This window comes from Lampetra planeri, chromosome 41 (genome assembly GCF_965212315.1).
Source record: "Lampetra planeri chromosome 41, kcLamPlan1.2.h2, whole genome shotgun sequence".
NCBI lineage: Eukaryota > Metazoa > Chordata > Hyperoartia > Petromyzontiformes > Petromyzontidae > Lampetra > Lampetra planeri.
The window spans coordinates 2,904,704-3,046,586 of record NC_136147.1 but is presented as its reverse complement, the minus strand read 5'-3'; the positions used below and the strand labels follow the sequence as shown (position 1 = coordinate 3,046,586).

The following is a 141,883-nucleotide window of genomic DNA, read 5'->3' as shown; positions in this document are numbered from 1 at the left end:
ACTCCCCCCTTCCACCCCCCCCCCCGTCTCCCCCCATCCCCCCCGTCTCCCCCCATCACCTCCCCGTCTCTCCCCATCTCCCCCCCCCCGTCTCTCCCCATCCACTCCCCCCTTCCACCCCCCCCCCCGTCTCCCCCCATCCCCCCCCCCCCCCCCCCCGTCTCTCCCCCCCCCCCCGTCTCTCCCCATCCACTCCCCCCTTCCACCCCCCCCCCGTCTCCCCCCATCCCCCCCCCCCGTCTCTCCCCATCCGTCTCCCCATCCGTCTCCCCCCCAACCCCATCTCCCCCCCCCCCTCACCGGGCTGGTGCTCCCCGGGCCGGTCCGTGAGCTCGATGGCGAGCAGCTCGCGGCCCTCGAAGCTCCTCCCCGCGCTGTAGACGCGGCTCACGTCGGGGCACTGCAGCCACACGGCGAGCAGCGCGCGCCGCAGCTCCGGGTAGCGGTGGTACACGAACGTCAGGCCCTGCTCGTCCTCGGCCGCTGGCTCAGCCGGCTCGTCCCTTGGCTCCGCGTCCACCCCTCGCTTGCCCGGCTCCGTCGTCTTCACCCCCTTCACCTCCTCCTCCTGCCCCCCCGCAGCGATCTCCTCCTTCGCATCCTCGGCAGAGGCGCCACCATTGTTCCCGTTGTCTGTCGGCCAGCACAGCACGACCGGGCAGAGAGACAGCAGCAGCAGCAGCGACAGCCTCATGGTGCCGATGGTGATGGAGATTCACTTGCTGCTGACGATGATGATGACGGTGGCTGCCGTTGGGAGCAATGCGGTGATGGATCTTGTACCAACAGCCTCTGCGCTCCACACAGCTGACGCCTGTCCGTGTCGTCTGGAGCTGCTGCTGTTGCTGCTGGCTGTTCGTGTCGCTGCTGCTGCTGCGCCCGTACGCTCCTCGTGACCGCTACGTGCAGCTGTGTCAATATCCGTGGCGCGTCTTTTGCTGCTTTACGTGCAGCCGTGGCTTTGCCTGCGATGTCCCCCGGCTGTGCCTAATAGCCGTGGCGTGTCTGCTGCTGTTGTTGTTGTTGTTGTCGCGGGCTCAATAGCTGTTGCGCGTGGCTGTCTGCCGAACGCACAGCAGCGGTGCTGTAGTCGGCTGTGCTGAGCCCTGTGGTGGCGGAGCCGCGTGTGGAGCGGGGTTTTAAACCACAGCCCCCTCCCCTCACCCCCCCCCCCAGTGACGTCACCGCGTAGCCTCTGCGTCCTGACGTCACCGCGTCGCCTCGGCGTCATGACGTCACCGTTGGCGTATTTTATTTGATTTTACTTTTATTAATTTTATTTTTTTACCTACGTGACTTTACCGAAAAAACCTAAGAATGTGAATCCTTGCAGTCACGAAAGCTTCAAATCTAGAATGGCGTAGGGACGTTGCTCGGAACGTCGGCCAACCCCCCACCACCAGCCCCCCCCCCCCGCACACATTCTAAATCCGATCTTCTCGCTCGCGGTCGATCAATTCGGCGTTCTTTGAGCTCCCATCGAGGGTTGCAGGCAGTGTGCTTCTTAACCTCGAGTCCAACGTTGTGCCCCCCTTGGTTCTCAATTGTTTTAAACATGTACAATGTTAATACAATCTAGATTTGAAGCTTTCGTGACTGCAAGGATTCATATTCTTAGGTTTTTTCGGTCAAGTCACGTAGGTAAAACATTAAAATTAATAAAAGTAAAATAAAAATAAAATAAAAATCACGACGTTTCGGAGGCAACACAAGCTTCCGTCTTCAGGTGGAACCGTCACAGCACGATTGCTGTATCAAGTAAAGAGTTTAAAGAGAGATCCTTTACTTGATACAGCAATTGTGCTGTGACTGTTCCACCTGAAGACGGAGGCTTGTGTTGCCTCCGAAACGTCGTGATTTTTATTTTATTTTTTATTTTACTTTTATTAATTTGAATTTTTTACCTACGTGACTTTACCGAGAATATGAAAATGTTAAGACATACAGAGGTTTGATAACGTAGGTAGAAAATAATAATAGATAACGACGTTTTGATCGCAACACAAGCGACGATTGCTTGTGTTGCGATCGAAACGTCGGGATCTATTATACATTTTTCTACCCACGTGACTTTACCGATAGAAGCAAAGAGTATGGATTCCTGCAGTCACGAAAGCCTCAGATCGAGATTGACATCCACAGGGGTTTGATGAAACAAAGTAGTTGTAACTTTTTACAGCGTCTCATTCAGACGCTGTCTTTCCGACACACCTGTTCTTCACCTGATGATGGCGGCTTGCGTTGTGGCCGAAACGTCGTGAGAATTGTATTTTATTATGTTTCATTTTTATTATTTTATTATTTCCTTTCTACGTGACTGTACCGAAAGAACCAAGAAGATAGTTGTAACTTACTTACCTTCCAATAAAATCTGGCCATATCTCGCACCCCAGGTTAAGAGCCCTTGGTGTCGTGTATAGTAGTGTATAGTGTAGTAGTGTATAGTAGTGTAGTGTATAGTGTAGTAGTGTATAGTAGTGTAGTGTGTAGTAGTGTATAGTAGTGTAGTGTATAGTGTAGTAGTGTATAGTAGTGTAGTGTGGAGTGTATAGTGTAATGTGTAGTAGTGTATCGTCAGCAAAAACACGCTTTCACCATTCGTTTCAAACCGACGGGGAAAAGGTCACCGGCATCGAAACGTCCGATGGCTTCGGCAATGCGCTGTGCCATCGAATCGGCGCATTCGTTAAACTACCAACACAAATTGTATATCGTACAAAACAATAGTGCCCGCTAGGAAACAATTTATACCGGGTAAGCTGACTTCCCGAACCGGTAACCGATTCTGATAACGGTTATCGTTTGCCGACGATAACGGGCAACGTCGTAAACCAGGCCGCTCTCTCAGTGTGTCGCTACGGCATCGATTAAATATTAATTTACGTTCCTGAGCATTAATTATTAACAATATCCGAGTAGAGATACAAGCCGCGCTCCATCAATATTAATACAGCCACAACCAACAACCGCGTGTGGCCTTGAACAGGGTGACAAGTAAAATAACATATGCGACGTTTCGGGCAAGAGCACTTCTTCATGGCGGCACCTTTCATTCGTGTGATATGAAGGAGAGGCCGTCAACCGAAACGTCGGCCAAGCCGATTGTTGTAAAAACAGTTTCGCTTCGCAATAGATCAGCTTCGCCGCTGTCAAAGCTTCCAGCGAGGGATTTGAGATTAGGGGCAAGCACTGAATAACGGTTTTAGGATTGTGTAAACAATAAAATAAACAGCTTACCGCTTTGACTCGCACGCAAGAGAATGTCCCAGCGACAAACAAGGCTGGTTCAGGGGCCCTTCTACAATTAGCTGTACCCCGGGCTGTTCGTGGGTAGCGTGGGGCTCTGGGAAACTCACACGACACCGAAAGACATTTGACACCGTGACGCCGGAACTCCCCCCCACCCCCCCCCCCAGTGTCGGATTAAATCCTCGTAGCAAAAGTCGCTACAAATCTTACGGACTCCGCACTTTCAAGGGCCCCGCGCTAAATGGATTCAAGCTATCAATTCCGGTTTAGTGATTCTGCACTTGCTCTATTATTATAGTACTATACTGCCTTCAACTTTTATGTTTAAGGTGACCGATTTGTCGTATTATCTGGCTGTGTAGCAAATGAAAAAATACAATTACTTTACTCTGCAAGTAAAACATTTGTGTTTTAATATTTGGGTGTGTTTTTTTTTATTTAGGGCCCCTTTATAACATATGCTACAGGCCCCGCACTAGCTTAATCCGGCACTGACCCCCCAAAGCGCGGGGCCCGGGGCGATGTCGCCCCGATTCGCCTACCCTCGGGAGGACGCCTCTGGCTGCGGCCCTTCTGCGTGTGCTCTTGCGAAGGGGGCCCGTTGTCGGGAACGTCACCTTCGACATGTGCGTGTCCTTGTAAATGCCGCGCAGGCTTGTTGACGAACGTGCTGAGTGTGTCTATGCTTGCACTGCCAACGCAGCAGCAGCATCGCCACTTAGCGTACATTAATATTAATGAGGCATTGCTCGGCGATTGATTCACTCCATCGCTCCCATCCCCCCGCCTCCCAACATCCCAAATCTTTAATCTTTTATGTCTTCAGCACCACCCCTTCCCCCCCCATGTAGAACTCCACTCCCTACGCCGCTCGGCTCTCCGCCAACTCACCCTCGTATAACAGAGACAACGATTCCCCGTACAGCCTTCACAGACTGTTGGGGCAAGTGCTGTTCGCGAGTCGCACCTATAATGGCCTGCACGGCAAACGAGGTGGTGGGTGACCAGCACCGCGCCCGGCCGCCTTTGTCTCCCTAATGGCAATGTTTTTTTTCCACATCGCACGAGGTACTCAATTGAGGTTGAGTCGACCTAGGGCAGGAGGCCCAGGACCGGTTCAGATAATTGTCACCGGTGTTGGCCGTGAGCGGGAATTGAACTCGGGTTACCGGGTTCGTAGTGCAGTGTAGCGCTAACCGACCCACGACCGCTCTTCACGTAGTGGTACAAACTCCCCCTACGCATACAAACTGCAATACAGCACACGGGCTAGTGTGTGCATGGTCTAGTGTGCGTGCTACTCAAACGGAGTAATGTACGTGAGCTCGTGTATATGGGTAGGATACATCGGCTATGGCATATGGGCTAGGGTACACGGGATAAAGTACGTGAGCTAGTGTACGTGGGCTGGGGTACATGGGATAGTGTACACGCGGGCTAGTGAACACGGGCTAGGGTACACGGGCTAGTCAACATGTTACGTGGCAGAGTAAGTTGCAGGGAGATGCGAGCCGGAGTGAGAGTTTTTAAATCCTTTATATTAAGTTCACTTGCTTGCTTGCGCGCTTACGACCGTGCAAATCTTTCGGTCGTTTTTTAACCCACTTCCCGTGATCCAATCGAGCTGACATTTTGCACACAGACTCGTTGTGCGTGACAATTTATTTTCGTGAAATTTTTTTTCCAAGATTTTCCACTTTTTAGGGGAAAAAAAATTTCATATTTAATTTAAAATACCAATGTGATAAAAATGAAACTCTTACTCAAGAAAAACAGAAATGAATAATACAATAAAACCGATGCCACGCATATAAAGGATTTAAAGTGAAAAACTTTGTTTTTATGGGTTAATTTTCTATTCCCGCAGTGCGGTTTCCAGCATCTGTTGGGAACAAAACATTCTTCCAAACAAGACGCTCAACACTGTTCCGAACAAACACTCTTGTCAATAACACGACGATGATAATGACCAATACTGTTCCGAACAGAACAACACTCAATAATATCGTTTTTTGTGGGTGAGATCGCGTAAATATGTGCGTCGTTAAACCCGTGACCATCCGACACAGACAATTAGTAACAAGGTTTGTCATGTAAACAGAACGTGGCCAATTCGTTACTTGTACAGCACACCGGTGCGTTGGAGAGCAAACCCACAACATTTACAATTGGAGTACGACGTTTCGCCAGTAATTACAGCCAGCATCATCAGGCGACAACACTTCCCATCAACTCTCTTCCAGAAACTACGAGTGATCATTACCCCTCTGAACCAGGGCATTGACATTGCTCCAAACTAGGTGAGCAATACTGTTCTGAACTCGGCGATTGATCCTGTTCCAAACAACACAATTAATTCTTGCCCACAACACGATGATTCCCACACTGTTGTCATCAACGCTTCTTTTTTTTCACAAGGCAACGTTGTTCGAGAACAAGACAACGGTGTTCAAATGTGGAGGGAAAAAACCGAAAGACCCGGAGAAAAATCCACGCGAAACACGGGGCGAGAGAGACGCCGCTGTGGCAGTCAGAGCGATGGTTTTTGGGGGCAGGGTTGTCTCTCGATTGAGGAGGAGCGAGGGAAAGCGCTGGGGTGGCTTTGTGCGAAAGTGGTTGCAGGTGTGTGTGGGATTATATCAGCTCGGGGGCACGAGGGATTGGACTCATGAGTACGCCGTGCTATAATTAATTTGGGGGAAAAACCCAAGGGTGTGACTCAAAATAAAGGGCCCCGCTGCGGAAAACCACGAAATAAAGGGCTACTCTGAGCTTGGCTTCGCGCCTCTGAGTTGCGGCGGTTACGTCCGCAAATTTGCGCGCGTTATAAATTGCATTCTTTTTTTTCGATTTAAAGCTTTCGTGACTGCAGGGATTCATCTTCTTGGTTCTTTCGGTAAAGTCACGTAGAAGGGAAATAATAAAATAATAAAAATAAAACATCATTAAATAATTCTCACGACGTTTCGGCCACAACGCAAGCAGCCGTCCTCAGGTGGAGAACAGGTCCGTCGAGAAGACCTGTTCTCCACCTGAGGACTGTCGAGAAGACCTGTTCTCCACCTGAGGACGACTGCTTGCGTTGTGGCCGAAACGTCGTGAGAATTATTTTATAATGTTTTATTTTTATTATTTTATTATTTCCCTTCTACGTGACTTTACCGAAAGAACCAAGAAGAATTGCATCATTATTATTATTACCATGCTCGATGCGGCTGCCGTGCTGGAGACGTGAGACTGCCAACCACGGGGAAACTCCTCCTCGTCCACCGCCCGGGAGCCAGCCGTGTTGGTGGGTCAGCACCGCAACCACCGCCTTGCTGGACTCCAGCCTGGGGCTGATAGACACTTGCTGGCCAGTGGGCGCGATCGACTGGGGTTCTGCAGTGGACAGGCTCGTCCATTCACCAGTGGGTCGTCTCCGCAACCATCGTTTTTGGAGCCAGGGGTAGGGCATCACGTGGGACCACCCCCGCTGTTGCCGTGAAGGGAACGCTTCGTGAGGACTGCGGGGAGCGTTGACAGCTGGGGACATGTGCGGGGAGGAAGGGAGGGAGGTGATCCTCCCCCGAGGGTGATCCTCCCCCGAGGGTCATCCTCCCCCGAGGGTCATCCTCCCCCGAGGGTCATCCTCCCCCGAGGGTCATCCTCCCCCGAGGGTCATCCTCCCCCGAGGGTCATCCTCCCCCGAGGGTGACCCTCTGCAGCTTTCTCCCACCAGCGTTCGTGGTGGAGGAGATCTGTGAAGCCGTGGGTCGTCGGGTTGTTGTGTGATTGTTGTGCGGTTGCGAGGGCCAATAGGGTTGGTATAATTTCTCGTGAAGTAGCAGGCCTGTTACCATTTGACAATTTCAAACTTCTATAGAATTAAAATTCTAAGCAAACACGATACACCTGGAGTATACCGGCGGTGGTATTTGTTATATTCCGCACACGGTCATTTGGGGCACCGCGTGAAACAGGGAGCCGCACCATAATCTAAACCACAGCGATGCTAGCAAGGGTTTCGGGTATGGACCGAAACCCTCGCAAACTTGTCCCAGAAGGATGCACCGTTGCAACTGCAAACTTCAAATATACAGCAGGGGTCTGGATCGGACCCACGACCTCCTGCGTACCAGGCGAGGTGGTTAACATCTCGCCACGGAGTCGAAAACTGAGAAACAGCTGCTGTCATGTTCACGCCGTTCTCACAATCTTCCCGGACTCGGAGCACTAAAAGTAAATCTGGTATTTTATGTAATAATAATGAAATGCCAAGATAACACTGATGGTTTATTTTTTAAATATTATCTTGGATTTTAAGAATATTTTGGCGAAAGAATGTCATTTAATAATAGGAGCTCAAATTTAACCTTTGGAGTAATTTCAAATGAACCGTGTTCAGTCTTCCTCTATTCGTTACTGCCACCGTTTCGGTGTATCTATCCATTGTTGTTATCATTATTAAATATTTCAAAATGCCTTCTGCCGCCGATTCAATAAAACTCGATGTGCATTATTTCGTACGCGGGAAAATCGCGTGTAGCCAGTTACCCAGCTACTTTCTTCGGTGGCAACGGCCAGCAGCCACTAACAACAGATCTATTGTTGGTGGTGTCGGAGAGGAACCCAGCCAGCAGCCAGCCAGGGACACATTCCTGCGGAGGGAGCTGGTAGAAACGTTGGGTTGCTCGGTCAATGGCCAGGGTCAACGGCGGCGTGGTGTGTTACGCAAATATGGCCGACTGTGAGGGCGGGCACAAGCCGGCGTGGGTAGGTTAAACGTTGAGTTTTATAAGGGCACCACGGGGTGACCAGCCCTCCCATTGTTGGATGCACGACGGACGGACGGACACAATAATCCCCTGTGGGCTGGTGGAACCAGGTGGTTCCTACCAGTATTAAATGTTTCACTGTCTTCTACCGCCGATTCAACGTAACTCGATGTGTATTTCGTACGCGAGAAAATCGCGTGCAGCCAGTTACCCAGCTAGTTTCTTCGGTGGCAGCAGCCACGAACAACAGACCTATTGTTGGTGGTGTCGGAGAGAAATCCGGCCAGCAGCCAGCCAGGAACACATTCCTGCGGAGGGAGCTGGTAGGAACGTTGGGTTGCTCGGTCAATGGCCAGGGTCAACAGCGGCGTGGTGTATTCCGCAAATGTGCCCGACTGTGAGGGCGGGCACAAGCCGGCGTGAGTAGGTTAAACGTTGAGTTTTATAAGGGCACCACGGGGTGATCAGCCCCACCCCTCCCACGCCCCACCCTCTCCATCCAGCCCCTCCCCACCCTCCCCTATCCACCCTCCCCTCTCCACCCAGCCCCACCCCTCCCATTTTTTGATTCACGACGGACGGACACAATAATCCCCTGTGGGCTGGTGTAACCAGGAGGTTCCTACCAGTAAAACTGGAGGTCATAGGTCACCTTTAATAGCCGTGTGGTTTCAGCATTAACACCGGACACTGGTTCAGTAAGCTTTTGCTTTATTTATCAACAGACTGAGGGGGACTCCACAAAAGTCATCAGCTGGACCAAGACTACACCGCCGACAAAATTAAATTAAAAACGCGGGTTTAATAAAACACCAAGCGCTATGATTTATTTGTGATGTCCCCCCCCCTTATATATGTATGTGTCTATACTGTATATATATATTTCTAAGCGTGCGTGTGTGTGTGTGAATATAACACAGGTCAACACACTTTTTCTGGCATAAGGTATTCCAACGGTTTTAAGGTAAATTTGGGGTGCTGATTCCAAATCTGGCATCAGTTTTTGTCTATCACATCAGGTTTTTGAGATATCAAATATTGCATTTTCAATAAAAACTGCAGAAGATAAATATAAAATAAATGTGGATATCTACATAAAATGATATTATAAACACACTATCCTAAAAATACAGCACCATATTTTAACACTAAAGCAGTCACTGACTCGCAACAACATGCAATCATAAGTGACAGAGTTAATTCCGGGTAAAATCAATGAAAATTGGGTATGCCGATAGCATAAAATTAGATGTGATAGAGCAAATCTGAGATCAGATTTGGAATCAGCACCCTGAAATTAGTCTAAAACAGCTGCAAAAGTCCAGGCCAGAAAAAAAAAAATTGTTGACCAGTGTAATGCGTGTTATTGCTGTGTAGGTGTGCGGCGTGTGTGTGTGTGAATGTAATGTGTGTTATTGCTGTGTAGGTGTGCGGCGTGCGTTTGTGTGTAAATGTAATGTGTGTTATTGCTGTGTAGGTGTGCGGCGTGTGTGTGTGTGAATGTAATGTGTGTTATTGCTGTGTAGGTGTGCGGCGTGTGTGTGTGTGTGTGAATGTAATGTGTGTTATTGCTGTGTAGGTGTGCGGCGTGTGTGTTTGTGTGTGAATGTAATGCGTGTTATTGCTGTGTAGGTGTGCGGCGTGTGTGTGTGTGTGTGAATGTAATGTGTGTTATTGCTGTGTAGGTGTGCGGCGTGCGTTTGTGTGTAAATGTAATGTGTGTTATTGCTGTGTAGGTGTGCGGCGTGTGTGTGTGTGAATGTAATGTGTGTTATTGCTGTGTAGGTGTGCGGCGTGTGTGTGTGTGAATGTAATGTGTGTTATTGCTGTGTAGGTGTGCGGCGTGCGTTTGTGTGTGAATGTAATGTGTGTTATTGCTGTGTAGGTGTGCGGCGTGTGTGTGTGTGAATGTAATGTGTGTTATTGCTGTGTAGGTGTGCGGCGTGCGTTTGTGTGTGTGTGTGAATGTAATGTGTGTTATTGCTGTGTAGGTGTGCGGCGTGTGTGTGTGTGAATGTAATGTGTGTTATTGCTGTGTAGGTGTGCGGCGTGTGTGTGTGTGTGTGAATGTAATGTGTGTTATTGCTGTGTAGGTGTGCGGCGTGCGTTTGTGTGTGAATGTAATGTGTGTTATTGCTGTGTAGGTGTGCGGCGTGTGTGTGTGTGTGTGTGTGAATGTAATGCGTGTTATTGCTGTGTAGGTGTGCGGCGTGTGTGTGTGTGAATGTAATGTGTGTTATTGCTGTGTAGGTGTGCGGCGTGCGTTTGTGTGTGAATGTAATGTGTGTTATTGCTGTGTAGGTGTGCGGCGTGTGTGTGTGTGTGTGTGTGAATGTAATGTGTGTTATTGCTGTGTAGGTGTGCGGCGTGTGTGTGTGTGAATGTAATGTGTGTTATTGCTGTGTAGGTGTGCGGCGTGTGTGTGTGTGTGTGAATGTAATGTGTGTTATTGCTGTGTAGGTGTGCGGCGTGCGTTTGTGTGTGAATGTAATGTGTGTTATTGCTGTGTAGGTGTGCGGCGTGTGTGTGTGTGTGTGTGTGAATGTAATGCGTGTTATTGCTGTGTAGGTGTGCGGCGTGTGTGTGTGTGAATGTAATGTGTGTTATTGCTGTGTAGGTGTGCGGCGTGTGTGTGTGTGAATGTAATGTGTGTTATTGCTGTGTAGGTGTGCGGCGTGTGTGTGTGTGTGTGAATGTAATGCGTGTTATTGCTGTGTAGGTGTGCGGCGTGTGTGTGTGTGTGTGAATGTAATGTGTGTTATTGCTGTGTAGGTGTGCGGCGTGTGTGTGTGTAAATGTAATGTGTGTTATTGCTGTGTAGGTGTGCGGTGTGTGTGTGAATGTAATGTGTGTTATTGCTGTGTAGGTGTGCGGTGTGTGTGTGTGAATGTAATGTGTGTTATTGCTGTGTAGGTGTGCGGTGTGTGTGTGTGAATGTAATGCGTGTTATTGCTGTGTAGGTGTGCGGCGTGTGTGTGTGAATGTAATGCGTGTTATTGCTGTGTAGGTGTGCGGTGTGTGTGTGTGAATGTAATGTGTGTTATTGCTGTGTAGGTGTGCGGCGTGCGTTTGTGTGTAAATGTAATGTGTGTTATTGCTGTGTAGGTGTGCGGCGTGTGTGTGTGTGAATGTAATGTGTGTTATTGCTGTGTAGGTGTGCGGCGTGTGTGTGTGTAAATGTAATGTGTGTTATTGCTGTGTAGGTGTGCGGCGTGTGTGTGTGTGAATGTAATGTGTGTTATTGCTGTGTAGGTGTGCGGTGTGTGTGTGTGAATGTAATGTGTGTTATTGCTGTGTAGGTGTGCGGTGTGTGTTTGTGTGTGAATGTAATGTGTGTTATTGCTGTGTAGGTGTGCGGTGTGTGTGTGTGTGTGAATGTAATGTGTGTTATTGCTGTGTAGGTGTGCGGCGTGTGTGTGTGTGTGTGAATGTAATGCGTGTTATTGCTGTGTAGGTGTGCGGCGTGTGTGTGTGTGAATGTAATGTGTGTTATTGCTGTGTAGGTGTGCGGTGTGTGTGTGTGTGAATGTAATGTGTGTTATTGCTGTGTAGGTGTGCGGTGTGTGTGTGTGTGAATGTAATGTGTGTTATTGCTGTGTAGGTGTGCGGCGTGTGTGTGTGTGAATGTAATGTGTGTTATTGCTGTGTAGGTGTGCGGTGTGTGTGTGTGAATGTAATGTGTGTTATTGCTGTGTAGGTGTGCGGCGTGTGTGTGTGAATGTAATGTGTGTTATTGCTGTGTAGGTGTGCGGTGTGTGTGTGTGAATGTAATGTGTGTTATTGCTGTGTAGGTGTGCGGCGTGCGTTTGTGTGTGAATGTAATGCGTGTTATTGCTGTGTAGGTGTGCGGCGTGCGTTTGTGTGTGAATGTAATGTGTGTTATTGCTGTGTAGGTGTGCGGCGTGCGTGTGTGTGTGTGAATGTAATGCGTGTTATTGCTGTGTAGGTGTGCGGCGTGTGTGTGTGTGTGTGTGAATGTAATGTGTGTTATTGCTGTGTAGGTGTGCGGCGTGCGTGTGTGTGTGTGAATGTAATGTGTGTTATTGCTGTGTAGGTGTGCGGCGTGTGTGCTAGAACGTGCTGGCAACGTGCATCGCCTGCCTGCAACTGCTTTGTCCAGCATCTGAGCGAGCAGTGGCGCAACACGGACATGAAATGGCGCGTTACTCAGAACACCAATAACCAATCGTAGGTGGCAAATAGCCTCTACTAGATAACTCGCTGTTCATATGCCAATTTTAAAACACAATATCATTGCAATATAATTATCCTCTGGCCCTATGCGGTGTTAACAAGCGCGGCTTCCAACTCTCATCGTCCACTTCCGCTTAAGTGCGGTGAAGAAGGGGCATCGGCCGAAACGTCACCTGGCCACCGTGTAATTGACAAATGTGTGAGTCTGTTGTTGTTGTTGTTGTTGAAAGAAATGCAGCACGCGTGGTGGTGATGAAACACGTGGCTGCAATCGCTGGGAAGCTCGATCCTTGAGAGCTTAGTTTGCCTCTATTGCAAACAACCGGTTGCGCAACTGCTGGCAACCGGTTGCGCAGCTGATCGCAACCGGTTGCGCAGCTGATCGCAACCGGTTGCGCAGCTGATCGCAACCGGTTGCGCAGCTGATCGCAACCGGTAGCGCAGCTGATCGCAACCGGTTGCGCAGCTGATCGCAACCGGTTTCAAAGACGTCCCGAATTAAGTGATGCTGCTGCGCAGTTGTTGCTGGTGCACAAGCGCAAACAAACGACAAACTCAACACTTCCATCAATGACACCGATGCCTTAAAGAGGAACAAAATAATACAAATACAACGAATAGGCCACGTTTCGGGAAATGACTTTTTTAGAACACATCTTAAGCATCGTCGGTTGCATGCAACCAAGTTGGGAAACTGATCGCCCAGGTTGTGGACTCGGCTTGAGAGTGTGTAGGCAACTCTCACCACTCACGTAGACACACACACGTGTTGGTGTGTGTGTGTGTGTTGCTACGCGCGTGTGTGTGTGTGTACGTGAGCAGTGAGCGTGTCTAATCTGTACACGGGATTTTACGGCACACGATACAGTTTATACTGCAGCACGATGCCACTCGCGACTTCCAAGTGACCGCGACACCTCGTCCACCGTCATCGCATCGTCCCCAAGTATCGATCCCCGCCACTCTGTCCAGGGTTAGGGGCTGTTAGGAGTATAGGGGTAGGGATACCGGGGGTAGGGATCGGGATATAGGTTTAAGGGCTCTAAGGGTAGGGTTAGAGATATAGGGGTAGGGATAGAGATGTTGGAGTAGAGTTGGGTCGATAGGGATAGAGTTGTGGATATTGGGTAGGGTAAGGTTAGGTATAGTTCAGGGCTGGTCTCGAGTTCAGGATAGTTCTGCGCTAATCTAGAGTTCAGGACTGGGTCAAGAGTTCAGGCTGGTTCAGGTCTAGCGATAGTTGAACCCTGGCTAGCACCTACTGATGCAACTACCATCATCATCATCATCGTCGTCGTCAGGCCGAATCGGGACCGAGGGCTGACTTTCACATCATCGGAGCGGCCGTCGCAACAATCTGGAAGGAGCGAAGAGGCGTTCTGGCGTAAACCTGACGGTGTGGAGTTCATTCGTGGGGGGGGGGGCTCTTTGGAACATTTACCAAACCCACTTTCCCATCGCTGTGATTGTATCCACTGACCACAGATGGTCACGCCATGAAACTTAAACAGCCACTCCTTCATCCACGACCATCCAACCACTTCTCGCTATGAGCAATGACGAGGCCGAGTTGGGTTACCACGTGTTTTTGTGCCCCCCCCCCAACCCTCATAGCCACCCTTTTGGTGAAGATCAAACGTGGAACGAGTTTGATGTCATCCTCCGACTGGGCCCGATCAAGTCGGGGGAGGTGGGGCAGGGCTGTGCAGGGGGTTGGGTTGGAGCAGCGAAGAACTCGCGACCAGAACGGATTTCCCCGTGGTCGAGACTGAGAACGGAGTGGCGGCCAAGGTGTGGAACGCGCACGAGAGGACGACCAAACTCACCGCCGAGAGAGATGTGCCGCTGAAGCGAGGATCGCGCGCAATCGCGCCGTTCGCGGATCGTTCCTTAATCCAGCAGTGGATTAACTGTGGCTGACAACGACGATGATGATGATGATCGAATCGTTTTTCGGGTCACCTCCAACCGGCGCTGGCGATAGGCAGGCGGACACTGAACGGGGTTGGACTGGCAAAGTTGTGACTACTCTGCTGTCGATGAGACGGCAAACGTTGAAACCGCTCCTCCAGAGTCCCTAGCTCGTGATGACTTGCATCCCACTGGGATTGTTGCACACAGCGTTGGTGTACGGTGTTTTGTCTGCAATATTTTGCTGTCTTTTCTTGGATTTTCTGTTTGCACTCAGTCACATATTCACTTTAAGATGTTTTTTATTCATGTTTTTGTTTTGTTGTTTGTTGTGGTTGCACCCGATTCAATAGCCGAATGGCTCACAGGGCTCTACCTAATAAATGAACTTGAACTTGAATGAACCAATGCTGCCGAATTCACGCACTGACAGAAGGCCGCGTGGCTGATGGAACGTGTAAACGTCTAAGAATGTATTTATTTATTTTAAGTGGAAGTGGGGGGCAAACACGTGAAAGGAGTCGAGTTGTCTGCTAATCTATTTAGTTCATCGTAAACGTTTTTTTTGTGGGGTTAGAGCGCGTAAATATATAAATGTGTCGTTCTCCCACCACCACCCGACACAGCCAATTCGTAAGGTTTGTCACGTAAACAAAACCCGCCAGTGAGTTACGAATTCAGCACACGGGTTGTGCGTCGGAGAGCAAACCCACAGCATTTACAATTGGAGCACAGTGACCTTCCGCTGGTGATCACAGCAACAAGCAGCCTCCGTCAGGCGATTTGGCAGCACTGTGAAGAAATCTTCCCGTTTCGGTCTTAAACGGAGGAGTGACGGTGATGCCATCACCGTGAGCCCATCAGGCGCGAAGACCGTGGGGTACACGTGGTTGTTCTTCATTCACAAAGGGGCTCGTGACCAGAGGTCGCAAACGGGTTTTGATTCCTTACCCGTACCCGTACCCGGCCGCACCAGGGTCGCAAATGGGTACCCGTTCCCTACCCGTACCCGTACCCTACCCGAAATGAGTGACAAACAGTTACTCACCAGTGACTCACGGCCTACCCGTACCCGGCCGCACCAGGGTAGCCGGGTATCGGGTAGGGTACGGGTATCGGGTACCCGGTTGCGACCTCTGCTCGTGACTCTGCACGGCCATGGGGGTGGGTGGGGTGGGGGCGTTCGGGAGTGCGCGAGACCAGCGTGATAGCGGCCTCTAGTGGCGGCAGTGGTACATTGCCACAAGAGCGCTGGGGGGGGGGGGCAATGGGGGGGGGGGGCAATGGGGGGGGGGGCAATGGGGGGAGGGCAATGGGGGGGCAATGGGGGGGGGGGGCAATGAAGAGTTGAGATCATCTTGGTTCTTTCGGTAAAGTCACGTAGAAGTAAAATAATAAAAATAAAACATAATAAAATAATTATTTTATTGTTTTATTTTTATTATTTTATTAGGAGACAGAGTCTGACTCTGTCTCCTTGACCGACCTGTTCTCCACCTGAAGACGGCTGCTTGCGTTGTGGCCGAAACGTCGTGAGAATTATTTTGTTATGTTTTATTTTTATTATTTTATTATTTCTCTTCTACGTGACTTTCCCGAAAGAACCAAGAAGATGAATCCCTGCAGTCACGAAAGCCTTAAATCGAAGAGTTGAGAGTTCGAGAGATAGGTGAACGGGACGAATCTCCTGCTTAAATGTCTCTTTGTATTCTTCCCCAACGACTCCGGTGACTTTTCTGTGTCATCTTTTACAGAGTTTCGCGTTCAACTGGGACCCAAAGCTCACGGGGGGTGGAGGGGGGGGGGCTCAAATAGAAACCTTTTGCGAGGAATCTGCATTAACACACGTACTTGTGGTGAACATGCAAACAAAACATGCTCTGATAATATTTGATGCATTGTCTTTGAAACTGATTGGTCCCCACCAGAGGCAGCAGCCTTCTTTAGGGCCTAGTCTCACCAGTGAGACACGTACTTCTTAGTTTTTTTTTTCAACGGTACGGAAGTTCACCAGCATTGACTCAAGCACGCCGACTGGCTGGGGTGAATATAGCGCATCTAGCGGCTGCGGTGGGTGCACGTGCTTCGAAACGCAACAACCGGCGAGAATCGATTCTCACGCGCGCGGTTCAACGTAGCGAGCGTCGTGACGGCCGCGTCCGGCACCTGAGCCGTCAAACATCGCCTCGCCTTGACCTCGTGCGGCTTAATCTACTTGCAACTGCTTTGTCCACATCTGAGCGAGTAGTTGTGCACGTGTCTGGGCGTGGCTTAAGTGTTTGGGCCCGCCCCTTTCTGGTTAGCTCCACCCCCCTCCCCCCCACGTCAAGATCTTAAAGACCAATCAGGGCAGCGCGTGACAACGAATCGCGTGACTTCGGATCGACGCCTGAGAGTGGAGTATCGACCGCAGTTTTCAGTTAAATCATCGAAACGCAAATTAAACATGGGCACGTCAATACAACTACTTGGTTTTCACGAAACCTACGTGTTTATTAACATTATAAATGTTTTGACGGTTGAGAGCCAAAAGGGTGCAAGGCTGCAGGAAAGGTGAAGAGAACCACTGCTCGACCGAGATTAGCAACCAGGGTTGCACAATTGCTCGCAACCGGTTGCAGAGACGTCCACGTACAAACGAGTCGGTTGCATGCAACCAAGTTGGTGTGGTTAGAGCTACCACCCTGTCGGATACTGACTCGGTGGGACGGTCTGGGAATCAGCATCTGCGTTCGGGTGGCAGGAATTGGCTTGTATAGGAACGCCTCTACTTACGAACATTCGACTTACGAACTTGAGAGACACAACCAAACCTGGTCCGTATGTCCAAGTTGCCTGTTCGGACCAAGAGTCGTAAGTTCAACCATCGCGCAATAGATGGCGGTGGTGGCATCTACATCTGCAGAACGTGAAGAACCAGTGGCATCTACATCTGCAGAACGTGAAGAACCAGTGGCAGCTACATCTGCAGAATGTGAAGAACCAGTGGCATCTACATCTGCAGAATGTGAAGAGCCAGTGGCATCTACATCTGTAGAACCTGAAGAACCAGTGGCATCTACATCTGCAGAACGTGAAGAACCAGTGGCATCTACATCTGCAGAATGTGAATAACCAATGGCATCTACTTTTGTAGAACGTGAAGAACCAGTGGCATCTACATCTGCAGAATGTGAAGAACCAGTGGCATCTACATCTGCAGAATGTGAAGAACCAGTGGCATCTACATCTGCAGAACGTGAAGAACCAGTGGCATCTACATCTGTAGAACCTGAAGAACCAGTGGCATCTACATCTGCAGAACGTGAAGAACCAGTGGCATCTACATCTGCAGAATGTGAAGAACCAATGGCATCTACTTTTGTAGAACGTGAAGAACCAGTGGCATCTACATCTGCAGAATGTGAAGAACCAGTGGCATCGACATCTGCAGAATGTGAAGAACCAGTGGCATCTACATCTGCAGAACGTGAAGAACCAGTGGCATCTACATCTGCAGAATGTGAAGAACCAGTGGCATCTACATCTGCAGAACATGAAGAACCAGTGGCATCTACATCTGCAGAACGTGAAGAACCAGTGGCATCTACATCTGCAGAACATGAAGAACCAGTGGCATCTACATCTGCAGAACGTGAAGAACCAGTGGCATCGACATCTGCAGAACGTGAAGAACCAGTGGCATCTACATCTACAGGAGATTATACAACTTTTATAACCATTCCCCGTGTGTGGTATACACTCCATGCAACGTGTTTGGAATCGACAGGAGTAAAGTTGGACTTACGAACAAATCTACTTTCGAACAGACCTCTGAAATCTAACTCGTTCGTAAGTACCGACGTTGAGTTGAACCTCGATCTTCGGCTACCGCACGGTTTGGATGATAGACCTCGGTGCTTTGGTGTACGGGGGTGGCGGTGGTGGTGGGGGGGGGGTATCATATGACATCTCTAAGTGTGGAATAAATTCTCATCGGGGTTTTATAATCGACGGTTCGTTTTTCCCCCGAACTCTGGAGCTCTGCCGGGATGGGTGACATCGGGAGCTGCGTGCCAGGGCCACCTGCATGGAGGAGGCCGTCGACTCCACGACCCTACCAGATGTACCCCCCCTCGTCGCCCGCCTCCAGGTCCTCCTCCTCCTCGTCCTCGTCATCCCCGTGCTCCTCGTCCCCCCTCTTCGTAGCGCCCGCCGCCGCATCGTCGTCCACCTCGTCCTCCTCCTGGTCATCGTCGTCCCCGCCTCCCGTGGGCCAGATCTGGGTGCCGGCGCTGCCCCAGTCTCCGGACGCATCGCCGTCTGAGCGGGGTCACGGGGTCACGGGGTCACGGGTTTGTGTGTGCGTGTTGGACTTCTTTCGCACCGTACGGAGCCAACTGTGCTAATCGGAGGTGCGGGGGAAGGACGACAAACTCGACACAGAAATTAAACTGAGCAGGGTCGTGGGGTCGCAGGATAACGGAGATCACTGGGGTCACGGTGAACCTGGCGCCGCGACTCCAAGTGGGGGGGAGGGTGTGGGGGTAAGTGGGGGGTGTTGGGGTGGGGGTAGGGGAGGGGGTGGCGTGGGGGTGGGGGTGGGGGGGTGAGTGGGGGGGGGGGTGTGGGGGTGAGTGTGGGGGGTGTGGGGGTGAGTGGGGGGGGGGTGTGGGGGTGAGTGGGGGGGGGGGGGGTGAGTGGGGGGGGGGTGCTCACCGCAGTCTGGGGTTCCGTGTGTGCGTGACCCCACCACCTCCTGGCCGAAGCGGTCCACGCACCAGCAGAGGCGCGCCGTGGCGCCAGCGCACTGCGCCGGGCGGTAGTAGCCATCCTCGTCGCAGCTCGGGGTGTGCAGCACTGCACGCGCACAACGCACGTGCAAAGCAAAGACAAAGGTCCCCCGGCCAGCCTTAACAGACTGTTGGAGCAAGTGCTGCTAGTGAGTGGCAACCGGTGAAGGCCGACACGGCACGCGAGGGGGGTGGGTTTTGCACCACCACCACCACTCACCGCCGCACTCACCGTCGCACTCACCACCACCACTCACCGCCGCACTCACCACCACACTCACCACCACACTCACCACCACCACTCACCGCCACTACTCACCACCACACTCACCACTACACTTACCACCACTACTCACCACCACACTCACCACTACACTCACCACCACACTCATCACCACACTCACCACCACACTCACCACCACACTCACCACCACACTCACCACCACACTCACCACCACACTTACTCACCACCACACTCACCACCACACTCACCACCACACACAGTCGCACGCCACCACGAGTGCCACCACCATCACCACCACCTTTACCACCGCCGCCACCACTATCACCACCATCACCACCACCATCACTACCACCTTTACCACCACCACCGCCGCCACCATTATCACCACCATCACCACCACCACCTTTACCACCACCTTTACCACCATCACTACCACCATCACTACCACCATCACCACCATCACTACCACCATCACCACCACCACCATCACCACCACCACCAGCAGCTGCCGCGTGGAGCACTCCCCTTACCCAGCAGCGTCTGTCCAGGCTGCTCCTGCTGGAGGCGCTCCACTTCGGCCAGACACGGGGGCTCTGCAGAGAGACGATGGCGAAGGTCGTGATGGTGATGATGGTAATGATGATGGTGGTGGTGGTGTCGGTGATTACAATGACGGTGGTGGTGACAACGATTGTGGTGATGACAGTGCTGGTGATGAAGATGACGATCTATGAGACTTCCTGTTCAACTCCAGCTGCCCTCATATCCGTGTGTCTCCATATCTGTATGTGTCCGCGTGTCCGCGTGTCCCCGTGTTTTCATGTCCACGTGTCCACGTGTCCCCGTGGGAACCCCGACACGGGCGGCACGTGGACACCACCCACAGGGCTACACAGACGGGTTCGTGATCCCCGTCATGGTCACACCGCCAATGTGCGAGCTCCTCAACACGGACCCCCCCCCCCCCTGCCTCCAAGTCCCTCTGTCCAGGCCAGAACGTTACTCGACATCATCATCATCATCACCACCATCACCATCGTCATCGTCGTCAGCCACGATCAATCCACTGCCAAACAAAGGACTCCCTCCCAAAGCCGCCGCAAAACCTCTCAGGATCTCGCCCCGGTACGATCTGCACAGTTCAGGAGACGATGAGACGAGTGATGAGACGAGTGATGAGGTGAGGCTTGACGAGGTTGACCGACACCAACCCCCCAGCCCTCCCCTCTCCCCCCACCCCAGGTCCCCACCTCCTTCCTCCCGCACCTCCAATTAGCACGGTTGGCTACACACGGCGCGAAAGAAGTTCAACAACAACCGCCGTTCGCCACGAAGTGGTGGTGACGTCACCACAACGCTTGTGCCAGGCTATGTGCACCTCGAGGCCACGACCGAAGTTCAACAAAGATCCAAAGATCCCCCGTATAGCCTTAACAGACTGTAGGGGCAAGTGCTGTTAGCGAGCACCTATGAAGGCCGGAACGGTACACAAGGGGATGGATGGCCAGCACCACGCCCGACCGCCTTTGTCTCCCTAGTGGCAATGTTTACACATCTCACCAGGTACTCATTTGAGGCTGAGTCGACCTAGGGGAGGCCCGGGACCGGTTCAGATAATCGTCACTGGGTGTTGGCCGTGAGCGGGAATCGAACTCGTGTTCATAGCGCAGCGTAGCGCTAACCGCTGCACCACCGCTCCCCCCCACCCCCCTACCCCCCCGCCCCCCCCCCTGCACTCACTGGGCCGCTGGTAGCAGGAGCACCACTGCGCCGCCTGCAGCTCTGCGCGCTCTCCGGGCGAGGCGCAGGAGCGCAGGAAGGGCCGGATGCAGTGCTCGTACTTGTCCTGGTAGATGCCGCTCAGCTCGGCCGCGTCCAGGCGCCGGTCCGCGTTGCCGTCCAGCCGCTCGAACATCCAACCCACGGGGCCCGCGCAGGGCGGAGGGGCGGCGGTGGCGGCACCCCCGGCACCCCCGGGACCCCCGGGACCCCCGGGGTCCGCGGCGGGCACGGCCCCGCGCGCCGCGCGCCCGTCCCCGTAGAGAACTCCGAACCAGTCCTTGAGACGGCCCGAGACGTCCAGGAGGTCCTCCTGCGTACACACCTCTGTGGGGGGAGGGGGGGGGGCACAAGGAGGGAAGGGGGATGTGGGGGGGGGCACGAGGGGCAGTGGTGGATGTTAAACGTTCCCAAAGAGGGGGTCGGGGTAGCAGTCCTGAAATAAATATAAACTCTTTAAACGGGGCCACAACACGAACAACATTTAGAAACGTTCAATGTATCGTCTCTGGTACATCATAAAATATCAATGTTGGGGGTCTCAAACAGGGGGCAAGATTGCATCCATGGCCCACCTACCCCGAATCCGCGTGAGTCTATGTGTCTCTGTGTGATTAGTCTATGTGTCTCTGTGTGATGAGTCTATGGGTCCCTGTGTGATGAGTCTATGTGTCTCTGTGTGGTGAGTCTATGGGTCTCTGTGTGATGAGTCTATGGGTCTCCGTGTGATGAGTCTACGGGTCTCTGTGTGATGAGTCTGGGTCTCTGCGTGATGAGTCTATGTGTCTCTGTGTAATGACTCTATGTGTCTCTGTGTGATGAGTCTATGGGTTTCTATGTGATGAGTCTATGTGTCTCTGTGTGATGAGTCTATGTGTCTCTGTGTGATGAGTCTATGTGTCTCTGTGTGATGAGTCTATGGGTCTCCGTGTGATGAGTCTATGGGTCTCTGTGTGATGAGTCTGGGTCTCTGCGTGATGAGTCTATGTGTCTCTGTGTAATGACTCTATGTGTCTCTGTGTGATGAGTCTATGGGTCTCTGTGTGATGTGTCTATGGGTCTCTGTGTGATGAGTCTATGGGTCTCTGTGTGATGTGTCTATGGGTCTCTGTGTCATGGGTCTCTGTGTGATGAGTCTATGGGTCTCTGTGTGATGGGTCTCTGTGTGATGAGTTTATGGGTCTCTGTGTGATGAGTCTATGGGTCTCTACGTGATGAGTCTATGGGTCTCTATGTCATGGGTCTCTGTGTGATGAGTCTATGGGTCTCTGTGTGATGAGTCTATGGGTCTCTGTGTGGCGAGTCTATGGGTCTCTGTGTGTCAAATCTGTGTGGTGAGTCTGTGGGTCTCTGTGTAAGGAGGTGAGGTGTGCTGAGGCGTGGGGTAACGAGGTGAGGAAGGCGAGAGGGTGTGAGGGCTGCATGGGTAAGGCGGTGAGGGATGAGGGACGAGGTGTGTAACGGTGAGGAGGTGAGGAATGAAGATGTGAGCGGCGGTGAGGAGGTGCCCCCTCACCATCGTGTGTGATGTCCTTGGTGCTGTCGGACGCGGGGACACACGGACACCGTCCGGGGCAGCGCATCGCGAGACGCTTCCCCGCCAGGCACGCCTGGTGCTGCATCTTGCACTGCGCGGACACGGGGTCACGGGGTCACGCGGTCACGGGGACACACGGGATATGGGGTCACGTGGACACACGGGGATATGGGGTCACGGGGATGCGGGGATATGGGGTCACGGGTCACACGGGATATGGGGTCACGTGGACACACGGGGATATGGGGTCACGGGTCACACGGGATATGGGGTCACGGGTCACACGGGGATATGGGGTCACGTGGACACACGGGATACGGGGTCACGTGGACACACGGGGATACGGGGTCACGGGTCACACGGGGATATATGGGTCACGTGGACACACGGGATATGGGGTCACGTGGACACACGGGATATGGGGTCACGTGGACACACGGGGATATGGGGTCACGGGGATGCGGGGATATGGGGTCACGGGTCACACGGGATATGGGGTCACGTGGACACATGGGATATGGGGTCACGGGTCACACGGGGATACGGGGTCACGTGGACACACGGGGATATGGGGTCACGGGGATGCGGGGATATGGGGTCACGGGTCACACGGGATATGGGGTCACGTGGACACACGGGATATGGGGTCACGGGTCACACGGGGATACGGGGTCACGGGGACACACGGGGATATGGGGTCACGGGGATGCGGGGATATGGGGTCACGGGTCACACGGGATATGGGGTCACGTGGACACACGGGGATATGGGGTCACGGGTCACACGGGATATGGGGTCACGGGTCACACGGGGATATGGGGTCACGTGGACACACGGGATACGGGGTCACGTGGACACACGGGGATACGGGGTCACGGGTCACACGGGGATATGGGGTCACGTGGACACACGGGGATATGGGGTCACGTGGACACACGGGATATGGGGTCACGTGGACACACGGGGATATGGGGTCACGTGGACACACGGGATATGGGGTCACGTGGACACACGGGGATATGGGGTCACGTGGACACACAGGGATATGGGGTCACGTGGACACACGGGATATGGGGTCACGTGGACACACGGGGATATGGGGTCACGGGGATGCGGGGATATGGGGTCACGGGTCACACGGGATATGGGGTCACGTGGACACACGGGATATGGGGTCACGGGTCACACGGGGATACGGGGTCACGGGGACACACGGTGGGGGGCGTGGGGGGGGGGGGTGACACGGGGACATAGCAAATGACCCCCCCGCCCCCCCCCCGTGCAAACCGTGCCCTGGGGAGGAGAGCACCTTGGAGGAGTAGGAGTGCCCGTCGGAGGCACAGACGGGGTCTCGGGGTCCGTGGGGGCATGGGGGGCACTGCTTGCGCCCAGGGGCCCCCCCTCCCTGCCCCACTCCCTCGGCCGGTCTCTTAGTGGCACCGTGCTTGCCGCTGAGGGCACACAGACCGCAATCGTCGTCATCGTCATCATCAGCAATATCATCTGAAGTGTCACTGTGTTCTCACTGCGAGGGTGGTGTCAGTGTGTGGTGTCTGTGTGTGGTGTCTGTGTGTGTGTGTGTGGTGTGTGTGTGTGTGGTGTCTGTGGTGTCTGTGTGTGGTGTCAGTGTGTGTGTCAGTGTGCAGTGTCAGCGTGTGGTGTCAGTGTGTGTGTGGTGTCTGTGTGTGTGTGGTATCTGTGTGTGTGTGGTGTGTGTGGTGTGTGTGTGTCAGTGTGTGTGGTGTCAGTGTGCGGTGTCTGTGTGTGTGTGTGTCAGTGTGTGTGTGGTATCTGTGTGTGTGTGGTGTGTGTGGTATCTGTGTTTGTGTGGTGTCTGTGTGTGTGTCAGTGTGCAGTGTCAGTGTGTGGTGTGCGGTGTCAGTGTGCAGTGTCAGTGTGTGGTGTGTGTGGTGTCTGTGTGTGTGTGGTGTCAGTGTGTGGTGTCAGTGTGTGTGGTGTCAGTGTGTGTGGTGTCTGTGTGTGTGTGGTGTCAGTGTGCAGTGTCAGTGTGTGGTGTGTGTGGTGTCTGTGTGTGTGTGGTGTCAGTGTGTGTGGTGTCTGTGTGTGTGTGGTGTCAGTGTGTGTGGTGTCAGTGTGTGTGGTGTCAGTGTGTGTGGTGTCTGTGTGTGGTGTCAGTGTGTGGTTTCTGTGTGTGTGTCAGAGTGTGTGTGTGTGTGTGGTGTGTGGTGTCTCTGTGTGTGTGTGTCAGTGTGTGTGTCAGCGTGCAGTGTCAGTGTGCAGTGTCAGTGTGTGTGTGGTGTCAGTGTGTGTGTGTCAGTGTGTGGTGTGTGTGGTGTCAGTGTGTGTGTGTCAGTGTGTGGTGTGCGGTGTCAGTGTGTGTGTGTCAGTGTGTGGTGTGTGTGGTGTCAGTGTGTGTGTGTCAGTGTGTGGTGTGCGGTGTCAGCGTGCGGTGTCCGTGTGCGGTGCCCCTACCCGCCGCCACCGCCACGCCGTGGCTCCGGGGCCGCGACGCACGTGGCCGCGTCGCGGCCCCGTCGCACGCAGCGCCGGTGCGGCCCGCAGCGCACGTCACGACACGGGTCCCAGCCGCCTGCAGTCACACACAGTCACACACAGTCACAGTCACACACAGTCACACACAGTCACACACAGCCACACACAGTCACACACAGTAACACACAGTCACAGTCACACACAGTCACAGTCACACACAGTCACACAGTCAGTCACACACAATCACACACAGTCACACACAGTCACACACAGCCACAGCCACACACAGTCACACACAGTCACACACAGCCACACACAGTCATAGTCACACACAGCCATAGTGACAGACAAGACAGAGACCCCCCATATAGCCCGCAGCGCATGTCCCGACACGGGTCCCAGCCGGCTGTACTCACGGGCACAGTCACGGGCACAGTCACAAAGACAAAGATAAAGATCACCCATACAGCCTTCACAGACTGTAGGGGCAAGCGCTGTGAGCGAGCACCTATGAAGGGCGGGACAGCACACGAGGGGGGGGGGGGTGGCCAGCGCCACGCCCGGCCGCCTTTGTCTCCCCAGTGGCGATGTTTACACATCGCACCCAGGTAGTAATGTTGAGGCTGAGTCGACCTAGGCGAGGCCTAGGACAAGTTCAGATACTGGTGTTGGTTGTGAGCGGGAATCGAACCCGGGTCGCCATGGTTCGTAGCGCAGCGCGCTAACCGTCGCACCACCGCTCCCCACAACAGGCACACACACTCACACACACAGTCACACTATGGTCACAGTCACACAGGCGTGGTCACACACAGTCACACTACAGTCGGAAGGCATCGTTACGCACAAAGCCGTTGCTCTACAATCACCACGTGCCATACATTCACAAACAGTCACAGCCACGGATTGTTTCCGCATCGTTGACGTTTGCGCATTGCACGTTGCAATGCACGTTGCAATGCACGTTGCAATGCACGTTGCAATGCACGTTACAATGCACGTTACAATGCACGTTACAATGCACGTTACAATGCACGTTGCAATGCACGTTACGAACTATGGCAGGAAGAGCGGAGAAGCCGGAGGAAACTCGTTCAGAAGAGGGGGTATAAGGTGGTGCAAACTGCGCACAGAGAGGCACCCGCAAAGGGAATCGACCCCGCGTCTCACCGGAGGCCCCTTGAGCCTTCGTCTGGTCCCAAGACTTGAAGGAATCGTCCTTCGCACGCACGCACGCAGAGACACAAAGATAAAGATCCCACCTTCTCCTCCCCGTATAGCCTCAACAGACTGTTGGGGCAAGTGCTGGTAGCGAGCACCTATGAAGGCCGGCACGGCACACAAGGGGGCCGCCTTTGTCTCGCCAGTGCTAATGTTTGCACATTGCGCCAGATACTCATTTGAGGCTGAGTCGACCTAGGGGCGGCTCAGGACCCGTTCAGGTAAACAGGTCACCAGTATTGACCGTGAGCGCGAATCGGATTCGAGTCGAACCACTACGCACACACACACGCAGCCACAGTTACACACACACGCAACCACAGTTACACACACACACACACGCAGCCACAGTTACACACACACACACACGCAGCCACAGTTACACACACACACACACGCAACCACAGTTACACACACACACGCAGCTACAGTTACACACACACACACACAGGACGCGTGTGACTTGGTAATCCGTGTGACGAATCTTAATTGGGTATCTGATTACGTGTCTAATTGGATGCCTAATTAATCGGTTGTCTATTTTGATGCCTACTCATGTACGTATCGTCAACTTCTTCCGCACCGCACGTAGCAAACCGTGCTCAACGGAGGCGCGGCATGTTGCGTCTCATTGAGTGTATAATTGGATGTCTTAATTGTAAGACATGTGCAGTAAAAGCAAGGAATAAATTATACACCAACCTCAACCTCCTGGGTAGCGTACAGCGTGGGGGGGGAGGGGTGGGGGGTTGGGTTAGAGGAATCACACAAAATCACTGTCCAATTACCATTGCAATCAAAATCACACATTTTCAAGGCCCATACTGGATGAAGATCTCCCGAAGACGTCGCCATCAGTCACTACAATCCACGCCGCTCCTGATATCACGGCTCCATCTCCAGCGGCGGTCGTCCCCTCTTGAGCGCGTCGCCCTCCTCACTCGAGGTTTTTGACGGTTCGAATACAGCGGCCGCCCTGATGAATACTGCGGCGTGTATTAACCATACGAATCCTACGACTACCACCACCAGGCACCCGTCTCCTTCACAGTCAAAGATCCAGTGACGCCATTCGCAAGAGCAGGCCATTGTGTGCCGGAGTCATGGTCCACGTTTGCCAAATTTCCCTCAACTACGCGCGAATCGCTCAAGTGGAATCTACATCGCAATCGAGACACCTCGCTTAAAAAAAACTCGGCAGCGTCCTCCTGGAAACGAGTCACGAGACTCGTTTCACTCCGTGACTCGACTCCGCTTGCCCTGGTGCGTCACGGGTAAAGCAGTCGCTGGTCGCTTGCAACGTCACCGCCCAATGCTCATCGGAGTCTCAAGGCTCGTTTTCAAGAGGCGCCTACTACTTTGGGATGTGTGTCCAATTCCTATCGGGGGTTTATTTTTTACGTAACGCGAGTTTCCTGCTCGCCGGACCAATTAAAAAAAATCACCACGCAGACGAGGAGGTAATGATAATGATAATTAAAACGGATAATTGCGCATTCCGTCCTCGGATTCCCGTGCGCAACGCATGAAAAGCAGAAAACCAAAACAGAACCCAGGGGCAGAGGTCGCAAACGGGTTTTGATTCCTTACCCGTACCCGTACCCGGCCGCACCAGGGTCGCAAACAGGTACTCGTACCCGTACCCTACCCGATACCCGGCTACCCGTTCCCGGCCGGGTATCGGATAGGGTACGGGTACCCGATTGCGACCTCTGGGATGAAGCCATGTTGCAGGCGCGGGTGGGTTGATTCTAGGAACTTGAATTGTGAGAAGAGACACGACGTTGGGAAATGAGTGACAAACGGTTACTCACCAGTGACTCACGGCCTACCCGTACCCGTACCCGGCCGCACCAGGGTCGCAAACGGGTACCCGTACCTGTACCCGGCCGGGTACGGGTAGCCGGGTATCGGGTACCCGGTTGCGACCTCTACCCAGGGGTAACCGACCGAACTCAAGAGGCAAGGCCACTTTAAAGAAGTGGGGTTTTTCAAAGCAGACTTTAAAAATATATCCTGACTCCGGTTGCCTGTTTTCACGTGGCAAGGCGTTCCATAGTTTGGGTGCCACGCTGAGAAAAGCCCGGTCACCAAAAACAGCACCTCCTCGACCTGGCAGTGCTAAGCAGTTGGAGATCAGTAAAAACCTTAAGGGCCTTGATGGAATACGTAGACGGATTAGTTCCTGTAAGTCACGTGGGCTGAGCCCTTTTAAAGCCGTATCGGTTAATAACAAGGGTGGCACAGTCGGGTTTTTTACAATCGGGTTTAATTGTTTTTTTATATTAAACCCGATCATCTGAGATTGGGAAAAATCCGGTTTAATTGGTTCTAATTTCGGCATCCGAGCGGAACTTCTCAACGATGGGCTTCATCCATTCCAAGCGAAGGAACTCACTGGCGCCCACAATTGTGGAGGAGAAGCTCCTCGTGTTCATCAAGACCAACCTGCCCGCCGCATTCTACGACTACCCCGTGCCCGACGGCCCCCCCGAGTACGATAGCAGCACCGACGAGGAAGCAGCCTAAGCCTTGGATCAGAGTTTCGTATTCAATAAACCAGGTTTTAATTCCCCGAAATCGGGTTTAATTGTATTAAATAAAAAAACCCGATGCCTGCCGCTGGAAAAATCAGGTTTTTTCCACCCATGGTTAATAAACGCTTTCAAGGTCCGCTGCACACAACGCATCAGCGTACTGCTCGCTGTTACTGCGCCCTCGGTGGCCACGAGGCGAGCAGTACAGCAAGTAGCGTCCACGGCTGGCGAGGCGCCGCGGGGAAGAACACGGCTGCTGTCCGTGGTGCTGAGCCGAAGCTGCGGCCGAACGAACAGAAGCAGCGAGGCAAGCAGACGGAAGCTGCGGGGATGGTGGTGGTGGTTGTTGTTAGGATGTTGGCTATGGCACTTGTGGTACTGGTGGACTACCTGAGTTTAATTTATACTGTAAAGTATTGCGATGCCTCTTCTTTAGTGGGGGCGAGGTCTTACTCAAGACATACATTTGCTAATGGTAGTGGCGGTGGTGGTGGCGGCGATGGTTGTAGTTGTAGTGGTGGCTGGTTACGGTGGTGGTGTTGTCGATTTTGTTGGTGCATCTGATAGTGGTGGCGGTTGTGGTTACTGATGGCGGTGGTAGCGGCGATGGTGGCAGTTGTGGCAGAATTCAAATGAGGCATGAGAGCGCGACAGGCGAGAGATGAATCGACGATACGGACGAGAGGAAATAGCGATGTAGCCAGGAAGAGACGGATGGCAGAGATGCATTCAGACAAGGTCAGAGGAAGAGAATTCTTATCTCAGAAGGGAGATAACAGGAGAGCAAAGGGAGTGATGTGGGGAGGGCGGATGCACGTGGGTGGATTACCTCGCCCAATGGACGCACTCTCACCCCGCGTTAAGCCACTTACGTACAATCGCTATTTTCGGCATACGTGTGGGTTAGTTAACTCAACAGACTTAATTACAGTAAACATGATTACAATGTCAAAGTTCGCAATCATGATTTGGTCTGATGGAAAGTTACATATACCCCCCCACCACCCCCCTCCCTCCCTCCCACATATACATCAGCCGGATCCGAATTAAAATCGGATGTTTGGGTTCAACCCCTACATACTTCCCCTGAATATTGTACCCCTTGAGCTTTCTGGGGCCCGAGGTAACCGCGTATCTGTTCATGCCCAGCACCAGCACTGTCAATGTCACTCCGTAACTGCGCACACGCAAGCTGAGTGTGTGTACATGGAGATGTGTGTCTGTATACTTGTGAGAGTGTGAGTGTGTTCACGTGCGTGAGATGTGTGTGAGTCTGTGCACCTGTGAGTGTGGGAGTGTGGCATGGTGCTGGTCACCCACCCACCCACCCCCTCGTGTACCGTTCAGACCGTCACGTGTGCTCGTCGCCTCGTGTGTACACGATGCGTGTGCGCGGTGCGTGCGCGGTGCGTGTGCGCGCACAAAGCCGGGTGATGTAGACAAGGCCGTGCAATCGTATTCTTTCCCGGCATGCGCCAGGAAAGAACAGCGAGGGAGATGCGGGGCAGACGAGGAGACGCCGGGGGGGGAGGGTGGGGGGCGAGGAAAGAGGGAGACGTCAGGGAACAGACAGAGAAGAGACGCGGCAGGGTGGGGGAGGGAGGAGTAGTAGTAGAAGCTGAGATCAAGCAGCGTGGAGAGCAGGACGCGTGGCGAGGAGCAGAGAGCAGGGGGAGGGGAGGGGGGGCAGAGAGAGAGAGAGAAGATCGAGTAGAGGACCTTGGGAGAGTGGGGAGCGAGAGGGAGGCTGATCAGGGAGAGCAACGATAGTGGAGAGGGGAGTAAGGGAGATTTGAGAGCGAGGGTCATGGGCTCGGGTGGGCACGGAGAGCGGAGATAATAGGGGGAGTAAGGAGAGCGTGGAGAATGGGGCGAGCTGGGAGAGCGTGAAGTGGGAGGGGGGGTAGGGGCAAGAATAGTGTGGTGGTGCAGGCACGAGGGGGGGGGGCAGGGAGGGTGCGGAGTATGGGGGAGGGTGTGCTGCAACGAGGGGGGGGGGGCAGGGACGAGGGAATGCAGGAACGAGGGGGTGAAGGAACCAGGGGGTGCACAGACGAGATGGGGGGGGGAGCAAGGACGAAGGGGGGGGGGAAAGCAGGGACGAGGGGGGGGGCAGGGAGGTTGGGGCGCCGCACGTCGTGGAATTTCCCGGGGTAGGCGAGGTCGGGGTGGGGGAGCGGCCCCCCCCGCGCCCCCCCGCAGCTTCAGCGCGCGGGACTCGAGAGGAAGTCGCGATGCGACCAGCAGCAGCAGCAGGGGGAGCCCGGCACACAGCGTCTAGAGAAGGGGGGGGGGGGGGCACAAAGACAAAGGTCCCCCGTATAGCCTTCAACAGACTGTTGTGGCAAGTGCTGTTAGCGAGCACCTATGAAGGCCGGCACGGCGCACGAGGTGTGGGTGGCCAGCGCCGCCTTTGTCTCCCCGGTGGCGATGTTCACTCCACACCGCACCTCTGGTTCGACCTGCGGGGAGGCCCAGGATCGGTTCAGGCGATCGTCGCCGGGTGTTTGACCGTGGGCGGAAATCGAACTCGGGTCGCCGGGTTCGTAGCGCAGCGCGCTAACCGCTACGCCACCGCTCCCCCCCACACACAGCCACGCACACGGCAGCGCCGAGATGCGTGCAGACTGCATAGAGGGGAGACACTGAGAAGGGGTGGGGGGGGGGAGATGTCGGGAAAGGGAGGACCGGGAGACGCGGGGAGAGATCGGGGAGAGCAAGACAGCTCCTTACCAACACCACTCACCACCACCACTCACCACCACCACCACTCACCACCACCACTCACCACCACCACTCACCTTTTCATGCATCGCTCCTGCAGAGCGCTCCTCTCGCTCTTAGCGCAGCTCCCTCCTCCTCCTCCCGTCTCTCTCCCTCCTCCTCCCGTCTCCTCTCTCCTCTCTCTCTCCCTTTTACTCCTTATCCCCCCGTCTCCGATCTCTTCCAGTGTCTCGTTATTTTCTCCCTCCTCCCCCGTCTCTCTCCCTCTCCTCTATCTCCCCCGTTCCTCTGCCTCTCCCGTCTCTCTCACTGTCTCTCCCGTCTCTCTCACTGTCTCTCCCGCTCCTGTGTCTCTCCCGTGTCTATCTCTCTCCTGCTCCTCCTCTGTCTCTCCCGTCTCTCTCTCTCTCGCGCTCTCTCCGTCTCAGCGCAGAGCCCACCGTGTGTGTGTCAACGATGCCTGGGCGCTGTCTCTCGCAGCGGAGTCGAATGTCGGAGTCGACGGATTCGATCCGGAAAAACGAACGCACGCTGCCTCTGCGGCGTGAACACACAACCAGTGTCATCATCATCCTCATCAGAACGATCATCATCAGCAGCAGCACTGCCATACACGTAATCATGACACAGATCATCAGCATCATCATCAGCATCATTATCACCATCATCAGCACCATCAGCACTGCCATACACGTAATCATTTCACAGATCATCAGCATCATCATCACCATCAGCATTGCCATACACGTAATCATTACACAGATCATCATCAGCATCATCATCAGCACCATAATTATCATCAGCAGCAGCACTGCCATACACGTAATCATTACACAGATCATCAGCATCATCATCAGCATCATCATCAGCACCATTAGCAATGCCATACACGTAATCATTACACAGATCATCAGCATCATCATCAGCATCATCATCAGCACCATCAGCACTACCATACACGTAGTCATTACACGGATCAGCATCATCATCAGCAGCAGCAGCAGCGTCATATACATCATCGTCCACCTAACACACATTATCATCACGACACATCATAACGATAGTAGACTGGTACAACATTATCATCATCATCACGCCGCACATAAATAACATCGTCATATGCATAATCATCATCATTACACGTGTAATCACACTCAACATCATCATCATCACGCACATTATCAAACATATCATCCCACACATCCGCATCATCAAAACAATTACACCACCATCAGCCTCATCATTAGTATTGTTATACACATCATAATCACACATCATTATCACACATCATTACACACACATCGTCATCACACACGTCGTCATCAACACACATCGTCATCATACATCGTCATCATAATTACACACACATTGTCATCATCACACGTCGTCATCATCACACGTCATCATCACACGTCGTCATCATCACACTCATCATTGTCAGTATCATCAGCCCTGTCATACACATCATCAATGCACACGTCATTAGCATCAACATGTTTATCACCATCACACAGATAATTATCATCATTATCCACATCTTCAACATCATCACAAACTCAACATCATCACACACATCGCCATCTGCAGTGGTGCTGGTGGTGGCCGAGCACAGTGTGGTGATGGTGGTGGTGCTGGTGGTGCTGGTAGTGGTGGTGATGGTGGCGATAGTGGTAGTGCTGGTGATAGTGATGGTGGTGATGGTGGTGGTGGTGGTGATGGTGGTGGTGGTGATGGTGGTGGTGGCTGAGCACAGTGTGGTGATGGTGGTGGTGTTGGTGGTAGTGCTGGTAATGGTGGTGGTGGTGGCTGAGCACAGTGTGGTGGTGGTGGTGGTGTTGGTGCTGGTGGTGGTGGCTGAGCACAGTGTGGTGGTGGTGGTGGTGTTGGTGCTGGTGGTGGTGGCTGAGCACAGTGTGGTGGTGGTGGTGGTGTTGGTGCTGGTGGTGGTGGTGGCTGAGCACAGTGTGGTGCTGGTGGTGGTGCTGGTGGTGATGGTGGTGGTGGTGATGGTGGTGGTGCTGGTGATGGTGGTGCTGGTGGTAGTTCTAAGCAGTGCGGTGGCTGAGACCGCTCGAGCCCGAGTGCTCATCGCGGAGGCGAGGCTGTGAGCCTCACGAGCCATGCCCGGCAGACGGGGGGGGGGCTAAGGGAATAGCGAGGGGGGGGGGCTGCGGAATGTCCACGTAATCGCAGCACCGCAGTGGATTCTTGAACCAACGTGTGCGGAGCTGTGAGCGTCAAGGACCCCCCCTCTCGCCTCCCCACTGCCCCCCCCCCACCCAGCTGGGGGCCTTAGAGTCGCGGGCGGTCTTCCCCGCAGGCCCCGCTAGGCGGCGACCCCGGGCCGCAGGGGGAGCCTCCCACAGCCTCACCACGAGACCCCCTCCCCACCCCTGCTCCTCCCTCCCCTCACCCCCTTGCTCCCTCCCCTCACCCCCTGCTCCCTCCCCTCACCCCCTGCTCCCTCCTGCCTCCCCCACTGTTTGCTATTCTGAGCGCTGCTCGGCATCGTCCTGGACTCTTGACTCGGCACCTCCTCCTCATCCTCCTCCTCCTCTTCCCCATTTCTCCTCTTCCACCTCCTCCTCATCCCTCCGCCTCTCTTCTCCGCTCCTCCGTCTTTCTCTCCCCTCCCCCCACGACCTCCACTCCTGTCGCTCCCGTACGCGAGGCAGTTACCTCGAGCTGACCTCGAGCTGACCTCGACCTGACCTCGAGGTTAGCTCGAGGTAACTGCGAGCGGCCGGCGATGGCGAGCCTGTGATTGGTGGGTGACTCGCTGTGACGTCAGAGCTCTGCTGCTCTCGCCTTCGAGCTCGAGGCGACGGTTGAGAGGTTGGGGGGAGGGAGGGGAGAGTGGGGGAGGGAGGGGGGGAGGGGAGAGTGGGGGGGAGGGAAGGGAGAGTGGAGGGGAGGGGGGAGGGGGGAGGGAGGGGAGAGTGGGGGGAGAGAGGGAAGAGTGGGGGGAGAGAGGGAAGAGTGGGGGGGAGGGGAGAGTGGGGGGGGAGGGGAGAGTGGGGGGGGAGGGAGGAGAGTGGGGAGGGAGGGCAGAGTGGGGGGGAGGAGGGCAGAGTGGGGGGAGAGAGGGGGGAGGGGAGAGTGGGTGGGAGGGAGGGGAGAGTGGGTGGGAGGGAGGGGAGAGTGGGGGGGAGGGGAGAGTGGGGGGAGGGAGGGGAGAGTGGGGGGAGAGGAGGGGAGAGTGGGGGGGAGGGAAGGGAGAGTGGGGGAGGGAGGGGGGAGGGGAGAGTGGGGTGGGAGGGAGGGAGGGAGAGTGGGGGGAGGGGGGAGGGGAGAGTGGGGGGAGGGAGGGCAGAGTGGGGGGAGAGAGGGGGGAGGGGAGAGTGGGTGGGAGGGAGGGGAGAGTGGGTGGGGAGGGTGGGGAGAGTGGGGGGAGGGAGGGGGGAGGGGAGAGTGGGGGGAGGGAGGGGAGAGTGGGGGGAGAGAGGGGAGAGTGGGGGGAGGGAAGGGAGAGTGGGGGAGGGAGGGGGGAGGGAGGGGGGAGGGGAGAGTGGGTGGGAGGGAGGGGAGAGTGGGGGGAGGGGAGAGTGGGGGGAGGGGAGGGAGAGTGGGGGGGAGAGAGGGGAGAGTGGGGGGGGAGGGAGGGGGAGAGTGGGGGAGGGAGGGGGGAGGGGAGAGTGGGTGGGAGGGAGGGAGGGGAGAGTGGGGGGGAGGGAAGGGAGAGTGGAGGGGAGGGGGAGGGGGGGAGGGAGGGGGAGAGTGGGGGGAGAGAGGGAAGAGTGGGGGGGAGGGAGAGTGGAGGGAGGGGGGAGGGAGGGGAGAGTGGGGGGGGGGAGAGTGGGGAGGGAGGGCAGAGTGGGGGCGAGGGAGGGCAGAGTGGGGGGGAGAGAGGGGGGAGGGGAGAGGTGGGTGGGAGGGAGGGAGGGGAGAGTGGGTGGGAGGGAGGGGGTGTGGGTGGAGGGGAGAGTGGGTGAGGGGGGAGGGGAGGAGTGGGGGGAGGGAGGGGAGAGTGGGGGAAGAGGGGAGGTGGGGGGGGAGGAGGGAGAGTGGGGGGGGAGGGGGGAGGGAGGGGAGAGTGGGGGAAGAGAGGGGTGAGGTGGGGTGGAGGGAAGGGAGAGTGGAGGGGAGGGGGGAGGGAGGGGGAGTGGGGGGGGGAGGGGGGAGAGTGGGGAGGGAGGGCAGAGTGGGGGGGTGGGAGGGAGTGTGGGGGGGAGTGGGGGGAGAGAGGGGAGAGTGGGTGGTAGGGAGGGGGGTGGGTGGGGGGATGGGGATGTGTGGGTGGAGGGAGGGAGAGGGAGAGGGGGGGGGAGGGAGGGGAGAATGGGGTGGGTTGGCGGGGAGGGGGGGAGGAGGGGGGCAGCGATCCAAGAGGTGGAGGAGCGACGGAGGAGGAGCGTGAGAGTGGGTTGAAAAAAAAGTAAAAACCAAAAAAATAGAGGAAAAGAATATAAGAAGAAGAAAAAGAAAAGAGAAAAAAGAGAAATAAATTTAAAAAGGAACGATTAATAAAAGACAAAAAATTAATAACAAAAAAAGAGAGAGGGTGGGAGTGAGAGGAGGGTGATCGGGAGGTGGGAGTGTGAGTGAGAGGGTGGGAGGGGGTGAGAGAGAGAGAGGGGAGTGGGACTGAGTGAGAGAGTGGGAGGGTGGGATGAGGGTGAGGGAGTGAGGGGGTGGGACGAGTGAGGGAGAGAGAGGGGAGAGATTCAAGTCAGCGGCTTAAACCGAGATCCGTCGATCTGGCGCGTGAGTGGAAGCCTTCAGCTGCGTCACTCTCAGGGCTCACAAACTCTCTCTCTCAGGTGAGTGAGCATCAGGTAACAGCGGGACTCACCAGCTCTCTCTCACTACAGCAGGGTTGTTCACGTACATCTTTTATATTTTTTGTGTAAACCGGTAACCGCGTGAAGATACCGGTTTTCAACAATACAAAACCTGCCGTACATATGCAACGGTGCGTCCTTTTTTTACGATCAGTGGAAACAAGAAGATGCTCGGTGTAGTCGGCACTTTGCTTCGTTCATCATTTCGTAATTTTTTTTTTAAACTTTGCTTTATGTAAACCCCCACCTCTCGCTCACTCTCTCGCTCACTCTCTCGTTCTGCAACGCAGCCCTTCTCGCAGTCCGACGGCCTCCGACGGGTAACTCATAACTGCACGCGTCCTTTCGCGACGCGAACTTTGGAGGTCTGTGTCTCGAAGCGGCACCCTCGGCTCTCAGTGGTTTCGCTTTACGGCGCGACCCCCGAATCTCGCGTGACGCCCTGCCACGGTTACCATCAGGGCGAGGCGTGCGCAGTGATCATCATCGCCGCGGTGATTTATTGACGCCCTCCTCGTGTTGAGCTGTTGACACTGAGAATGCAGCAACGGCCGCTGGACTCGAAATCCAGTGGGCGATTCGATCTCCGGGCGCGGCAGTTGCGTTCAGTAGCGGGGGGGGTAAAGTTTGTCAAATCAGCCCCCCCCCGGCTGTCTCTGTTTACGCAGCGGTGACGGCGAGTTCGGTTCCGGCTGGCGTCCCCTAGGTGGACTCCGCCTCGAATGAGTAACCCTGGCGCGGTGTGTAAACGTCGCTACTGGGGGAGACAAGGGCGGTCGGGCGTGGGTTGCTGGCTGGTCACTCACATCCCCCTCCTCACTCCCCGTGGTGTGCCGTGCCGGCCTTCATTTGGTGCTCGCGAACTGCACTTGCCCCAACAGTCCGTTAAGGCTACGCCGGGGGGGGGGGGTGATCTGCGTCTTTGTAAGCGGGGATTGGCCACGGTCGATCGGCACGTGGCTGTGTAGGGGTATTGTAGGGGTACATGGAGGGGTACATGGAGGGGCACGTGGAGGGGTACGTGGAGGGGCACGTGGAGGGGCACGTGTGTTGGTACTACCACCTCTTGCGATAATTCTACTCGGCGTGGGAGAGTCGAGCAGATACCCCCCCCCCCCCAAGCTCCCTCTTCTCCAGCAGTGGCCTGAGCGAGCAATTGCGTGTCTGCGCCTTGACCCCTTTCAACAGTCTCTTCCTGTCCGTATCTCATTCACCACCGCTCTCTCTCTCTCCCTGTCTCTCCCGTGTGTGTATCTCCGCTATTATCTCACAAGGGGGGTGTGGGGGGTTTGAAGGTTTGAAAGGAGGCAGACAACTTTTGTCCAAGGCCCCCAATTGGTCAGCACACCCACACATGTGCTGTGTGTATACAGTATATTTATATAGACGGTACTATATATACTGTCGACTAATTATAGACTGCCGCTCTCGACTGCGCGCGTGGATAAGGAGTGGTGCTGAGTGCGGGCTGCAGAGATATTTCAGGAACCGGTCACAGTTCTCGACTGGACAGCCACTATCACCGTCACTAACATCACCACCGTCACTAACATCACCAAGACCCATTACCATCACCAACTCTAACACCACCACCACAATCACTGAACACCACTATCGCCATAACAACCACCACCCTCACTAACTCCATCGCCTCTATCACCAACATAACTCACATCATAACTGACACCCCCACAATTAACATCATTATCATCACTAATATCATCACTAATATCACCAACATTACCAATAACATCACTAACATTACGGACACTATCACCATCACTAACATCATGAATATCACAATGACTCACAACATAACTCACATCATAACTGACACCATTCCCCCCACTATTAACACCATCAAAGACAAAGATCCCCCGTATAGCCTGAACAGACTGTGGGAGCAAGTGCTGTTAGCGAGCACCTATGACAGCCGGCACGGCACGCGAGCGGGTGCCTTTGTCTCTCTAGTGGCGATGTTTACACACCGCACCAGCTACTCAATTTGAGACTGAGTCGACCTAGGGGAGGCCCGTAGTGCAGCGCGCTCACCGCAACACTACCCAACAACAACAACCACCACCAGCACAACAACCACCACCAGCACAACAACCACCACCAGCACAACAACCACCACCAGCACAACAGGGGCTCCATGTACCCTCCACACGGTACTAGTGGGCGCCCCTAAACAGCGCCCCTAAACAGCGCCCCCAACTCCCCCCGGAATCCCACCGGGCCGGCCCATCCACCTGCCCACGACTCCCCCCGCCTGGGGCTGCAACGCATTCCTCCTCCACCGCGCGCGCGCCTCGCCTTCCTGACCAGCGGCACATTCTCAGAGATGGGATCAGCCACCACAGGCATGCAACCGTCTCCCATGCGGCGTTACCACGACCACCTTGCGAGCACGCCTGGGCCCGGCCTGGCCTCTGAGCTGGGCAGGTGTGGGGCCCCGGTCCGGATTACCACGGAAAGAACATCTCGCCGCGGTGGCTATGAGATGTTAACTACCTCGCCTGGTATGCAGGAGGTTGTTGGGTTCGATCCCGATCCTGACGCCTGCTGTTTATTTGGAGTTTTCGTGTGTCTCTCTCTCTCTCTCATCATCATCATCACGGTGGCTATGAGATGTTAACTACCTCGCCTGGTATACAGGAGGTTGTGGGTTCGATCCCGACCCTGACGCCTGCTGCTGTATATTTGGAGTTTGCGTGTCTCTCATCATCATCACTGTGGCTAGGAGATGTTAACTACCTCGCCTGGTATGCAGGAGGTTGTTGGGTTCGATCCCGACCCTGACGCCTGCTGCTGTATATTTGGAGTTTGCGTCTCTCTCATCATCATCACTGTGGCTAGGAGATGTTAACTACCTCGCCTGGTATGCAGGAGGTTGTTGGGTTCGATCCCGACCCTGACATCTGTCGTGTGATTGGGGTTCGCGTGTCTCTCTCTCTCTCCCCGTGGACGCGTGGATGCCTCTCCGTGTCCTCCGGTTTTCCCCTCCACATTTAGAATCGACATCACGCGCTCCCCAATATTTAGCTGCTGCTATAAATGTCCACGCGAAAAGCCACTTCGCTGAACCATCATTTGTGATAGCCAGGTCGCTACTGAGAAAGAGCTCACAGCTCAGTGGGGGCCTTTACCTGATAAAATACAAAAACATTCGTTTATAGTTTCGATTTAAAGCTTTCGTGACTGCAGGGATTCATATTCTTGGTTCTTTCGGTAAAGTCACGTAGAATGGAAATAATAAAATAATAAAAATAAAACATAATAAAATAGTAATATAATAATATATTTTATTTTATTATGTTTTATGTTTAATAAAATAAAATAATAATATAGTAATATATTGTTTTTTATTACGTTTTATTTTTATTATTTTATTATTTCCATTCTACGTGACTTTACCGAAAGAACCAAGAAGATTCGTTTATAGCTTTTTGTTTAGTTCAGATGCCAGGATGGCACCGAGGCCACCAGGGACGCACAGCTCGCTGGCGATGGGTTCGCGAGTGGCTCGTGTTGCCCACAGAGCTACCACCAATTCAGTACTATCGCGACCATCTCTACGACAGCGATCGCCATCAGCTCCAACCGCAGTGGCATTGATGGGCTTCATCGCGGCGCTTGTGCTGGGCTATAGGTGCACCTTGAGGCGATCACGCGAGACGTTTGGAAGGCTCGCTGCTGACAGGAGGAGGTCACGGGAGAGACCCATGTGCCACGCGTTGACTGAGATGACTGGCAGATGCACCACCTGTGCTCCCCCCACTGCCGTTTTATACGCCCGGCTCTTCGCTCGTTGTTGTGAGCGTCTCTCCTCTCTGTTACGTGGTTGGTGGAGGGCGACTGCCTCCAGCTGCCCAGTAGCGTCCTCCACAGAGGCCGATCTTGACACCACTGTGACCAGTCATCGGCGAGTCCACACAGCTTCACATCCTCCTGCACCGCATCTCTTCTCTCGAGCCTTTGCTGTGCCCGTCTAGATACCTTTATCCAGAAGCTGGATCTAGGTGGCTGGGTATGAGGGCGACATGACCCAGCCAACGCAGCCTCGCCTTCTGGAGGAATTCACTGATGGGATTGTGTCCAGATCATTCGAGGATATCTGGCGTGCTCCCGCAATAATCTCATATTCAACAGTCACCATCGCCACCAACCGTGAAAACCATTACCACCATCACTATCACCAACACTAACACCATCTCCAACATAACTAACACAACCACACCGACCATTTTTCATTACCAACCATCAACAAAGCCTTCTTTGGCACCATCACCCCCCTCCATCACAAACACGATCAACGCCACCACATCACCCCAATAACCCCAATCACCACCATGATCAGCACCACCATCACACTCTTCTTGTCTCTCGCATTCCCCTTGGCGGCATTGCCTCTTTGAGGCCCCTTCTCACGAACATCAGGAGGGGGTTCTGGGCCAGCCCGGCTACAACCCATCGCGAGGTTGGCCAGAGTACTCTTGGTGAAACGGCAGTGAGATGTTAACTACCTCGCCTGGTATACAGGAGGTCGTGGGTTCGATCCCGACCCTGACGCCTGCTGCTGTATATTTGGAGTTTGCGTCTCTCTCTGCCCGTGGTCGCGTGGATTTTTCTCCGGGTCCTCCGATTTCCCACCTCCACATTTAAAAACATGCGTTTAGAGTATTTGGCTGCTTTAAATGTCCACACGAAGAGCCACACTTTGTCGGGATATCATTTGCGATAGCCAGGTCGCTTATGAATAAGAGCTATATAGCTCAGCGGGCTTCACCTGGTAAAATACAAACGTTTGTTTAACTTTTAACTGCTTGTGGCGGCGTTCCAAACGTCAACGGTTAAGCCCGGCGCATTGTTGGCGGAATGTCCCCTCGTCTGGAGAGGCGTTTTGACGAAACGAAACCCTTATCTCCGTCGCTTACAATGGGGACAGCTCCCCGTGCAGTGAGATCCGTTTTGGGCCGATTCGGCAAAACAATTCGAACGCGGCGCCTGGTTTCGTGTTTGTGCCAAATACCTGGGCTGATAACACCTGGAACAGGGGGATTGTAAATAAAGGTGGATTCCAGTCCAGGCGGATTGTAAATCGGTGGACTGTACACCTGGTGGAAGATAAATCAATTGGATTCTATATCAACTTAACTTATTGGATTATAATCCACCTCATTTAGAATCCACCTAAGATTACAATTAACCCGATTTAAAATCCACCTGGATTGTGAATTAGGTGGATTCTTAATCAGGAGAATTGTACAGCAGGGAATTGGTGTCAAGGTTTGGCGGACATATCTTTGCCAGATGTATTATAAATCAGTTAGGCGATTTGTTGATCAGGATTGTAGATCGCGTAGACTCAGATAGGTGGATTCAATTGCAGGTGGATATTGAGCATCGAGTTCAGAGTTTAAGTTGATGTTGACGATGTTGATCGATAATAATAATGATGTTATTATAGCTGTCGCTGCGGGACACGGTTGCCAACTCCGAGTTACAAAAAAAACCGGGAGGTCATCTTGGGGAACGGGGGAGGGGAACTTCTCACGTTAACGGAAGAGAAGAGAAAGCCAGGTGGATGCGTCGTCTCGAGTGGTGGATCACTGTTATCATCGCTACACAAACGGCAAGAACCAGGACTCGATGTTAAGGAACGCTCCCCGGGACAGCCGCTACTTCACTCACTCGGCAAGAGAACGTCCCAGGAAAAACCGGACAGGTGGCAACTCTGGCTGCTGCCGATGATCCTGACATTTTTGCTGCTACCGATGATGCCATATCTGCTGCCGATTGTGATGGCTGATACAACTGCCGATGAGAACCGCTGCTGCGTTAGCGGCTGCGTTGCGAACGCAGCCGCCGCCGCTGGTGATGTCAGGCAGAATGGAATCCACGAAGCTGCCCTCCCACTCTGCACTGTACGGTCTCCACCAGAGACTCCGCGCGCCCTGGAAACCCGAACCCAAATAAAGAGGCTTTTGTGAGCGCAGTGCGTGGGAGGGGGGGCTCCCAGGACATTTCACCCAGCAACAGCGTGAGACATTGTCCCGTCAGCTCGTGCGGGCCCACTGAGCCAGGCGCGGCAGGGCACATTCTGTGGTTATCTGGTGGTTCTGCAGTTCTGTGTGGCTTTGTGGTTCTCTGTGGTTCTGTGGTTATCTGTGGTTCTCTGGCGGTTCTGTAGTTCTGTGTGGCTCTGTGGTTCTCTGTGGTTCTGTGGTTATCTGTGGTTCTCTGGCGGTTCTGTAGTTCTGTGTGGCTCTGTGGTTCTCTGTGGTTCTGTGGTTATCTGTGGTTCTCTGGCGGTTCTGTAGTTCTGTGTGGCTCTGTGGTTCTCTGTGGTTCTGTGGTTATCTGTGGTTCTCTGGCGGTTCTGTAGTTCTGTGTGGCTCTGTGGTTCTCTGTGGTTCTGTGGTTATCTGTGGTTCTCTGGCGGTTCTGTAGTTCTGTGTGGCTCTGTGGTTCTGTGGTTATCTGTGGTTCTCTGGCGGTTCTGTAGTTCTGTGTGGCTCTGTGGTTCTCTGTGGTTCTGTGGTTATCTGTGGTTCTCTGGCGGTTCTGTAGTTCTGTGTGGCTCTGTGGTTCTCTGTGGTTCTGTGGTTATCTGTGGTTCTCTGGCGGTTCTGTAGTTCTGTGTGGCTCTGTGGTTCTCTGTGGTTCTGTGGTTATCTGTGGTTCTTTGGCGGTTCTGTAGTTCTGTGTGGCTCTGTGGTTCTCTGTGGTTATCTGTGGTTCTCTGGCGGTTCTGTAGTTCTGTGTGGCTCTGTGGTTCTCTGTGGTTCTGTGGTTATCTGTGGTTCTCTGGCGGTTCTGTAGTTCTGTGTGGCTCTGTGGTTCTCTGGTTATCTGTGGTTCTCTGTGGTTCTGTGGTTCTCTGTGTGGCTCTGTGGTTCTGTGGTTCTCTGTGGTTCTCTGGCGGTTCTGTTCTGGCCCAAGTCACGTGGCCGCCGAGCCGGGTCCCACTGCGGTCTCGATGGGCGGGGGGGAGAAGGGTCTGGTGGTGGGGGGGGGGGTCTGGTGGTGGGGGGGGTCTGGTGGGGGGGGGGGTCTGGTGGGGGGGGGGGTCTGGTGGGGGGGTCTGGTGGGGGGGGGTCTGGTGGGGGGGGGGGTCTGGTGGGGGGGTTTGGTGGGGGGGGGTCTGGTGAGGGGGGGGGGGTTGGTGGGGGGGGGGGGTCTGGTGGGGGGGGGGGGGTCTTGTACAGGGATTCTGGGACGAGGGGTCGCAGGGAATGGGGTTACAGAGTGCAGAGAGTTTTCTGGAGGGGTGTGAAGGTAGCCCTGGTGAGGTTGGTTAAGGATGGGAGGGTGGGTGAGCGTGGGTGAGTGAGGCTGGAGTTGGTAAGGGCTTGGCGAAGCAGGGTTGAAGGTGGTAGGGCAGGTGAGGGTGGGTGAGTGAGCGTGGTTGCTGGTGAGGTCTGGTGAGGGTGGGGCACGAACTAATCCGTGTGTATCTGTGTGTGCTCACACAAAAAGCACTTGCCCCAAAAGTCTGTTTACGCCTATATGGGGGATCTTTGTCTTTGTATCTATGTGTGTGGGGAGCGGTAGTGTAGTGGCTAGTGCTACTAACCCGGCGACCCGAGTTCGATTCCCACTCACGGCCAATACCAGTTGCGATTATCTGAACTGGTCATGGGCCTCCCTTGGGTCTACTCAGCCTCAAATGAGTACCTGGTGCGTTGTGTTAAAACATCGGCACTGGTGAGACAAAGGCGGCCGGGCGTGGTGCTGGCTACCCACCCCCTTGTGTACCGTGCCTGCCTTCATAGGTACTCGCTAACAGCACTTGCCCCAGTCTGTTCAGGCTATATTGGGGATCTTTGTCTTGTTTTTGTGTGTCAGTGTGTCTCCCATCAGAGCTGTCACCATGAAGCTGTGGGCGCTGCTGCTGCTGCTGCTTGGTCTGGCAGGGTCAGCCCTGGCCGTCCCCGTGAGTCCCTGCAACATCTGGGCACTCCTTTCACACATCTGGGAAATCACAGTACAAACCTGCTCGCTCTTAGTGCACACACAGGCTTGCTCTTAGTGCACACACAGGCGCACTGTCATCTCACCTGGGCCCCTGCCTCACCTGGGCCCGTGTCTCACCTGGGCCACTGTGGTCTCACCTGGGCCACTGTGGTCTCACCTGGGCCACTGTCGTCTCACCTGGGCCACTGTGGCCTCACCTGGGCCACTGTGGTCTCACCTGGGCCACTGTCATCTCACCTGGGCCACTGTCATCTCACCTGGACCACCGTCTCACCTGGGCCACCGTCTCACCTGTGCCACCGTCTCACCTGGGCCACTGTGGTCTCACCTGGGCCACTGTGGTCTCACCTGGGCCACTGTCATCTCATCTGGTCCACTGTCGTCTCACCTGGGCTGCTGTCTTGGTATTTGCAGGCGATGGAGGAGTACGAAGCAGACGTCCGGACCGGCGATGACGACGCCTGGAACCCGCCCGGAGTAAATGCCCCATCACACACGCAGACAAAGATACCCTGACCAGCCTCGGCAGACTGCTGGGGCGCCCACCAACACACACGTGCAACCACTGCCCTTCACCGCTAAAGAGCCCTGAAGTCACCACTACGCTGGTGCCAGGCTAGGCGCATGTGTGCACACAAAGACCCCCTGTAAAGCCTTTAACAGACTGTTGGGGCAAGTGCTGTTTGCGAGCACCTATGAGGGGCCGGGTGGCCATCGCCACGCCTGGCCACCTTTGTCTCCCCAAGTGGCGATGTTTACACACCGCTCCAGGGAACTCATTTGAGGCTGAGGTGAGGCCCAGGAACGGTTCAGGGTTCAGATAATCGTCACGGGTGTTTGTGGCCGTTGGTGTGAATCGAACTCGGGTCGCCAGGCTCGTGGCTACTGCGCCACCGCCCCCCACTCGACACGTACTACAAGTGGACACACGCGCACGCACGCAGCATGACCACGAGGAACCAGGACAAACTCTTTGATCACCGCGGAGACTCCCGCACAACAGTCGTCCAACGCTGGACACGCGCCGGCCTTAATAGGCGCTCACCGATCGGGGCTGGAATTTTGTGGGGGGGGGAGGGAGGAGGGCTGTTGTGGGGGGTTCGAACAGGAAGTGACAGTAGGGGTCACCACGTGCTCTCCCATCAGGTGCAGGAGTACGACGGAGACGTGGAGATCCAGGAGGAGACCGCGGGAGAGGAGACTGTGGGGGAGGAGGAGCCGCAGGAGGAGGTCCAGGAAGAGGCCGGAGAGGAGGAGATGCAGGAAGAGACTCAGGGTGTGAGTAACTCTGTGGGGGTCATGAGATGTGGGTTGGGGCAGGGCTCGGTGAACCTGCGGCTCCGGAGCCGAATGCGGCTCTTTAAGGGCTGCATTGCAGCTCTTGAAATATTGAGGGGTTTTTTTTCTTTTCTCCGAATTAAAATAAAATAAAAATCTGTTTTTGTTATTTTTGGTTGATGACCCCTGACCATGGGAGTCAAGTTTACCATGGGAGTCCATATTACAGCAGAAGTACAGTTTACCATAGAAGTGCAGTTTACCATATAAGTCCAGTTTAACATGGGAGTCTATTTTAATAATAGGAGTTCAGTTTACCATGTAAGTCCAATTTACAATGGAGGTTCAGTTTACCATGGGAGTCCAGTTTACCAATGGCAGGGATCAGCACTGCTTCGTGACGTTATCTATGACGGACCCACCGTCTCGTATACACCACAGTGCATTTCGGCTCTCGACCTATTGAACTTTTACGAAATGTAGTTGCCAACCCCTCAGTTAGGGTGAGGCTTATAGGCTCCATTTAAGGATGCGTTAAAGTTATAGTTAGGGTAAGGGGTTACGAGTAAGGGATTAGAATTAGGGTTTAAGTTGGGGTTATGGGTTAGTGCTAGTCAACACATAGGGTTTAGGTTAGGGTTATGATTAGAGTTTAGGTCATGGCTATGGGTTAGGGTTGAGGTTATGGGTTCGAATGAGGGTTATGGGTTCTGGTTAGGGCTGCACATGAAGAGTGTCTCTCTGTGCCCATAGGACGCGGTGGTGGTGGAGGAAACTCCAGTGGTGGAGGAGGAGGTGGTGATTGAGGTATGACCTGAATTCACACAGGCCTCAGTCCTGCTCTAGAATATCAGAGCCTAACATAGGTCTCAGTCCTGCTCTAGCATAATGGAGACTCACACAGGACTCAGTACTGCTCTAGAGTAACAGACCCTGACACTGGCCTCACTCCTTCTCTAGAGTCGTATCTAACGCGTGTCCCCTCCTCTTCCAACAGGAGTCGGAAGAGGAGGAGGAAGAGACCCCCCTCATCAGTAAGTCCTCACGTCCCCTTGTCTCCCTGTCCCTTCGTCTCCGCATCCCTGTGTCTCCATGTCCCCATGTATCCGTGATCCCATGTGTATATGCATCTACCTCCTCACGTCCCCTTGTCTCCGTGTCTCAATGTCCCCGTGTCCCAATGACCCCGTGTCCCAATGACCCCGTGTCTCTGTGTAGACCCTTGCCTGGGGTTCAATTGTAAGTCGGGCCGGCCGGCATGTCCCCGTTTCTGAATGTCCCCGTGTCCCCGTAACTGCACATCTCCATGTCTTAATGTCTCCATGACCCTGCGTCCCTGTGGTGTCTCATTGTCCCGGTCTTTGTGTCTCCATACCTCGATGTCCCCGTGTCTCAATGACCCCATGACCTCATGTCCCCGTGTCTCAATGACCCCATGACCCCATGTCCTCGTGTCTCAATTACCCTGTGTCCTCGTCACCCCGTGTCTCCACGTCCCCGGTGTCTCCACGTCCCCATGACCCCATGTCCCCCGTGACCCCACGTCTCCGCGTCTCCGTGTAGACCCGTGCCTGGGGTTCGCCTGCAAGCCGGGCCGTGTGTGCGAGGTGGACGTGGAGTCGCGTCCCGTCTGCATCTGCCAGAGTGCCGACACCTGCGAGTCGAGCAGCAGCGTTGACACCATGGTGGGTGATGTCTTCATAGTCAACGCCATCATCGTCATCAACATTGTCAACATTAACGGCAACATCAACATAGTCAACATCAACATCGTCATCGCCGCCAACAATAACATTTATCCGTAATTAGTTTCTGTTGGGTTAAATCCTGTCGTAGGTATCATGAATTACGTTTAACAGTTTCCCTCCACCACCCAGCGACAGAGCCAACCAAATCAAGTTGCCACGTCAGTGCGCTCACACCAGAGGACGGGGATGGGGGGATCGGGGGAGCGAGGGGGGAGGAGGAAGGGTGTTGAGAAGCGAACAGAATGTTGACGATTGTCTATCCGAGGTTCCGCTGGCTTATGACATCCAGCATCATCGCCTGTTCACAAGAGCTCAGCTCCATGCTCGTGAAAGGCATTTTTATGAAACTAACAACAACCTTACCACCATCGGCGGCAACATCGTGCTGTTGATGTCGATGGGTGGTGTTGGTTGTGGTGCGTTTGTTGATGCGGATGTTGTTGATGGTGGTGATGATAGGGGTGGGTGCTGTTCTTGTTGATGTCTATGGTCGTCTAGATTGTGGTGCAGCTGTGCGGTACTTATAACCACATCCACTCAATGATGCTGATGATGTTGCTGATGTTGATTGTGGTCGTGCAGTTCTGCAGCACACATGCTCAATGATGGTGATGTTGATGGTGTTGTTGGTGATATTCATGACAATGATGATGGTAGTGTTGATGATAGCTATGTATGTTGAACTTTTTCTGCAACGTACGTAGCCAACCGTGCAAATCGGAGGTACAATGATGATGGCGTTGGTGGTTAATGATGTTGATGGTTAATGATGATGATGGTTAATGATGATGATGATGGTGTTGATGGTGGTGGTGCAGCTGTGTGGCACGGACAACCACACGTATCCGTCGCGCTGCCATCTGGATGCCCACCGCTGCGCCCTCGATGGCACCAAGAAGGGGCGGCACCTGCACCTCGACTACATCGGGCCCTGCAAGGGTACGCAAAGACAAAGATCCCCCGCATAGCCTCAACAGGTTGTTGGGGCAAGTGCGGTTAGGGTGCGTAGCACCTATGAAGGCCGGCACGGTACACGAGAGGGTGGGTGGCCAGCATCACGCCCTGCCGCCTTTGTCTCCCGAGTGGCGATGTTTGCACACCGCATCAGATACACACTTGAGGCCGAGTCGACCTAGTGGAGGCCCAGGACCGATTCAGATAATCGTCACTGGTGTTGGCTGTGAGCAGGAATCGAACTCAGGTCACCGGCTTTGTAGCGCAGTGCGCTACAACCGCGACGACGACGAGGCGCAAAAAACACGGATGCACACGGATGCATTCAGGTGGGATGGCGCGTGCGTTACATGGGTGTGTGTCCCGTGACGTCCGGTGACGTCCTAAATCGTGCTCGCTGTGATGCTGCTCTGATGTCACTGCCCTGCCTCCCTCGCTCCCCCACCCCGCCTCCTTACTCCCCCCCCCCCACGCCCTCCCCCCGGGGCACAGAGATCACGCCGTGCCTGGACGTGGAGCTGACCGAGTTTCCCCTGCGGATGCGCGACTGGCTCAAGAACGTCGTCGTGCAGATGTACGAGAGGGACGAGGAGCGCGGAGAGCTACTCACCGACAAGCAGAGGCGCAAGGCACGGCACGGGGGGGGGGGGGGGTGCACGGGGGCAGGAGGGTACAGGAGACACGGGGGTGGGGGGGGGGCAAGAGTGGTAAGTAGGGGGGTATATGGGGGGTGCTGTGGAAGCACGGGGAGAACGAGGGGGTACGAGCGGGTGGGGCATTATACGTAGGGTACGGGGTGAGTGGGGTGGGCAAGGGGCGGTACGATTGTGTTTCTGCTGATCACGCGCTTGTGACAAACCTCACGTACAGACGGAGAGACAGGGCCGGGGATCATTGGCTGACTGACCGACTGCCTGCCTGACTCGTTAAGTATCGGGGAGTCTGACTGACTAGCGGACCGACTCGCAGGCTGGCTGGGCGGTCACACGGCTGGGCGGTGGCGCGCTCGGCGCTTGGGTTCGACGTTCGTGCTTTCAGTCGCAAAGCTCGTCCTGGTTAATACTGCCAGTGCGTTGTCAACCGTGAAAATACCATGTGCCCGTCCGTTTCACGGTGAACGATAAAGAATAGCCCCTCCCCCTACCCCCCACCGTGAAGTCATTTGAACAAAAATATGCGGCCGTCAAAAGCACGTGGGAACATCGCCCCGCACCGCGAAAACTGCCGCGGGCTGTGCCCGCATCGTCAAACACAGCGGCGTGGGTTGTTGTGCAAGTACGGTATACGTGTGTGTGTGTGTACGATAAATAAAGACAAAGAGCCGTAGCGTAGCGGTGAGCACGCTGCGCTCCGAACCCTGAGGACGGCTGCTTGCTTTGTGGCCGAAACGTCGTGAGAATAATTTTATGTTTTATTTTTATTATTTTATTACTTCCCTTCTACGTGACTTTACCGAGAGAACCAAGAATACGGCGTTGTTACTCGACGACCGATCGGCCGGTTGCCGTGTTGCCCGTACGTGTGAATTGCTCGCTGTGCTAACCACGTCGGGGGGGGGGGCGGGGGCGGCGTTTGGCTTCTGCAGTTGCGGAAGATCGTGAGCGACGAGCGGCGCCTGCGGCAGGGCGACCACACGCGCGAGCTGCTGCAGCGCGACTTCGTCAAGAACTACCGCATGTACATCTACCCGGTGCACTGGCAGTTCGCCCAGCTCGACTCCCGCCCGGCAGACAGGCAAGACGACGGCGCGCGGCACCGGCGCGTAGCAACCAGCGCGAAGCAACCACGCGTAGCAACCATTGCGTAGCAACCACGCATAGCAACCACACGTAGCAACCACCGCGTAGCAACCACCGCGTAGCAACCACACGTAGCAACCACCGCTTGGCACCAGCGCGCGGCGCCAGCACATGGGCATACAACACGCACCCCCCACAGGATACCAGCACCCCGTACGATGAACATCTCTGCACCTTGTAGATGCCTGTCCCACTCACCTGGTGTGCTGGGCACGCTGTAGGTACCTGTGTAGATGCCTGTCCCACTCACCCGGTGTGCTGGGCACGCTGTAGGTACCTGTCCCACTCGGAGCTGTCCCCGCTGCGGGCCCCGCTGGTGCCCATGGAGCACTGCACCACGCGCTTCTTCCTGCGCTGCGACGCCGACGGAGACCGCCTCATCTCCCTGCCCGAGTGGGGCGCCTGCTTCGGCCTCCTGCCCGGTACGCGGGCCCCAGTGGGGGCCTGGTGGGACCCGGGGGGGAGGGCGGGGGTCGTCTCGTAGACCCAGAGGGACCCAAAGAGATCACGGAGGACTCTCCAGGGGGATGCAGGAGACCCCGGGGGGGGGGGGGGGGGGGGGCAAGAGGGGCCCGGGGGGAACCCAGGGAGATCCAATGGGACCATGGTGGAGATGATGGCATCGATGGTGGTGATATTGATGATCGTCAGTGGTGTGATGTTAATGATGGTGATGTTGGTCGTGGTGCTGATGATCTCTTTGTTTTACAGACGACGTGGACGAGGCTCTGCTCTTCTAAGCACCTCCCCCCCCTCCCTTCCGCCCCCTGCCCCGCAACAACAACACGTGCAGCAACACCACCACACACCTTCACCTCGTCATACACAATGACAGCCCATCAGCTCTAAGGTGTCTGTCATGATGCCGATGATGAATTTGTAGCGATGGTAAACATGTCGCGGTTAATGATGACGACGACGACGACGATGAAATAATGGGTGGTGATGAATGAACGTTGCTGGTAAAGTTGCCGATGATGGTGCCTGTGATGATGCCGTCGGCGATGATGGCGGCGGTGATATTTCTATGGTGATGTCGTCCGCGTTGGTGATAGTTAAACCGCCGGTACGCTGAGCGGTAATGGTGCTGGTATATCACGAGGGTGCGTTCACGGTAGTAACACGGTGGCCAATGGCGACGATGGCATCGCGGTGGTGACGTTAATATCATCGGTGGTGACGACGGTGATATCATCGGTGGTGACGATATGAACATGATCGCAGCTCCGCCTAAAGATGCCTCCCCCCCTCCTGCCTTCAAGGTCACCGCAGTCCCAGCAACCCCTCCGTAAACATGGAACGCTGCTGGCTCAACGATGGGACCAACCACGTGCCCCAACGTTTGGAGGGGGGCAATGTCGGGGCACGTGTTTGCGCACCGGCTTATAGCACGTGGTCCCGTACCCTCGCCACGATTTAAAATCAATTAACTCCTCGCGGCCTCCGTTGGCCACACGATAGGGCGGCTCTAAGGTTTTGTTCTTTCATATATAAATCAAGATTATATACGTAGCGGTTGATGTTGGGGCGGCGGGGGGAACCGCACCAAGGGAATGTGGCGCACGGGTCAGCGCCCCCTGGGGCCACTGCGCGCCTCGCCGCGGGGGGCTGTCTCCCTCTCACGGTTGTGCTACGGCTTCTCCGATTGAATCGATAGATCGATCGGTCGGTCGCGGCCAGAGGGCCTCTCGCGTAAACAGCGAACGCGCTGGGGGCATGGGGGGGTTTGAGGGCGCCGTGTTGCGATGGAGACACGCGGGGAACCCGGCCAGCCTACCACGGAGACCACTCGCACTGATTGGTCAACACTGTAGAGGTGTGCCACTCTGATTGGTCAACACTGTAGGGGTGTGCCACTCTGATTGGTCAACACTGTAGGGGTGGGCCACTCTGGTCAACACTGTAGCGGTGTGCCACTCTGATTGGTCAACACTGTAGGGGTGTGCCACCCTGATTGGTCAACACTGTAGGGGTGTGCCACTCTGATTAGTCAACACTGTAGGGGTGTGCCACTCTGATTGGTCAACACTGTAGGGGTGTGCCACTCTGATTGGTCAACACTGTAGGGGTGTGCCACTCTGATTGGTCAACACTGTAGGGGTGGGCCACTGATTGGTCAACACTGTTGGTGTACCTTACTGATTATATAACACTGTAGCGGTGTGCCTCGCTGTGGTTATGTAACACGAGTGGTGTGCTTGCATTCCTAGCCCTACCCTCTATAACCTCGTCCAGCCTATCCCCCCTGCAGGTGCTTTTCTTGTACTAACCTGTAACACGTGTTCATGGAGATAACTGTAACCACTGCATGATGAATAAATCTTAGTAAGAATGGTTGTGTTGTTGTTGCTGCTGGTCGACTGTTCTTGTAGGGGTTGTGTTTTATGTACAAGTGTATGGCTGGAGGATGTAGTCTCTGGGTTGCGGTGTCTAAATAGTCACTCCCAAGTCTATTTTTTTTATTGTACCAGGTGAGGCCCAGAGCTATATACATCTCTTTTTTCAGAAGCTACCTGGCCACAAATGGGGCAGCTCAATGAAGCGGCTCATCACGTGGAAATGTACAGCAGCCAAATTGCTCTAAACGCGTGCTTATAAATGTGGAGGGGAAAAACCGGAGGACCCGAATAAAAATCCACGGGATGAGAGAGACACACACGCAATCGAACCCACGACCTCCTGCATACCAGGCAAGGTAATTACCATATCCTAGCTACCGTCAGAAGCATCAGCAGCAGCATCAGCAGAGGCGGGGCACCAGAATCAACAGCAGCAGAATCGTTTGTCGTAGGAACGGCTTTATGAATCACATACGAAAACAACAGCCCCACGTGGCTGAGGGAGGGAGGGAGGGGCAGCCTCCAAACCGAGTAAATCGATGAAACCTAAAATATATCTTCTTCTTGCGATCCAACACACATTCTCTATATGCATCAACGTGGACGCACGTCTTAAATACTACCACGGCACCCGCCCCAGGGCCTCTCCTCCCCACCGCGTGCCGTTGGGAGCGCTGCAGGGCAGCAGGGCGTGGAGGAGCACTGCTGCCCTGGTAGAGGCAGAGCCGCTGCCCATCACAGCCCTTGAGCCCAACTCCATCCCCCTGTCCCTCGACCGGGACCCCAACTCCAAACCCTAACGTTAACCCCACCCCTACGCATAACCCCTAACCCAAACGCTAAGCCTATACTTATCAATAATTCTATCCATAATTTCAATAATATCTAAAATGCAAGTTCCAACCCGATCCCAAATGCGAAGCCCGGGCACTGTTCCCACCTCTACATCAAAACCACAACCCTAATCCTTCATTCCTAAGCCTAACCACAACCCCTGCTAAAACAACTCTGCATAATGCTGACACTCACCAATCCCTTGTTCCCGTGCCCATGAACGCCGGGGGAGGGGAGGAGGCGGGGGGGTCCACCACAGCCGAGCGGTCAGTTGGGCCACCACACCGCCGCTCTCGACTTCCGGCTGTCACCGGCTGCCGAGAGACCTCCACCTGGACAAGCGAATTTCCCCCGTCGCTCGCAAACCAACAACGCGCACAGCTCGCGGCCTGGCTCCGGTGCGCTGGGGCAGCGCGCCCCTCTTCGTTACGCACGCGCCGTCTCTCTAGTAGAGTATACTTTGTATACATGGCAGCACATTGTCGCCGCTACCGCCCCCGCCCCCGCCGTCGTCGTCATCATCATCATCGGTCAACTCGTAAACACCGCGTGGACAATCTCGCCCCCGGAACATTCCTATTGCTCTATTGGGTTTTGCGAACGAACCGTCCTGCGGGAGGCATCTCGGCAACGGTGGCGGGGAGGGGCACGGCGATTGGAGGGATGGGTGCGGCGACTAAAGGGACAACCCTGGGGTGCCCCCCACTAGGGGGCCGGCCCCCCTCCGCACATCTCCGCCCTCCCCCCCCCTCTCCCAACCCTCACCCCTGTCCACTCCACGCCGCGGTTTCTTCACGAGGGTGGACGTTACCGGCGCCGCGCGTCGTCGCCTCTCGCTTCGAAGCGGAGCAGGGAGATTGAAGACAAAGCGGGGGTGGGGGGTGGGGGTTGGGGGAGGGTGGGAGATTCGAGTTGGAGATGAAGGCAAGGGAGCGAGCGGAAGATTAAGGCGCGGGGAGTGGGGGGACGACGAAGGCAGGGGGCTGGGAAGCGAGAGGAAGGTGGCTGGGGGATGTGCGACGTCCTTCTGGTCACGGTTGCGCCGTCGCTCCTCTCTCTCCGTGTGGGGGGGGGGGTCGTAGGCGACGCGGCGCCGTGCAGCTCGACCTCTCTACTCATCCGGGGAGTCGGCCCCCGCACCCTCGTCGTCTCCGCCCTCCGAGATGTCGTCATCTTCATCGTCGTCGTCGTCCTCATCCTCGTCGTTCTCCACCTGCCACGGCAAGCGCACGCGGTTCACGGCGACTCGGCACAACGAGCCACGGTCACCACGACAACTCGGCGTACCCAAGTGTCCCACGACACCACGCTCGGCGCGTGTCGGTGAACTCGGCCGAATGTGCCACCGTTAATTCTAGATTTGAAGCTTTCGTGACGGCAAGGATTCATATTCTTAGGTGTTTTCGGTAAAGTCACGTAGGTAAAAAATTAAAATTAATAAAATTAAAATAAAATAAAAATCACGACGTTTCGGAGGCAACACAAGCTTCCGTCTTCAGGTGGAACAGTCACAGCACGATAGCTGTATCAATACAGCTATCGTATAAATACAACTATCGTGCTGTGACTGTTCCACCTGAAGACGGAAGCTTGTGTTGCCTCCGAAACGTCGTGATTTTTATTTTTATTTTACTTTTATTAATTAAAATTTTTTACCTACGTGACTTTACCGAAAAAACCTAAGAATGTGCCACCGATAGTCACATCGGTGCGCCACAACGCACGTGCCACAGCACCGACCCGGCATCAACACAGTTTGTGCCGCAGAGCCCTTGTCGCAGCACGTGGAACCCCCACACTTCCCACAGAGCCACGTGTCACAGTTTCAAAGTTGATGTCGCGTAACCAGGTGCCGACTCAAGAGAGAGTGAGACCTGGGCCACTCAAACTACCAGAGCGAAACAAACAACATAAAGTACAAAGCAAAAATGAGGCCAGACGTGAATCGGTGCCAAAACACAGCTGCGTCACGCGCCGTTGCGTTTGTGGTATTTGCGGCGCGTGCGCCACGCGTCTCACCGCGTGTCCCAGCTCGCGCAGGCGGCCCTTGAGAGCGATGATCTTCTGGTCCTGGTCGGCGAGCAGCACCAGCAGGTCGTCCTGCTCCTTCCTCGTGTCGCCCGCCTCCTTGTTGAGGCGCACCACCTCCTGGCGCAGGAGCGCGGTATTGACCGCGCACTCCGCCAGTGCCAGCTTCTCCTCCGTGAGCAGCCGCACCGTGTCCTGGGCAGAGACGCAGCCAACGTCACCACTACCGTCACCGCCACCAGCAGCAGCAGCACGTTTTGTAGTGATCAACAACATTTTCTTGGTTCTTTCGGTAAAGTCACGTAGAAGGGAAATAATAAAATAATTAAAATTAAACATAATAAAATAATTCTCACGACGTTTCGGGCACAACGCAAGCAGCCGTCCTCAGGTGAAGTACAGGTCTGTCGGAAAGACAGCGTCTGAATGAAACACCACCAGGCTTGGAGCGTATATTTAAGCTGGGTTGGAGGGGGAAGAGCGCCTTGACAAAATAATTTGCATATCAAGAGGACTTTAGCAGACCTTTCCGACAGACCTGTTCTTCACCTGAGGACGGCTGCTTGCGTTGTGGCCGAAACGTCGTGAGCATTCTTTTATGTTTTATTTGTATTATTGTATTATTTCCCTTCTACGTGACTTTACCGAAAGAACCAAGAAGATGAATCCCTGCAGTCACGAAAGCTTTAAATCGAAATCAACATTGTCATCACCACCACCATCACCAAATCGACCGCCATGACCACCACGAACACCACGACCACCATCAACTCCATGAACACTTTCATCACCAAAGCGACGACCATCATCACAGTGGCAACCACCTCCACGCCCGTCACCACCACCATTTGTGATTAGCAATAGATAAGCGGACAATGCTCCTCTTTCACATGCATATCCCTGCACGTGAAAAATCTGAAGATCTTTTTCTTTACTCATCCCATCAGTGGCACGGCCTTCTGGGAGTGCATTCATTTTAGCAGTAATGGTTGAACACAAGCACAACCCTGGACCGTATTTGGACACACGGTCTCATGCGTCAGGGACGCTTGAGCCAACACTTGTGAACTGCCAGAAATCCATAGGATAGGGCGCCGCTCCCAACCTCTCTGCCAGATCTACTGTCCTCCCATCATCAACATGATCCCATGTGCAGACAGCCCGGAGGTGTTCACGCCACATTTCATCATTTGTTTAAACTTTCCCCTGTCTTGTGCCAATATGCTCAAGTAGTGCCACATCTCTCTGGCACCGATCTCTTTTTGTCGTCGTCAAGCCGTTCTCGGCGAGGTCTTCCCCCCCCCCCTTCTCTTTCCAGTTCCTTACATTTTTCCGGACACCACACCTCTTAATGTTCCTGTAGCTGTCCATCCGACGTCTGTGTCAAAATACCCAATGTCCGATACTCTTTTCGGTAAAGTCACGTAGGTAAAAATTTTTAATAAGTTAAATCACGACATTTCGGGCGCAGCACAAGCGTCCTTCTTCAGGTGGGGACAACCTAGCGAAAGCACATCGCTTAAGTGCGTCTCTGAAACGTCGTGATTTTATTTATTTTAATTTTTACCTACGTGACTTTACCGAAAAAACCAAAGAGTAGGAATCCTTGCAGTCACGAAAACTTCAAATCTAGACCCAATGTCCGAGTTCGAACGCAAAATACGGTCATTATCATCCTCATCATCAACCTCATCATCATCAACCTCATCATCATCCTCATCATCCTCATCATCATCATCCTCATCATCATCCTCATCATCCTCATCATCATCATCCTCATCATCATCATCCTCATCATCCTCATCATCATCAACCTCATCATCATCATCCTCATCATCATCCTCATCATCCTCATCATCATCATCCTCATCATCATCCTCATCATCATCATCATCCTCATCATCATCATCCTCATCATCATCATCCTCATCATCATCATCCTCATCATCATCATCCTCATCATCATCATCCTCATCATCATCCTCATCATCATCAACCTCATCATCATCATCATCATCCTCATCAACCTCATCATCATCATCCTCATCATCAACCTCATCATCCTCCTCATCCTCCTCATCATCCTCATCATCATCAGCCTCATCATCATCCTCATCATCATCAGCCTCATCATCATCCTTAACCTCATCATCATCGTCGTCCACGAGAAAGCTGTGCGCGACGGGCACCCTGCCGCTGCCGGCGCCGGCTGCGGCTGCGCCAGGCGGTGCCCCCCCCCCCCCCCCCCCACCTGGAGCTGCTCGTGCTCCTGCTCGAGAGCCGCGGCGCGCGACTCCAGCTCCTCCAGCTTCGCCGCGGCGCCACCACTCGCCGCGTCGTCGTCGCCAGGGGCCAGCGCCAGCCCGGGGGCGGACGCCCGTGCATCCTGCGGGGTGTGGGGGGGGGGGGGTACGGGGGGGTGGAGGGGCGGAGAACACCAGAGGCATGAGGAGTGGCGCAGGTGCTCAGTTCCGTAGCCTCTACAGGCGCCATGAAGAGCGAGGACGTGTCTCATTTATCGACACGCTCAACCATGGTCTCTAGACGGGGCTCTGGGACTCTACGTGAGTCTATGGATCTCTATGTGAGTCTGTGGGTCTCTATGTAAATCTGTGCGTCTCTGTGTGAATCTGTGGTTCTCTGTGCGAGTCTGTGGATCTCTGTGCGAGTCTGTAGGTCTCTATGTGAATCTGTGGGTCTCTGTGCGAGTCTGTGGGTCTCTATGTGCATCTGTGGTTCTCTGTGCGAGTTTGTAGGTCTCTATGTGAATCTGTGGTTCTCTATGTAAATCTGAGGGTCTCTCTATGTGAATTTGTGGGTCTCTGTGCGAGTCTGTAGGTCTCTATGTAAATCTGTGGGTCTCTGTGCGAGTCTGTGGGTCTCTCTATGTAAATCTGTGGGTCTCTCTATGTGAATCTGTGGGTGTCTGTGCGAGTCCGAGGGTCTCTCTATGTAAATCTGTGGGTCTCTCTATGTGAATCTGTGGGTGTCTGTGCGAGTCTGTGGGTCTCTATGTAAATCTGTGGGTGTCTGTGCGAGTCTGTGGGTCTCTCTATGTAAATCTGTGGGTCACTCTATGTGAATCTGTGGGTGTCTGTGCGAGTCTGTGGATCTCTGTGCGAGTCTGTAGGTCTCTATGTGAATCTGTGGGTCTCTGTGCGAGTCTGTGGGTCTCTATGTGCATCTGTGGTTCTCTGTGCGAGTTTGTAGGTCTCTATGTGAATCTGTGGTTCTCTATGTAAATCTGAGGGTCTCTCTATGTGAATTTGTGGGTCTCTGTGCGAGTCTGTAGGTCTCTATGTAAATCTGTGGGTCTCTGTGCGAGTCTGTGGGTCTCTCTATGTAAATCTGTGGGTCTCTCTATGTGAATCTGTGGGTGTCTGTGCGAGTCCGAGGGTCTCTCTATGTAAATCTGTGGGTCTCTCTATGTGAATCTGTGGGTGTCTGTGCGAGTCTGTGGGTCTCTATGTAAATCTGTGGGTGTCTGTGCGAGTCTGTGGGTCTCTCTATGTAAATCTGTGGGTCACTCTATGTGAATCTGTGGGTGTCTGTGCGAGTCTGTGGGTCTCCATGTGAACGCGTGAGGCACATCTCGAGGCTGCACAGTAACACGGAACGTGTGCATTGTACAGCGCGAGCAAGGCAGGCAGTGAGGCAGAGGACAGGAGGAAGGCCCTGAGCCTGGACTTGCACCGGGGCCAGGGACTCCACCACAGCACGGATGTCTGGGGCAAAGGGAACTTCGGACGAGCCAGCATAGGAGAATGAGCGACCTACCAATGAATAGAGTGTGTGGAGGGGAGTAGTGGGATGAGAGGTAGGAGAGTGTGTGGAGGGAAGTGGAGTAGGATGAGAGGTAGGGGAGAGAGTGGAGGGGAGTAGAGTGAGATGAGAGGTAGGGGAGTGCGTGGAGGGGAGTAGGGTGGGATGAAAGGTAGGGGAGTGCGTGGAGGGGAGTAGGATGAGAGGTAGGGGAGTGTGTGGAGGGGAGTAGAGTGAGATGAGAGGTAGGGGAGTGCGTGGAGGGGAGTAGAGTGAGATGAGAGGTAGGAGAGTGCGTGGAGGGGAGTGGAGTGAGATGAGAGGTAGGAGAGTGAGTGGAGGGGAGTAGAGTGAGATGAGAGGTAGGGGAGTGCGTGGAGGGGAGTAGAGTGAGATGAGAGGTAGGAGAGTGCGTGGAGGGGAGTAGAGTGAGATGAGAGGTAGGAGAGTGAGTGGAGGGGAGTAGAGTGAGATGAGAGGTAGGAGAGTGAGTGGAGGGGAGTAGAGTGAGATGAGAGGGGAGAGGTAGGAGAGTGCGTGGAGGGGAGTAGAGTGAGATGAGAGGTAGGAGAGTGCGTGGAGGGGGGTACGGTGGGATGAGAGGTAGGAGAGTGCGTGGAGGGGAGTAGAGTGAGATGAGAGGTAGGAGCGTGCGTGGAGGGGAGTAGAGTGGGATGAGAGGTAGGGGAGTGCGTGGAGGGGAGTAGAGTGAGATGAGAGGTAGGAGAGTGCGTGGAGGGGAGTGGAGTGGGATGAGAGGTAGGAGAGTGCGTGGAGGGGAGTGGAGTGGGATGAGAGGTAGGGGAGTGCATGGAGGGGAGTAGAGTGAGATGAGAGGTAGGGGAGTGTGTGGAGGGGGGTACGGTAGCAGATCCTGAAGATGGCAACTGCGATTTTGAAACAGTGGTCATGAAGGTGGGTGGTGAATGTGGCGAGGGTGGAGGTGGTGAGGGTGACGATGGTGGATGCGGTGGTGGAGTCGGAGGCGGTGGATACGGTGACGTTGTGGACGTACTGCGGCTTGAAGTCGCTCCTGCAGGTCACTCCGCTCACCCTTCAGCTGCTCCAGCTCCTTCTCCTGGGCCGACACCCGGCTCCTTAGGGCCTCCACCTCCTGTGGTCCCACCACGCCAAGTGACACCAAGACACAGCGGTGATACAACCACACACACCACGACACACACCACGACACAGCGGTGACACCACCACACACACCACCACACACACCACAACACAGCGGTGACACCACCACACACACCACCACACAGCGGTGATACCACCACACACACCACGACACACACCACCACACACACCACGACACAGCGGTGACACCACCACACACACCACCACACAGCGATGACACCACCACACACACCACCACACAGCGGTGATACCACCACACACACCACCACACCAAGTGATACCACCACACACACCACCACACAGTGGTGACACCACCACACACACCACCACACCAAGTGACACTACCACACACACCACTACACCAAGTGACACCACTACACACACCACCACACACACACACACACACCCCAAGTGACACCACCACACACACAAGACCTCAAAGTGGTGATACCACCACACACACCACACCAAGTGACACCACCACACAACGGTGACACCAGGGGAGTAGAGTGGGATGAGCGGTGATACAAACACACACAAGACCTCACAGCGGTGATACCACCACACCACACCACGACACATCGGTGATACCACCACACACACACACAAGACCTCACAGCGGTGATACAACCACACACACCACTACACACACCACTACACAGCAGTAACACCACCACACACACCACCACACACACACACCACCACACACACCACCACAGGGCGGTGACACCACCACAACACACCACGACACACAGCGGTGACACCACCACACACACCACAGAGCGGTGACACCACCACACACACCACCACACACACCACCACACACACACCACCACACACACACCACCACCACACACACACCACCACACACCCACCACCACACACCACCACCACACACACCACCACCACACACACCACCACGACACACACCACCACACACACACACCACCACACACACACCACCACACACTCACCACCACACACACACCACCACACACACCACCACTCCCGTGTCCGTATCAAGTCACTGTCTGTCACAGGGAAGTCGCCGGCACGTGGGACGTTGTGACGTCACCACGTCCCGCAGGCTGCAGTATCGTCACCACGACCGACTACCGCTGCTACGGATCGCTTTGCTTGGCCGCTTCCCGTTAGCGCTCGGCACGTCGCCTGGCGTCGGCCCAAGGGGGAGAGGTGGGAGAGGGGGGAGGGGGAGAGGTGGGAGAGGGGGGAGGGGGGGAGGTGGGAAAGGGGGGAGGGGGGGAGGTGGGAGAGGGGGGAGGGGGGGGGGATGACCAGCGATGGCGCCCGGCAGGCCCCGCCGTGGTACCTGGTCGCTGGGGGCGTCCGCGTGGTCGCTGGCTCCCGACACCGCGACCCCCGACTTCTGCCGAACACGACACGCGCGGTGTGTGGAGGGGGGAGGGGGTGAGGGGTCACAGGCGAAGGCGTGAGTGTCCACGTGCGGGTCGAGGTGTTGGCGTTGTGGTTTGCTCACGCGCGTGCGTGTGTGAGTTTATATGTGTGTGTGTGTGTGTGCGTGCACACAGGTGGTGCATCTGCCTGTCATCTCAGTCAGTCAACTCATGGCACCCGGGTCTGTCCCATGACCTCCTGCCAGCGGGCGTTCGACACTAACACGTGGCCTGAAAGTGCACATAGCCTGGCACAAACGCCGTGGTGACGTCACCGCCACTTAGTGGCGAATGGGGTTTGTTGTTGCTGCGAATGCGTGTGAGCGGTGGCGCAGTTGTAAGCGCACTGCGCTCCGAACCCAGCAAGTTCAACCCGCGTTCGATTCGTGCTCACATCAAAAACCAGCGACGAATATCTAAACTAGTCCTGGGGCCTCCCCCTCGATCAACAGAGCTATACATACTAACCTGGTGCTGCGTGTAAACATCAACATTGGGGAATCAATGGTGGCTGGACGTGTGGCTGGCCACCCACCCCATCGTGTGCCATGCCGGCCTTAATAGGTGCTCGCGAACAGCACTTGCTCCTACAGTCTGTTCAGGCTACAAGGGGGATCTTTGTCTTTGTGTGTGTGCGTAGGCGAGTCACCAGCGCGCTGAGCTGCGCCTCCCTCTCGGCGAGCAGGCCGAGGGCGTGAGCGGCACGCGTCCTCTGCTCCTCCAGCTCGGCACGCAGCCTCTGCAGCTGCTCGGCGGCCTCGTCCCCGTCGGCCCCGGCGGCGCCCAGCCCGTTCACCTCCACGTGAGCGGCCTGCGGCCCGTCCTTGCCTGCCCGGCGCAGCCAACGGCAACGTCAACACTCGTTGGCAGAGGCCTTGCGCGTGTGTGCCTTTGCGCGTGTGTGCCCTTGCGCGTGTGTGCCCTTGCGCGTGTGTGCCCTTGCGCGTGTGTGCCCTTGCGCGTGTGTGCCTTTGCGCGTGTGTGCCTTTGCGCGTGTGCGCCTTTGCGCGTGTGCACCTTTGCGCGTGTGCACCTTTGCGCGTGTGTGCCCTTGCGCGTGTGTGCCCTTGCGCGTGTGCACCTTTGCGCGTGTGCACCTTTGCGCGTGTGTGCCTTTGCGTGTGCGTGCCGTATACGTATGCGGTCGCGAAGCGGTCAGCGAGCCGCGCTCTGCTGACTCCAGTTCGATTCCTGCTCACGGCCACCAACGCCAGTGAACCGGTCCTGGGCCTCCCCGAGGTTGAATCAGCTTAAAATGAGTACCTGGCGGTGTGTAAACATCTCCATTCGGGAGACAAAGGCGGCCGGGCGTGGTGCTGGCCACCCACCCCCTCGTGTGCCGTGCCGGCCTTCATAGGTGCTCGCCAACACCACTTGCCCGAAAAGTCTGTTAAGACTTTAAAGGGGATCTCTGTGCTATCTTGTATGCCTATTGGCATCTGCCAGTAATTAATTATCAGTCGGTAATCTCAGTTAGCCAACCCATGGTACCTGGGTCTGTCCGGTTACCTCCTCTTGCCAGCGAGCCTTTGACATCTCATGTGGCCTCAAAGTGCACTTAGCCTGGCACAAGTGCTGTGGTGATATGCCACTACCACCACTTAGCGGCGAATGGCGACTGTCGTTGTTTGTTCTTAACCCTTTCCAACGAATGTTCAACGCGTTTATACATAAGCACCTCCGATTAGCACGGTTGGCTACATACAGTTGATAGAAGTTCAACATACATACATAGATTAGCTCCGTCTGTCCGTCCGTCTCCTTTGTCTTGGTGTGCCCTGTGCGTGCGAGTGGGCCTTACCGGCCTGAACCTTGAGCAGGTTGTACTGGTCCTTGAGCTGCTGCACGTGCGCTGCCTGCTGGCTCACGGTGGCCTGCGCCTGCTCCAGCTGCATGCCCAGCGACGCCACCTGTTTCTTCAACTCCCCGATCTGAGTGTCCTGTACCACGCGCATCATACACCATCACCAAGCGTCATACAACACCTCCACCACGTACGTCACGTAACGCCACCACGTGCGTCACGTAACGCCACCACGCGCGTCACGTAACGCCACCACGCGCGTCACGTAACGCCACCACGCGCGTCACGATGCCCCACCACCGCGCCGAACTAGGTGTCCTGTAAAACCCCACCGATACCACCGTGCGTGTCACGTTATATTATTTATCACCATGGCCCAATCAATACCGATACACGTGCAGGTCTACCATCGCCCGTTCCGAGCGTCCCGTACACTGATACCAGGACAGATCACGAGCTACCACCCCCTCCCACCCCTCCCCCAAATCTGAGTGTCCAGTACACGGGACAGCGCCACACATCGTTCTGCCACCACCGAGCCCCCTCGCGCCCCCACCCCAGTCCACACGGAGAGGTGGGCAGAGCCTCTCACCTGCTCGCGAATGAGCTCCTTGTACTGCGCCATGACGCTGTCGTGCTGCTGCATGGCCTTGTGCACCTCCTCCTCCTTGCGGTCCTCCTCCGCTGACTTCTGCACGGCCTTCACGATGGAGCCTGGGTTTGCCACGCGCGCGCCGGGAGGGAGGGGGCGGGGGCGCAGTGAAGGGCGGTCTTGTCACAACCCCGCCACCCGCCCAAACAAACCGACGGACGGAGAAAATGACAGACGGATTGGTAATCGACCTGACAGATGGACAACTGGAGAGATGGAGGAGACAATGCTGGCTTACAAGTGTGAGTATGAAGATAAGAGAGGAAGAGAGGACAGGTTGGAAGGCAGGCATACAGACAGGTAGAGAGACAGACAGTGATAGGCAGACATATTTAAGGACAGATGAATCAACGCAGAGAGCGACTGTCATCTTCTCTGTCTCTTTTCATCTGCCCGAGAGACACAGACCGACAAACACACAGACAGATGAACAACTGGAGATGTGGACATGCAGACAGGCGGACAACGCACCCTCAATCTCGCGGACCATCTGCGTGAACTCGTGGTCGAAGAACACCTGCTCGGGCCCGGGGAACGCCGGCTGGGGCTTCTGCGACGCCTTGGAGTAGAGGTCGTGCTTGGAGACGGCCGCCAGCTTCTCCAGGAAATTCTCCTTGCCGATTCTCTTCTCCACAAGCTGCTTCAGCTTCGGTCTGAGCCATCCGCAGCCAGCGGGTTAAGGGCGGGCGGGGGGGGGGGGCAAAGGAGGTCCCACGCGGAGTGAGGTCGGGATGACGCACGGGTCACAACAAAGGTGTAACACACTGATCAGGGGTGGCATGGATATCCTCCGGGTTCTCCGGTTTTCCTCCCATAGTTAGCTAAAAAATATATAGACACATGCTATGTATAGTAATAGGTTTTTACCCTTTAAACTCGTACAAAAACTTTGACACCTTTTGTACCAGTCGAAAGGGTAAAAACCTATTACTATATTTTGCCACTGGTAAAGGAGGTCTCATAGTGTACATGCTATGTAACCGGTATTTGCTAAAAACATCCCAATGCTGAAAAATTACCTGTAAAAAAATTACTCAATTGGGATTACGTGCAACAACAGCAGCAGCAGCAACGTCCCGCTCCCTACTGCGAAACACTTAATGAGTCTTGAGACTCGGTGAGGCCTTCCCGGGCAGCGGCACCTCGTGTGGCTGTCGAGCGAGTTGTCGTTGTAGAAGATGCAGATGCCAATGAGCAGCGCCGACAAGCCCTGCACCAGCTGCTCCTCCTCGCCCAGGTTCTCAGAGATCTGTCCCGTGAGCTGCGGCGAGCGCCGTCAAGGGCCAGCGCGAAGACCAGCGGCGCAACGACGGCAAAGTGTCCAACTGTCTGTCTGTCTGTCTTCATAATCAACGTTTTTGGGTTTAGATCGCGTCATTTATAAATGTGTCGTAACTCTCCACCACCCGACACGGCCAATCAGTAAAAAAGTGTCACGTTGACAAAAGACAAATAGTTCACTGCTTTAGCCCACCGGTGTGTTGAAGCGTGAAACCACAACATTTAAAAGTTTTGAGTACGACGTTTCTCTGGTAATTGCATCCAGCATCATCGGGCAATTCACCAGAATGGTGAGGCTCTGCTCTGGCGAATTGCCCGATGATGCTGGATGCAATTGTACCGGTGGGCTAAAGCAGTGAACTATTTGTCTTTTGTCAACGTGACACTTTTTTACTGATTGGCCGTGTCGGGTGGTGGAGGGTTACGACACATTTATAAATAACGCGATCTAAACCCAAAAACGTTGATTATGAATAATATTGGTCGCGAAAGCCTACGTGTTAAACTGTCTGTCTGTCTGTGTGCCCATCTGTCTGTCTGTGTACCTGTCTGTGTGTACCCGTCTGTCTGCTCGTCTGTCTGTGTGTCTGCTCGTCTGTCTGTGTGCCTGCCCATCTGTCTGTGTACCTGCTTGTCTGTCTGTCCGTTTGCCTGTGTGGAGCGGAGACGCCGGGTTGGTGTAGAATTCATTGTTATAGAATCTACATTGGTGCAATTCTATGCGGTGTCAATCTATAGAATCTATACTGGTATGAATTTCGGGAATCTAGTGATCAGAACCTATACGATGTGAACATATAAAAACTACAGTGGTGTGACTATACAGGTGTGCATATAGATAAGGCATTGTGAACGTTTAATAATCTAGCGATTTTCAATCGAGCAAGAATCGATGCATGTACCGTGACAGTAAGAGCATTCCAATGCCCAGCTGTAGTTTTTTATGTTTGACGAGAGGACCACCCCCCCTCCCTGACGGCAGGATACGAAAGGCACGTTGGCGGGGTTGTGCAGGAAGTGCGTGACTGCGATGGGGCAGTCCGTGAGCCACGTGCAGAGCAGGATGAGCAGGCCCACGCGCGTCTGCACCTTGTTGCCCTGCACGAGCGGAGCACGCACACAGGACACCGCCTCTCTGAAGTACTGCTCCCTTCACCAACGCGGGGCGCACACCATCGGCCGTCGCCACTGGAGCCAGCAAGGGCGCCAGCGTGATCCATCGAGCGTCCAACCGGGCAACCCGCCAAGCAGCCAGACGATGGATCAGGCCAAATATCCAGCCGACTATCTAGCCAATAACCGGTTGAGCATCCTGCTAAAAATGCAGACATCAATCCAGTTAAATATCTGGTCGAACGGTCGGCCATATATCTGGCCGACAATTTGGGCAATTATCCAGATGACAATACGGACAAATATCTGTGCGAATATCCGAGCTAAAACCCGGCCGAGCGTCCCACGAAAATAATCTGGCCAAAATCCGGACGAACATCCGGCAGACGGAGCATCCGGGCGAACGTCCGAAGGAGAACGCGGCCGGACATCTGCCCATGTATCCGGCCGAGCAGTCTTGTTCAAACATCCCGGCGATCATCGTGCCGAGGGCGGTGGACCCGAGCACTGCGGAGAACGGCACTCGCTCCATACACGCTGCCCCCCACCCCGCCTCCCCTACCACGCCCCCACTACCCCGCTCCCCCATTCCCACTACCACCATCCCCCGCCACCCACTCCCAAACCCGCACAGCCAACACGGGCTCTCTCGTGGCGCTTACAGGTGCACGGACCTACGTTCGCTCGCTCGCACTGGAGGGCAAGTTGTACCACTTTACGGTGGGGGTCACCCAGTCGTGCGCACTGTGAGATGTACACGAACGATGAAGGGAGTTTTCTAGACTCCAGTGCTCATGCCCCACATTTAACACTCGTCTCCATTCAACGATTAAAACACACGCTCCATGCGCCTGACGATTGGTAAACACATCCTCACTGGACGTACAGAGCGATGATTAATATTGAGAAAGAGATCTTGTGTGTGTGTGCTGTGTGCATAGGTGTGTATCCCAGAGAAATAACAATAGGTTACAAGCACCACCCTAGGTTAACTCAGCCCTAAATGCGTACCTGGGTGCAGTGTGTAAACACGACTGTGTATAGATCTGCACTTTGGAGAAAAAGGCCACCGGGAGTGGTGCTGGCCACCCACCCCCTCTCCGTGCGCCACACCGATTCTAAATAACGGCACTTGCCCCAACAGCTTGTTAGAGGCCATACAGGGGGACACCTTTGTCTGTGTCCCATTCAAATTTGCGCCGTCTCCGTCACGCGGGACAAGGTTACCAATCATCGGTCGCGTGCAGCACGTAACGGCTCGATCTGTGTTTGAACGGAGGAGACTGGGGAGCAAGTGACAGCCGCTCCAAGCCGCACCGTGGCTGCGGTGGTAATCAATCAATCAACAATCACGGCAGACTGTGCAGAGCGGGGTGCGGAGTGAGGGCAGTGGCATGAGACACGATTAGAAGAAACCGCAAACGCCAAACACAAACGCCAACACAAACTCCGACACAAACTCCGACACAAGCCCTAGGACACAGTTGTTAGGACAAAAACGTTGTTAGGCACACCCCAAACTGGTCTCCCCCCGCAGGCACCCACCACAGCCCACACGCAGACAGCAATCGGGGCCCGAAGGCGCTGGCGTTGGGACACCGCCGCCGCCTAAAGACGTTACAACTACGGCGCCCATCTCGCCAGGTGTCAAGATACTGAACGATAAAAAAGGGGCTTTGTCCTGTCCGGCGTGAACACGGATGTTAAGGTGTCCGCCATCACCAAATAGACACCAATGACATGGCACCATGTCTGCAAAACCACACACACTTGGGGTAAGGAAAAACGCAAACAAATGTGCTTTTATAGAGTATGCACCGTCCTTGAAACTGATTGGTCTGCACCAAACAGCCTCCTTTTGCGGCAATGTTTCACCAGTGCTAAAGAAAAGACCGCCAAAAGGCGAACCAGTGCAAGGACAATGCAACCACAAAAGCATTCATAGCCCCGGTTTAACGGTAATCGGACATTAAGACGTTATTGGTAAAAACCCACAGCAATGACGCAGGCTCACAGGTAAGCCACAGGTGAGCCAGAGGTGAGCCACAGGTGAGCAGACAACGTGAGTTAGACAGGAAAAGGGGGTTAGTCGAGGGGAGGGGTTAGCGAGGGGGGGGGAATTAGGTGCCTCCTGGCGCCCCCTGTGGTGAAGGTGGGGGTCGGACACGCGCCACACTTACCCGTCTCACCAGCTTGTCGCCCTGTCTCCGTAACGGGCACACGGGGAGGAAGAAGGGAGCAGAGTGGGGTGAGATACAGGTAGGAGAGCGGTGGTGAGGGGGGGCGGGAGGGGGCCTGTAAGCACTGACGTTGGGGTCGTGCAGGTCGTCTCAGATGCCCCCCCCCCCCCGACGCCGGAGCGCATCGTAGAGAGGACAAAACATGCACGCGGTTCTTTAGTCGTTCACGGGCACCGCCAGCGTCTTAGCAACACCAATCGGGTAACAGTGGGTGATATCTCCGGCATGGCGGCGGCGATGCGTTTCTAATTGCCTTGCCCGTGCCGAGTCACTTCTGTCGCCGCACGGGCGCCTTGCAGTGCCCCAAGCGACTGGGGTGTGCGCGTTGAGGGGCAGCTGCCCGCGCTGCATTGCTACCCGGCCAGGTGGTGCAACGGTGGAGCTAGCGGCTCGTAATGGGGAAGCTGTGAGTTCGAATCCTAGTTGTGAGGGTTGACTAGACCCATCATCCCGCACTCCGGGCAGGGGGGGGGGGTGATAAAATTAATACCACTTTGTATGGAAGTCAAAAGTGGTTTTGCTGTGGATAAACTCGGCAATGCCCTGGGAATGTGCAATTACCACCAATGGCTCACGGCTGCTGTAAACAGGAGATGAACGCCAATTTCTCAATGGTAATTTGCGCAGAAATTCACTCGGCAATGACATTTATCCATACCCCGAGTCAAGACAATGCTCCCCCCCAACCCCACCCCGCCTAGTGTACAGCCTCCATTGCAAAGACAGAGGTGCAGCCCTGCAATTGCTTGCTGACAAATGCTGACAAAGCTCGATGGGGGAGCCCCTCCAGAGGGTATTTGGCCTCTCATTCCACGCCGGCCAAGAGGTGGGAGTGCCCACACGCCTCGTTTACTCGTGGGCGGCGAAGTTGTGCGGCGAGCACCTGCGACAGGATGCTGGTGCACTGCTGCAGCAGCGACACGGGCGGGTTGCCCAGCGACGTGGCGAGCTGCACCCGCAGCAGCTGCTCCTTCTGGGCGGCGTTGCCGATGAGGGCGTGCGCCAGCGCCACCGCGGCGCACCAGTTGGAGAGAGCGTCGCCCGAGAACAGGCCCCCGCACAGCAGCTGTCCCGCCGAGATGGCGCTGGCTGTGCCGGCAACGCACGCACAAACACACGCGCGCGCAAGCATGCACCCACGCACCCTGGTCATCATCATCGCCTCCGCCGCCATCATCGTAAGCACCACCATCAAAACCGCTATCACACACATCATACACTACACCAACATCACTACCACCACCAAGACCACCGCTATCACACAAATACTTCCATTATCACAGAGGTGATTATAATCACTATCGCTTTAACACGTAGGCTTTCGCGACCAATATTATTCATAATATAGGTTTTTGGGTCAGATCGCGTTATTTATAAATGTGTCGTAACCCTCCACCACCCGACACGGCCAATCAGTAAAAAATGTGTCACGTCGTACTCAAATTGTTTTTACACACCACTACCAACGTGATCACTCCCACCACCACCACCACGATAATCGTTTTCATCATCATAATCTTCATCACCTCGTATCGTGTATAAAACATCAGCGCTTGTGGGACAAAGGTGGCTGGCCGTGACGCTGTCCACACCGCCCCTTAGTTGCGCAATGTCCGCCTTAACAGATGCTCGCTAACAGCGCATGCCTCAACAGCCGGTGTGGGGGCAGGGTTGGTTAGATAGGGGGCGAGGTTGGTGAGATGAGGGTGGTTTTGGTGAAACCGGCAAGGATGAGCGGTTAGGAGGATTGCGTGGGGGTTGGCATTGACTGTGCGCATCGTGTTGGGGTGGGCGTGGGGCGGCACCGTCGATGGTGGAGGGGAGCAGCGTGGCAACGATCTGGCCCTGCCCCCCCGGGTTGCGGTAGAGGAAGCTCTGGAAGCAGTAGAGCACGGCGCAGCGCAGCACAAATGGCTGACGCTCATTCACCATCGACATGAGCAGCACCACCAGCGCCGGCCTGCACGCCACCCCCACACACGCACCAGCTCGGTCAACCATGGCGCACGTCCACAACAATCACAACCACCAACCGCACGTCGCCAGAACCTACTGCGACGGTACAAAACGACAACAACCCATCACACGCACGCCACAACCACAACAACCAATCGCACGCACGCATGCACGGACCACCATGGTCAACCACGGCTCACAACAATCACAACCACCAATCGCACACCGCAAGTGTTTGTTTTGCCCCAAGTACTTTGTGTGGTTAATGCAGACTTGATTCCTCGCAAAAGGTATCTATTTGGTGTTTGAACATTTTAACACCAGAAAGGGCAAAACCTATTCTTATTTTTCATACTTTGATACTGGCAAGAAGGTCCCATAGACAGAACCTACTGCGACGGTACAAACCACAAGAACCAATCGTGCACACGCCACAATCAACCACAAATGATGCACAAGCGCAACAACAAAGCACCACCGTTAACAACCGCAGACCCCCCCCCCCCCCGAACATATAAAATACCCCACACACACACCAAGGGGGCAGGGGGGGGGGACGTAGGGTGGGGAGAGGGAACCAAGGTGGGGGTGGGCGGCACGCACCTCGGCGGCGTGGAGGGAGCGCTGACCGCCGCAAAGTACTCCTGGTTCGTCTGGCACCCTCGGATCACCTCCGACACCGTGTTGATCGTCTGAGACGACAGCGCGCAACACGGGGACACACGCGTCAGCCAGCGCACGCGTCCTCCGCAGCGGTCCGCGTGGAACGGCGGGTGACGGCACGAGACACGGGCGCCGGGGACGCGGTGCGATGGGGAGGGGAGGTTGCCACCGGGGCCCTTGCCTCGGTGAGTATGTCCGCCGGGACGCCGGTGGCCATGAGGATGGCGCACAGCTGCTGGAGGAGGCCGCACAGGAACATGGACTTCTGGCACGCCGCCACGGCGCCCGCCGGATTCGCCGGAGACACCAGCGTCCGCACAAGCTGCGGTCGTCGGGTGGGAGGGGTGCGGGGGGATGGCGGGGCGGTAGCGGCACATGGAGACACGCGCAGTGTTACCCGTGCACGCACGGTTAGACAAAGATCCCCCGAATAGTCTGAACAGACTGTTGGGGCAGGTGCTGTTAGAGGGCACCAATTTAATTAAATTTTGGATTTATAAAGCGCCTTTCACCAAGGCGCTTGACAATGCTTGCCGACTCCAGTACAAAATGGCTAGACAAGGGATGGGGATCGGGTAGTGACGAGGGTGGAGTCTGCGGCGGTGGAGGGGCGTTAGGCGGTGCTGGTAGGGGTGGTGGAAAAGGAAGGGAGAAGGCGGAGTAGAGAAAAGCGATAGGACCTGAGGGCGGTGGGGAAAGAGGAGAGCGAGGGGGAGAGTCGGATGTGGAGAGGAAGTTTGTTCCAGAGTAAAGGGGGCAAGCAGAGGTAAGGGGCGAGAGTGAGATTGGGCGCAGGGAGGAAGGACAGCCAAAAAATGAAGGCCGGCATGGTACACAAGCACACGTATAAACCCACTCACAACATTCGTCATAAAAAATGCCTTATTACCACTGTTATTATTATTATGCTCGATCACCCCGGAAAGCCTCACTAGGCGTCAAGACCCTTTTGGGAGCAGGGTGCTGCCAAGTATGTCGCAGTAGGGGGCGCTGTAATTTGATGAAAACTCACACTACAGATAAATGACTCAATTTGAAATACCTGGGGTAAAATAGCCCCCCCTCCTGGCAGCAGGCAAATGCCCACACGCAGGCCGGTGCCGAGAGATCCTTGTGCTGCACAGGGAGAGCTGCCGCTGGGGGTGCCCTTCGAACGTTTTAGACGCGATGCATTTGCCGAGGCATTCATGCAAGAGCCGTACCGGTGGCAGGCACCCTACTGGAATAGAGTTTTTGAGACGCGGGGTGAGGCTTTCCTGGGTAAAACGAGACGCAATTAATTCTAGATTTGAAGTTTTCGTGACTGCAAGGATTCATAATCTTTGGTTCATTCGTTAAAGTCACATGACTTTAACGAATGAACACTTTGTTCGCGGAGCACGCACTGTGATAACGTGGTTTCCGAACGGTTGACGACGAACTACTTTCTCTAGCCACGTGGCTGGGCAGTATGATACAGTACGCTTAACGATACAGCACGTGGAGTGATACAGTACTCGGCGAAAAACCCTCGTATCAGTTCTTTGTACCGCCGTGGGATGACCGACTTTAGGCCGATTTTAAAGCGCTAACGGGATTCAGTAACTCGGAATATCGCTCGCTTAAACGCGGTTTTGCTTTGCGCGCCAACTTTCAGGAACGCATCGAGCGTGTTAAAAACGAGGAATTCTTGTATTTGCTCCCGGCGATTCAAAACGGCCTTCCGGGCGGCCACGTGCGTGCCCACCGCTGGCGCCGACCTGCAGCATGAGGTGCAGGTTGGTGACCTTCTGCGCCGACCAGCCAGCGCTCTCCTCGGTCACCTCGAACCAGGGTTTCATGCGCTGCACGTAGGAGCCCTCCTTGAAGAAGTTCTGGTTGGAGTTGTTGTTCTTGAGTAGGTTCTGCAGGAGCAGCAGGCAGTCCTCCACCACGATCCCTGCCGATCCCGCACAAACCACGGCACTCTGACAGGCGCGAAAACGCCGGTGGAGCAAGCGACAAACCGGCACTTGTCGCAGCAGCGATGGACAAGTTTTTTTTTTGTTGGAACAAAACAAGAGCTCGGTACAGCGCGCCGCACAGTTCACTCAGCCAGGCGTCACAATTTACGGAGGAGAGTCCCAGCGCAACTGAACCATATAAAAGGGGGGGGGGGGGGGTCAAAGGTAAGACAACCCGAGCCAGCTGCTACAGCCAAGTGGGGACATGATATTGGTGGAGAGGATGACAATTTAAATGGAGGGGGGAGGGGGGGGAAAACTGGGGAAGCAGGAGTATAACCAACCTAATGAGAGAAACCTGGGGAAGGAGTGGAATAGGGGAGGGGGGAGATGGAGGCGGGGGGGGGGGAAGGGGGGAGGAAGTGGGGGACAGAGTCATTAAGTTTCTCGACGTTGAGCAAGGTCACTGCGTCGCCCGCGCCCCCCATGCGTCTCGACGTGCGAGTGTGCCCGCCGGGGAGGAGCATCATAACGGCAGTGGCGGTGACGGCGGCGGTTACCTCCGTCGCTGTGCCCCTCCTCGGAGACGATGTCGAGCAGCCTCTCGAAGGCGTTCTCGAAGGCCACGATCTTCTGGATCGCCGCGTTCCCCTTGGTCAGCTGCTGCAGCAGGAGCAGCCCCTGCGCTCCGCGGTACACGGCACACGTTCGTTCGCGTGAGCGGCGACTCGCACGGCTCCCCACGCCACCATGGCTCCCATGCACAGCAGCAGCGTGCTGTGTGTTCCCTCTGCTGCCCCCCACACAATAGCAGCAGCGTGTTGTGTGTTCCCTCTGCTGCCCCCCCCACACAATAGCAGCAGTGTGCGGCCTTCCCTCTGCCCCCCACACAATAGCAGCAGCGTGCTGTGTTCCCTCTGCTGCCCCCCACACAATAGCAGCAGCGTGTTGTGTGTTCCCTCTGCTGCCCCCCACACAATAGCAGCAGCGTGCTGTGTTCCCTCTGGCCCCCATACAATAGCAGCAGCATGCTGTTTGTTCCCTCTGCTGCCCCCCACACAACAGCAGCAGCGTGCTGTGTTCCCTCTGCTGCCCCCCACACAATAGCAGCAGCGTGTTGTGTGTTCCCTCTGCTGCCCCCCACACAATAGCAGCAGCATGCTGTGTGTTTCCTCTGCTGCCCCCCACACAATAGCAGCAGCATGCTGTGTTCCCTCTGCTGCCCCCCACACAATAGCAGCAGCGTGTTGTGTGATCCCTCTGCCCCTCACACCACACCGTGCTGTGTCAACCCGCCACGTCCCCCCGACCCCGACGCCACTCACGTCATTTCGGATCACCTCCCTGGTGTCCACCAGCAGGTCCATCATGCGCGACACTCCTGCGGGGGTGGCGGGAAGGGGACAAAGGGGCCAGTGAGGGCAGCTACGTCAACAACAGTGGGGGGGGGGGCGCCCACAAGGGACGACACGGGACACGGAAGGTCGACCGCGTCCGTCGGCAAACACCACCCCCCCCCACCGCCCCGTGTTTCCGCGCGACGGCTGGCCCATGCTGCCACACGCGCCCAGCCGGGAACGCAGAGGCAAGGATGAGTCTCATTTGCCAGAGTGGGTGGGTGATTGAAGGAGTGAGTTTAGCGAGGAAGGTGGTTGTGGGAGAGGACTGGGTGGGACTAAGAGCTCGAGTAAGGATGGGTTGGGGTCGGGGTGAGTCAGGCTAGAACAGGTCAGGGTAAAGATGGGTCAGGCTGGAACAGGGCAGGGTGGGGATGAGGATCGGTGGAGGCTGACCTGTGGGCGTGACGAGGATGATCTGGTGCACGGCCGGTCCTCGGTTCTTCAGGAGTACCGTGAGCAGCTTCACAGCCGCCCATCGCACGTGGAACTCAAACTCCTGCGGGCGGAACACACACATACATTAACACACACACTCAATAACGAAAAAATTAACCCGTAAAAACAAAGTTTTTCACTATAAATCCTTTATATGTGTGGCATTGGTTTTATTTTATTATTCATTTCTGTTTTTCTTGAGTAAAAGTTTCATTTTTATCACATTGGTATTTTAAATAAAATATTTTAAAAAATGTTTCCTAAAAAGTGGAAAATTTTAGAATTTTTTTTTCACGAAAATAAATTGTCACGCACAACGAGTCTGTGTGCAAAATGTCAGCTCGATTGGATCACGGGAAGTGGGTTAAAAAACGACCGAAATATTTGCACGGTCGTAAGCGCGCAAGCAAGCAAGCAAGTGCCCCCGTATAGCCTGAACAGACTGTAGGGGCAAGTGCTGTTAGCGAGAACCTATGAAGGCTGGAACGGTACACGAGGGAGTGGGTGGCCAGCACCACGCCCGGCCGCCTGTCTCCCCAGTGGCGATGTTTACACACCGCACCAGGTACTCATTTCAGGCTGAGTCGACCTAGGGGAGGCCCAGGACCGGTTCAGATAATCGTCACTGTTATTGGCCGTGAGCGGGAATCGAACCCGGGTCGCCGGGTTCATAGTGCAGCGCGCTAACCGCTACACTACCGCACCCCACCACACACGATCACACACACACGGCCTCCCGCCCAGTCGCCAGCTGAAAAGGGACGCGACTACGAACGTTGACCACATTCAATCGAGTGACATCGTCGTGCAGACATCACATGGAGTGAAATCACGTGCTGTGACATGGTGGTGGTGGTGCAACATCGCATCAGAGCGGTACCATGGAGTGACATCACGAGAATCCAATACATTTCGATTTAAAGCTTTCGTGACTGCAGGGATTCATCTTCTTGGTTCTTTCGGTAAAGTCACGTAGAAGGGAAATAATAAAAATAAAACATAATAAAATAATTCTCACGACGTTTCGGCCACAACGCAAGCAGCCGTCCTCAGGTGAAGAACAGGTCTGTTGCACGCTGTCTTCCCGACAGACCTGTTCTTCACCTGAGGACGGCTGCTGGCGTTGTGGCCGAAACGTCGTGAGAATTATTTTATTATGTTTTATTTTTATTATTTTATTATTTCCCTTCTACGTGACTTTACCGAAAGAACCAAGAAGAGAATCCAATAGCTGTATATTTTGTTATCCTTCCCGCGCGTCTCCGATGAGCACGGTTGGCTACTTACGGTGCAAAAGAAGTTCAACATAAACATGTACATACGGGGTGGGGGGGAGGGGGGAGTCAATGCAGTGACATCGCAGAGAGCGTGTCGCTCGTTCGTGCGCATGTACGTTCGACGGGGTCGGGACTCGGGATACCTCGAGGAAAGAGAGCAGCAGCGACACGTTCTCCTGCTTCTGGATGATGACGTCGGTGAACTGGGCGCCCAGGTCCTCCTCTGGGGCCGTCTTCTGCTGCTGCTGCTGGTGGTGCTGTTCCTCTGCGGAGGGGGAGGTCACGGTGCGTGTCGCGGTGACAACCGCATGGGACAAGCGAATGTTATGACCTCGCACCATTAAACTATTAAACTATTTTTTATCTACCACGTAAGGCCCACTGAGCTAAAGAGCTGTTTTTGAAAAGTGAACTGGCCACAAATGATAGCTCAATACTCTAAAACGCACATTGATTCTAAAGGTGGAGGGAAAACCCGGAGGAACCGGTGAAAAATCCATGTGACCACGGTGAGAGAGACATGCAAAACTCCAAATATACAGGCGGTAGGGTCGGGATCGAACCCATGACCTCCAGCATACCAGACAAGGTAGTTAACATTTCACCACCTCGGTGAGATGTTAAGCCCAGACGCGACAGACAACGCCCACACGTGCAAGGGCAGCTCTTATCTCGGAGGTGTGCACCTGGGCTCATCAGTGGTCGGAACGTGACTGTTCAACGTCCCAGTGTCAAACTTGTTCACCCTGCAAGTGGCCCACGGCAGCTGCCATTCCCCCTCTGCGGAAACGCCACAGTGCAGACTATAGTACCGTATTGTATATGCTATCACATGTAAGGCAAGCGGCCGTATTTGTTTTGTAATTTATTATTTGACCACGTGATTTTGTTATTTATTTACTGTAAAGCGGCTTGATGTACTCTGCACGAAGACTACTACATGAAAGCCAAGTGCTTTGTTTATATTGTTTATTGTATCGTTTCTATTGTTGTGTTTGTAATGTTTCAATGGTTCATGTTGTTTGTATTGTAGTTGATTGTATCGTTCGTTATTGTTCATATTGTTGTTCATTTATTGCTTCGATTGTTCGTGCTTGTTTGTTTTGTTGTTTATTGTTTAATGTTTGACGACAACCTCACGATAATAATAACGCACACCTTTTCCCCCTGTATTTTAAGATAAGATTTTGGGGGGAGGGCGAGTTTGTTTTAAAATCCAGTAGCTGCATGTGTGTCAGAGTGTGTCACTGTGTGTGTGTCACTAGGTTTGTGGGGAGCGGTGGCGTAGTGGTTAGAGCGCACACCGTGCTACGTACACGGGAACCGAGTTCGATTCCAGCTTGCGACGATTATCTGAACCTATCCTGGGCCTCCACTAGGTCAACTCAGCCTCAAATGAGTACCTGGTGGGGTGTGTGATTATCGTCACTCGGGAGACAAAGGCGATCGGGTGTGGTGCTGGTCACCAACCCCCTCGTGTGCCGTGGCGGCCTTCATAGGTGCTCGCTAACAGCACTTGATCCAACAGTCCATTAAGGCTATACAGGGGGTCTTTGTCTTCGTGACTTGGTTTGTGTAACTATATTGACACCAGGCATCAGTGTGGGGTGCGTCTCACTGTCTGGAGCATCTTATAACCCGGAGAGTGATATTTCTAACAATAATAACGTAACGTTTTATTCTTACAGAGTGCCATTCGTGCACACTGCAGGAACAAAGCACCTGACGAACAAACTCGTGACGCGCGCAGCCATCGCACGGAGGCGTGCGCGGGAAAACCGCAGCCACAACTGGCGCTGCCAAAAAAAATTCCCCAAGCTCTGTGATCCTACATCAGGACGTTTGGCCGACTCCACTTTCTAACGAGCGTCTATAACCTTCGTTGCAACTACCAGATAAGAGCCGACCTGCACGTTTGGTCGCACCACCTCTCGTACACGGCACCCTCACACCGCCCAGCGGCGACAAGCGGTGATTCGCGCACGGCATGCAGACCACCGCACCACACGCAATCCCCCGGCAGCACTCGAGTCACAACACCACCACCCAACAAAGCCCCCCACCAACCTCTTCCTCCGATGCATTACGATGACAAAATATACGTGGAATTTTAGGCAGGATTGTGACAACAATGCCCGTTACCTTTGTCAATTACGTTCAAAATGCAAGGTAAAGGTGCAGCCCTGCAATTGCTTGCTCACGCAAAAGGGGTTCTAGATAGCCCTTCCAGAAGGTACTTTGGCCTACTCTTCCACCCTGGCCAGTAACCTGCTCATTGACCTGCTGCGGTGTGCCCATGCATGCCACTGGGTGGACAGAGGCGGATACGATTTAAGAAACTTGCCCCTGTTGTTTTGACCGCCGCGCTGGTGGGAATCAAAACGGCGACCAGCGTGAAAAGCCATTACACCACAGCAGCACCATGTGTGCGGTGTTATCAACGTCGTGGGCGAAAGCGCCGTTCTGCGTGCTAAAGTGAAATTTATCCCAAAACGAAGCCATCCGAGAGGTTAAACAGAGCGGTGAATCCATCCGTTAAGGTCCCGCGTGTGCGCAGCCGATAAAGAGTTAGAGGCATTCCCAAGTATCGCGGGGGAACGCAGCAACACCACGTGTGTTAGTGCGGCATGCAGGCAAGCCTCCTCCCACAAGCGGGCGTGACGTCGCGTCGTTTACCTTCTGCGTCCTCTGACGTCCGGCGAACGCAAGGGGGGACACAGAGAAGAGAGCGTGAACGGAACACACGAGCCACCGTCAGCCGGCTTCGCACGCCGCTCCCCGCAACTCAATGACGACGGCAGCAGCGGCAGCAGTAACGGTGAAAAGGCATGGGGGACAGCGACGCTGTGAACGCGAATTACCTTCTTCCTCGCCCACGTCGTTCGAGACGATGTTGCACAGCGTGTCCAGCGCGAAGGCCGTGATCTCTGCGTCGGACCTGAGTGACGAGAGACGCGTGGTTAGTAAGAGAGACCATTGGCAGCGGCGTCTGTAAGGTCATCGTCAAAAACCAGACTTTGCAAAATGATATCCCGTTAACCATTAAGCGTATTGGGAACCAGTTCCTAAAATCAGGAACCGGCCACTGTTTAAAGTGGAATGCGAGTAACGAGAGCACTGATTGCTCGTGCGAACGTACAAACGGCACAGTGGCCCGAGACACCACGTGGTTCATTTGCCCTCGCCTCTCAGTTCGAAAGGTGAAGGTGAAACCCTGAACTGGGGATGTTTTACTCTAGGCCATGTGGGCACCTAATCCGGCCCAGCATCCCATGGCCACGTCTTCATCGACCCCTCCCCGCCCGCGTTGAGGACTCTCTACCGGACACGATTTCCTCTCATTCACAACCCTTGTGTTAAATCCCTGCACCGGAGGTCACAGCAACACACTCACCCACCAACACAATCATTCACTCCCTCACCCACTCACCCACCAATTAATTCAGTTACCCACTCAATCAGTTGCTCACCCATCTATTCCCTTGTCCACTCACCACGCTGCAGGTCACCTCACTTCTCTTTCCGATTCTTCCCTCGCCCTGCTCCACTTTGGAATTCCCTCCAGACCGTCTCTTTTCCAGAGCTCTTAGAAAATAACCTTGCCCAAATCAAGGAACATGTCAAATCTAATCTTCTCTAAGAATTCTACAGTGCCGTTTGTTGCTGGCTGCTGCGCTCAGTAACTGTGGAAAGTAAAAAAAAAACAATCCACTCGTGTGTTTGGATGAGGATGTGCAGCTGGCGTGAGTGATAGACACGTGGAAAGACAGGAGTGGAGTGTCCGGGCACTGGGCTGGAACCTCGCATAGGAAACGTACGTCCCTATCTTTGCATCGTGATGCAAATGCATGTGTGCAGCTGTGCAGCCAGGCTCCTGGTGAGCAGAGCAGCGACGCACAGGGGTGTGTGCGTACCGGTCGGTCTGCAGGACGTGCAGAAGGTGTTCCATGCCTTGCGTGCCGACCTCCATGCGGTATTTCTACAATGAGCAAAACCGTTAAGTTCAGGGATTAAACAATATCAAATGTCCGCCATATAGCCTTAGCAGTTGGGAAAATGCTGTTCGCGAGCGCCTATTCAGGCAGGCATGGCACACGAGAGGGTGGGTGGCTAGCACCACGCCGGCCGCCTTTGTCTCCCCAGTGCTGATATTTACACACAGCACCAGGTACTCATTTAAGGTTGAGTCAAACAAGAGGAAGCCCAGAACAGATATTCGTCACTTTTATTTGTCGTGAGCAGGAGAGCAGAGCACACACATACACACAAGGCCAGCGTGATGTCGGCTGCAGTCTGGGACACTAATTAAGCCCATCTCTTTTTACAGAGCTTATAATAGCAAACATCCCGGCGAGCATACATGATGTCAACAATCAGGCTGAAAAGCACGCTTGGGAGAGACATTGCGTTTCTAGATGCACGGCACATAGCGCAACGTAGTCGTCGATTTAAACGCTGCTGGGAAGGACACAAAGAGTACAAAGGATGATGGTGATATCTAATTGAACACAACGGCTCATTAGTTCTGCTACGAATCAGCTGAGAACGGCAAGCCTGATGCAAGGCGACACTCGGGGGTCTTCACAGGGAACTCATCTCATGCAGCTCATTACCCTCTATAACCCCAACCACGATGATCTGGAAGCTGGATTCTCCTGGTAGTCTCTGTTGAGCCATGTGGCTCGCGCCGGGGGACAAAGCACGTGTCAAATTAGCGCCGACATTGCTGCAAAAATAACGGACGGCACAAATTGGGGCACGTCTTTCTTTGTCTGATTTTAAGTTAAGGCTGTCTGTCAGACCATGGCTCTTTGGTAAGGCATATTAAAAATGACCGCAGCATGACACGCATTTAAGTGTGCTATGGTGACATGCGATGCCCTCTATCGTGAGGATTGAGGAGTAGCAAGCGTGGTAAATTACTGAATGCTGCATGATTGCCGTAATGTCTAGATTATGAAGACACATTTTCTCCACCTGTAGTTTAAAGGAAGAGTTGAGGATGCATATTATAATCCGGTAGGCGTGAGTGTTACTGTGTGTGTGGCCAAATTCATATCAACTTATTGATACTGGCACTAAGTGTGGGATGTGCCTTACTTTCCAGAGCATCTCATAATCCTGAAAATATGGTAATAGTTTCATGTCATCCATTCCAGCTACTAAATTAAGGTTGTTATAAAGGCACCTTGGGGTGAATCTTCCACATATGATACAATGTGACTGATTACTATTAGCATTGCTGTGATGCATTCAGTATATACGTTGTAAGTGTGTGTGTATACAATACACATGGAAATCAATCCCATGTGCTTGTTCAATGGAGGAGTGCTCTCCTAACCTTGGAGAGCGATTTGAGAGCCCTCACGGCACCCCTCCGGTCCTCGATCAGTGTGGAGGACGCGACGCGGTCACACAACTTCTGCACCTGCTCCCCGCACACACGCAGACACACACAGGGCTCAGCACCAACAGGTCCCTCACCTGGGTCACCTTGATCCACCTTGCCTGAATCTGGGTTATCATTAGCGTCAGTGTGGTTAATTTGTGTTACATATTTTCTTTTTTATCAACCTAGGATCCATATCTAACAGAGGTCCTTGCGTATATAATAATCTGGCAGTTTACCAGGTTGGTTCATGGCCCCACTCAGTGCATGAGACACTGAATATCAAAACCAGCCCAGACTTTTGCTTGTGTTGAACCAATGCAGCTGAATGTGTGCACCATCACAAAGCAATGCGGCTGATAGGATGAGTAAGACATATTTTAATTTTGATGTGGAGGGACAGATATGCTGAGTGAAGCATATTGTCTGCTTACTCTATTTTATTTATTCACCAAAGGTATCTGCACTGTTTGCTCAGCCTGCCTTCACATCTCCAGTCCGCAAATCTGCTGCGTTTTTTACCATGCAGGATTGCGTCATTTGCCAAATAGAAGTGAAGTCTGGACTACAGCCCTTGTACTTTGTCCCTGCAGTTGAGATCACATTTTTTGTTAATCAAACAACAACATTCACGTAGTGTTTTCTTTGCTGCAAATAAGATGCACAAATACCGCTCGGAACGCGGAACGTATTTATTATAATCGGTCTAGCACGGCCACCGATACTGTGTGAATGGCAGCTATTTACCAAGAACCAAAACTAGAACAGACTGCGTTGTGCATCACAGGAATGCGACGGACACAGCGGGTCTCTCGCAAATGAAAAAGAAACACAGCATTAATGCCGCGCAACCTGACCGAAAATATACAACTGTCAAATATCTCTCGGCACAGAAACGTCCACTCGGTAGGTAACACTTGTAGAAATTTCAATACGGCATGCACAGCACGTCGATTTCACGAAGCCCTTCCCGTGTGTGGTGTGGCGAGGCTAGAGTCGACCTCCTAGGGTGAACACCACCTCCTAGATTGCAAGTCCAGTGCACTAACCATTACACTTCGGTAGTATCCTTCCATTCAAAGTTGAGAAGGTCAACACGTGTTATGTTTATTGTTCTAGACATTTCTCAAGTGCGGCAAACCGCTACGTTTTTTGTTCAACCGGTTACTGGTAACTAAAAAAAAACCCAAATTTAACAATCCTACTTCGAAGGACCTCCAGACTCTGCAGATGAATGATGTTTTGCTTATGATAAATCACTTGGCTTAACATAGCAGTATACAGTGCAATATTCAAATACAAGGTACTGTACTCGTTCTGACCTTTCTCCGTTGACAGAAATGTCAGGGATGTTTTCTGTTATGTGGTCGTGTTAATAACGAATCTGGTGAAGATGAATGTGGTGATGTTATGTGTTTAATTGTGGCTACCATGCTTGCATCTGTTTAATATATAAATACAAAACAGCATTTTGTGAATCCACTGTTGTCCGCTATGGGAGTTGCTCGACCATACTTCACCAATTTGGTACGTGCGGGCTGGTGAAGATTGCGGGGGGAGGTGGGTAGATGTTGGGAGTATGACCGGTTCAGACCATCGCTCGCCATCGATTTAAGCCACGGCATGGACTCTTAACTCGGGTCAGCGGGTTCATAGCAGAGTGCACTAACCACTGGGCCACGACTCCACCGTGCATCTGCTAAGAGGCGGTATTCACGGCGCGTAGCCATAAGAACTGTATGCAAGGCGAGGCTTTGTGTCTCTCGTGCATATGCATCGTCGATGCGCGTGAGAAAGAACCCGATTACAATCGGACACTGACGCGGAACGGCAGCCAGGCGAGGAAGGATTAAGTTGTCGCGGGCGCTCGGAGTTAACTCTGAACGCGTCCGCACGAATGACGTGTCACAAACTCCGGGGCGCCACATAAGCGCTCAGGGTCCAGGGACCAGTGCGGGAGGGGGGGGGATGCAGTCCAACCAGTGTTAGGGGAAAGCTGGAAAGAATTCATTTGGAGGAGACGAAGGAAAATGGGAAACCAAGAGTTGGAATACCAAGGAAGGGTTTTGAAACCAATCGGGACCCAGAGAGTAGGAGGTGCAACCAAGAAAATGTAGATTAAGGGAAATCCACGGAATGTCAGACGTGGGAGTCCAACCAAGGGAAGCGAGACGAGTAAAAGTGCTGTCAAGTTTAACGAGGACCTGGGGGGCGAGTTCAACCAGGGCGAGGACGACCAGGAAGGTGAATGCAGTGAAGGAGAAGACGCAGGCGAGACCAAGGGGAAACATCGACCAGGAATGGGAAAACAGGGTAAGAGAGACCCAGAGAGGGCAATGCAGCGAAGGCGAGCCAGGACAGCAGAGCTCTGTGCGTCGTGAGCCAGGGGAGAGGGGACCCCGGGGCACGGGGACCTCGAGAAGTGGCCGGGGCGCGGCTCCCTACGACGGGGGTCTGACACGTCAACATCCGAGGCCGCGGCCTTCACTCGAGCAGCGGCTTCTCCTGCTCATTCCGCGGGTTCGGCGCGCCCCGCGCGGGCAGAGGCCGCTAGCACCACACGGCCTCGCCCCGTCCCACCCTCCCACCCCGTGTGAGCCCGTTGCGCGCGGCCGCCTCTCACCGTCTCGGCGCCCGTGGGCTGCGGCCCCGCGGCCTGGCCGCCCATGACACCGCGGAGGAAATTCATGGCGGCGCGGGGAAGGGGGACGAGGGAGATGCAGCGAGCGGCACGGCGAACGCGCGGCCTTCCTACTCCCCGCAGGCCGCGTGACGTCACTCACTGGAGTAGTGGGCGGGGTGGGCGTAACGTCGTTAGGCGACGCCTACTCGTGTGACGTCACAAAGAGGCGTGGCTTTATTTTCAGATGAAGGGGGGGTGGTGAAGGGGGGGTTGGTGATAACCCGCGTGACGTCACGAGAAATTAGGGAGGGGCGTGTTATCCCAAAGGGGGGGTGGGCAGTTGCATGACGTCATGTAGAGGCGGTACTTAACATCCGACTCGGGGAGGGGGGTGTGGCGGCGGTGACGTCACGAGAGGGCGTGCCGTGACGTTCCACGACAGGAAGGCGGTGACGTCACGTGTCTCTGGCCGCCATTGCCGCGGTAGGGGAGAAGAAGAGGCGAGCGACCCGCTGAGCTGCTCAGTCGAGAGGGGAGGAGGAACCGGCGCCCGCTCGCACACGAACCACGCCGCGCGGCGAAAATCGACCATGGAGGAAAAGTCCTCGGTGAAGGAACTGGATCAGTGGATCGAGCAGTTGTCCGAGTGCAAGCAGCTGTCCGAGGGCCAAGTCAAGACGCTATGCGAGAAGGTGGGTGACCGGGCGGGCGGGCGGGATGGGCGAGGCCTCTGGTCGCAAGGCAAAGCGCGCGGGAGGTGTTCGTGAGAACGCGGGAACCACAACTCGCATCGCCTCCTCCCCTCTCCCCCCCATTTACCCCGTGTCTCTCCTCCATCCCTCTACCGGTTCCCGCACGCTGTGGTGGGTTTGTGGTGGGGTGTAGAGGCGGCGCCATAACGGGGTAAGGCGGGAGACTGGGCTCGGGGAGGCTCCGACAGCCCCGGCTCGCTCCGTGTCGGGCGCTCCCATTGGGCAGGAGGCTGCGGGGTGGGGGGGGCCCTGCCGAGTTGTTCCGTGCCGCCTTTCTCCATTTGCCGAGAGGCGCCGCGGGTCTCCCCTGTCGGGCGCTGCCATTGGGCAGAGGCCCGTGAGGCCGCGGCGCTCCGCGTACCCCCCCATTTGCCTAGTTCGGCGGCGGCTTTCAGTGTCGCCGCTCGCTCTCGGAGACCGGCTCCCTCACTCCCCCCCCCCCCCCCCATTCAGTACCCTGGGGACTTGCGGAGCGCAGTGTAAGGGGGGGGGGGCCCTCGAAATAACGTGGGCGGATATTATACCGTGCCCCGCATACAATGGTTTTCTTTTTTTATTAATGTGTTGTACACTAACGTACGGATTGGATGCGATTGTACATCAAATGGCACTCGCGAAACTCAAAAATGGAAGGTGCGATTGTGGTGAACAAAATACATAATGGGTGACGCGTTCATGCATCAAGGACCCTGGATTACAACCATGACGGACCATTTGCCCGAAACGTTGCCAATGCAGGCCAATGTTATTGATGTATATTTCTGGGCGGGCAGACCTAAACGAAAGGAACAAAGAGACGGGGGTGTGAGCCTGGACTTGAACGGTAAGGGGCCATCGATTTAGTACGTACGCAAAAATGTCAACTTGACCCCCCCCCGCCCTGTACGAACGCGTACTTTTTACACCCCGCCGGACGATTTAGCTAATTTGAAGGCCAATGGAGACAAATTATTATCGAGGCTTCACCCCCCCCCCCCCCGTTTCCTATGCGTACATTGTCAGTAGACCCCCCCCCCCCCCCAATACACGAGCGTACTCATTTGGGTTAACCCTCCCCCTCCATGTGTACATACTAAATGGATGCCCCCCCCTAACGCATTGCGATGGGGAGAGAGGGGGTGAGGGATTGGGAGTTCTCGATCAGGGGTCTGCAACCTGCGGCTTTATTTTCTTCAGGGCCCTCTCGTGTTCACATACATTGCGGCTCTTAAAATATCGAGTTGTTTTACGGAATCCGAAAAAAAATCATGGCTCATGTTATTATGGTTGGCCGACCCCTGTTCCTCCACTTTGTGTGCAAATGTTGACTTGCGGGGCTTTGAACAGATACGCTCCATAACGATACTATTTTTTGATTTAAAGCTTTCGTGACTGCAGGGATTCATATTATTGGTTCTTTCGGTAAAGTCACGTAGAAGGGAAATAATAAAATATATAAAAACAATACAAATTCTCACGACGTTTCGACTGCAACACAAGCAATCCTCATCAGGTGTGAAATCTTGCTGTGGATTTCACACCTGATGATGATTGTGTTGCAGTCGAAACGTCGTGAGAATTTTTATATTTTTATTTTTTCCCTTCTACGTGACTTTACCGAATGAACCAAGAATAACAATACTATTGTTACTAAATGGGCCTTGTTGCCAGTATCAAAATATGAAAAAAATCAGAATAGGTTTCGCCTTGTAATGCCTTGGTACTGGATCAGGGGTCGGCAACCAAAATAACAAGAAGAGCCATTTCTTTCCAATTCGATACAAAATTCAGTATTTCAAGAGCCGCAATGCATCTGAGTACATACTGTACATACGTACATATCGTCAAGAAGCAGCCCGTAAAGAGCCGCATGCGGCTCCGGAGCCGTAGGTTGCCGACCCCTGTACTGGATAAAGGTCCCATTTTGTAGCTGCTCACCCCGAGCTATAAATGCTCTGATTGTGCATTGTCTTTGTGCTGTTCGCCTTTTGGCGTGCTCTGGTATGATGCTCATGAGACTCGGCCCTAAAGAAGGCTGCTGTCTCTAGGTGTAGACCATTAGGTTTCAAAGACAATGCAACATATATTATCAGAGCATGTTTGTTTGCATGTTCGCCACAAATTCCGTGTGTGGTGAATGCAGACAATTCCTTGCAAAAGATTTTTATCTTAACGCCTCCTGTTTTACTGCCAGAAAGGGTAAAACCTGTTCTTAGTTTTCATACCTTGTGTTGCCTCCGAAACGTCGTGATTTTTATGTTATTTTTATTTTACTTTTTATTAATTATAATTTTTTACCTACGTGACTTTACCGAAAAAACCTAAGAATATGAATGCTTGCAGTCACGAAAGCTTCAAATCTAGAATTTCATACCTTTGTTACCGTGTACAGCATTATAAACGAAGGCGGCACATCACCCCCGAATACTCGGGATCCACTGAATCACAATCCCAGCCAGCCCCCCACATTGCTGTCTGCTGAAATCGACAATGGCCTCTCCAAACCCTCCGTGAATATCTGCATAGCCGGAAGTCGCTGGTTTTCTACTTGCCCAGGAGCCTGGATTTCCTTCCCCAACCCCCATCCACCATGGTCAACCTTCTGATTTCACTCGCCAAACGTATTCCACGGGATTCCGTGCTCAGTCCTATTCTCATTCAATAAAAATTAACCCGTAAAAACAGTTTTTCACTATAAATCCTTTATATGCGTGGCATCGGTTTTATTTTATTATTCATTTCTGTTTTTCTTGAGTAAGAGTTTCATTTTTATCACATTGGTATTTTAAATTAAATATGATTTTTTTTTCCTAAAGTGGAAAATTTAGGAAAAAAAATTTCACCAAATTAAATTGTCACGCACAACGATTCTGTGTGCAAAATGTCAGCTCGATTGGATCACGGGAAGTGGGTTAAAAAACGACCGAAAGATTTGCACGGTCGTAAGCGCGCAAGCAAGTGAACTTAATACAGTATAAAGGATTTAAAAAAAATTTTGCTTGTGTTTTAGATTGTTGTCCTTCCAACGCACCTCCGATTAGCACGGTTGGCTGAGTACGGTGCGAAAGACGTTCAACATACAATATCATAGCATCAACTATAGCTCATTCTGAAATTCAACTTTATGCCGATGACATGATTGTACGCCAGCCATCTACATTCATGTACAACTAAAACAAGACGATTTCACAACCATCCAAAAAATGTTTTCGCCTTAATGTCACCTGAGTGACAACAAGACCAAGCGTGTTCCTTTTATGAGCCCCCTGGTCTAAGAAAGCTCCGAGCCAATGAAAATTGCCCATGACCACCATTCTCGCACAGCACTTGAACATCTTTCCTTCTACAACTAGTATCTTGGCATCTGGCTCGATTCTCATTTTCAATCCTCGTCAAGAGTATTTAAGAAAGTCATGAAAAATGACGATGGGAAATTTGTAGAGAAACGAAAGCTATTTCGCTAAAACATTTGATAGATGCTACCTCTGTACATGTCATAGACTCTGCTGGTGACATGCAAATCAAGCAATAACACAATTGGATTAGCCAAACCTTATCTCATTCTGCCAAACTCTTTATCTTACAAACTACGGTATTCCACTCATGTATTTGTATTCTAAGACCATTTATCATGCCCTTTCAATTGGCAAGGGAGATTCATTGGGTGCAAAATTATTTTCATGCATACAAGCATAACTCAAGCCCTTACAAAATCCCAAGCGTTTATTCATTACCAAAACCCTCGACCGTAGAAGCCCACAACACCGTTTCCACTGTACCAAGGACAGAAGGAATCTCTCATGGGTTTCACTCTCTTTTTGTTTATGCCCCAAGCTCATGGTGTTCCGTCACTTCAAGAATGTCCTTGGCTACTATCCCATTATGAATAACAACGCGATGCTAAACTTTCGATTCTTTGATAACTTCAATTGACTTTGACATATCCTTGTCGACTTGTATACGTTTCTGTAACAATTCTAATTGTGCCATGATCGGACTAATAAGATCTGCCCGAGCCGACTTGTGCTACAGATAATGTATTAATGAAAACTGGGTTGTTTATTAAATATTTATAATTTCTCATACGACACAGTTGGTTGTATTAATTTCTATTTGCTCCATTGCTCTACCTTTTTTATTAAGTAAATTGTATTTGTTTGGTCACCCTGGTCGCTCTTGCAACTGAGACTTTAACTGGTCTCGATTTCTCACTTGGATAAACAAAATTGACTTAACTTTAATTGATAAACAGTTGCTGTGTTGTACAGCATTGATAATCTGCACAGCATTGCTTGCAGAGGTTTGTTCGCAGATTGTTCGTATTGTACAGGCCGCCCTGGTTACACACTGGGTGTGACAACCATAACATATGTACTGTTTGCTTAACCATAGATGTTAAAGATCCTGTAGCATCATTCATGAAAGAGTAGGCCATTGTATGCTGGCGTCTTGGTCAAATAAAAAAAACTGAAATCGCTTAATTGGGAAATACCCAGCAATTCGAATATGTATTTATACTGGAGGAATCCGATGAGTTATAAAGCTCTTCACAGATGTCCAGTGTGGCGGGTAAGAGCGTTACAACAAACAATACAAAAACATGATAGTAGTGCAAATTTCAAGAAAGGTAAACGAATCACCAAAAACACATACAAATAAAACTAAACCATCCCCATCTTACTCGTGAAAGCCCACTGAGGTATAAACTTATTTTCAGAAGCAACCTGGCCACAAATGATAGCTCAATAAAGGAGGACCCTCTTGATAAATAGTCTTGAGACTCGCAGAGGATTTCCTGGATAAACAATTGTAATAGTAACACATGTTACAGTATAAACAGCGTGACTGCATACTCCGTTAATTAGTGTCCATAGCATAGACGTAACTACTATGGAATATTGATACCTAGACAAAGCTACTGTGAATAGAATCTATACCCAGACATTGTCACTGAGTTTAACAGTGACAATGTCAATTGTCACTGTATACAGTATTGATACATAGCCCCAATAACATAGACGTTATTGCTACGGCGTAAAGCATTAATAATTTAAATTGAGAATCGCACAGCCGTCATAACTCCTTTTTGCACAATGTCAATATGTAGCAGAATATTCCAAATGGATCGGCACTGATGAAGACTGCGCTAAATAATATCAATACAAAATTTAAATAAAACAACTGCGCACGCACAAATAAATAAAACTTTAATGTATTTCCTGTAACAAAACCCTGCTCAGGATAAATGACACTCGGTATGTAAAGAGACGATGATACGTGCGAAATACAATTGCGATTAAAGTTATATGGAGTTGGCAGTTGTGATTTAGATGGAAGAGGCAGGAGCCCATGGTGATACGAAATAACCCGTAGAACACAGAACAGAACAAGCCGGCATTTAAATAATTCCATCATGGCCGTATCATAGCAGCAGCAGTATCTGTTGTGCATCTCGTCCTCCTGTCATGGACATTTGATTGGACACTACTGGCTTTGAGTTATATATAACGGTTGGAATGGTACCGGCCAAAAGAATGAGCGGACGTGTATAGCATTGTTATTAAGAGTACATGTTCCATCCACATGCTTGCATTGATCCATTTTTAGTACTGCCTGCGCTGTGTTGAACCTTTATACTATACATACCACACTCATTGCACCTTCAATTCGCATGTTTGGCTACGTATGGTGAAAAAGAAGTTCAATATACATACTCATCCACTCACCAAACTGCAAGTTACATCGCTTCTCTTTCTGCTTCTTTCTCTGCATTGCTGCAGTCTGGAATTCCTCCCCTCGTCTATTTCCCCCTCTCCCCCTTTTTTATTTTCCCAAAATCTTTTTATCCTTGCTCAATTCAAGAAAGGTTAACACTTGTCTATTTTAACTCTGATCGCGCTGCGTGTGTTTCTGGCCACTCAACATGTAGGAACCATCGCGTATGCTCGGCAAATGCGTAAAAAAATCCAACATACCTGCTGAGTTCTGTAGCCCGGCAAGCCACGATCCACTAATAGCCCAAAATCAAAGAAAATTTGTCGACCGCATCTGAGTATTCAGCATTTCAATAATTTATACATTTTTGTTGTAATTTGTCTGTTTAGGAAACCACCCAGTTGATTGACATGTTGCATGTGGTGCGGCAAAATGTGGATACAGTAAAATCGGACGATATAGGGTGGACGCTTGGTCCGGATGGCTAAATATTCTCTAAAGGGGCTCTCTAGTACTCTCTACTGGAGGCCCTCTTACGCCAGCAATGGTGTGAGCGAGAATATTTATATGTTTTCATATTTGAGTAAATGAGCGAGAGGTGCTGATGGTGCCATGCGTTGCCGGCGAATCTCGCTCACCGTCAGGCCCCCCGCCACCCTCTCGTCCCCATCTCCCCCACCCCCCCACCCCTTCTCAGGCCAAGGAGATCCTGACGAAGGAGTCGAATGTGCAGGAGGTGCGTTGCCCCGTCACTGTGTGCGGGGACGTCCACGGCCAGTTCCATGACCTCATCGAGCTCTTCAACATCGGCGGGAAGTCCCCGGACACCAACTACCTCTTCATGGGCGACTACGTGGACCGGGGATACTACTCGGTGGAGACTGTGTCGCTGCTCGTTGCACTCAAGGTAAAGATGGGGAGACAAACTATATAAAAAATTTTATTTTACTTGTACTATATAGCTCTTTAAGGAGCGACCTGGCTATCACAAACGATAGCCCAATGAAGTGGTTTATCGTGCGGACATGTATTGCAGCCAAATACTCTAAACGCATGTTTCTAAAATGTGGAGGGAAAACCCGGAGGATCTGGAGGAAAAATCTACGCGACCACGGGGAGAATATGCAAACTCCAAATATACGGATATCAAGGTCGGGATCGAACTCGCGACCTCCTTTATACCAGGCGAGGTAGTTAACATCTCGCCACCGCGGCACACCTTAGTTGGGAGCAGAGGCCACTCGTTGATTTCCTGACCCAGGGTCACTCTTTCAATGAGACGACATTTGTCTTTAGTCTTGTCCCCATTATTCCTCCTGTCCCATGAGTTCTTGCACTGGTTAAATGAAATTCGTAAACTCGAAACGTGAATTTTCAACCTGTGTCAAACCAAGTATTTTTGGTGATGTTGCTTTGTCAGTGTTGCACAAGCACACAAGACATACTCTACACATTCGTCAATAGCACGATGGCCCTAAATGGAGTTTGCTTGTGAAACAATGGTGCTTAAGTTATGCACTCCTTGAAGCCGTGTGTGACTGATGGACTGTGAATTTGTTTTAGTTTTGCCGTCAGTTCCATGACCATTAACCAGGCGGGAGCCTAATTGGGAAGTTAACGTTGGTTGCCCTATCGATAGACTCGCCCCCCACCATAGGAACGTGGAATTTCCACCACTGGCTCAGCGTTGAGCAGCACCTCAATATATGTCATGCGAGCCGGAAATTACTGACTTTTTACTCATGGCGCGAGTGTGACAACCACGTTCTCTTCGCGGCAGTGAGTAAGTTACATTTAGAAACAGGCAAATGTAACCTTTCACACATGGCCTTCTGGAGGTAAATAATCCCAGCAGCATTGATTCAGCACAAGCAAGCACTGGATTGGTGTCGACATGCAGTGCGTCACCGTGTTTATAGGCAAAGAGTACTGACTGTTAATATTAACGACCTCGTCTGGTATACAGGAGGGTCATGGGTTCAATCCCCACCCTGTCGCCTACTGTATATTCGGAGTTTGGATGTTCTCCCCGTGGTGGTGTGGATTTTTTTTGACTGCTATGTATGCATCCTATAAACGTCAACATGATAAGCCATTTCTTTGAGCCATCATTTGCGGTCAGTCGCTTCTGAATAAGAGCTACGTAGCTCATTGAGCCTTACCTGGTAAAATAAAAAATAAAAATAGTTAAATGGCGCAAGTGTGAGGAACACGTTCGTTTTAGCGGTGATAAATGACATTTACAAACGCGCAACGCTTACAACTTGGGTTGCCACGAGTGTGTATTGAGTATGCGCCGAGTGTGACGCGGCGTTTGCGCGCGCCCCTGCCTGGCAGGTGCGCTATCGCGAACGCATCACGATCCTGCGCGGGAACCACGAGTCACGACAGATCACCCAGGTCTACGGCTTCTACGACGAGTGCCTGCGCAAGTACGGCAACGCCAACGTGTGGAAGTACTTCACCGACCTCTTCGACTTCCTCCCCCTCACGGCGCTCGTCGACAGACAGGTGCGAGCGTGGTGCCGATTTTGAAGTTGGTACGATGTTGAACTTCTTTCGCACCGTGCTTTGCCAACCGTGCTAATCGGAGGTGCCGGGTAAGGACGACAAACTGAACGCTAAAGTAGTTCTAAAGAAATACGTTTTCATTTCTTGCTGTTGTGTATGCCTTTGATCAGCGCCAGCTAAGTGCCACTGGGCAGTGCAGAATTTAGCAGTGTGTCTTGCTGCCTCACATAATTGTGCACTTTTTTAATAGTCTTAATAGGAAATCAAACAAATTACAGAGTTTTGCGTGTACTCATTAAAAATGACTCCATTGAGATTATATATGGCAGTCATCGCCTGGCACCCTCCCCCCACTGGTAGAGGAATAATCCGGTTGCAGACCAGATGCCAAGTAGACATTGTGCCGCACAGGGACAGCTGCTCCTTGGGGGGGGGGGGGGGGGTGTGCCCTTTTAAGTGTTTGAGATGTGGTGTGAGTTGCTTAATGCGTGTTATATTTTAAAGCTTTACTTCAACAAAAAATATTCTCTGTACTGACCTCCATTGATTGGCAGTCGCACACAAACAGAAACCTTAAGTCGGTTCATTCCCTAAAACCTCAGCCTCATGTTATCACTTCCCTGTTAGAACGCAGTCGGTAATGCTAGGCGCTGTGTGGCCAGCCCCATCGTCTGACCGTTTGGATTTATTTTCGAATTTTAAACGTAATTTTCACCGACTCTCAAAAGAGAAGAAGAAAAAACCACAACCATGAAAGGCACGGCTGTGTGCGGCAATGGACGGCCAGCAGCGCTCGCTCTGGGTGTCTGTGTGGCGCCAGATCGGATGTTGGGCAATCGTAATTGAGTTGAGATCATGTGAACGTGAGAGCTCACTTGCACGCCTCCGGTGTAGCCGGCGCTGCTGTTCTGCTCCGGTGGGCTCAACGTGTGCAGCAGGGGTCCGGATATAGAGACTGGCCCTTGCTGGATCTCACATGGCGGGTGGGGGGGGGCAGTAGGAGGGTGGTAGGGGCGTTCTCTCTCAGTGGAAATTGGCACTGGGTTTTGTTGACTGCGTTGATTATCTTTCTAACAATTCTTGCCCGTGTGCTATAAGATGAATTGTTATGGTTCGAGGTCATGGTTTGGTCTTGTGTGTAACCTCTCATTGTTCTGCTTGCTTTGCGTCACCTGTCTTTTGTCCCATTTGTCACAAAGGTAACATTGGAAAAAATTTGCATAAATATTTAATCGGTGGTCCCCCCCCCATCCTTTTTGGTATGATGTCCCTTGCCAATGAAGACTGGTCCCTGCACTCTCCCCCGCATGCCCCCCCCCCATCCCCCGCATGCCCCCCCCCCCCATCCCCCGCACAAGGCTACAAGGCCACAATACAGAGAGATCACAAGTCTGCACCTCGAGTGCGGTGATAGGTATTTGTTTTATGTCGTGTATTAAGTGTGTTTTTGGCCGTAACACCACACTGATGTGGCCCGCGCACATTTGAAATTTCTCCTGCATGGTATCCATGCTGCAGCCTGCAACTCCTCACTGATTGATTCTCACAAGCACAACAATTCCTCTGCGAAGGAGAATGAGTTAGCACTGCCAGGATGCGCCGCCCGGTGGAATTGGTTGACGATGGTGTGTGGTGGCGCACGTGTGCCGTGTAGATTTTCTGCCTGCACGGAGGCCTCTCCCCCTCCATCGACACGCTGGACCACATCCGAGCTCTCGACCGTCTACAAGAGGTCCCTCATGAGGTACGGATACCCCCCCCACCATCCCCCTTCACGAGAAACTTGGATAAAGTCAAAAGTGGTGACTGCTGCCGGCTCTCTTTGTCCCCCCTCTGGCCGACCAGCCTGCCATGGGATTCTGCGTCACACCATATTCCGTTGATGTGTTTGAGTTATCATTTGTGGCCAGGTTGCTTCTGAAATAGAGCTAAACAACTCGGTGGACACCATTTGGAACCTCATTTGCCAGTAAAAAATGTGATAATTGGTTTTTTACCCTTTCATCTGGCAACAAAACTGACACCTTTTTTGCGCCTTTTGGCGTCTTCTGGTCCAACACCATGTGACACTAGGCTCTAAGGAAAGCTGTCTCGGTTGTGGACCAATCAACTTCAAGGACAGTGCATACATTATCAGAGTTATGTTTTTTGTTTGCATTATGACTGCAGGTATTGTGGTATATGCAAACATGACTCCTTGTAAAAAAGGTGTCAGTTTTGTTTCCAGATGAAAGGGTAAAAAACAAATTATCAACTCGGTGGACCTCAACTGGTGAAATGCAAAAAAAAATAGTTTATTCTATAAAGCCTCATCTGGGCTCGCTTTCAGCAAGGCATTGCCAAAGCGATATTTCAAGTATTGAGGTCATTGGTCCTCCTATCCTCTTGAAGAGCCGCTGAGCCTGTGGCGAAACTTCCACAGTCCTATGATGAGAGCAAGTACGTTCACATGGCAACCACATCAAAGTGGCACTTGCGTTATTCTCATCTGTGAAAGAGATTTGTAGCTCAGGATTCCTCCAGTGTGAATAAATATTCTGATTGTTGACCCTGGAAGGGACGATGTGGACTGAGTCAACCCCCAACCAGGATTTGAACTTGCGATTGCGAGCCGCTCGCTGTGCTCCTTGGTCACCTGAGCTTCTACTACTTGGAATTGGCCTCCATTCGGGCCAACATAGCCTGCATAGAAGAAGAAAGAAACATTTTAATATTCCTTAATCCTTTGTTTATGATTTAAGAGGCTTGCAGACTTAAAATGAGCTATGATTACTCAAATTAGGTGGAGAATGTTAAACCACAGGTTATGCTATGTGGGCTGCACATGCGTGTGGAGTGCATGTGTGGCGTGTCTATAATGTGTGCATGTGACTGGTTTACACTCGAGCGGTAGTGTAGTGGTTGACGCACTGCTACGAAACCAGCGACCCAAGTACGATTCCCGTTCATTACCAACAAAAGTGAAGAAAATGTGAACCTGTCATGGGTCTCCCCTAGGTCGACTCAGCTTTAAATACAAGTACCTCGTGTGCTGTGTAAAGATCATCACTGGGTAAACAAAGGCGGCCGTGTGTGGTCGTGGTCACCCACCCCTTTGTGTGCCGTGCTGGCCTTCATAAGTGCTCGCTAAAAGGATTTGCCCCAATAGTCTGCCAAAAACTATACGGGAGGAAATATGTCTTTGTGTGAATGTTGAACATTGTGTTTGCCTGCATGATGTGTGTCGTGTTTATTGCATATATTGTATATTTTGTGTGTAAAATGTTGAACGTTGTATGTTGTATCTATGTTGGGTGCATAGTTCTTGACTGTTGTATGTTGTGTAAGTATGAATGTTGATCGTTGTGTGTGTATGTCGCGTAGGGCCCCATGTGTGACCTGCTGTGGTCGGACCCTGACGACCGTGGAGGCTGGGGCATCTCCCCACGCGGTGCCGGCTACACATTCGGCCAGGACATCTCCGAAACGTTCAACCACAGCAACGGGCTGACACTTGTGTCACGTGCCCACCAGCTCGTCATGGAGGTCACTACCCGTTTGCTGTGCCCGTGCCTCCCTCCTTCGCCCACTACCCCACCCCTTGCCATGCCTTTGTTGATCCTGTACAGCCACGCCGAGACTCAAGACTCACGATCAGGAGGGTCCTGCTACATTGGGAAGTTTGACCAGTTCCAATTTATCTAATATTTTAAAATGGTCATCAACCATTTTGGTGTGGCAGCCCCCCCCAGTGCCTAACCCCCCCCACCCCCTTGCCCATTTTACTTAGCCCACAATACAGAGAGAGAGATCACATGTCCATGCCTCCTAGTCACGCGGTGATAGTTATGCATTTATTTTGTGTTGTGTTTAGCGTGTTGTCATAATGTGGCACTGACGATCGCTGTATACGTTTGATATTTCCCCTGCACGGTATCTTGGCCGCAGCCTTGATGATAAAAGGCTTTTGGGGGGCGGTGGCGTGCCGAATCTCGTAGGTTGAAAACCAATATACAGACAAAACAGTGGGTCTGTCCATGTAGAAGTTAAGGATGACTTTCTGATTTTAAAACATTCACATGCTTTGTTATGGACAATTTCAGATCATTGTTTGGAATTTCAAATTTTCATGGTTCATAAACGTGCGTAATCATTTAAGTTGTGTTCATGGCAACAAAAGTGATGTCGCCCGATGCACGCGACGGACACGTTTTTGTGGGAACAGCTCAGAAGTGATGTCGTAAACGTGAACCCTGCAGCAGGTTTGGCAATAGCGGCAATCTACACGGCAATAGCTAGAATGTACGCAATGTTGGGTCGTGACCTCAATCGGTTACATATTTTCCTGGGGTCATCCAAAACAAAGCTATTACAGATGAGCATAAAGTGAACTGCGGTTAAAGATCTGTTTAAGCATGGTTTATTTGTACAAAGCAAAAAATCAGCACAATAACGAGTACAATAGGGGACACAGACAATAAGCAGCAATCGCCGTATTGTGCAAGGAGACGCCATGTCATTGAGAAATCTTGATATAACGCATCACGCAACATATCACGGCACCCTTACCCGTGCATTTTTTTTATTTATCCAAGAGAGCCACATTGCCCAAGGACTCTTTTTGTTCTGCTACACTCGATTTTACTTTTATGATGTTTTCGGCCAAATAATCACGAGTGTTTATACTTGTGGGTGAAAACCCACCGATGAAAAAATATGGAGAATTAGTCCCCACTTGTGTGTGTACTACCTTCTGCATGGCACCTCGATGCCCGCGGGAATGTATATTCGGAACATTTACACGATCCACCAATCCGCGTTGCTGGATTACAGACCACGTGCATATCCTCCGCTGCTCGCTCGGTGATTGGCGTGCGCTTTGCTCCACAGGGTTACAACTGGTGCCACGATCGCAACGTTGTTACCATCTTCAGCGCGCCCAACTACTGCTACCGCTGCGGCAATCAGGCGGCCATCATGGAGCTCGATGACACTCTCAAGTACTCTTTGTGAGTCGTTGCGCACGCGCACACAGATTACGCACACGCACACAGGTTACGCACACGCACACAGGTTACGCACACGCACACAGATTACGCACACGCACACAGATTACGCACACGCACACAGGTTACGCACGCGCACACAGATTACGCACACGCACACAGATTACGCACACGCACACAGGTTACACGCGCACACACAGGTTACGCACACGCACACAGGTTACACGCGCACACACAGGTTGCGCACACACAGGTTACTCGCGCACACAGGTTACTCGCGCACACAGGTTACGCACACAGGTTACGCACACGCACACAGGTTACGCGCGCACACACAGGTTACTCGCGCACACACAGGTTACTCGCGCACACAGGTTACGCACACGCACACAGGTTACGCACACGCACACAGGTTACTCGCGCACACACAGGTTACTCGCGCACACACAGGTTACGCACACGCACACAGGTTACTCGCGCACACACAGGTTACTCGCGCACACACACAGGTTACGCACACGCACACAGGTTACTCGCGCACACAGGTTACGCACACGCACACAGGTTACTCGCGCACACACAGGTTACGCGCGCACACACAGGTTACGCACACGCACACAGGTTACTCGCGCACACACAGGTTACGCGCGCACACACAGGTTACGCACACGCACACAGGTTACTCGCGCACACACAGGTTACGCGCGCACACACAGGTTACGCACACGCACACAGGTTACTCGCGCACACACAGGTTACGCACACGCACACAGGTTACTCGCGCACACACAGGTTACGCACACGCACACAGGTTACTCGCGCACACACAGGTTACGCACACGCACACAGGTTACTCGCGCACACAGGTTACGCACACGCACACAGGTTACTCGCGCACACACAGGTTACGCGCGCACACACAGGTTACGCACACGCACACAGGTTACTCGCGCACACACAGGTTACGCGCGCACACACAGGTTACTCGTACACAGGTTGCATGCACAGGGATCAAAAGCTTGCGTCTTGTAACCCGCAAAATAATGGGGTACGTGTGTGGCAAGATTTTAATAACTGGGGACCCTTGTACAAGACCGCTTGCGCAATTCTAAAAATGTTTTTAGCAAAAAGTATAAGCGATTCTAAACATTGCTCCCGACGTCATTAATATTCATAATAATGGTATTTTACTTAAATTAATGATGAATGTGATGTGCATTAATAACAGAAATGTACTTATCCCAACCACGTAACCGGCTGAAGTGCACAAAGCGATGATGATATCACGGCGAGAGTGTGCGGTTGGTTGAGCGGCACTTGGGAGAGAGACTAGGTGGAGTGGGTGAGAATGTTTTGATGTTTGCCTGGTGTCCGCCTCCCCCCCCCCTCACAGCCTGCAGTTTGACCCAGCCCCTCGGCGAGGGGAACCTCACGTCACTCGCCGCACCCCCGACTACTTCCTGTAATGGCGCCAGAAGCTCTTCCTGCAGGGCAAGGGCCTCCGTCCGCGTCGCAAACCGTTTTCAGTGGAGCTCTCAACCCTTGTCTCACCGTCCCCTCGCGGGACCGCTCTTGTTTTATAAGCGTCAACCTCATCTTAACGACGATCGCCGACGCTCCCCGCCCACACTTCAGTCAGTCGAACACGGCAGTACGCCTTTTTACGATCCACACGACGGCAGGCTACATGCTAACGACGTTGTTGTGAAGTCCTTTTGAAGCACTTTACTTCGACGTTGTTCGTACGGAACGATCAATTTCAATGCAGTCCGTTCGTTTGGAAAACACGCAAATGCTACCACCCATCGGTATTCCGCATGAACAAAATAAGTGCAGACGCTGTTAGGAATCCACTTGTGCTTGTGACTACTGCTGAAGTGTGGGAAGGAGTTCTGGAGGTTGCAGAGAAATACATACATTCACACTTGATTGATTCTCTCTCTAACATTCTATATTTTGTTTGTATTCGTTCTCTCTGCTGAATGTCTATTTTTATTGATTAACAGGGCTGGGATGAAGCTGTCTTCAGGCTTCAAAACGTTTTTGCCTCTATTTCAGAGGTCAAAGATAATGTTAAAGGCTAAATACGTACGCTTTTTAATTGTTTTACTGTGAGATCTGCTGTGGAAGTTTGTATCAGAGCAAGGTGGCCTGCGACCATGTCTCCCCCGCCCGCCCCCCACCCATCCGCCCCCCTCAATCGCGGCCTCCTTGCCGCAACCAAAGTATTTTGATGCGATTCAAACTGCAGCTCGGCTTAGTCATCCAAGTTTCGGCCCCTGTCCCCCTTTGCGTTTAAGTCTTAAGGCCGCTTTTCGCTTGCACGACACCGCCCCGCTCCCTCGGTGGGTGCCCGCACCACCGCAGACCCCTCCACTGTAGTAGACCCCACCGGATGAGAGAGAGGGGAGAGATAAATTACCCGAAGTAGCCATCTCGGTTTGAGTGGTACGGTTACTCTGGCAGGGCTAACGCCTTGTCCTCAGCCCTGCACGACAGAACGGAGGTCATGTGACACCTGTGAGAAGTCACACGTCCACCGCGATCTCCTGGATCTGGTTGTGGGTGATGGTGGTGACGGCACCTGTGCTGTGCAGAGCTGATGGTAGGGAGATCCCCGTGAGCCTTCATGGTTCTATCCACCGCACACTGACCCAGAAGCAGCGAGACCTTCCCCACGAACCAGTCGCCCCCAGGGTTTTTAACCACCAAGAAGTCACCAGTGGCACGGCCCTGCATCTTGTTCCCAGTGTCATTGGTTGTGGGAGATGATGATGATGACGACGCGGGGCCTTCGAGGTTTGTATCACAAATGAAGAAATACAATTTATTTCCGTCCCAAGCACTGAAGTTCAAGTGGTTTCGGCCTCGCGCTCCCTCTGCACGTTTTCGTGATGCTTTGAGCTGCCTTGGCCGCCGCTGCTGAGAGTACTTGAAGGTGTCTTTGGTCGGAGGAACTACCCGAGGCTCTTGCTGCTAGACTGGTCTGCGAGTCACCTCGGTCATGCGCTACTGGCCTACTGGCCACGCTCGGGCCACAAATGCAGACTCGTGCGTGTGGTCTCGACTGGGGTAGCTGCAACCCCAAATTACTCTTGTTTTAAGCCTCGCATGTGTGTTCACGCTCGACTGCGGTGACCAATGGGAACAAATAAACCTTATAACTGCACGTGCCGCGTGATTGCATAGTTGGACAGGAGTGTTCATGTAACGTTAACAACCAGAAATGGCAATCTCTGAAAAGGGCTTTTGTGTAAGATGCACACAGGATGTGGGCAGAACACGCTAGCCAACCAAATTCTAGCCTTACACCGACGGAGGAAGCGTGCTCGTCGCAGGCCCTGCCAGGTTACTCGTAATCTTCAATTCCTCTTAAAACCTTACATAGCAACAGCAACAACCCTGCCATCACTGACTGCCGTGGGTGGGCCTTTGCCCACGATTGCTTGTTATTGATCTAAGTTGGCATGATGGATACCAAATGATGGCCCATTAACTGAACCAGCTAGCCACAAGTACGAAACCCGCATACGATCCCTACTCAATCCCCCACCTTCAGTGCGTCACCAGAGGACCCTCTGTTCACTTCTCCACTTTATTGGTTCCAGGACCACTTTTACCATGGGCAGGTTCAATCATTTGCCGTGGTGATAGGTACATGGGCCAGAACAGGATTATCGCACCACTCGAGATGGCTAAATCTACCCATTTCTCTATGGTCCATGAAAGAGAATTGGTAAACTAATTGTTCATCAATATTTGTGCTTTTTTATCTGTCAAAATAGCAATGTTTTTCCACCCCATTACCCCAAGTGAAATTTTTTGTTGCATGCTGCATGCAATTCATTAATGTCATTTTGCTTTAAAAGAGAACAAGAAAATTACACAACCCAGAAACCAAACTGCTCTGCTAGCTAACCACTGAGCTAGTCCGCTTTAGACCCGTGTTGGGCAGCCCAAGAGACACCGTCTCGGTGTGTATCTTGCTCGAGACGAGCTTCGGCTCGTATTGTGGGCTGTTTGATGTTTAGGGTGATGTATGTGCACTGGCCACTGGTTTGTGACCGTGGACTGGAATTTACCTTGAGCTGCATGCGTTGAGAAGCGTCGGTCTTCACGCCAGTGGGCTTGGCGTTGTGCAACACGAGAGCTATGTTTGCACGAAGGACAGTAAACCGGTTTAGTGCAACAATTGACTACACTTGTAAATCCACTTTGGTGAAACCGATTTGACAATCTTTGGCTTAAAACCAGTTTGGTGTTACCGAATTTTTGGTTCAACGTTTCAATCAAACCGGTTTAGGGCAACTAATGTCAATCAGGTGATATCCTTAAACCTTGGAGATGAATGATCCCATTTGAGAAAAATGAACCCTCTTCTGCGAGGCCAATCTCCGATCATTGGGTTTGATTACTTCCCAAGCTGGTCCTATAGAACTGTGAAACTCTCACATTTAGTTAATCACGGCCCAACTGAAAGGAACTAGTTTTCAAATGTATACATAACTAGTCAAAATTGTTTCACTCCGAAGTCTTTATCTTGTGTTAATGGGAGTCGTTTCAACTCGTTGCTAAAAGATGGTCCAATCTGTCGTAAATTATGGGGAAACACAATCGTAATGGAATAAGTGCAGGCCGGAAAACCGTAGCTTTCAAATAACACCCGACATGTTTAAAGCAACAGCCTCCATGTGTATGTAAAACAATGATGGTGCATCTGGAAATGCTGATGCGTTTTGCATATGCGTAGAGGCTGTGGCCTTGCTGCAGTTTCCATTGCCATGCGTGGGCTTGCGGTGGGGTGAGAATATTTAGGGAGGACGTGTGATGACATCCATTGAGCATGTAATGATTCGATACCACCCTCAGCGATTTTTCACGATTTGGAAACAGTATTAAATTCAAGAACTGATTCTTTTTTTGTCTCATCTGTACTGGTTTGAAGTGTGCGTATTGTCCGTCTTGTTCGTACTGCTTTGTTTGCATTGTCAAGTCCTCCGTTGTACTGGCTGCCTCGTTCCATCTCAACTCGTCCCATTCGCTCTTTGGCATGTATTTTGCATGAATGATACATAATTCATTCCTTCACGCACGATTCCATGCGGGTTTCGCGAGTGTAATAATCAACGGTAATGGATGAATCCTTATGACCCCGAAACACCTCTGCCCAGGCACATTGGTGCTGGCCCTGCAGGTGTCACTGGCCCCAATGCACGAGGGCACCTGACGTGAATGTTTTACCCTTGCACGGATTGAAGTGACCGGGTGAAATATCCACGAGGTGTTTTATGTTGATGATCGGATCACGTGGACACTCGCACATCCACCACCCACATGGGCCATCCCACCTTGATCCTTGGGAGCCCCTTTGTATCCAGTCTCGTCGGCACCTCGGCTGAGCGCGACCGCAAAGTCGTGTTAAGAAAAAATAACGGGAAACATGCCGGTGTTTGTGCCACCATTGTGAATACACCGTTTGTGTGAAACCACAACTTGATCTAAGGCCAGACCCTTTTTACAAATTATAACCCATCTCACGCAGTTGACTTCATAAAAACATAAGTTTTAGGTTGAAACGGTTGGGTTGAAATGTTTGCTTTGTCTAAAAAGGACTTGCGCTGGCGATGCTACGCGTGGAATTGCGAGCCGGGTGGGTCATCGGGAGTGAATGAGTGTTGTAGTGAAAACGCTTACGTAAATAATACCTGCGCAGCCAATTATTTGGTTCACTGACTGACGAGGCGTGGTATTGGGTTTTCCCATAACTGGGGGACCATGAGGATGGGTAGTGTTCGGGTAAAGACAAGCAGTTGGTCGCATCACCATTATTGAACGAAGCAGTCTTTATATTAAACCGCTGCTCTGTGAAACATCTGTTGGACGGCACGGAGCTCGCCCGTGGCGTTTGCGTGGCCGAGAGTGTTGCGTGCGGTGTAATACTGCAAGAGTATTCATGCTGGAGTCCACTTAGGTCCCCTGCTCTGGTCGTTTGGTGCTCATGGCCCCATGGCTGCATGCGAGAGCCTGGAGCCTTCGTCTTGAGTTCGTGGGGGTCGGGCCGGATCGGGCTGGGCGGTGTCATCCACCGCGGGTCTGCCTGTTGTTGCCCCCCTCTCTCCGCGGAGGTCAGAATGCAAGCAATAAAACTGTGTGATAAAGTTGCCTGTGTGTGCGTGCGTGCGTGTGTTGGGCTCGGCGTGCTTTGTGTGTGCGCGCGTGTTAACATGCAACTATGGTAACAACGTCATTTACCTTTTCAAGAGCCTCACTTGGCGTCTGAACACTAATGAAGAGGATCGATGCGTGTTCAATCACTTGTAGGGTTACTCTCCAACACACGCGGTGTGCTGGACTAGTTACTAATTGCCAGGTTTGTTTACGTGACAAACCTTGCTAATTGGCTGTTTCGGGTGGTGGCGGTTTTATCGACTTTTATATTTACGCGATCTAACCCAAAAACAACTTTATTATGGATACGATTGGTCGGGAAAACCTACGTGGTAAACTGACTTTTAGGAGAGTCATGTTTTGTCTATTTGCACAATCTTATTTCAGTGTTTCACGTGTGGCAGGACACTTGATGAGTACACTGCAGCATATGGGGGCAAAGCCCACCCACACAAGGGAAACGCGTTCCTTCGGAGTGGGCAGGTAGGAACTTGGTTGGACAGCGCATTCGTGCACGACAGACAAATATGCACGACAGACAGACAAGTAATCCCTGGTGGGCAGTGTGGAACCTGTTGTTCCCACCTGTATAATCACACTCGCACAGGCGTGTTGACAGTCTTGCTGTACTGCCATCTCATGGCCACTTTGCAGTCCAGCAATTTTGGAAGCTTCACGCACCGTGTGTCAAGTCAATGCTTCTGAAATAATGTTGCCACCCACAAATCTGTAGCCGGTGGGATATGTAACAAGTATAACCCGTAAAAACAAAGGTTTTCACTATAAATCCTTTATATGCGTGGCGGCTAGAGTCCTCTCGTCCTCTGGCTTGAGATGGCTGCCACCCATAGGTCAGATGATTGCATTGCACCATTAAGCAATTGGTAATTAAATATCATATTTCTGTCCTAAAAAGTGTAAAATTTTGGAAAAAAATTTTCACGAACATTAATTGTCACGCACAACGAGTCTGTGTGGAAAATGTCAGCTCGATTGGATCACGGGAAGTGGGTTAAAAAACGACCGAATGATTTGCACGGTCGTAAGCAAGCAAGCGAACTTAATAGAAAGGATTTTAAAAAACACAAGTTTACATGTGGAGGGACAGTTGTGTGAAGAAGGCGGATTGTCTGGTGATTGAATTCGTATCCACAACGGTTTAGCGAACCATTTCACGGAACTTTAATTTTACCAGATAAGGCCCACTCGGCTATCTTTTTCAGAAGAAACCTGGCCACAAATACAAACTCACCAAAGTGGCGTATGTGTAAAATTATAGCAGCTCAATACTTTAAGCGCGTATTGATTCTAAGTGTGGAGGGGAAATCCACGCGAACACGGGGAGAGAGACACTGCAAACTTCAAATATACAGCAGGCGTCAAGGTCGGGATCGAACCCACTACCTGCATACCAGGCGAGGTAGTTAACATCTCGCCACCGTTGTGGTGGGGGGAGGCGGTGGTGGGGGGTGGGAGGCGGTGGTGGGGGGGAGGCGGTGGTGGGGGGAGGTGGGGGGGAAGGCGGTGAGGGGGAAGGCGGTGGTGGGGGGAGGTGGGGGGGAAGGGGGTGGTGGGGGGAGGCGGTGGTGGGGGGAGGTGGGGGGGGAGGCGGTGGTGGGAGGCGGTGGTGGGGGTGGGGGGCGGTGGTGGGGGAAGGTAGGGGGGAGGATGGGTTTGCGGGGGGGAGGCGGAAGGGGGAGGCGGAAGGGGGGGCGGAAGGGGGGGCGGAAGGGGGGGGCGTTGGGGGAGGGAGTCACGTGACTCGCGTGATCTGCTGGGGGGGGAGAGAGGTGGGGGCTCGTGTCGCGCATGCGCGCTGCGGGTACGTGACGCTGCGGGAAGATGGACGGCAATCGGGACGAGGCGGCGCGCTGCGTGGATATCGCCGAGCGCTCGCTGCGCGCGGGAGAGCGCGACAAGGCGCTCAAGTTCCTGCAAAAGGCCGAGAAGCTCTTCCCCACCGACAAGGCCAAAGGTGGCGGCCGCCGCTGCGTCCGTGTCGCGCGTCCGCTCGCGCCGCGAATCGGGCCTAGCGCTCGCCGCGTCTCAGGCTGAGCCACCCGGGCGGCTTCACCCTCGTCGCGCCCGGCAGGGAAACTATCCGAGCGGCGTCGTTGGCCCGCACTCGGGCCTAGCGAGGCAGGGCGGGTTCGTACTGCCCGTGACTGGTTATGGCGGTCGTGTTTGTGAGTCGGTGTCCTACCGGTTCCTCGGCATGCCTGACGGTCAGTTTGTACACTGGGCAGTCTGCCTGTCGGTATGTTTCTCGGTCAGTGTGTCTACCACCGGTCGGTGTTGTACCAGATGGGCGGTGTGATTCCGGGTCGGTGTCATCCTGGCAGGTTCAGTGCCTCTTGGTATTGCTGCTACACGCCACTTGTGTCCACCGGGACTGATGGTTTGTTTGTTGGGGCCAGCGTGTCAACCGGGGACCGACCGTGTATGTGTGCGTTGCTGATCAAACTGTCCGTGTTGTGCATCAGTCGGGGTTCCGGTTGTTGTCTAGCGGGTGAGCGAACGTGTGCCGCTGTTAGGGCCGATATGACCACCGACTGAATGCGTCAACGGAGCTGTCGGTACGTGGAGTGTAAACTTCTATATCGGTTAAGTGGTTTCCGATATTATAGTCGGAGTTTCATCCGGTCGGTACGATACTGGTTTCTATGCTTGTGTCCAACATGGGTGGAAAAAAACCCGATTTTTCCAGCGGCAGGCATCGGGTTTTTTTCTTTAATACAATTAAACCCGATTTCGGGGTATTAAAACCTGCTTTAATGAATACTAAACTCTGATCCAAGGCTTAGGCTGCTTCCTCGTCGGTGCTGCTATCGTACTCGGGGGGCCGTCGGGCACGGGGTAGTCGTAGAATGCGGCGGGCAGGTTGGTCTTGATGAACACGAGGAGCTTCTCCACAATCGTGGGCACCAGTGAGTTCCTTCGCTTGGAATGGATGAAGCCCATCGTTGAGAAGTTGGCGAAGTGCGCTTCTGCAATTAGAACCAATTAAATCGGATTTCTCCCAATCTCAGATGATCGGGTTTAATATAAAAAGACAATTAAACCCGATTGTAAAAAACCCGACTGTGCCACCCTTGGTGTCCAATAGCTAAAATGTCAATGTCGAGCAAAATCTGGTAGCCACGACGGAGAGGACTTCGGGAGAGAGTTGGTGTAGTTTTGATATTCCTCCGTTGAAGGAACGCATAACTACAGCGGTTTCCTTTACGGTCTGATACTCGTCATGATGTCTATTGACATGTTGATGAGTCTAGCGGTTACATCATGGGACCTCCTTTGCCAGTACCAAAATATACTAATAGGGGTTTTCCCCCTTTGTTCTGGCAACAAAACTGACACCTTTTGCAAGGAATCATGTTTACATTAACCACAATACTTGCAGTCAAATGCAAATAAAAAACAATACTTGGCGTCATCTGGTTGAACATCATATGAGACTAGGCTCTAATGGAAGCTGTCTCTGGTGTGGACCAACCAGTTTAAAGGACAATGCATAAATTCATCTTCTTGGTTTTTTCGGTAAAGTCACGTAGAAGGGAAGTAATAAAATAATAAAAATAAAACATAATAAAAGTGAGAATTGTTTTATTATGTTTTATTTTTATTATTTTATTACTTCCCTTCTACGTGACTTTACCGAAAAAAACAAGAAGATGAATTCCTGCAGTCACGAAAGCTTTAAATCGAAATTTAATGCATAAATTATCAGAGTATTGTTTTTTTGTATTTGACTGCAAGTATTGTGGTTAATGTAAACATGATTCCTTGCAAAAGGTGTCAGTTTTGTTGTCAGAAAAAGGGGAAAACCCCTATTAGTAGAGTCTAGCGGTGTTACGGTCGGTATATCGACCATTGTGAAGGTAAATATGGTCACCGTTAGAGTGTCGACCGGAGGAACTCCCTGTCGATATTGTTATAATAAACCTGCCGATCGTTTTGTAAAACAAATGACTCCACCGATCTCTGTCGATATGCTGGGCTCTTTAACGGTATTGATACCCGATAATAAATGCGTGCAAGCATGCGTCTTTGAGTGTGTCTGTCTGCTGGTCAGTAGATGTCCTATCGGTCAGTGGCTGGTGCTACCCTGTACGTGCCCACGTTCTGTTTATGTTAAATGCCGCGGTCAGGTGAGGATGACTCAGAACGTCATTTCTCCTGCGCGTATAAAAAATGTACCACTTTTGTGGGTGGAAAGTGAAAAGTGGTTATCCTATACTCACCCCCCGCCATAGGAATATGGAATTGTCATCGCTGGCTCAGGGCTTCAAACGGGAAACATGAGCACGACCTAAATAAATGGTCATTTGACCAGGAACTCACTTTGATTTTGACTGTATATTTTGATGTTCTGCTGCACCTCCGATTAATTATCACGGTTGGCTACGTACGGCGGCGAAAGAGGTTCAACATACGTGCATACGTGTATAGTATAACATACATGTACCACAGAGCGGCTCTTGTGCCCCCCATTAGGGTTCCTGCATGCGCAATCCAATCAGGCTAATGCCTGTATAATGTCCTTTTAACCAGAAAAGCCCTCGCCCGAGTCTCAAGACTTTTTCAGGAGGGTTCTGAATTCAGACGTTCGACCGTTTCCATTTACTCGTTACTTTGCATATGGAAAGAAAGTGGAGTACTCTCACCTATATGGGGTGAAAACACTTAGAAGCTCACACACAGGGATTTAAGAACGCAGTTGCTCTACTGCTTGCATCGTGGCCACCTCGCAGCCTTTGTGGACTTTAGCTTTTCGTGAATGTTTGTTGTCCGCCGACTCTTGCCTCCACAACACTGGATCCCAAGGTACCACTGCTAGTTCGTGATATGTATGTGCCACGTATATGTAGCCTCAAACGATTACCTGGTATGGTGTGTAAACGTCGCCACTAGGGAGACAAAGGTGGTCGGGCGTGGGGCTGATCACCCACCCTCTCGTGTACCGTTCCGGCCTTCATAAGTGCTCGCTAACAGCACTTGCCCCCACAGTCTGTTAAGGCTATACGGGGGATCGTTGTCTTGTATGTGGAACATGCATCTCTTTGCGTATACGAAGTTATTTCCATGTTATATGCGTACCTGCTATATGTGTACTTGCCGTGTGGATGAAGCTGTTTTGTTACATGCTGTATAATTCCATGCTGTGTACCAGAAGCTGCGTGTTCATGCTGTATGTGTACGTGCTCTGTGTACATTAAGCTCTATACTGTATGGGCACACGATGTCGGCGTACATGATGTGTACGTGAAGTTGCGTGCATCCACATTGCAGACCTGGTGTCGAGTATTTTGTACTCGTAATATTCCTAATGCATTGTAGTGAGAATGCGATTTGAGCCCCATCGATAGTGCTATAATTGTAATTATTATTGACTCCAGTTCTGATGCACGCTATATAAATTAAGCTCTGCGTTCACCGTGCGCATGAAGGTGTATATTACTTAGGGCAGCGACGTGGCCTAGCGGTTGCGTGCTCGCCACTTGTTGCGAAGGTTCACGGCTCAAATGCGGCGGGCTGTACCGTATTGAGCAGAGATTGCGCACCGCTCAGCTTCGGAGCAGTCGTTAAAGATCCCCCGACGTCATTCGGAAGGAGTCGTGGGCCCATCGCGTGCCGGCGTCATGGTCCAGTTCGCCCAAAAGAAATCAACAAAAACAATGGCCTGCAAGTTAGTCTATTGGGATGACATCGTGACATCGCCTACCTTCCGTGAAACCGCCGCAGACTGTGAAACGTAACTTTGCCGCTGTGACAATGGCATGAATGTCGATTGCACTAAAGTGCCATTTATGAATATTTGAATCGGTTCGGAACAGCGGTAAAGTTTCATCCCTGCAACGACTGCACTGCAATACTGACCGAGGGAGCTCTATAGAATCCCTATAGAGGGTATTTTTGGCTAGTTTTACACAGCAGATGTGATGGAAGAGGTGGGAGTATGACTTTAATATAAGTTGTCTTGTGGTTGTTGTTGTTTGACTTGCATCCCACTGGGATTTTTGCACACAGCGTTGTTGTACGTACGGTGCTTTTTCTGGAAGATTTAGCTGTTTTTTCCTGGATTTTTCTGTTTGCACTTAGTCACTTTAAGATGTTTTCTTGTTCATTTTTTTGTTTGTTGCGGTTGCACCCGATTCAAGAGCCGAATGGCTCACAGGGCTTTACCAAATAAATGAAAACTGAAAGTAGCCACATTTTACCCCACCACCACACGTGACCTGCAGAGTCCATTAACTGGCGTACCCGTCTCTACTTCCGGGTGGACAGAGGTGGTTGGGGGGGGTGGGTTGGGAGTAATTTAGAGAACTTGCACCATTGTTTCAACTGCTGTGCTGGGAGATTGATCCAGCGACCTCTAGATTGCAAGTCCAGTGAGCTAACCATTAAACTACGGCAGCATCCTAAACTGTCCGTATGCGTGCTTAGCATACACATCTCATACATGCAGTACATCATAGGTACATGCTGTCTATGTCCTCTTAAGTGCAGCTGTGTGTACACATATACTTGCTGTGTATACACAGCTGTGTGTGTATTATACATGCATACACGCTGTGTATATGAAGCTGTGTGTGTACATGTGTGCATGCTGAATATATGCAGCTCTGTATGCACCCTCTATATGTAGCTGTGTGTGTACACGTGTACTTTCATGTATGCGAAGCCCTCTGTGTACGCGTCAATATGCTGTGCACGCATTTGCTGCTCAAGCTGAGGCTGTCTCTTCTTAGCTCCAGTTGCAGATTAGGCTTGCGTGCATTGCCCGTCGCTAAAGAATACAGCAGGCTTCTTCGCGTGCACATTACATCGCTCGCAGGGGTCTGATGAACGTTGGATAAAAGTGGCGTAATGTCATTGTACGCCACAGCGGAGCGATGCTGCTGTTGCTCCTCTTGCGTTGTTTTATCAGCTGGTGAATTGGACTCGGCTGAGTCGGGGTCCGTGTTAGGGATATTGGTTTTATCAGGGCTAGTGTTTGGGTTAAAAGGACTATCAGGGCTTGTTGGTAGGGCTGTTGGTTTGATAGGGGCTAGCTAGTGTTTTGGTTCATGCTGATATTAGGGCTTGTTTTTGGGTTTGAGGGGGGTTTGGTGTCAGGACTAGTACTTTAGTTTGATGTGGCATTAGGGATAGAGCTGGCGTCAGGGCTAGTATTTGTTCCGGGGTGGTGTCGGGACCGACGTGCTAAGCTTGTGTTTGGATCGCAGCCAAGGCTCCGAATTAGGCTGGTGCTTGTGATGTATCTCGCGCCGGGGGGCGGCTGTAGCTGGCCATTAGCGCCGCGTCGCGTGGCTGGTGCTAGCCCGGTGAAACTAGTGCCGGAGTAACCGATGGAGCCTCCCCTTTGTACCGGGCTCACGTATGCTCTCACCGTGTCCGTTACCACACACCGTGCGGTGTGGACACCGGAACCCCAGACGCCAGGATACCGAAACACTGTGTTCCGGCGTTATTTTTATCCTCGGGGGGGGGGGGGGGGGTGCCATCCCTTCACACCAGGCCAGGAGACAAGGCCCCTGGGCATCGCCATGAGCACCGGGGCCCTGGCTGACTGCCGAAACGGCTGTAGCTCATCACCCTTCTGCAGACGAGCCCGGGCCGTATACGTCACCCAGATCATAACCCCACCGTCGTGGTGGAGACACAGCGAGTTTCCAACGAACATCGCTCACAAAGCAACGTTCATCCAAACGCACCCAAACACTCCCATACAAAAAGAGCCAGATAGTGGTCGCAGTCATAATCTTTGTGTGTATGGTGCTTGCTTAAATGCCTTGCCAATTCATAGCACCTTGCATCTCGTGTGTAGCCATTTGTCAAGTCAATACTGGTTGAAGTCTAGTTTTGATTTCTGCATTGCTTGGCTATACTTGGCGCTGATCAGTGCTGATGGCTGGTAGTCAAGACAAATGATGGAACGTGCCCGAGAAGGCGTCTACCATGGAGATGAAACAATTAAGCAAGCTCATGTGCATGAGCTTTATGGGTCGTTGCATCGCGTGACCTGGTGAGATTGCAACGACTTGAGGAGGCCTTTATCTGGCAGTGGATCGGTCACGGGTGACGAGATATCACGTGTTCTTGTATTTAAGTATCGTCGGTGTAAGACTCTATGTCAATCGGCGCGTCATTACAGGGTTAGCATATATCACTAAGGTTGTCTTTCTTTACAGCCTGGTCTACACCTGAGCAATCGGTTGTGCGAACCAAATCGGCTGTAGAGGAGTACATGCGGCGTGAACTCGGCGTGGATTTGTGCCGGCCGGCTTATTAACCGGCCGGCAGAGGTCGCAAACGGGTTTTGATTCCTTACCCGTACCCGGCCGCACCAGGGTCGCAAACGGGTACCCTATCCGTACCCGGCCGGGTACGGGTAGGGTACGGGTATCGGGTATCTTATTGCGACCTCTAGGATGAAGCCATGTTGCAGGCGCGGGTGGGTTTTATTCTAGGAACTTGAATTGTGAGAAGAGACAAGATGTTGGGAAATGAGTGACAAACAGTTACTCACCAGTGACTCACGGTCTACCCGTACCCGTACCCTGCCGCACCAGGGTCGCAAACGGGTACCCGTACCCGTACCCGTACCCGGCCGTGTACGGGTAGCCGGGTATCGGGTAGGGTACGGGTATCGGGTACCCGGTTGCGACCTCTGCCGGCCGGTTGGTTGGTCAATTGGCAAGGCTCGGCGCTGATGACTGATGTTGCCCATGTATCCCCGTGCACTCCCCCCCCTCCCGCACAGCCCTGATCGATGTAATCTCTCGCAACGGGAGCAGCGCGGGACAGAACGGGCAGGCCGATGCGCCGGGCTCACCGCAAATGCGCCGCCGATCAGAAGCGGGCGACGCCAAGGGGCCCGCCGGCTCCACCGAGACGGCCAAGAGCTACACTCAGGAGCAGGTGGAGGCGGTGAAGAGGTGAGGGCCCGCCATGGTCTCCAGCACCACCACTCCCATTCGCACGGTCGGCTACGTGAAATAAATTCAACATGCATACTTTTCGATTTAAAGCTTTCGTGACTGCAGGGATTCATCTTCTTGGTTCTTTCGGTAAAGTCACGTAGAATGGAAATAATAAAATAAAATAAAAAATTATTTTCACAACGTTTCGGCCACAACGCAAGCAGCTGTCCTCAGGTGAAGAACAGGTCTCACAAAGACAGCGTCTGTTATTATTTTATTATTTCCCTTCTACGTGACTTTACCGAAAGAACCAAGAAGATGCATACATACAATTTGTGAGTTTCTGTGCGAGTCCGTGGGTCTCTATATGAGTCTGGGTCTCTGTGCGAGTAAATACAGTTTGGATTTATATGCTATCCCATATGAATATGCCGTATAGAAAGAGCAGGCATAGTTATTTGAAAGCGAGAGGCAGGCAGTCATAGGCAGAGGGCAATACAGAAAAGTATTGAGCCTGGACTTGATTAGGGGTTAAGGAGTCAACGGCACAGGTGGCTGGGGGAATCGAGTTCCAGACAGTCGTGGCGATTCTAGTGAGGCCGGCTGGCTCAGGGTTCAGAGCACTTGGCCAACACCGCTGAGATCCTCGGTTCAAACTTGGGATTCAGCCGCCCGTGACTAAACCGGGTTCTCAAGTGTTGGGAGTTCATGTTCTGATATAAGTCAATGACTGCACGCTACAGGAAGAAAAAAAACCCTATCATATGAATTCCGGTTTGTCACCTATTTGGCAAACTTCCAACCCAGAGAATAAAACATCCGATTTGACTGCCATGCTGCAAACATCGTGACAGCAGGGCGTCTGGGAAAGTGCAGAAGCCCGAGTCTGGAAAAAGAGCCTAAATAGAGAGGCCAGAGGAGTGGATACGAGCTGGGATACTGCACTTTACACAGTGGTGTACAGTGCAGACTGCACTTGAAGAAGGGCCACTGCCCGAAACGTCGCCGATTGTATATTGTTCCTTTCAAGGCCACTCAGTGTCACTGATGAACGTGTTGAGTTATATTTGGTTAATTGTGCCCTTGCACCACTGCCGATGCAGCAGCTTCAAATAATGTGTTTAATTTTGGTAAAGAGGTCACTGAAAATTAATGAAGTGTCCCCTACAGCAGGTCACTCTCACACTCGGGGTGATGCACTGCTCACTGTGAGAGTTCCAAATGGGTTCTATTTTCTTATGACGTGAGGTCAGAGTGTACATGTTCCTGGCGACGGGCACTGTGCCTGGTGCCAGCAGAGATGGTCCCTCTCCTCCCATCCCTCTCCTCCCCTCCCTCTCCTCCCCTCCCTCCCTCCCATGGTGATCTCCGCCTCCTCTTGCCCCTGAAGGATAAAGCGCTGCAAGGATTACTACGAGATCCTGGGCGTGGCCAAAGATGCGCAGGAGGAGGAGCTGAAGAAGTCTTACCGCAAGCTGGCACTCAAGTTCCACCCAGACAAGAACCACGCTCCCGGTGCCACCGAGGCCTTCAAGGGTGAGGAGACTCCCACCCACCCACTCACTCGCTCACATGCTCACCCGCTCACTAGTCGCTTATTCGCTGCTCACTCACTCGCCTACCTGCTCAAACACCCACTCACTCACCCACCCGCTCACTCAATCACTCGATCGCTCAATCACTCATTCAATAGCTTGCTCGCTCGCTCGCTCCCTCCCTCACTCGTCCGTTCACTTGCATGCTTGGTCGCTCACTGAACCCTGTGTGTGTGTGTGTGGCGTAAGTGCGTGCGAGAGGGTCTGTGTGACCATCGGTGTCATCGGCAATTGTTATGATGCTCATGATTTTTTATAACGATGCTCATGGCTATGACGGCAATGATCACGATGACAATGTGGTGGCTCTGATGATCATGTGACCATACAGGCATAGGGAACGCGTACGCGGTGCTGAGTAACCCCGAGAAGCGGCGGCGCTACGACCAGTACGGTGACGAGCAGGCGGCGGCGCCACGGGGCCGGCGCTCGGCGCACGAGCACTCCCGCGATTTTGAGGCCGACATCTCCCCCGAGGACCTCTTCAACATGTTCTTTGGGGGCGGCTTCCCGAGCTGTGAGCAGGGGATACGGGGACACCGAGACACGGGTCACGGGGACACGGCGATATGGGGACACGCAGATATGGGGACACGCAGATATGGGGACATGCAGATATGGGGACATGGGATTCATGGGATCCACACCTCCGATTAGCACGGTTGGCTACGTGCAGTGCAAAAGAAGTTCAACATACATACACGGGGACACGGTGACACATGCCGACACGCGCTACAGCAAATGTATTTATTTATTTAGCATTGATTCGTGTTTGTACCATATGTTCAATTTCTCACGTGACGCAATTGTTTTTGCACCGATTGCTATTTGCTCAAATGTTTTACGTTATTTCTGTCATTTTGGTGACCCAGGTCACTCTTGGCATATGCTACTCCCCTCCTAGTGTCTTTGAGTGCGGCTCACCCGGTTAAACAAATAAATGTTAAGATTTTAAGCTCTGAACCTAATGACATTGTTGATGATGATGATGAAACGCGGTGCATGCTTTGTGTGTGTGTTGCAGCCAATGTGCATGTGTACAGCAACGGGCAGGCGCGCTACACATACCACCAGCAGCGCAACACTCGGCCAGACCACCAGCACGGCGATGTGAGGACTTTGCACGCACACACACTCGCACACAGGCAGAGATTCCCCCTCTAGCCTTAACAGACTGATGATGGGCCTCCTGTGGGAGGCCCATCATCAAGACGAAACCGAAAGAACACCGAAGTTAAAATAACTTTTATCGGTACCGATGCTTCCACAAGGCCATGCGGGAGGGCGTGGCACAGTTTGGCGCCAGCTGTCATAGTGTGGTCGTATCGCTGTGGTTCTCTGTGGTGAGAACAATGTCTTTATAAACAACGCCGCTATGCGCCTCTAAAAGAATTAACATTGAGCCGCTTGAGCGCTCCGAGATTCGGAGGCGAACAGCACGCAGCCTGCAACTTGCAGACATCTCAGAATGGGAAAGTGTTAATTATACTCTTAGGTTTTTTCGGTAAAGTCACGTAGGTAAAAAATATAATTAAAAGTAATAAAATAATAAATCACGACGTTTCGGAGGCAACACAAGCTTCCGTCTTCAGGTGGAACAGTCACAGCACGATTGCTGTATCAAGTAAAGTGTCTCTCTTTAAACTCTTTATTTGATACAGCAATCGTGCTGTGACTGTTCCACCTGAAGACGGAAGCTTGTGTTGCCTCCGAAACGTCGTGATTTATTATTTTATTTTTATTACTTTTATTAATTTTAATTATATTTTTGACCTATGTGACTTTACCGAAAAACCTAAGAGTATGAATCCTTGCAGTCACGAAAGCTTCAAATCTAGAATTAAAGTGTTTATTAGCACATGAACAGGAAGCTGGTGTTTATTTCTGGCTTATCCCAAATTCTGGCTTCATCGAGTCCATCTCCGAGAGGTTTAACTGTGCAGCTACATTCAGATGATAAATACGAATTGCTTTGAGTGGCGGCTTTTGGTGGAGTCATCGTCATCATCCTCCTCCGCCCCTTTGTGAGGATCTATCCGCGTTACCACGTGTGATGAGTTCCGGCGCGGTTTCCTCGCTGTCTCAGCAGGGTGGGTTCACGATGTTCGTACAGCTGCTGCCCATCTTCATCCTGGTGATCGTATCCATCATCAGCCAGCTCATGGTGTCCAACCCGCCCTACAGCCTCAGCTACCGGCCGTGAGTCCACCCACCCGCCCGCTCGCTCATTCACTCACTCACCCACTCACCAACTCACTCACACAAAGCATTCACAACCTGCGTTGCAGCCTCGGCTACGACCGTTGTCTACCCGCTCACTCACCCACCCACTCACCCGTTCACTCACTCACCTGCTCATGACTCGCACAGAGCATTAATAATCTGCCCTACGGCTTCAGCTATCGCCCGTAAGTTCACCCACCCACTCGCCCACCCACTGGCTCATTCACTCACTTTCCCGCTCACCGAATGACACAAATCATTTACAATCCTGCGCTGTAGCCTCAACTACGACCCTTGTGTCGACTTGCTCGCTCACTCACCCACTCGCTCACCCATTAGCTTGCCCGTTCATCCGATTACCTGCTCACCGACTCGCTCACACAAATAATTCACAACCCGCCCTACAGCCTTAGCTACTGCCCGTGTGTCTGTAAGTGAACGAGCTTGTCGCTGATTCTTGTCACTGTTCTGTGTGACTATTTTGCGAATCACTAATCTTTGTCCCAGCTCGCAGTGTCAATGTGTCCCTGCTGTCAGTGTTGCTGTGTCCCTGTATCAATGTGTGTCCCTCCCTTTGCACTGTGTCACTATGTCACTGTCAATGGGTACTGTGTTGCACCGTGTATCACTGCACTGCGTGTTACTACTGTGTGTCACTACTGTGTGTCACTGCTGTGTTTGTCACCGGGAGTCCCTGTTTCACTGCTGTGCGTGTCACCGCTGTGCGTGTCACTGTCACTGCCTACCGTGTGTCACTGCTGTGTTTGTCACCGTGAGTCGCCACCGTGTGTCACCGCTGTGCACGTCACTGCAGGGGCCTGGGCCACACGATTGCGCGGCACACCATGCAGCTGGGCGTGCCCTACTACGTGGACAAGGACTTTGAGCGAGACTACAAGGGGCAGGGCCTGGAGCGCGTGGAGCGCAGCGTGGAGGACGACTACGTCGCCAACCTTCGCAACAACTGCTGGAAGGAGCGACAACAGAGTGAGCTCCACCCCCACCGAATTCCCCCCTTACCCTCCCCCCACCACCCCCGTTCGCTCCTTTCTCACCCCCCTGGGCTCCATCCTCACCCCCCCCCCCCCCCCCGCTGGAATCCACCCCCTCCCCCCGTGATCTTCCCTCACCCCTCCCGGGCTACACCTTCACCCCTCCCGAGATCCACACCCCCCCCCCCACTCCCAAGATCCTCCCTCACCGACACCCCCCGCCCCCCCTTTGAGCTACACCCTCACCCCTCGAGCTGCCGCATTCACAATGGTTATGCGCAAAACGCTGAGCGAAGAAGACTATATAATTGAGACTTTGTCAAAACAACAATACTCATCTTTGCATGTATAGATCGGTGCTTGAGACTCATCTTTGCATGTATAGATCGGTGCTTGAGTAAGCACCTCGTACCTCATCTTAACCATTTGAAGGGGGGGGGGACCCCGAGCGGCAGCTGCCCCTGTGCTACGGCACAAGGTAACCCGGCACCAGCCTGCACGTCCGCCAGGAGAGGGGCCAACGGTCGGGGTGGGTAATCCCAAACAACAACACAAACGGGGACGGTGGAAACCAGACGACACGGCGTCGCCTCTCGAATCGTACTCTAGCCGGCGCTCACGTGGCATCACGAGGCCGAATCGCTGTGGGCAGTCACGACGCGACCCGCGGTCCGAGCCTCACCATCGCCGCCGCCGCTTGCTGTCGAGCTTCCGAACGCGCCGAGAGCGCGGCGTAACGCACGCTTTTTTCTGTCGTCGCTCTAAACGGCCGCGCCTTTGCCGTGTGTACCATGCGCCGTGTGCCGGACCAGAGGAGAACATGATCTACAGGGCGCGCTACTTCGGAGACAGCACGCTCTACCACAAGGCGCAGAACATGGCGACGCCCAGCTGCGCGCGGCTCAACGAGCTGCAGGCCCGCGCCGGATAGCGGCCCGGCGGGCACGCCGCACTCACCCGCTCGCGCTCACCGGTGAAGCCCTTGCTCACCCACACACTCGCTCACCCACACACTCGCTCGCCCACACACTCGCTCGCCCACACACTCGCTCGCCCACACACTCGCTCGCCCACACACTCGCTCACCCACACACTCGCTCGCCCACACACTCGCTCGCCCACACACTCACTCGCCCACACACTCGCTCGCCCACACACTCGCTCGCTCACACACTCGCTCGCTCACACACTCGCTCACCCACACACTCGCTCACCCACACACTCGCTCGCCCACACACTCGCTCGCCCACACACTCACTCGCCCACACACTCGCTCGCCCACACACTCGCTCGCTCACACACTCGCTCGCCCACACACTCGCTCACCCACACACTCGCTCACCCACACACTCGCTCGCCCACACACTCGCTCGCCCACACACTCACTCGCCCACACACTCGCTCGCCCACACACTCGCTCGCTCACACACTCGCTCGCCCACACACTCGCTCGCCCACACACTCGCTCGCTCACACACTCGCTCGCCCACACACTCGCTCGCCCACACACTCGCTCGCCCACACACTCACTCGCCCACACACTCGCTCGCCCACACACTCGCTCGCCCACACACTCGCTCGCCCACACACTCGCTCGCCCACACACTCACTCGCCCACACACTCGCTCGCCCACACACTCGCTCGCTCACACACTCGCTCGCTCACACACTCGCTCGCCCACACACTCACTCGCCCACACACTCGCTCGCCCACACACTCGCTCGCTCACACACTCGCTCGCCCACACACTCGCTCGCCCACACACTCGCTCGCTCACACACTCGCTCGCCCACACACTCGCTCGCCCACACACTCGCTCGCCCACACACTCACTCGCCCACACACTCGCTCGCCCACACACTCGCTCGCCCACACACTCGCTCGCCCACACACTCGCTCGCCCACACACTCACTCGCCCACACACTCGCTCGCCCACACACTCGCTCGCTCACACACTCGCTCGCTCACACACTCGCTCGCCCACACACTCACTCGCCCACACACTCGCTCGCCCACACACTCGCTCGCCCACACACTCGCTCGCTCACACACTCGCTCGCCCACACACTCGCTCACCCACACACTCACTCGCCCACACACTCGCTCGCCCACACACTCGCTCGCCCACACACTCGCTCGCCCACACACTCGCTCGCCCACACACTCACTCGCCCACACACTCGCTCGCCCACACACTCGCTCGCTCACACACTCGCTCGCTCACACACTCGCTCGCCCACACACTCGCTCGCCCACACACTCGCTCGCCCACACACTCGCTCGCCCACACACTCGCTCGCTCACACACTCGCTCGCCCACACACTCGCTCGCCCACACACTCGCTCGCCCACACACTCGCTCGCCCACACACTCGCTCGCCCACACACTCGCTCGCCCACACACTCGCTCGCCCACACACTTGCTCACTCGCACACACACCGGAAATGCATCGCACGTGCACACCGGTAAGGCACGCTTGCTTGCCGTGAGTGCGCTTACCGTGGCTGGTGAGGCCCACATGCTCACTTGCCACGCTCGCCAGAGACACACTTGCCCAGACCACGCATACAGGGACCACGTTAACTCACTCCATCACTGAACTCCGTCATCCCTGCAAGGTTGATAAAATGAGTAACAAACAGTGGTTTCCCTATGGATACACTCGCTCCCACCCTAGGAACGTAGCACTTCCACTACTGGCTCAGGGCAGTAAATGGGAGACGATCACCACCTCCATGTGCATTTGAGCAGGGAAATCACTTCTAGATTTGAAGCTTTCGTGACTGCAAGGATTCATATTCTTAGGTTTTTTCGGTAAAGTCAGGTAGGTAAAAAATTAAAATTACTAAAAGTAAAATAAAAATAAAAATCACGACGTTTCGGAGGCAACACAAGCTTCCGTCTTCAGGTGGAACCGTCACAGCACGATAGCTGTATCAAGTACATCACAGCACGATCGCTGTATCAAGTACTTGATACAGCTATAGTGCTGTGACGGTTCCACCTGAAGACGGAAGCTTGTGTTGCCTCCGAAACGTCGTTATTTTTATTTGATTTTGATTTTACTTTTATTAATTTTAATTTTTTACCTACGTGACTTTACCGAAAAAAACCTAAGAATAGGGAAATCACTGTTTTATTCTGAGGGTGAGAGCCTCTACAAGGCCCCCACGTGCTCGTCTGAGTTGTGACGAGGTGTGTGTGTGTGTGTGCGCGTGCGTTGTTCCTGTTGCGTTAGGAACTGGAAGCGCGCGTGGGAGGACACTGGGCATGGGGAAGGTGGTGGAATGCAGATAGGGAGGGGAGGGAGGGGAGGGGGAGGTGCCCCGTGTGTGCCCCCTTCTGCCTCCCCGTGTGCGAGAAGCTGCGGGGAAACCGTGGTCGTTCGTGTCTGGGAGGAGGAAGAGGAGGAGGAAGAGAGAGTCCTGCGCTGTGCCGAGTGATCGGCCACTCGCCTCGCCCGCGCTCGGCTCCCCTCTCTCCACGACGCCACGAACACGCCCGCCGTCCCTCTGACGCTACTTCTCTCCGTGTCAATGCTGCCGTTCCTGCTATCACTTCAGCCATCGATGCTGTCTCTCCCCCCTGATTCTCCCACTGTCAGGGATATCACTCCTGCGCTCTGGCCCAGTCTCTCCGGCTGTCGATGATATCACCGATGCTATCACTACCACTGTTAATGGTGTCTCCCGCTGCTCATCCCGATTATCAGTCCCATCACTGCTGTGCTCCCTCCCCCTGTCTCTCCTTCTCTGTCACTACCGCTCTCCCCCACTGTCGATATCACTGCTACGCTCTGCCAGTCTCTCCCGCTGTCGATGATATCACCGCTGCTATCACTTCTGCTGCCTCCCACTGCTTCTCCACTTTCCGTGCAGTCCCCACCACTCTCTCAACGCCGTCTCCTGCAGCCTGGCGCTCCAGTGTGCAGGAGCAGTGTCTCTGTCTCGACGCGCTCATCTCAACGCTGCCCCGTGTGTCCGGTGTCTCGAGATCGGTCATTTTATCACTCCCTCCCTCACCCGCTCGTGCCTGTCCTTCAGTCGACTCAAACGTTGGGGCCGATTTGATTGTAGATCTTGGTCGCCTCTATGCGCACCCGTGGCTCAGCAGGAGAAAAGTGAAACCACATTCCCGCAAGAGACACGAGCCCAGCGCTGCTACACGGCCGCTCGTGATCACAACCGTGGCCGAGGTCCGCAACCGCATGTCACCCGCGACCTCCTCCGCACCGGTGCCCCCCGTCGTCGTCGTGTCCGTGCCGGCAGGGTTCTCGTGGCCCCCCACTGCAGCCCGTCTTTGTGGCCCCGGCGCGCGCTGTCTCGGACTCACGCGACATTGCACCACGCCGGTCCCACGCACAACTGCGGTCTCTGTGCTGCTCCCCACCCCCACCCACCCCCACCCACCCCTCCCTCCCTCCCCCCTCTGCACACTCCTTGCTGCATGACACCTCCGCTCAGCCGCTGCCCCCATCCACACCTCTCCCCACCACCACCTCCTCCTCTCCCCACAAACCCCCCCACCCCCTTGCTCCCGTGCAGCGCGAGAGCCGTGCCGCGACTTGCATGGTGCCCTGTGGCTGCCTGGCCGGCCACCCCGTAGAGAATCCAGTCCGGGTTTTTGTTTGGCTACGGTCCTGCATCGTCTCCAAGCCGTCTCTGGGCGGTGTCCGAAGAATGGGCGGCACGGAGATGTCTCGGTGTGTCGGTGCCTCGTGCGGCTGGCAGAGCCCAGCCAGGCTCGGCCCGACGTGCACATTAATTCATAACAAACGCCTATTTATATTTAAGCTCGAAACAAGTTACCGTTCTGTATAGTCTGACGGAGGGTAGCCTCTGGAAGGAAAACTATTTTTTGCGTGATTTGTAGGACTTTAAAAATACTGGAAAATATTTGTGTTGAAATATTATTGTACAATACCATAACTGTGGATAGGTGTACACAAGTTTATTGCGAATGCGTGTGTGTTTAGTTCCCAGTCGTATCCGAGTGGCGCCTTCGTCACTTTAATCAAGACTCACGTGTTGCGTCTGTTAACGTCTAAAGCGTTTTAATTGTACCTTCTGAAGCAGCGTAATTTTACGGTTGTGGCTTTACCCGGGGGCGGCACACGACCCGGGTAGAGATCGCCGACGCAGAGAAGTGAACACGACGTCAGCAAGGCACCCGGTGAAGCAACGGGGGTGAGGCTAGGGTCAGGACTAGGGTTGGTGTCTGGTCGGCTAAGTTGATTCGGGTTCAAGTCAGGCTCATTGTGAGGCCTTGTACGAGTGCCTGGTTGGATAGTTGGTGAGGGTTATCGCGAGAGTTGGCGTGAATGAAAGGCCGGGTGCTAGTGTTTGGTTAGTTAGGAGAAGGGGCAATGCTCGTGTTGTGTCTGGGAATTGGTTAGGGGTAGAGATAAGGTGAGCCAGAGGTTGAATACTATTGCCTGGTTGGCTAGATGACTAGGGTCAGGGGTAGGGCTAGTACTAGTGTCTGGTTGGTTAAGGCGAGCATGTCTTCAATTAGCTGGCGAGCCTCACTCCCAAGCTGTTGGCCCATCCTTCCCATCGTTCATTTCGATAAGTTCTGCGGCTGGATTCCATTGGCGGCGGCCCGCCATTGCGTCCGAATCATCGACGGTGCCCCTCTCTCGTTCGCTCGCCGTAGACGGAACCCCCCTTACTCCTCACTCCTTGCGCTCCCGCAAGCGCTTCTCTGTACTACGAGCTCCGGCGGTGGTGGTGGTGGTGGGGGGGGGACCCAACTCACTCGCACCAACCACGTGGTAAACCTCGCCATCCCCTGGCTCTGAGCGACGACCCCCCCCCTCCCCAACTCAAACAACGACCCGTCCGCTACCCCCTTCTCACCGCGCTCACCACTCGTAACGTAATGGCATATACATATATATACTGTATATTACGTGAATGTAGAGAGACTTAAGTTATAATGTGAAAGCTCTAATGTTGGGGGGGATGGGGGAGGGGGTGTTGCAATGAGAGAGTCTGTGCGGGCTGGCGGGACTGCGGTGCGATGGGGCTGGGAAAGAGGCGAACACCTTTGGACGACGATGAGGATTTTGTAAAAAAAATGTATGGTTCGGCACTGCCTGCAAAATAAATTAAGAATAAACGTTTTACAGATGAACCGCGTGCATGGTGCCACGCCCGTACGCCAGCGGTGCCAGGCGACGCCGACAGGAGGAGCAGCAACGATCACAAATTCATAATGTGGGTTCGGTCGCCTAATGATATGGCCAAATGTGTGTTGTGTAACCCTCCGCCACCCAACTTCGGCAAACAAATTCAATTGTCGCGTGCAGCGACGCAGCATTTGTTATTTTTTTTCGGTAAGCTTCTTGCAAATTTAGCGATTAGCTGAAATGTTTATAATCGGCGTGTTAAACGCTTGTACCCATGCAAGTTTGATTTATTTGGCTTCGGGGCGGTGAAGGGTTTCATGACAAAAAAAAATCGTGGCCAGATCGTTACGTGGCCTGACTAATACATGTTTTATTTCAGAATCGTAACATTGGCTGGGAAAAGCCGATTGTTTTAAATTTAAATCTCTCGCGTCTAAAATATGTATGCGTCCGCATCTTAACACGCGTTACGCGAGTGAAGGGACAGCATCGGGGAAGGTGGTGAAACGGGGCAGGGGGAACATGGGAATTGAGATCGACACGGGGAGAAGGCCCAGGAACAGTAACGTCAAGGGATGAAGCCCAGCAAGTCCCCCAGGTGATTCATAATAGATTTTTGGGGTTTGACTCGTGACGATTTGGCCGCGATTTTGGTGTGGAGCCCTCCACCACTGACAATTCAAAGCAAATAAAAAAGTCACGTGGTGTACAGGCGTTTAACAATGCGCCAATTTCGATTGCTTCCTTGCACGCCATGAGCGGAAGGACAATTCTCGCTGCCAGATTTGGAAATTGGATACGTGACGTTTTGCTGGAAACTGCATCAAGCACATTCAGGTCAGAAACCAGGAAGTCGGAATGTCGGAGAATAGTTTCAGGGTGGTTAGGGTCAACTGGGAAGGTAAACAATCATGAATTAAAATGTTGGAACTTAATGGGTACAGAGATCCATCAGTAGCAATAAGCGACTGAACAATTGAGTGACCGGATAAAGGGAAATACATTTCCTAGAAGTGTCAGGTGCTGGATTAGGCAAGTGTCGATGCATCGATTCACCAATTAAAACATTACGATTGAGATTCCATCGTGCATACACGAGTTGATTGATTCGTGTGAGAATATGATGTAATTGGTTCACCCTAAATCTTCAGGGATGGAGACTTCACAAAAGGCAAAACGTGGTTGTATTTTTACCATACAAGCGTCAAAATGCAACGGCATCTCAAGACGCTAGGGAAACGGCCGAGACAGCCCTTGACCTTAATCCTAACCACCAGCTCGAGTCCCCAAACTCGAAACTACTAATACTGAGCCCAGAACCACAATAAGCACCCAACGATGAACCCTAAACTACTACATACCCCTAATATACATAACCACTGAGCCTCCAATCACACACCTCCTTCCCCTAGCACAAAATGCTATAACCAAACCCTTACGTTTAACAAAAAAATTATTGCGTTTATGGCTCAAGATGAGCATTGAGGTGCTGCTCAACTGTTTCTAGCTCTGAAACAGTTGTGTAAATTCCACATTCCCATGGCGCGGTGAAGTCTATCCGTAGGACAACCACTTGACTTCCCACGACAAGGCGTTGCTCATGATTTTAAGCTTTCGTGACTGCAGGAATGACTTGTTGGTTCTTTTGGTAAAGTCACGTAGAAAGAAAAATTAAAGAATATAATACGACGTTTCGATTGCAACACAAGCAATCATCAGGTAAGAATGAATGAGAAAAAACGAATCTGGTAAATTTATAAATATAATGCAATACAACACAGAGTCGGTCAACACACAACCCATAACCTGGTTGATTACGTTCTTCCAAAGATTGCTAAATTAAAAGGTAAGTGAAATTTGAGAGAGAGACAAGACAGACACGGAGACCCAAGCAGAGAGAGACAACACAGAAAACTAACTTAAATCCTCCCCGTAGAGGTGGTTTAAACTTGATTTGGAGCTTTCGTGACTGCAGGAATTGTGTCCCCGTGTCTGTTTGTCTCAAATTTAGCACTTTGGAAGAACGTAATCAACCAGGTAGGGTGTTGACTGATGTTAGCCGACTCTGTGTTGTATTGCATTACAGTTTACTAAGTTATTTTTTCTCATTCATTCGTACCTGATGATGATTGCTTGTGTTGCAATCGACACGTCGTATTCTATTATTGAATTTATTTTCTTTCTACGCGACTTTACCGAAAATCAAAACGTAAGGCGTTGTTCGTTTCTTATTTTTTGGATCGACCCCAGGAGGGACGATGGGGGCTGAGGAAACCCCCCCCCCCACACTCCCCCCGCCCCCCCCCCCACTCCCCCCCCCTCCCCCTCACACTCCCCCCCCCCACACTCCCCCCGCCCCCCCCCACACACTCCCCCCGCCCCCCCACACACTCCCCCCCCCCCACACTCCCCCCGCCCCACCCCACACTCCCCCCACCCCCCCCCCCCACACTCCCCCCCCACACCCCACACCCGCCCATGGCGAGATGCTCACTCTCGCGCCGTGCAACCCAGGGAGGGGCTGAACTAAACCCTCCACGCATCAACAACAAAAACAACTGAAAGAAAAGAGGTGGGAATGGACCGCCAGCAGGTAAGTGTAACCCAAAGGTTTGACTCTTTTTATTTCTCTGCATCTATTTTTGTTCGATGGCTATCATTTGTGATAACTGTGTAACAAAAACTAGTTTTGTTCCTGGGTAGTGTTATTTTCCAATTGCTTATGCCTGAAAAGTACAGAAAATGGCTATTATTCCCCACAAACTTTGCTTTTGTGACCAGGACACAATAATAACACTAACAAATGTCTTAGTTTTTTGTTCCTGGGTAATAAGTGTTATTTCCTAATTGCTCATGCCTCAAGTACAGAAAATGGCTATTATTTTTTACAAACTTTGCTTTTGTGACCAGAACAGTGATATTTTTCAATGTACCTATTTTCAATGGGAAAACGTGTGAATTTGTGTCATTCCTTCACTTAAAGTCCTGGTAACAAAAGCAAAGTTTGTGGGGACTAATATCAATTTTCTGTACTTTTGAGGCATAAGCAATGAGAAAATAACTACCCAGGGACAAACATCGTGTTACATCGTGTAATAGGTCTCATAAAAAAGCCATAAAGCTCTGAGGGCCTTACCTGGGGAAATACAAAAAAACTGTTTAGCTTCATCACGTACGCTTCCGCGACCAATATCCGCAATCAAGGTGATTTTTCGTGGGTTGAATCGCGTAAATATTCACGAAATCTGACCACCCCCAAAAAACCACACCATTGTGAAGGCTGGGGTCACGTGGGGTGAGGCTGTGACCACGTGAGTCGGTCGGGTCACGTGCCCGCCGTCGCTTGTGTTGTATTCGCGGTCGCCTCGGCTCTTCCTCTCGCCTCGTCTGCCCTCCCTCCCGGGGTGAGTGCACCGCTCCCCCCTTCATCTCCCCCGCCAACCTCGTCGTTGTCGAGGACACTGACATCGCGGCGATAAGACGAGCGGGGCAAGGGGGTGGAGGCCCCTCGCTTCCCCGAGGATCTCCGGGTTGCGGCCTGGTCTCCACCTCTCTTGCCTAGTGACCCTACCGAGAAAGGCGGGCCTGGCCCGGCGCGGGGGGAGGGGGAAGGGCCCTGGCTGGGTCGGGCACCCATGGGGGGAGGAGATGGGTTTGGAAGGCGGTTGTGAGATGGGGGACTGCGGGGATGGAGGAGGTGGAGGTGACGGAGGTTTAGGGAGGTAGATCTGGGGAAGGGGGAAGCGAGGGACGGGGAAAACCGTGAGTCAAAAGTCTCCCAATACGAAGCTAAACTCTTTCAAATAATGGAGTTGGTAGCAGGCTCTTGCTATAATAAGGACGCTTGTTCGACCAGGAGAACCTCGCCGAGTCTCATGGTAAAGGTATAAAGGCGCAGCTGTGCAATAGCTAGCTCACGTCACTACTGGCGGAAGGGGCCCTCGACTAGAGGGAGCTCAAGAAAGCCCTCGAGAAGGTACATTGGCCTACTCTTCCACGCTGGTCGGACGTTTTTGGAATAGGTGGGAGTTCACCCACACTTTATAATGTAGCAGGAGTCTCATTACAAGGAGTCTTGAGGTTATCCTGGGTAAGTAAAGAACAGAGTAGAGTGTTATTGTTAGGGATTTGCCACGTTCACTGTACCATCACACAGAGCCCATGGTGTTGATGGCCCGTCACTGCTGAGATATATGGTAGATTGTTTATATATTTTCTCACTGTGGTTTATTATAATCGGTGTGTACTTTCCGGAGCGGAGATATATGGTAGATTGTTTATATATTTTCTCACTGTGGTTTATTATAATCGGTGTGCTCACTGCAGACATTTCACCCGGGGCCTCCGCCCTCCTCCCTCTGCGAGTCTGCGCCGAGCCTCTGGTGGTCCGGCCTCGCCATGGCGGAGGTGAGAAAAAACGACGAGTTCCGACACTCCCGAGCCCCCAGGGGTCGGTGCTACTTGCTGTGCTACCTGCTGTGTTCCCATGTGTTTGCGCACTCATCCCTCATGGCAGAGGCGTCCATCACAGGGCCTCACCCTCTTTCCACTCTCCCCTGACTGCCTGTGAAAAAGAGCTTCATAGCTCATCGGATTCCTCCAATATGAATACAGATTCTGATTTTGCCCCTCCACCAGTCTCTCCACTCTACGCATTCCCTCACTGTCCGTGCACTCTTTTCTACCGCTCACCTCGCTATCTCCCCTCCTATGCAAAGCGCCCTCACTTCTTGGAAACAGGAAACGGGACGGTAAGAGCTGGGAAGGTGGATGACGTACCACCTAAAATGTGTGTTCATGGTAACCGGAGACATCTGTGAGTGTGTGTGTGGTGTGTACGTGTTGTGTCATGGTAATTGCAGACGTCTGTGTGCGGTGTGTGATGCATGTTTAAACTCTTTATTTTTTTTCGGTAAAGTCACGCAGGTAAAAAATAAAATAAATGAAAACAAGTAAATTATTAGTTTTCATTTATTTTATTTTTTACCTACGTGACTTTACCGAAAAAAACAAAGAGTATGAATCCTTGCAGTAACGAAAGCTTCAAATCTAGAATTGATGCATGTTTGTAGTGTTACATGTATTTTGGCGTTGGCGCGTGTGTTGTGTGTGCGCGCTTGTGGTATATGTAGGTGTGTGTGCGTGTGATTTTGAGGTGTCTTGGTAATCGGGAGGCCGTGGTTGATTTGCCCCACATCTATGTGTTACAGGAGCTCAAGAGGTACCTCTATAAGCAACTGGTGAAGTAAGTAACTTTGTCTAATCATCCTTTTCCCTTCTAGAATTTGTCTCAATCCATTCAACCGAAATCTTAATTTGAATTGCGATTGGGCTTCCGTATCATGTGATCACGTGCTGGCATGGGTTACGGTGAGCTGTGGTTGGTCGCCGCGTGTCATGTGATCTCTGTCCCGTGTCTGCTCTGCTCAGGGTGGAAGGGCTCCACGCCATCGTCATCTCGGATCGCGACGGCGTGCCCATCATCAAAGGTGCCGCGCTTCACCGCGCTTCACCGCGCTTCACCACGCTTCACCGCGCTGCATGCTTCACCGCGCTCCGCCACGTTTCATGCTTCACGCTTCACCGTGCATGACCACGCTTCACTGTGCCTCGCCACATTTCTCCGCGCTTTATCACGCTTCACCGTGCTTCACCGTGCTTCACGCTTCACCACGCTTCACCACGCTTCATGCTTCACCACGCTTCACCACGCTTCATGCTTCACCACGCTTCACCACGCTTCATGCTTCACCACGCTTCACCACGCTTCACCACGCTTCACCACGCTTCATGCTTCACCACGCTCCTCCACGTTTCATGCTTCACACTTCACCGTGCGTGACCACGCTTCACTGTGCCTCGCCACACTTCACCGCGCTTATATCACGCTTTATCACGCTTTATCACCCTTCACTGCGCTTTATCACACTTTATCACGCTTTATCACCTTTCCCCGCGCTTTATCACGCTTTATCACGCTTTATCACGCTTTATCACGCTTTATCACGCTTTATCACGCTTTATCACCCTTCACTGCGCTTTATCACACTTTATCACGCTTTATCACGCTTTATCACCCTTCCCCGCGCTTTATCACACTTTATCACGCTTTATCACGCTTTATCACCCTTCCCCGCGCTTTATCACGCTTTATCACGCTTTATCACGCTTTATCACGCTTCACTGCGCTTCACCACGCTTTATCACGCTTTATCACGCTTTATCACGCTTTATCACGCTTTATCACCCTTCACTGCGCTTTATCACACTTTATCACGCTTTATCACGCTTTATCACCCTTCCCCGCGCTTTATCACGCTTTATCACGCTTTTTCACGCTTTATCACCCTTCCCCGCGCTTTATCACACTTTATCACGCTTTATCACGCTTTATCACCCTTCATCACCCTTCCCCGCGCTTTATCACGCTTTATCACGCTTTATCACGCTTTATCACGCTTTATCACCCTTCCCCGCGCTTTATCACGCTTTATCACGCTTTATCACGCTTTATCACGCTTTATCACCCTTCCCCGCGCTTTATCACGCTTCATCGTGCTTCACCACGCTCCTCGGGCTGATTTAGAAAAAAAAATCAGATTAATCCGAAACTTTGGAACGCATGCATATTAGAATGGCTTTCTGGATTACATTCTGACAGGATTATCCTGAAGATGCGAGGCGCAGTTTAAAGTCATAACATCGTGTCGAGTTGCAAAATTGGGGTGTGAGAATTGTTATTTGGCTCACCGGTGAGTGAGCTGAAACAACAAATAATTTGCGCATTAAACTCTTGCTCTTGTGACAGCTTAATTTGTTCGGCTATGTAGTGTTGGGTGGTGAAGGGTCTGACTGCAGAGAAATCTGGCCAAATCATTACGTGTCCTCACCCAAAAATCTATAATGAATCCTTAATATTGGCCGTGCGAAAACTTACACGTCAAAAAACAACCCCATTTTCAACCCTGCCTTCGCTACCCCCCTCCCCTTGCTCCCCCCCCCCCCCACCTTTCTTCTCCGTTGTCCCTTCAGTGGCCACGGAGAACGCGCCAGAAACGGCTCTGCGTCCCAGCTTCCTGGGCACATTTGCCCTCGCCACGGATCAGGGCAGCAAGCTCGGCCTGTCCAAGAACAAGAGCATCGTGTGCTACTACAGCTCCTTCCAGGTGCCTTAACAACACAGGACACGCACATCTGTGCAGTGTAAAGTTGACACAGTAGGGGGCACACCAGGTGCATCTACCAGTGATCTCAGTCATCCACAATACAGGTTTTTTGGGTTAGATCGGGTAAATATATAAATGTGTCGTTAAAACCGCCACCACTCGACACAGCCAATTAGTAAGGTTTGTTACGTAAACAGAACGTGCCACACTGGGTCTGTCCTGTAATCAACACTTCACGTCGCCTCAAAGTGCACCTGGCCTGGCACAGGCGCTGTGGTGACATCACTGTTAATTAGTGGCATATGGCGGGTATTGGATGTGTAACCATGGGGAGCGGTAGTGTAGCAGCTAGGGCGCTTCTGCTACAAACTCAGCGACCTTAGTTCGATTCCCGCTCACAGCCAACACCAGTGATGATCTTCTGAATCGATCTTGGCCACCCCCTAGGTCGACTCAGCCTCAAATGAGAACCTGATATGGTGTGTGAAACACCAGCACTGGGGAGACAAAGGTGCCCGGGTGTGGTGCTTGCCACCCACCCCATTGTGTTCCGTGTCGGCCTTCATAGGTGCTCGCTAACAGCACTTGCCCCAACAGTCTGTTAAGGCGAGAAGCGGGATCTTTTGCTTTGTCCTCAAAACACTGCACCACTGCTCGCCGTAGATACATAAAGGGCACATTTTGCCTGTATAGATTGAACAGACTTTTGGGGCAAGTGCTGTTAGCGAGCAGCACCTATGAAGGGCGGCACGGCGCACGAGAGGGTGGGCGGCCAGCACCATGCCTGACCGAGTTTGAGGACACATCCACACACATAAAGACAAAGATCCCCCATATAGCCTTAACAGATTGTTGGGGCAGGTGCTGTTAGTGAGCACTCATTAAGGCCGGCACCACACATGGGGGTGGGTGGCTAGCACCACGCCCGGCCGCCTTTGTCTCCCCAGTTTTGATGTTTACTACACATCGCACCAGGTACTCATTTGAGGCTGAGTCGACCTTGTGGAGGCCCAGGACCGGTTCCAATAATTGTCACCCGTGTTGGCCGTGAGCGGTAATCCAACTCGAGTGGCCGGGTTCGTAGCGCAGCGTAGCGCTAACCCACGCACACACGTACACACTGAAGTCTGTGGAGCCGTGAGCCTGCAATGTGGAGACATGGCTGCCAGGAGGCAGTAGAGTCATCCGCGAGTTCCCCGTCTCGCCCCCCACACTTCGCGGGCTCCGTCTCCTTGTGGGGCGGCACTTACGTCGAAGTCTTCACACAACACCAGCAAACGCCAAATTCGCCACAAATCTTCTTGGTTCTTTCGGTAAAGTCACGTAGAATGGAAACAATAAAAATAATAAAATAAAACATAATAAAATAATTCTCACGACGTTTCGGCCACAACGCAAGCAGTCGTCATCAGGTCTGTCGGGAAGACAGCGTCTGAATGAGCTCATTCAGATGCTGTCTCCCAGTCAGCGACAGTGTTTTCCCTGCAGCGACGCTACTGATACGTCTTTGTTGTGCATCGAATTAGGACCCACATCTAACAGAGAGAGGGTCCCCTTGCCTATTAACATCTGCCAGGTTTCCAGCATCGGTTCAAGCAAGCAGGCCTGATTCCTGATTCCTGACCGAAGGTTGAAGCCGGTCCAGAGTTTTGCTCGTGTCGAATCAATGCTGCTGAAATGACGAGCACCCAGAAGGCCGTGTGTCGCCAATGGGATGTGGTACCCTTTTTAAAAAATGTATTTTATATTTCATGTGAAGAGACATTTGCGTGAAGGGGGTGAATTGTATGTTTAGTTATTTTGGACAGCTCTGCCACCAAGTGGCTTGTGCTGAATGCAGCGCTAACCACTGCACAGGTGGCTCAGCGGAAGAGCAAGCGGCTCGCACGGTCGCGAGTTCGAATTATGGTTGGGGAAGTTGACTCAGCCCATCATCCCTTCCGGGTTGATACAATGACCAACACTTTGTGGGGAAGTCAACAGTGGTTGTCATATGGAGAGACTTTTTGTTTACACTTTTCCCGTCAGCTTACTAATCGTAGTCGGTGCGCCTGTGTGGACAGCTTGCTAATCACAGTGGGTGAACCTGTGTGCGCAGCTTACTAATTAGTGGGTGAACCTGTGTGCGCAGCTTACTAATTAGTGGGTGCGTCTATGTGGGGCAGCTTACTAATTAGTGGGTGCGCCTGTGTGGGGCAGCTTACTAATTAGTGGGTGTACCTGTGTGGACATCTTGCCAATCACAGCGGGCGCGCCTGTGTTGGCAGCTTACTAATTAGTCGGTGCGCCTGTGTTGGCAGCTTACTAATTAGTGGGTGTGCCTGTGTTGGCAGCTTACTAATTAGTGGGTGCGTCTGTGCGGGCAGCTTACTAATTAGTGGGTGCGCCTGTGTTGGCAGCTTACTAATTAGTCGGTGCGCCTGTGTTGGCAGCTTACTAATTAGTGGGTGTGCCTGTGTTGGCAGCTTACTAATTAGTCGGTGCGTCTGTGTTGGCAGCTTACTAATTAGTGGGTGCGCCTGTGTTGGCAGCTTACTAATTAGTGGGTTCGTCTGTGTTGGCAGCTTACTAATTAGTCGGTGCGTCTGTGTTGGCAGCTTACTAATTAGTCGGTGCGCCTGTGTTGGCAGCTTACTAATTAGTGGGTTCGTCTGTGTTGGCAGCTTACTAATTAGTGGGTGCGCCTGTGTTGGCAGCTTACTAATTAGTCGGTGCGTCTGTGTTGGCAGCTTACTAATTAGTCGGTGCGTCTGTGTTGGCAGCTTACTAATTAGTGGGTGCGTCTGTGCGGGCAGCTTACTAATTAGTGGGTGCGCCTGTGTTGGCAGCTTACTAATTAGTCGGTGCGCCTGTGTTGGCAGCTTACTAATTAGTGGGCGCGTCTGTGCGGGCAGCTTACTAATTAGTGGGTGCGTCTGTGCGGGCAGCTTACTAATTAGTGGGTGCGTCTGTGCGGGCAGCTTACTAATTAGTGGGTGCGCCTGTGGACAGCTTGCCAATCACAGTGGGTGCACCTGTGTGGGTAACTTGGTAATCGCGGCGGGCATGCCTGTGTGGGCAGCTTACCAATTAGAGTGAGTGCACCTGTGCAGGCAAGGTAAGAGGCCACCAAGACACAGGTCTTTTGTGTGCGGCACAGCGGACCGCACGGCCCGGCTGTGGGCCGCGTGTTGGGCGAGGGGCACAGGGGGCCGCACGCGCGAATGATTTAATGAGCGTGCCGCTTTGAAGGCCGTGTTTACCTTCACGCTCCGCCAGAGACCTTCCTCCGGCGATCTTTCCGGCAGTGACCGAGGTGTGTGTGTGTGAGCGTGCGTGCGTGTGTGAGAGAGTGTGTGTGTGTCTGCTGTGGGGAGCGGGTTTGTAGCGCAGGGCGCTAACCACTGCGCTGCGAACGCAGAGACCCAGGTTCGATTCCCGCTCGCAGGCAACGTCAGTCTGGGCCTCCTGTAGGTCGACTTGGCACTAAATGAGTACCTGGTGCGGTGTGTAAACGTGGCCAGGCATGGTGCTGGCCAGGCATGGTGCTGGCCACTCACCCCCTGGTGTACCGTGCCGGCCTTAATAGGTGCTTGCGAACAGCACTTGCCCAAACAGCCTGTGTTAGCTACATGGGGGATCTTTGTCTTTGTGTGTCTACCCTCCCCACAGACTTCCACCCTGCCCCGTGCGCGTGTGTTTATGTGTTCGCACGTGTTCGTGGGGGTGTGTGCAAGCGCTGCTTGCCGCTACACCACGCACGAACCCTGGCAACCAGCGTTTAATTCCTGCTCGCCTCCAATACCAAATAGAGATTTGTTTTAAACTGTTCCTGGGCCCTCCCCTAGGTCGACTCGGCCTTAAACGAGTACCTGATGCGGAGACAAAGACAGGCGGCCGGGCAGGCGCGCGGTGTTGGCCGCCCGCCCCCCCTTCGTGTGTCGTGCCGGCCTTCATAGACACTCGCTAACGGCGCTCGCCCCAACATCCTGTGTGGGCTGCACGGCGGGGATCTTTGTCTTTGCGCACGCGTGCGTCAACGCGCGCGTGCGGGGCGCGCGTTTGTCCATTCACACACGTGCGTGCGCGCGTACGTCCCTATTTTCCTCGCTAACTGCCCCCCCCCCCCTCCCTGCCGCCGCCACCACCCCGTGTACCGCGTGTGTGGCCCAGGTGGTTCACTTCAACCGGCTGCCGCTGGTGGTGAGCTTCGTGGCGAGCAGCGCCGCCAACACAGGTGAGGTCGCCGGCTCCGGGGTGGCCCTGGCGTAGCTCCACCACCAAACCAGTTTGGGGCGAGCTGGCCGCTCCCACCCCCCACCGCCACCACCACACCTCACTCCGCTCCGGCCATTGACAGAGGCCGCCTGAGCGTGACGCCGGGCGGAGGAAGACGAGGATTGTTACTCGCAACGGAACCATGCGGGAGCTCCGTGGTGGTCTTCCTCCATCTCTCTCTCGCTCACTCCGAGCTCACGGCTGCCACCCCTCCCCCCCCACCACTGAAATCTCGCCACCATCACTTCCCCCCCCCTTTCCCCACCGCCTGCCCACCGACCCCCGGCCCCTTTTGAATCGGGGGGGGGGGGGGGGGGGGGTCAGGCCGGTGCTGAACCAAATCGTGGCTGTGAGCGGTTGTTGTCAAGGTGCAGGTGAAAGTGTGGGTGGTAATGGTGGCGGAGCCCGGATGTTTTTGCTGGTGCCGCTGTTTGATCCCGGCCCCATCAAACAAGGGCGGCGGTGCCGTGAGTGGGTGTGTGTACGCGCGCGCATGAGTGTGTTTGTGTTACGGGTAGTGTAACGGTTAGCGCGCCGCGCTATGAACCTGGCGACCCGGGTTCAGTTCCCGCTCACGGCCAACACCAGTGACGATTATCTGAACTGGTTCTGGGCCTCCGATAGGTCGATTCAGCCTCAAATGGTTACATGGTGAGGTGTCTAAACATTGCCACTGGGGAGACAAAGGCGGCCGGGCATGGTACTGGCCACCCATTCCCTCGTGTGCTGCCCTTCATAGGTGCACGCTAACAGCACTTGCCCCAACGGTCTGTTAAGGCTATACGGGGGATCTTTGTATTTGTGTGTACTGGTGTACAGGGGGTGTTGGGAGTGGTAGTGTAGCGGTTAGCGTGCAGTGCTGCAAACTCGGCGACCCGAGTTCGATCCCCGCTCACGGCAAAGCAACAATGACGATTATGTGAATTGGTCCTGGTCCTCCCTTAGGTCGGCTCAGCCTCAAATGACTCCGGTTGTGATGCAGGCCCCCCCACCCCCGCATGTGCCTTGCCAGCCTTGGTGTTGCAGGGTTTGCACACTGTGTGTGTGTGTGTGGTTGCGTCTTAAGTGTTTGCCCAGGTGGAGGAGGGTGTACAACATTCATCTCATTTATACAAGCTGACTCCAAAAAATCTATTATGAATCAAAATATTGGTCGTGAAGGCCCCACATGTTCAATTCAACCCACAGCACCTGGGGCTGTCCTGTGACCTCCTGCCAGCTGCGAGCCTTCGACACTTCGCGTGGCCTCCGAGTGCACCTAGCCTGGCACAAGCTACGCGGTGACGTAATCGCCACTTAGTGACGAATGACGGATGTTGCTGTGAGGGATGGAGACGACTCGGGGCTTCATCCAGCAGTGGATCGATGATTGTGGGAGATGACGGTGGTGTGTGTGTGTGTGCAGGTCTCATCTTCACGCTGGAGCAGGAGATGAGCGGCATCCTGGAGGACCTGCGACCCGTGGTGGAGGTCGGGCCCTGAGACCCGCCCCACTCACCGACTCGCTCATCCATCCACTCACCCACTCACCAGCTCACTCATCCATCCACTCACCAATTCACTCACCCACACACCCTTACCCACTCACCAACTCGCTCACCCACTTCACCAAGTCGCTCACCCATCCACTCACTAACTCACCAGCTCACTCATCCATCCACTCACCGATTCACTCACCCACCAATCCTTACCAACTCACCCACCCTTACCCACTCACCGACTCACTCACTTTCACCCCTGACCCTTACCAACTCACCCTTGCCGAGTCACCAACTCACTCACTCTCAACCACATACCCACTCGCGCTCGTCCACTCGCCATAAGCCTTACTCAGTCACCAACTCACACTTCCCCACTCACTCTCACCCACTCACTCTCACCCACTCACTCACTCTTACCCACTCACTCTCACCCATTCACTCACCCACTCACTCTCACCCACTCAGCCACTTGCTTTCACCCACTCACCCTCGTCTACTCACCCATACCCCTTACTCAGTCACCAGCTCACCTTCACACTCGCCCTTACGCACTCACCTCCTCATCCGGGTGGGTGAGCAAGTGGGTAATCGGACAAATGGGTGAGCAAACGAGTTGTCGTGAGCGGGTGCACTGTCATGCCCCCCCCCACCCCACACATGAGCCTGGGTGCCGCGTCGTGCGTTAGAACGGTGGCGCCAGCGGGGGAAGTGTGTGCCCACCTGTGTGTGCGTGGCATATGCGTGGCATGTGCGTGCAAGGGTGGGGAGGCGGTAGTGTAGTGGTTAGCGCTACGCTGCGCTATGAACCCCCGCTCACTGCCAACATCAGTGACGATTATCTGAATCGGTCCCGTGGCCTCCCCTAGGTCGACTCAGCCTCAAATGAGTACCTGGTGCGGTGTGTAAACATCGCCACTGGGGAGACAAAGGCGGCCGGGCGTGAAGCTGGCCACCCAACCCCTCGTGTGGTGCTGTGCAGGCCTTCATAGGAGCTCGCTAACAGCACGTGCCTCTGGTTAAGTCTATACGGCGGATCTTTGTGCAATGGTGTGCGTGTGTGTGCGTGCGTGCGTGTGTGTGTGCGTGCTTGAGTGCGTGTGTGGTGTGCAGGGTGCCGTGTGGGCACCCTTTGTGTGACCGCACCCTCCCCCCCCCCCCCCCGAGACGTTCGTTGGATCGCCACGCTCGGCCACGATCCCATTCCCTCGTCCCGCTTACTCAGATTGCCGTCGCGTTCCCCCGTGAGCCGTTCCCCCGATTCGATTTTAATCAACGTGTCGCCCCCAAATTTCTCCCGGGCTTGCGCATCGAGAGCCGTGTTGTGTGACTTGCGCGCGATGAAATAAATGCGACAATGACGACGGTGATGACCGGTGATCGAGACTTCACGAAAGAGTGGCAGCCAGTGGAGGGGACAGGAGGTGCACCGCGGAGATGGAGCGGCGGGGGGGGGGCTTTGTTCAGCAATGGATAGATCGTGGCTTGTAATTATGGTGATGTTGGTGGTGATGGTGGGTGATGGTGGTGGTGATAATGGGTGATAGTGGTGGTGATGGTGGTGGTGGTGATGATGGTGGTGGTGATGGTGGTGGTGGTGATGATGGTGGTGGTGATTATGATGTTGGTGATGATGTTTGTGATGGTGATGATGATGGTGCTGCCACAGTCTCCTGGTCACCTCGCTCACCGCGGTGAACTCTCCCCGCGCGCACTCGCAACCTCGTGCGTCTTGTGGCTCCCGCGTGGAGGAGTTTCTCGCCGTGACGGCTTGCGGCCGTGATGCCCGTGTCTGGGAGGCTGTGCCATGGCCAGGTGGCCGCCGTGCCCAGGGCGTGCCGTAGGATTAGAGGAATATCGGGGTGGTGGGGGGGGTGGTGGGGGGGTGGGTGGGTGGTGGGGGGGTTACAATTTGCAGGGGATTGACGGATCGGCACGCGGTGTACTCGAGTGGCCGTGCCTGGAGTCACGTGGGGCACGTGTGGAGGCACGTGTGGAGTCACGTGGGGCACGTGTGGAGTCACGTGGGGCACGTGTGGAGTCACGTGGGGCACGTGTGGAGGCACCTGCAGTCGCCGTCTCTGCACTCATCGCTGCTTCCGTCCAACGCACCCCGACCCCCCCACCCCCCTCCCCCCCCCCACGTGTTTTGTGTCACCGCGATGTTTACAGTGGCCGAACGCGCGCCCGCGTGTGCATGTAGCCGCGAATCCTGAGCACCCAGATTCGACTCCCTCTCACCTCTCTACCCATCATTCTGCACTCCCCCCCCCTACCTTCTCATCCCGATCCAACTCGCTCTCCCATCCCCTATTTTCATACCCCCCCCTCCCTCTATCTCCCCCGTCTAATCCTTCTCTTCTCATGCAGCTGTCCATCTCTCCCCTCCTCAACCTTCATCTTCTCTTCACCCCCCCCCCGCTCGTCACCCTCCTCGTGTGCGGGGGATTGAGGGGGGGGGGGCGATGTGAAGATAGAGGCGCGGCCCTGCAACTGCCTACTCGCCTCCGCTCGAGCAAACCCCCCGGGCCTAGAGCAGTGGGCTCTGAGAACCTTTGCTGCAGCCCTTCCACCCCTTCGGCTCTCGGGAAGGGCATCTCGCACCCCCACCGGGGTTCGCGTGCACCCCGAGGCGACGAACCACTGGCCACGTGGTCCACTCTTGAACAGCTGATCACAGTCGACGGGAGGCGGTGGACTTGCCCGCACTTCACCCCACCAGGGCGAGACGCTGCCAGACTGGGGTCGACCGGTGACCCCGTCTCGCGCTGCTGGGTGGACGTTGGCGATGGTCGTTAATGAAGATCGGTGGTGGTGGTGATGGTGATGGTAGTGATGATGGTGGTGGTGATGGTGATGATGGTCACGGTGTTGTGGTGTAAATCCGGTGCTGGTGTTTACGTTGATGGCGGTTGCTGCGAGCGGCGTTGACGCCGTTGACGCCGCTAAAGGTCGCGGGGTGTTGATGACACCGGGAGCAGCACACCTGCACCTCCCTGCCTCGCTCGCCTTCGTCCCGGACCCAAGCGGTGCGGCCCCCCCTTCCCCCCCCCTTGATCCCCCCACAATCTCTAAGGCGGGAGGGGGGGAAGCCGGGCTGTGCACAGCGCTGTTATTCATTACGGAGCGCGGTGTGTACACAGGTGCGTGCGTGTTTGTGCGAGTCCACCCCGCTCGCTCGCTCCCTCCCGGATTCTCACCCCCCCTCCCCTCCCCCCTTGCCCCCCTCCCCTCCCTCCTTTCCCCCCTCCTTTCCCCCTCCCTCCCTCCTTTCCCCCCTCCTCCGCACTCCTTCACCCACTCCCTCGCGCACTCCATCCCTCACGCCTAATCCACCCTGCCCTCCCTCGGCGGTTTCCCTTCTTTCCTCTCTATCTTTTCATTTCTCCCTCGAACCCCCCCACCCGCCCCCACTTCGCTGCTTTCCGCACTGCCCCATCCCTCCATTTCTCTCCCTCCATCCCTCATCACCCCCCCCCTTCCTCCATCCCTCACTCCCACATCCCTCCATCTCACTCCATCTCTCACTCCCTCCATCCCTCACCACCCCCCTTCCTCCATCTCTCTCCCCCATCCCTCCATCTCACTCCATCTCTCACTCCCTCACTCCCTCCATCCCTCACCACCCCCCTTCCCTCCATCCCTCATCTCCCCCCCCCCCCTTCCTCCATCCCTCACGCCCCCCTTCCCTCCATCTCACTGCATCTCTCACTCCATCCCACTCTATCCCTCCCTCCCTCACTCCCTCCATCTCTCTCTCTCCATCCCTCACTCCATCCCTCACTCCCCCCCTTCCCTCCATCTCACTCCATCTCTCACTCCCTCCCTCACTCCCTCCATCCCACTCCATCCCTCACTCCATCCCACTCCATCCCTCACTCCACACTCTCCTCCCATTCCTTTCAACCGCCGTTCCTCCTTGCCGCAGCCCCTCAATCCGTCGCTCCACCAGACCGGCACCATCTCCCATCTGCCCCCCACCCACGACCCCCCCCACTTCCGAGGTCTACACCCATTCTACCCCCCTCGCTTGGTGGTTGAGTGGGGTGTGAGTGGGGTCCGTGTGTGAGTGGGGTGCGTGTGTGAGTGGGGTGTGAGTGGGGTCCGTGTGTGAGTGGGGTTCGTGTGTGAGTGGGGTGTGAGTGGGGTCCGTGTGTGAGTGGGGTGCGTGTGTGAGTGGGGTGCGTGTGTGAGTGGGGTGCGTGCGTGAGTGGGGTGTGAGTGGGGTTCGTGTGTGAGTGGGGTGCGTGTGTGAGTGGGGTCCGTGTGTGAGTGGGGTGTGAGTGGGGTGCGTGTGTGAGTGGGGTGTGAGTGGGGTGTGAGTGTGAGTGGGGTGTAAGTGGGGTGCGTGTGAGAGTGGGGTGTGAGTGGGGTGCGTGTGTGAGTGGGGTGCATGTGTGAGTGGGGTGTGAGTGGGGTCCGTGTGAGAGTGGAGTGAGTGGGATCTGTGCGAGTGGGATCTGTGCGAGTGGGATCTGTGCGAGTGTGGGATCTGTGCGAGTGGGATCTGTGCGAGTGGGATCTGTGCGAGTGGGATCTGTGCGAGTGTGATCTGTGCGAGTGGGATCTGTGCGAGTGTGTGATCTGTGCGAGTGTGTGATCTGTGCGAGTGGGATCTGTGCGGGATCTGTGCGAGTGGGATCTGTGCGAGTGGGATCTGTGCGAGTGGGATCTGTGTGGGATCTGTGTGGGATCTGTGCGGGATCTGTGCGAGTGGGATCTGTGCGAGTGGGATCTGTGCGAGTGGGATCTGTGCGAGTGGGATCTGTGCGAGTGGGATCTGTGCGAGTGGGATCTGTGCGAGTGGGAT

At 53.3% G+C, this 141,883-nt stretch overlaps 6 protein-coding genes across 13 annotated transcripts; 4 read left to right on the top strand and 2 right to left on the bottom strand.

The window, feature by feature from the left end:
* Positions 1-16,579: 16,579 nt before the first annotated feature.
* LOC144732081 (testican-2-like) lies at positions 16,580-31,847 on the bottom strand. Its single transcript, XM_078613341.1, is given in 12 exon segments — positions 16,580-18,413; positions 18,810-18,950; positions 19,658-19,720; positions 20,868-21,233; positions 22,423-22,534; positions 23,753-23,894; positions 24,877-24,994; positions 26,068-26,116; positions 26,821-26,829; positions 30,791-30,841; positions 30,843-30,932; positions 31,457-31,847. Coding segments are annotated over 12 exon segments (1,359 nt in total). The 5' UTR covers positions 31,469-31,847; the 3' UTR covers positions 16,580-18,207.
* Positions 31,848-35,936: 4,089 nt separating this feature from the next.
* LOC144732079 (SPARC-like) lies at positions 35,937-52,251 on the top strand. 5 transcript variants are annotated; one of them, XM_078613335.1, is made up of 12 exons: positions 35,937-36,139; positions 44,012-44,099; positions 44,555-44,617; positions 45,287-45,418; positions 46,172-46,225; positions 46,416-46,452; positions 46,982-47,103; positions 47,985-48,105; positions 48,613-48,749; positions 49,706-49,854; positions 50,193-50,341; positions 50,631-52,251. In XM_078613335.1, exons 2-12 carry the CDS (start codon positions 44,037-44,039, stop codon positions 50,657-50,659), a joined length of 1,056 nt encoding a protein of 351 aa, XP_078469461.1. In that variant the 5' UTR covers positions 35,937-36,139; positions 44,012-44,036; the 3' UTR covers positions 50,660-52,251. The 5 variants fall into 5 exon arrangements, with proteins under 5 accessions (XP_078469461.1, XP_078469465.1, XP_078469462.1 ...); XM_078613336.1 differs by having other exon boundaries at positions 35,985-36,154; XM_078613338.1 differs by lacking the exon at positions 35,937-36,139 and adding an exon at positions 38,541-38,682.
* On the bottom strand, positions 51,765-84,375 carry LOC144732078 (general vesicular transport factor p115-like). Of its 2 annotated transcripts, XM_078613332.1 has the most exons (25): positions 84,196-84,375; positions 81,525-81,611; positions 80,098-80,162; positions 79,045-79,121; positions 76,327-76,448; positions 74,865-74,967; positions 74,397-74,452; positions 73,632-73,752; positions 72,889-73,067; positions 71,331-71,471; positions 71,090-71,178; positions 70,336-70,490; positions 69,414-69,619; positions 68,471-68,491; positions 66,165-66,275; positions 65,039-65,157; positions 64,368-64,549; positions 63,837-63,958; positions 63,242-63,380; positions 62,090-62,268; positions 61,356-61,412; positions 59,898-59,996; positions 57,372-57,506; positions 55,112-55,315; positions 51,765-54,305 (listed from the first exon to the last, which is right to left on the bottom strand). In XM_078613332.1, exons 1-25 carry the CDS (start codon positions 84,259-84,261, stop codon positions 54,204-54,206), a joined length of 2,937 nt encoding a protein of 978 aa, XP_078469458.1. In that variant the 5' UTR covers positions 84,262-84,375; the 3' UTR covers positions 51,765-54,203. The 2 variants fall into 2 exon arrangements, with proteins under 2 accessions (XP_078469458.1, XP_078469459.1); XM_078613333.1 differs by lacking the exon at positions 68,471-68,491.
* A 240-nt stretch (positions 84,376-84,615) lies between these two features.
* LOC144732080 (serine/threonine-protein phosphatase 2A catalytic subunit alpha isoform-like) lies at positions 84,616-103,049 on the top strand. The gene is made up of 7 exons (XM_078613340.1): positions 84,616-84,887; positions 91,339-91,548; positions 92,979-93,152; positions 94,807-94,896; positions 96,516-96,677; positions 98,022-98,140; positions 99,531-103,049. The coding sequence occupies exons 1-7, from the start codon at positions 84,786-84,788 to the stop codon at positions 99,601-99,603; spliced, it is 930 nt and encodes a 309-aa protein (XP_078469466.1). The 5' UTR covers positions 84,616-84,785; the 3' UTR covers positions 99,604-103,049.
* A 3,055-nt stretch (positions 103,050-106,104) lies between these two features.
* Positions 106,105-124,177, top strand: LOC144732077 (dnaJ homolog subfamily B member 12-like). 2 transcript variants are annotated; one of them, XM_078613331.1, is made up of 9 exons: positions 106,105-106,280; positions 113,070-113,244; positions 114,620-114,765; positions 115,156-115,341; positions 115,849-115,934; positions 116,914-117,023; positions 117,862-118,034; positions 118,852-119,012; positions 121,281-124,177. In XM_078613331.1, the coding sequence occupies exons 1-8, from the start codon at positions 106,148-106,150 to the stop codon at positions 118,968-118,970; spliced, it is 1,128 nt and encodes a 375-aa protein (XP_078469457.1). In that variant the 5' UTR covers positions 106,105-106,147; the 3' UTR covers positions 118,971-119,012; positions 121,281-124,177. The 2 variants fall into 2 exon arrangements, with proteins under 2 accessions (XP_078469457.1, XP_078469456.1); XM_078613330.1 differs by having other exon boundaries at positions 116,911-117,023.
* A 2,480-nt stretch (positions 124,178-126,657) lies between these two features.
* LAMTOR3 (late endosomal/lysosomal adaptor, MAPK and MTOR activator 3) lies at positions 126,658-138,443 on the top strand. Of its 2 annotated transcripts, none has more exons than XM_078613328.1 (7): positions 126,658-126,765; positions 128,499-128,579; positions 129,383-129,417; positions 129,603-129,661; positions 131,205-131,338; positions 135,491-135,554; positions 137,001-138,443. In XM_078613328.1, exons 1-7 carry the CDS (start codon positions 126,751-126,753, stop codon positions 137,075-137,077), a joined length of 465 nt encoding a protein of 154 aa, XP_078469454.1. In that variant the 5' UTR covers positions 126,658-126,750; the 3' UTR covers positions 137,078-138,443. The 2 variants fall into 2 exon arrangements, with proteins under 2 accessions (XP_078469454.1, XP_078469455.1); XM_078613329.1 differs by lacking the exon at positions 126,658-126,765 and adding an exon at positions 127,487-127,576.
* Positions 138,444-141,883: the final 3,440 nt, after the last annotated feature.

Coding starts and splice junctions, on each gene's coding strand:
- LOC144732079 (XM_078613335.1), top strand. CDS start 44,037: ATGAAGCTGTGGGCGCTGCTGCTGCTGCTGCTTGGTCTGGCAGGGTCA. Junction 44,100..44,554: donor GGTCAGCCCTGGCCGTCCCC/GTGAGTCCCTGC, acceptor TGGTATTTGCAG/GCGATGGAGGAGTACGAAGC. Junction 46,453..46,981: donor GGAAGAGACCCCCCTCATCA/GTAAGTCCTCAC, acceptor GTCTCCGTGTAG/ACCCGTGCCTGGGGTTCGCC.
- LOC144732078 (XM_078613332.1), bottom strand. CDS start 84,261: ATGAATTTCCTCCGCGGTGTCATGGGCGGCCAGGCCGCGGGGCCGCAG. Junction 79,122..80,097: donor CACGTCCTGCAGACCGACCG/GTACGCACACAC, acceptor CTCGTCACTCAG/GTCCGACGCAGAGATCACGG. Junction 70,491..71,089: donor GCTCCCTCCACGCCGCCGAG/GTGCGTGCCGCC, acceptor GGTGGCGTGCAG/GCCGGCGCTGGTGGTGCTGC.
- LOC144732080 (XM_078613340.1), top strand. CDS start 84,786: ATGGAGGAAAAGTCCTCGGTGAAGGAACTGGATCAGTGGATCGAGCAG. Junction 93,153..94,806: donor CGGCGCTCGTCGACAGACAG/GTGCGAGCGTGG, acceptor TGTGCCGTGTAG/ATTTTCTGCCTGCACGGAGG. Junction 96,678..98,021: donor CCCACCAGCTCGTCATGGAG/GTCACTACCCGT, acceptor TTTGCTCCACAG/GGTTACAACTGGTGCCACGA.
- LOC144732077 (XM_078613330.1), top strand. CDS start 106,148: ATGGACGGCAATCGGGACGAGGCGGCGCGCTGCGTGGATATCGCCGAG. Junction 113,245..114,619: donor CAGGTGGAGGCGGTGAAGAG/GTGAGGGCCCGC, acceptor TTGCCCCTGAAG/GATAAAGCGCTGCAAGGATT. Junction 114,766..115,155: donor TGCCACCGAGGCCTTCAAGG/GTGAGGAGACTC, acceptor GTGACCATACAG/GCATAGGGAACGCGTACGCG.
- LAMTOR3 (XM_078613328.1), top strand. Junction 128,580..129,382: donor CCGGCCTCGCCATGGCGGAG/GTGAGAAAAAAC, acceptor TATGTGTTACAG/GAGCTCAAGAGGTACCTCTA. Junction 129,418..129,602: donor CTCTATAAGCAACTGGTGAA/GTAAGTAACTTT, acceptor TGCTCTGCTCAG/GGTGGAAGGGCTCCACGCCA.